Source organism: Carcharodon carcharias (genome assembly GCF_017639515.1).
Source record: "Carcharodon carcharias isolate sCarCar2 chromosome 13 unlocalized genomic scaffold, sCarCar2.pri SUPER_13_unloc_2, whole genome shotgun sequence".
Lineage (NCBI taxonomy): Eukaryota > Metazoa > Chordata > Chondrichthyes > Lamniformes > Lamnidae > Carcharodon > Carcharodon carcharias.
Genome location: NW_024470546.1, coordinates 52,505 through 196,683, shown reverse-complemented (window position 1 = coordinate 196,683; position 144,179 = coordinate 52,505). Strand labels below are relative to the sequence as shown.

Here is a 144,179-nt window from a genome sequence, read left to right as displayed (position 1 = left end):
ATTTGTATAGTATTGATTATCCCCCTCATCAGACTTGTATAGTATTGATTATCTTCCCCCTCCCCAGACGTGTATAGTTTTGATTATCTTCCCCTCCCCCGACTTGTATAGTATTGATTATCCCCCTCCCCAGACTTGTATAGTATTGATTATCCCCCCTCCCCAGACTTGTATAGTATTGATTATCTCCCTCCCCAGACTTGTATAGTATTGATTATCCCCCTCCCCAGACTTGTATAGTATTGATTCAACCCCCCCTCCCCAGACTTGTATAGTATTGATTATCCCCCTCCCCAGACTTGTATTGTATTGATTATCCCCCTCCCCAGACTTGTATGGTATTGATTATCCCCCTCCCCAGACTTGTATAGTCTTGATTATCCCCCTCCCCAGACTTGTATAGTATTGATTATTCCCCCCCTCCCCAAACTTGTATAGTATTGATTATCCCCCTCCCCAGACTTGTATAATATTAATTATCCCCCTCCCCAGACTTGTATAGTATTGGTTATCTTCCCCCTCCCCAGACTTGTATAGTATTGATTATCCCCCCTCCCCAGACTTGTATAGTATTGATTATTCGCCCCCTCCCCAGAAGTGTATAGAATTGATTATCCCCCCTCACTTCCCCAGACTTGTATAGTATTGATTATCCCCCCCCTCCCCAGTCTTGTATAGTATTGATTATTCCCCCCCCCCGTCCACAGACTTGTATAGTATTGATTATCCGCCTCCCCAGACTTGTATGCAATAGATTGTCTCCCTCCCCAGACTTGTATAGTATTGATTATCCACACCTCCCCAGACTTGTATAGTATTGATTATCCCCCCTCCCCAGACTTGTATAGTATTGATTATCTTCCCCCTCACCATACTTGTATAATATTGATTATCCCCCCCCCTCCCCAGACATATATAGTATTGATTATCCCACCCCTCCCCAGACTCGTATAGTATTGATTATCCCCCTCCCCAGACTTGTATCGTATTGATTATCACCCCCTCCCCAGACTTGTATATTATTGATTATTCCCCCTACCCAGACTTGTATACTGTTGATTATCACCCCCCCTCCACAGACTTGTATAGTATTGTTTATCCCCCTCCCCAGACTTGTATAGTATTGATTATCTCTCTCCCCAGACTTGTATGGTATTGATTATCCCCCTCCCCAGACTTGTATAGTATTGATTATCCCCCTCCCCAGATTAGTATAGTATTGATTATCCCCCCCGTCCCCAGAATTGTATAGTATTGATTATCCCCCCCTCCCCAGACTTTTATAGTATTGATTATCCCTTTCCGCAGACTTGTAATGTATTGATTATCCCCCCATCCCCAGACTTGTATACTATTTATTATCCCCCTCCCCAGACTTGTATAGTATTGATTATCCCACTCCGCAGACTTGTAGAGTATTGATTAACCCCCCGTCCCCAGACTTGTATAGTATTGATTATCCCCCTTCCCAAACTTGTATAGTATTGATTATCCCCCTCCCCAGACTCGTATAGTATTGATTATCCCCCCACCCCAGACTTGTATAGTATTGATTTTCCCCCCCATCCCCAGACTTGTATAGTATTGATTATCCCCCTCCCCAGACTTGTATAGTAATGATTATCCCCACCTCCCCAGACTTGTATAGTATTCAATATCCCCCCTCCCCAGACTTGTATAGTATTGATTATCCCCCCTCCCCAGACTTGTATAGTATTGATTATTCGCCCCCTCCCCAGAAGTATATAGTATTGATTATCCCCCCCCACCTCCCCAGACTTGTATAGTATTGATTATCCCCCCGCTCCCCAGACTTGTATAGTATTGATTATTCCCCCCCCGTCCACAGACTTGTATAGTATTGATTAGCCCCCTCCCCAGACTTGTATGCAATAGATTATCCCCCTCCCCAGACTTGTATAGTATTGATTATCCCCCCCTCACCAGACTTGTATAGTATTGATTATCCCCCCTCCCCAGACTTGTATAGTATTGATTATCTTCCCCCTCCCCATACTTCTATAATATTGATTATCCCCCCCCTCCCCAGACATGTATATTATTGATTATCCCACCCCTCCCCAGACTTGTATAGTATTGATTATCCCCCTCCCCAGACTTGTATCGTATTGATTATCACCCCCTCCCCAGACTTGTATAGTATTGATTATCTTCCCCCTCCCCATACTTCTATAATATTGATTATCCCCCCCCTCCCCAGACTTGTATAGTAATGATTATCCCCCTCCCCAGATTAGTATAGTATTGATTATCCCCCCCGTCCCCAGAATTGTATAGTATTGATTATCCCCCCCTCCCCAGACTTTTATAGTATTGATTATCCCTTTCCGCAGACTTGTAATGTATTGATTATCACCCCATCCCCAGACTTGTATACTATTTATTATCCCCCTCCCCAGACTTGTATAGTATTGATTATCCCACTCCGCAGACTTGTAGAGTATTGATTAACCCCCCGTCCCCAGACTTGTATAGTATTGATTATCCCCCTTCCCAAACTTGTATAGTATTGATTATCCCCCTCCCCAGACTCGTATAGTATTGATTATCCCCCCACCCCAGACTTGTATAGTATTGATTTTCCCCCCCATCCCCAGACTTGTATAGTATTGATTATCCCCCTCCCCAGACTTGTATAGTAATGATTATCCCCTCCTCCCCAGACTTGTATAGTATTCAATATCCCCCCTCCCCAGACTTGTATAGTATTGATTATCCCCCCTCCCCAGACTTGTATAGTATTGATTATTCGCCCCCTCCCCAGAAGTATATAGTATTGATTATCCCCCCCCACCTCCCCAGACTTGTATAGTATTGATTATCCCCCCGCTCCCCAGACTTGTATAGTATTGATTATTCCCCCCCCCCGTCCACAGACTTGTATAGTATTGATTAGCCCCCTCCCCAGACTTGTATGCAATAGATTATCCCCCTCCCCAGACTTGTATAGTATTGATTATCCCCCCCTCACCAGACTTGTATAGTATTGATTATCACCCCTCCCCAGACTTGTATAGTATTGATTATCTTCCCCCTCCCCATACTTCTATAATATTGATTATCCCCACCCTCCCCAGACATGTATATTATTGATTATCCCACCCCTCCCCAGACTTGTATAGTATTGATTATCCCCCTCCCCAGACTTGTATCGTATTGATTATCACCCCCTCCCCAGACTTGTATAGTATTGATTATCTTCCCCCTCCCCATACTTCTATAATATTGATTATCCCCCCCCTCCCCAGACATGTATAGTATTGATTAACCCACCGTCCCCAGACTTGTATAGTATTGATTATCCCCCTCCCCAGGCATGTATAGTATTGATTAACCCCCCCTCCCCAGACTTGTATAATATTGATTATACCCCCCTCCCCAGACTTCTATAGTATTGATTATCCCCCCCTCCCCAGACTTGTATAGTATTGATTATCCCCCCCTCCCCAGACTTGTATAGTATTGATTATACCCCCCTCCCCAGACATGTATAGTATTGATTTTACCCCCCTCCCCAGACTTGTATAGTATTGATTATCCCTCTCCCCAGACTTGTATAGTATTGATTATCCCCCCCTCCCCTGACTTGTATAGTATTTATTATCCCCCCCACCCCAGACTTGTATAGTATTGATTTTCCCCCCCTCCCCACAATTGTATTGTATTGATTATCCCCCCCTCCCCAGACTTGTATAGTATTGATTATCCCCCCTCTCCCCAGACTTGTATAATATTGATTATCTTCCCCCTCCCCTGACTTATTTAGTATTGATTATCCACCCCTCCCCAGACTTGTATAGTATTGATTTCCCCCCCCATCCCCAGACTTGTATAGTAATGATTATCTTCCCCCTCCCCCGACTTGTATAATATTGATTATCCCCCTCCCCAGACTTGTATAGTATTGATTATCCCCACCTCCCCAGACTTGTATAGTATTCAATATCCCCCCTCCCCAGACTTGTATAGTATTGATTATCCCCCCTCCCCGGACTTGTATAGTATTGATTATCTTCCCCCTCCCCAGACTTGTATAGTATTGATTATCCCCCCTCGCCAGACTTGTATAGTATTGATTATTCGCCCCCTCCCCAGACTTGTATAGTATTGATTATTCCCCCCCACATCTCCCGACTTGTATAGTATTGATTATCCCCCCCGTCCCCAGACTTGTATAGTATTGATTATCCCCCCCTCCCCAGACTTGTATAGCATTGATTATCCCCCCCTCCCCAGACTTGTATAGTATTGATTATCTTCCCACTCCCCAGACTTGTAGAGTATTGAATATCCCCCTCCCCAGACTTGTATAGTATTGATTATCTTCCCGTCCCCAGACTTGTATAGTATTGATTATCCCCCTCCCCAGACTTGTACAGTATTGATTATCCCCCTCCCCACACTTGTATAATATTGATTATCCCCCTCCCCAGACTTGTATAGTTTTGATTATCCCCCTCCCCAGACTTGTATCGTATTGATTATCCCCCCTCCCCTGACTTGTATAGTATTGATTATCACCCCCTCATCAGACTTGTATTGTATTGATTATCCCCCTCCCCAGACTTGTATAGTATTGATTATCCCCCTCCCCAGACTTGTATAGTATTGATTATCCCCCCCTCCGCAGACTTGTATAGTATTGATTATCCCCCCCCCCTCCCCTACTTTTATAGTATTGATTATCCCCCCTCGGTCCCCAGACTTGTATAGTATTGATTATCCCCCCCTCCCCACACTTGTATAGTATTGTTTATTCCCCCCGCTCCCCAGACTTGTATTGTATTGATTATCCCCCTCCCCAGACTTATATAGTATTGATTATCCGCCCCCCCGTCCCCAGACTTGTATAGTATTGATTATCCCCCCCCTCCCCAGACTTGTCCAGTATTGATTATCCCCCTCCCCAGACATGTATAGTATTGATTATCCCCTCTCCCCAGACTTGTATAGTATTGATTATCCTCCTCCCCAGACTTGTATAGTTTTGATTATCCCCCTCCCCAGACTTGTATATTATTGATTATCCCCCCCCTCCCCAGACTTGTATAGTATTGATTATCCCCCCCCTCCCCAGACTTGTCTAGTATTGATTATCCCCCTCCCCAGACTTGTATAGTATTGATTATCCCCCCTCCCCACACTTGTATAGTATTGATTATCCCCCTCCCTAGACTTGTATATTATTGATTATCCCCCCCTCCCCAGACTTGTATATTATTGATTATCCCGCTCCCCAGACTTGTATAGTTTTGATTATCCCCCCCCCCGTCACCAGACTTGTGTAGTATTGATTTTCCCCCCCCCGTCACCAGACATGTATAGTATTGATTATCCCCCCTCCCCAGACTTGTATAGTATTGATTATCCCCCCTCCCCACACTTGTATAGTATTGATTATCCGCCTCCCCAGACTTGTATAGTATTGATTATCCCCCCCTCCCAGACTTGAATAGTATTGTTTATCCCCCCCTCCCCATACTTGTATAGTATTGATTATCCCCCTCCCCAGACTTTTATAGTATTGATTATCCCCCCTCCTCCCCAGACTTGAATAGTATTGTTTATCCCCCCCTCCCCATACTTGTATATTATTGATTATCCCCCACCCCAGACTTGTATAGCATTGATTATCCCACCCTCCCCAGACTTGTATAGTATTGATTATCCCCCCCTCCCCAGACATGTATAGTATTGATTTTACCCCCCTCCCCAGACTTGTATAGTATTGATTATCGCCCCTCCCCAGACTTGTATAGTATTGATTATCCCCCCCTCCCCAGACTTGTATAGTATTGATTATCCCCCTCCCCAGACTTGTATAGTTTTGATTATCCCCCCCCCGTCACCAGACTTGTATAGTATTGATTATCCCCCCTCCCCAGACTTGTACAGTATTGATTATCCCCCTCCCCACACTTGTATAGTATTGATTATCCCCCTCCCCAGACTTGTATAGTTTTGATTATCTTCCCCTCCCCAGACTTGTATAGTATTGATTATCTTCCCCTCCCCAGACTTGTATAGTATTGATTATCCCCCTCGCAGACATGTATAGTATTGATTATCCCCCTCCCCAGACTTGTATAGTTTTGATTATCCCCCTCCCCAGACTTGTATCGTATTGATTATCCCCCCTCCCCTGACTTGTATAGTATTGATTATCCCCCCCTCATCAGACTTGTATTGTATTGATTATCCCCCCTCCCCAGACTTGTATAGTATTGATTATCCCCCTCCCCAGACTTGTATAGTATTGATTATCCCCCCCTCCGCAGACTTGTATAGTATTGATTATCCCCCCCCCCTCCCCAGACTTGTATAGTATTGATTATCCCCCCTCGTTCCCCAGACTTGTATAGTATTGATTATCCCCCTCCCCAGACATGTATAGTATTGATTATCCCCCCTCGTTCCCCAGACTTGTATAGTATTGATTATCCCCCCTCCCCAGACTTGTATAGTATTGATTATCCCCCCCTCCCCAGACTTGTATAGTATTGATTATCCCCCCCCTCCCCAGACTTGTATAGTATTGATTATCCCCCTCCCCAGACTTGTATAGTATTGATTATCCCCCTCCCCAGACTTGTATAATATTGATTATCCCCCCCCTCCCCAGACTTGTATAGTATTGATTATCCCCCCAATCCCCAGACTTGTATAGTATTGATTATTCCCCCTCCCCAGACTTGTATACTATTGATTATCCCCCCTCCCCAGCCTTGTATAGTATTGATTATCCCCCCTCCCCAGCCTTGTATAGTATTGATTATCTTCCCCCTCCCCAGATTTGTATAGTATTGATTATCCCCCTCATCAGACTTGTATAGTATTGATTATCTTCCCCCTCCCCAGACGTGTATAGTTTTGATTATCTTCCCCTCCCCCGACTTGTATAGTATTGATTATCCCCCTCCCCAGACTTGTATAGTATTGATTATCCCCCCTCCCCAGACTTGTATAGTATTGATTATCCCCCTCCCCAGACTTGTATAGTATTGATTATCTTCCCCTCCCCAGACTTGTATAGTATTGATTATCCCCCTCCCCTGACATGTATAGTATTGATTATCCCCCCCCTCCCCAGACTTGTATAGTATTGATTATCCCCCTCCCCAGACTTGTATAGTATTGATTATCCCCCTCCCCAGACTTGTATAGTATTGATTATCCCCCTCCCCAGACTTTTATAGTATTGATTATCCCCCCCCTCCCCAGACATGTATAGTATTAATTATTACCCCCCTCCCCAGACTTGTATAGTATTGATTATCCCCCCTCCCCAGACTTGTATATTATTGATTATCCCCCCACCTCCCCAGACTTGTAAAGTATTGATTATCCACCCCCCCCTCCCCAGACTTGTATAGTATTGATTATTCCCCCTCCCCAGACTTGTATAGTATTGATTATTCCCCCCCCCTCCCCAGACTTGTATAGTATTGATTATCATCCCCCTTCCCCAGACTTGTATAGTATTGTTTATCCCCCCCATCCCCAGACTTGAATGGTATTTATTATCCCCCCTCACCAGACTTGTATAGTATTGATTATTCCCCCCCCTCCCCAGACTTGTATAGTATTGTTTATCCCCCCCATCCCCAGACTTGAATGGTATTTATTATCCCCCCTCCCCAGACTTGTATAGTATTGATTATTCCCCCCCCTCCCCAGACTTGTATAGTATTGTTTATCCCCCCCATCCCCAGACTTGAATGGTATTTATTATCCCCCCTCCCCAGACTTGTATAGTATTGATTATCCCCCCCTCCCCAGACTTGTATAGTATTGATTATTCCCCCCCCTCCCTTGACTTGTATAGTATTAATTACCCCCCCTCCCCTGACTTGTATATTATTGATTATCCCCCCCTCCCCAGACTTGTATAGTATTGATTATCCCCTCCTCCCCAGCCTTGTATAGTATTGATTACCCCCCCCTCCCCAGACTTGTATAGTATTGATTACCCCCCCCCAAGACTTGTATAGTATTGATTATCCCCCCCTCCCCAGACTTGTATAGTATTGATTATCCCCCCCTCCCCATACTTTTATAGTATTGATTATCCCCCTCCCCAGACTTGTATAATATTGATTATTCCCCCCCTACCCAGACTTGTATAGTATTGATTATCCCCCCCCCTCCCCAGACTTGTATGGTATTGATTAATCCCCCCCCTCCCCAGACTTGTATAGTATTGATTATCCCCTCTCCCCAGACATGTATAGTATTGATTATCCCCCCCCACTCCCCAGACTTGTATAGTATTGATTATGCCCCCCCTCCCCAGACTTGTATAGTATTGTTTATTCCCCCCCCCTCCCCAGACTTGAATAGTATTGATTATCCCCCCTCCCCAGACTTGTATAGTATTGATTATCCCCCTCCCCACACTTGTATAGTAATTATTATCCCCCCCTCCCCACACTTGTATAGTATTGATTATCCCCCCCTCCCCAGACTTGTATAGTATTGATTTTCTCCCCTCCCCAATTTGGTGTCATCGCAAATTTAGAATTTGTATTATCAATTCCAAAGTGCAAATTATTGATATAAATAGTGAACAGCAATGGTCCCAGCACTTATCCTTGTGTAACTCCACTTCCCATCTTCTGTCACTCTGAATAACAACCAGTTACCCCCATTCTCTGCTTTCACTCTGAATAACAACCCCCCACTCTCTGCTTTCACTCTGACTAACAACCAGTTACCCCGGCTCTCTGCTTTCTCTCTGAATAACAACCAGTTACCCCGGCTCTCTGCTTTCTCTCTGAATAACAACCAGTTACCCCCACTCTCTGCTTTCACTCTGAATAACAACCAGTTACCCCCACTCTCTGCTTTCACTCTGAATATCAACCAGTTACCCCCACTCTCTGCTTTCACTCTGAATAACAACCAGTTACCCCCACTCTCTGCTTTCACTCTGAATAACAACCAGTTACCCCAAGTCTCTGCTTTCTATCTTGAAGCTTCCTAACAATCCATTCTGCCCTTGTCCCGTGACTCTACATTCTCTAATCTCATTTGTCTATTTTCCTTTATCAAGGCCTTTTGAAAATCCAGAAAAATTACACCTTCTGCATTACCATTGTCTACACTCCCTGTTACCCCCTCAAAAAATTCATTAAGGCTGGTCAGGCAAGATTTTTTTCTTTTTGAAATCCATGCTGAATGTTCATTATTATATTTCTCATTTCCGGAATTTCTTTTAGTCTCTCCTTTAGTAAGGATTCCATTACTTTTCCACCATTGCTGTTAAACTGACTGGTCGATAATTCCTGGGGACATATTCTGTTCTTTTTCTTAAATACAAGAATCATAATAACTATTTGACAGTCCTCTGGCAATGCACCTTTTTCTAACTAATATTAAATGTGTTTAGTAATGTCTATGCTATCTCCTCCCTAGACTTTTAAAAAATAGATGAATGGATTTATCCTCTGAATGTGTTTAGTTTATTTATCAGATGTGTCTATATCATTTGCTTCAATCACTCCTTCTGGTAGCAAGTTCCACTTTCCGCACCATTCAGAGGTTTATTCTGAATTCCCTGCTGGATTTCTTGGTGACTATCCTATATTGACGGCCTCTAGTTCTGCTCTTCCCCACAAGTGGAAATATTCTCTCTGTACCCATTCTACCAAAACCCTTCCTATTTATTTTAAATGCACTTATCTCATTACTCATTTCAATTTTTAATGTCACATCTAACTATTCCGTTCCCTGGCAAATACCAAGGCAAAATATTATTTCATATATTTCCAATCTCTCCAGCATTACCAGCGGTACTATCCTATCTCTGAAGAGCCCTGTACTCACAGCTTTTCTTTTTATTTGTGTGCCTGTAAAATATTTTACCGTTTGTTTATTTTCCCTGGTAATTTAATTCCATGGTTCCTCTTTTCCTTCCTAATGGATTTTTGATTTTTCTCCCAATGTCTTTGAATTCTCCCTTGGACACACTTTCCCCTTGGCTCAGATTATGCCTCTTTCCTTAGCCTCATGTCTCACTAATGTTCAGTTCCTGTTTTAGTGGAATATATTTTTCCTGCGCTCTGTTGAACGTTGTTTCCTATTGCTATTGTACATTGTTATCTGTAAATATCATTGCTCATTGTATTCTTCAAAATAAAAATCAGTTTTTCTCCAATCCATTAATCTGGTCTTTACCATGGTAATGCCCTTTTCAATTATTATCTTAGTGTATTATATTATGATCTTTATTGCCTAGATGTTTCCCTGCTTTTATTTCTCTTATCTGCTCTGGTTCATTGTCCAGTTGGTTCCTGAGACATATAGGCAGAAATTTAGGAATATGAGAAAACAGCTGGGGCAAACTTACATTGAGTTTGAAAGAGTAGTTTTGACCAGTGGAGATGGGCATTAAAAATAGAGACAAAATATATGCGGCTATTGAAGTCATTCTTTTGGAAGAATTTAAGGATTCAATTCCTCCGGTAGTGAGAACTCATGTGGAGGAACAGAGGATTCAAACGGTGAGACAAGCCACAGAGAAAGCTGATGATTGAGTTAGTTCATAGAGCGAAACGTTTTTTGTCACCCTTTCAAATCGAAAAAGGAAAGAAATTGGGAAGGTGAAAGGAAGGTGAGTAGTCAGGGAAGAGACGGAGTAGGTGAAAATTCCCAGGAAGTTTTTTCCTCAGAATAAAAAGGAAGGTGCTGAGGGTAGAAGTGACATTTAAAAATTGAGATGTTAAAGTAGGACACACAAAGTCAGTGTGCTGGAAATTACAGGGAAATCTGTTGGAATTATAGAGGTGCAGAAACGCTCTGGAAGTAAAAGTGCTGTGGGTTCTGAGGTTCAGGCACTGGAGAAACCAGTGGTTTGTGTACAGATAAAACAGGGACAATCAGTGATGGGTAAAGAAGTGGGAATGTGTTCACAATTTATCCAAGAATTCTGAGGAGCAGCTTGCAGAAATGTTTAGAGATTTTGTGTGTGAAGGGAAAGTCTTTCCGCGTGAACAGGGTGGAGTAGGTAAAGATGTTAAAATTTTGAGATACAGGGACTAGTCAATCCTTAATGTTGTGGGACAGTGACATTTGTTGTTCAGAGAGACAGTATTTCAGGCATAGGTGATAATAAGTGGGGTTCAAGGAGATGATAAACCTATTCCATTGTAGAAGGTAAATTTAAAGAGTAAATGGAAAACAGGCAAAATGACTGTTGGAATGGTGGAAAAATTGGCCATTGTAGAGATTCAATTTATTCTGGGTAATGTTGTAGCTGGATCGCAAATGTGGATGATGCCTATGGTAGTTGAGCAGCCTGTAGAAGTATCTTCAACACAAGTGTTACACAGAGCATTCTGGATTGTTTCTGGATTGTGTGTTAAGGAGGTCACAGGCTCATAGGTTGAAACAAGAAAAACAGGAAGGACAGGCAGTTCAAAGTCAAGACTAAGGTGTTGAAATCCGATTAGCTGACACTGTGTTTGATAACATTGTTCAGGAAGACAATTCAGCTGAAATGTTTAACTCGACAGTTAGTGGAGTTGCAGGAAAAAAAGCTTTCCAAATAACATTTATATCAGACAGCTTACTCAGAAACAGAGGCAAAATGTATTCCAGAATGTTATTACCTTAAGGGTAATATTTGAATGAGAAAATGGAGGCCATATCATGTTTCAGCAAATGAAAGCTGGAGAAGGTACATCAGATTGTTATGCCATTTGGATACAGCAATGAGATTCTGAGAATAACTCATGAAATTCCAATGGGGGGACATTCAGGAATTAGAAACATACAGGTGAAGATACAAAAACATTTTTATTGGCCTGGGCTGCATAGGGATGTAGTCAAATTCTGTAGAACATATCACATGTCAGGTGATAGGGAAACCACAAGCAGTGATTAAGCTGGCACCTTTAATTCCCATTCTAGCATTTGAAGAACCTTTTGCTAGGGTCATGATTGATTGTGTAGGACCCCTCCCTAAGACTAAAAGTGGAAATTGGTACTTACTGACAATAATGGATATGTCTACCAGATTTCCTGAAGCAATACCTTTGAGAAACATAACAACAAAGAAGATTGTGGAAGAGTTTTAACTAATTTTTTTTCTACAAGATATGGTTTACCAGGGTTCAAATTTTATATCACAGCTATTTAAGGAAGTAATGAACAGTTTGGGGATAAAACAATTTAAGTCAACAACTTATTATCTTGAATCACAAGGAGCTTTGGAAAGATGACATCAAACTTTAAAAACTATGATGAGAGCGTAGAGTTAGGATTATCCACAGGATTGGGATAGGGGAATTCCATTCTTATTATTTGCTATTAGGGACACTCCTAATGCATCAACTGGATTTAGTCCTTTCAAACTAGTCTATGGTCATGAGGTAAGGGGATCACTGAAAATGATTCATGACAAATTGATGAGTCAAAAGTCAGAAACTACTCTCCTGGATTATGTATCAAATTTCAGGGAAAGATTGAACAGAGCATGTGAGTTGGCTAAGGAACATTTATAGACATCACAACAAGTGATGAAAGTGAAAGCAGACAGGAAGGCTCCAGCTTGGAATTTTGTTGCTGGAGAGAGAGTGCTAGTTCTGTTACCAGTACTGGGTGACTCATTAAAGGTGAAGTTTAGTGGACCTTACAGGATTGAAAAGAAATTGGGTGAAGTAAATTATTTAATAAATACTTGACAGAAGAAAGAAGTAGAGGGTGTGTCAAGTAAATATGCTTAAAATGTACTTTGACAGGGAAGAGGAACAAAAAGAGGTGTTAGTGATGGTGGATAAAGAGAAAGAGGTAGAAATGCAGGATTCTGAAATTGATTTTCTTCTAATCAAATTGGACAAGGAGGGGGTACTTGAAAATTTACGTGTCTGTCAAAGTGATTTGGAAAAGCTATAGCAGTCACACAAAGCTATTTGTGGAAATATTTTGAGAGGACAGATGTCTTGATACATGATGTCTCTAACAGGTTTACCTTCGATAAGGCAATACCCTTATAGATTAAACCCGGCAAAGTTATCACAAATACAGAAAGAAATTGATTTCATGCTTCTAAGTGATATCATTGAGTCTAGTTGCAGTAACTGGAGTTGGCCTATTGCACTGGTACCAAAACCGGATGGAACACAAACACTGTGTGTGGACTCTCGAAAGGTGAATGCAGTGACAAAAGTGGATTCATATCCTACACCATCGTTGGCAGATTGTCCCACTTTCTCAATACAATCAAAATTTATCACAAAGATTAACTTGCTAAAAGGATATTGGCAAGTACCATTATCGGAAAAGGAGCAACAGCTTTTGTGACACTAAGTGGACTAGCAGTTTAAAGTCCTGCCATTTGGTATGAAGGATGCACCTGTAACATTTCAAAGACTGAAACAAACAAATTGCAGATCTGAGCAATTGTGCTGTTTATATTGACGACTTGATAGTTTTCAGTCAGACGTGGGAGAAGCATTTAAAACATCTGGAAGAATTATTTACTCGATAACAAGAAGCTAATTTGGTGATGAACTTGGCTAAAAGCGAATTTGCAAAAGCGCAAGTTACGTATCTAGACCACACCATTGGACATGGTAAGGTGGCTCCGAGAGATGTGAAAGTCAAGGCTATCATGGATTTCCCAGTGCCTACAACAAAACAAGATGGATTGAGATTTCTGGGCATAAGTAGGTTTTTATCGGAAATTTGCACCAAATTTTAGCCAAGTGGCTGCTCCACTGACTGAAATATTTAAAAACAAGAAGTTTGAATGGACACAGGAGTGTCAGAGGCATTTGACAGTTTGAAAACTGTATTAACTATGACACTAGCTTTGACAGTGCCCAATTACGCCAAACAATTTAATTTGGCTGTTGATGCAAGCGATATAGGCATCGGGGCCATACTGTTACAAGAAGATGACACTGGAATTGAAAAACCGCTAGGGTATTTTTCATGGAAATTGAATGTACAACAGAGAAGTCATTCAACAATCAAAAAAGAGACTTTGGGTTTGGTGCTAGCATTGAAGCATTTTGACATTTATGTGGCAAACAATTTGTCAGAAACAATTGTTTATACAGGCCACAATCTTTTAAAGTTCCTGGACAAATTTTGAGACAGAAGTGCAAGGCTATTCTGATGGAGTTTATTATTGCAACCATTTAATCTCCAGATTATATATATCGCTGGATGAGAGAATCAGATTTCAGATGCTTTATCAAGAGTTTGAAGATTAAAGGGAAAATTGGACATTTAAAAACCTGGACTCTGAACTGGAATGATTTCTGTTGATGCAAAGGATTTGTGCATATATTATGTTAATGCACGCATTTGGTAATGTAATAGTCTTAGTATAAGATGGGTTAATAAAAATGAAGCCATCTTTTTAAATTATGATGGTTCTGTTTTCAGTACAGAGGGGGATGTCAAGAAGATATAACAATTCTCATGATATTGGAATTTATTGTAAAATAGAGTAATAGTGGGATGTGGATGTGTGTGAGTGTCGTTTGAAATGTTAATTCAATAAACATGGGGAAGTTTAGAAACATAGGTGTCGAGGGACCATTTGCATTTTGAAATAAACCAGGCTAAATTGTTTTCAAAGGAGAGGTGAAACGTGTCACCTAACCAGGTGAAGTTTAGAAACAGTGGCTGGGATTTTCTGGCCCTGTTGCGAGTGGGACCTGCCCCAGCCAGAAGTCCATTGACTTGCAGAAGGACTGGAAGATCCAGGCAGATGTGGAAAATCCACAAAGATTATTGGTAAAACTTAGTGCTGTGAGAGGGTTTTCTTATTGGGAAGAGATAAAGTCCAAAGACATAGTGAAAGAATGGGTATTTGCATTCAAAGAGAAAGGTATGTATAAAAGAGCAAGGGCTGTGTGTAGGGGAAGGCACTTTTAAGATCTTACAGGTGTGTGAAGAAGCCTTCAGCATCCAGGCCTCAAGCTGCTGCCCTCAAAGGACTGAAGTTAAGAAAACTCACTTGGAATTCAACTTGTTCAGGGTTTCATGTTTCTTTGCCTGGGTCCTTTAAAATCTGTGTGTCTTACTCTTGCCTTAACAAAGGTGTAACAGAGTTAGATTGATTAAGGGATTTAGAAATTATCGCAGTAATAATTTGTAGATCTATGTGTGTATTTAAAATCATTTCTCTTATTAATAAATGTTTAATCTAGTTTTATAAAAACCTATAAGACTTGGTGGCCTTATTACTTCTGAATTCAAGGCACACATCTCAAAATTTATACAAATTGCAAAACACATTGTGGTAGCTGTTTCAAGTTTCCCTTTGGGATTTGAACAGCTCAGCATTTACAGCTGTGCTATAATAATTTGCCAACTTCCAATCTAATGGGGCCATTCCAGAATCTAAGCAGGTTTGGAAAATCCTAGCTAGCATTTCCACTATCTCTGCTGCTGTCTCCTTTAGAACCCTAGGGTGTAGACCATCAGGTCCTGGGGATTTGTCGGATTTTAGTCCCTTGAGTTTCTCTGCTGATTTCTGCACTCTTATCAGCACCTAGGTTACTGTCTATTTCTGGACCACAACAACTGGGTTTATCCTCTCCAGCCACTGTGATCTACACTTTACCCACCACTGTATAGGCAATGCACCCTCTGGGATGCTCGTTCTTAGCTGCAGAGGATGCAATTGCCCTGGTGTCTTGGTCTGAATTGCACCTGTCCTGCCTGCAGTCTCTCCCTGTCCTCACAGGTGCTGAGTACATTGTACTGGTTGGACAGGAGCAGTGGCTGCGGGATCTTTCTTAACCATTCCTAAATCCCGGCTATCCAGATCTCAAGCAGTCACACCTTTCTCTGAACTTGGGTCTTCCTCTGGACTGTGGCTGTATTCCCTTTATATGTCGGGTCTCTCCAACTCACAGTACAGTTCAATGATTCTGAGCTGCAGAGATTCAAGGTGGTGACAATATAGAAGCAAAATACCGCAGATGCTGGAAATCTGAAGTAAAAACAAAAACTGCTGGAAAAACTCAGCAGGTCTGACAGCATCTGTGGAGAGAGAAACAGAGTTAACGTGTTGAACAAAAACAAAAACAGAATTACCTGAAAAACTAAGCAGGTCTGGCAGCATCGGCGGAGAAGAAAAGAGTTGACGTTTCGAGTCCTCATGACCCTTTGACAGAACTTGAGTTCGAGTCCAAGAAAGAGTTGAAATATAAGCTGGTTTAAGGTGTGTGAGGGGGGGGCGGAGAGATAGAGAGACAGAGAGGTGGGGGGGGGGGTGTGGTTGTAGGGACAAACAAGCAGTGATAGAAGCAGATAATCAAAAGATGTCAACAACAATGGTACAGAAGAACACATAGGTGTTAAAGTTAAAGTTGGTGATATTATCTAAACGAATGTGCTAATTAAGAATGGATGGTAGGGCACTCAAGGTATAGCTCTATTGGGGGTGTTTTTTGTTTTTTTTTAAGAAACAATGGAAATAGGTGGGAAAAGGAAAATCTTTATAATTTATTGGAAAAAAAAGGAAGGGGGAAACAGAAAGGGGGTGGGGATGGGGGAGGGAGCTCACGACCTAAAGTTGTTGAATTCAATATTCAGTCCGGAAGGCTGTAAAGTGCCTAGTCGGAAGATGAGGTGCTGTTCCTCCAGTTTGCGTTGGGCTTCACTGGAACAATGCAGAAGGCCAAGGACAGACATGTGGGCAAGAGAGCAGGGTGGAGTGTTAAAATGGCAAGCGACAGGGAGGTTTGGATCATTCTTGCGGACAGACCGCAGGTGTTCTGCAAAGCGGTCGCCCAGTTTACGTTTGGTCTCTCCAATGTAGAGGAGACCACATTGGGAGCAACGAATACAGTAGATTAAGTTGGGGGAAATGCAAGTGAAATGCTGCTTCACTTGAAAGGAGTGTTTGGGTCCTTGGACGGTGAGGAGAGAGGAAGTGAAGGGGCAGGTGTTGCATCTTTTGCGTGGGCATGGGGTGGTGCCATAGGAGGGGGTTGAGGAGTAGGGGGTGATGGAGGAGTGGACCAGGGTGTCCCGGAGGGAGCGATCCCTACGGAATGCCGATAGGGGGGGTGAAGGGAAGATGTGTTTGGTGGTGGCATCATGCTGGAGTTGGCGGAAATGGCGGAGGATGATCCTTTGAATGCGGAGGCTGGTGGGGTGATAAGTGAGGACAAGGGGGACCCTATCATGTTTCTGGGAGGGAGGAGAAGGCGTGAGGGCGGATGCGCGGGAGATGGGCCGGACACGGTTGAGGGCCCTGTCAACGACCGTGGGTGGAAAACCTCGGTTAAGGAAGAAGGAGGACATGTCAGAGGAACTGTTTTTGAAGGTAGCATCATCGGAACAGATGCGACGGCGGTGAAGGATCCGCAGTTTTTTTGTTTTTATCTCTGTGTTTAATTGACTGCCACTGCTCTTCAAGAAATGCCTACCTCCTTGAGGAAGTTCTGCTCTTTTCTGCGACAAGATTTCCGTTCCTCTCTGTTGTCTTGCTCACCTTCATTGCTTTCCATTTCCCTCCTGGTGTTTGACAAGGTGTTTACTAAAACCCGCTTTCACAGCCATATCTCCTTTCTCAGTGACTGTCTCCGTCTCTGACTTACCCCACGTGGATTTCAACTGAAATTCCACCCCTCATGTTTCGAACGCATCCAGGATTACAGGTATCTCCGGGACATAAAACGTTTCTCGGATTGCTGTTCCCGTCACATTCTGAAATCCACTCTCAGTGCCATGCTCCGCCATATGAACACACTCGACCTCTCCCTCCAGCAGCACCGACTCACCCTTTTTCAAAGCTGCGCGTGCCCCCAGTTTCATTTTATCCTTCGGCTCATCCGACGCCTCAACAAGAAACTTTTTCTCTTTCTCTCAAGTGCTAAGGAGCGCAAGCTCCAACAACTCATCGACACCAACACCCATCTAGGACCCTCCACCCCTGCCTGTCCCTCCGTCCCCACCCCATCTTCCAATCCCAGCCCCAGCCGTGTATTCACTATACCCCCTGACCTTCCCCTCTCCGATGCTGAACGTTCAGTGCTCAGCAAAGGACTTAGTTTCATATCCTTACGCCCTCACCTCAATGAATTTCGGGCTCGGCATGATGCTGAACTCTTCTTCCGCCATCTTCGTCTCCGGGCTCACTTCTTTGGGCAGGAGTCCTCTTCCCGTTCAACGGATCCTTTTACCCACCTCCAATATTCTCCCTCCACCTGGACCCCTCCCTCTGGATTCTTACCTTCTCTTGATCTTTTCATTGAGAACTGTTGACGCGACATTAGTCGTCTCAATTTCTCTGCTCCTCTCACCTATTCTAACCTGTCTCTCTCTGAACTTACTGCACTCCATTCTCTCAGGTCCAACCCTGACATTGTCATCAAACCCGCTGACAAGGGTGGTGCTGTTGTTGTCTGGCGCACTGACCTCTACCTCGCGGAGGCTGAGCATCAACTCACAGACACTTCCTCCTACCTCTCCCTGGACCATGACCCCACCACTGAACATCAAGCCATTGTTTCCAGGATTGTCACTGACCTCATCTCCTCTGGGGATCTCCCTCCCACAGCTTCCAACCTGATAGTCGCCCAACCTCGGACGGCCCGCTTCTATCTCCTACCCAAAATCCACAAACAGAACTGCCCCGGTAGACCGATCATCTCAGCTTGCTCCTGCCCCACAGAACTCATTTCTCGTTATCTTGACTCCTTTCTCTCTCCCCTTGTCCAGTCCCTTCCCACCTACATCCGTGATTCCTCTGACACCTTACGTCACATCAACAATTTCCAGTTCCCTGGCCCCAACCGCTTCCTCTTCACCATGGACGTCCAATCCCTCTACACCTCCATCCCCCACCAGGATGGTCTGAGGGCCCTCAGCTTCTTCCTCGAACAGAGGCCCGAACAATCCCCATCCACCACTACTCTCCTCCGTCTGGCTGAAGTTGTTCTCACACTGGACAATTTCTCCTTCAACTCCTCTCACTTCCTCCAAATAAAAGGTGTGGCTATGGGTACCCGCATGGGCCCCAGCTATGCCTGTCTCTTTATGGGGTATGTGGAACATTCCTTGTTCCAGTCCTACTCCGGCCCCCTTCCACAACTCTTTCTCCGGCACATCGATGATTACTTCGGTGCTGCTTCATGCTCTCGTCGGGACTTGGAAAAATTTATTAATTTTGCTTCCAATCTCCACCCCTCCATCATTTTCATGTGGTCCATCTCTGACACTTCCTTTCCCTTCCTTGACCTCTCTGTCTCAATCTCTGGTGATAGACTGTCCACCAATATCCATTACAAACAACCGACTCCCACAGCTATCTCGACTACAGCTCCTCACACCCCACTTCCTGTAAGGACTCCATCCCATTCTCTCAGTTCCTTCGCCTCCGTCGCATCTGTTCCGATGATGCTACATTCAAAAACAGTTCCTCTGACATGTCCTCCTTCTTCCTTAACCGAGGTTTTCCACCCACGGTCGTTGACAGGGCCCTCAACCGTGTCTGGCCCATCTCCTGCGCATCCGCCCTCACGCCTTCTCCTCCCTCCCAGAAACATGATAGGGTCCCCCTTGTCCTCACTAATCACCCCACCAGCCTCCGCATTCATAGGATCATCCTCCGCCATTTCCGCCAACTCCAGCATGATGCCACCACCAAACACATCTTCCCTTCACCCCCCTTATCGGCATTCCGTAGGGATCGCTCCCTCTGGGACACCCTGGTCCACTCCTCCATCACCCCCTACTCCTCAACCCTCTCCTATGGCACAACCCCATGCCCACGCAAAAGATGCAACACCTGCCCCTTCACTTCCTCTCTCCTCACCGTCCAAGGGCCCACACACTCCTTTCAAGTGAAGCAGCATTTCACTTGCATTTCCCCCAACTTAGTCTACTGCATTCGTTGCTCCCAATGTGGTCTCCTCTACATTGGAGAGACCAAACGTAAACTGGGCGACCGCTTTGCAGAACACCTGTGGTCTGTCCGCAAGAATGACCCAAACCTCCCTGTCGCTTGCCATTTTAACACTCCACCCTGCTCTCTTGCCCACATGTCTGTCCTTGGCCTTCTGCATTGTTCCAGTGAAGCCCAACGCAAACTGGAGGAACAGCACCTCATCTTCCGACTAGGCACTTTACAGCCTTCCGGACTGAATATTGAGTTCAACAATTTTAGGTCGTGAGCTCCCTCCCCCATCCCCACCCCCTTTCTGTTTCCCCCTTCCTTTTTTTCCAATAAATTATAAAGATTTTCTTTTTCCCACCTATTTCCATTATTTCTTAAAAAAAAACAAAAAACACCCCCACTAGAGCTATACCTTGAGTGCCCTACCATCCATTCTTAATTAGCACATTTGTTTAGATAATATCACCAACTTTAACTTTAACACCTCTGTGTTCTTCTGTACCATTGTCGTTGACATCCTTTGATGATCTGCTTCTATCACTGCTTGTTTGTCCCTACAACCACAACCGCCCCCCCCCCCTCCACCTCTCTGTCTCTCTATCTCTCCGCCCCCCACACACACACCTTAAACCAGCTTATATTTCAGCTCTTTCCTGGACTCGAACTCAAGTTCTGTCAAAGGGTCATGAGGACTCGAAACGTCAACTCTTTTCTTCTCTGCCGATGCTGCCAGACCTGCTGAGTTTTTCCAGGTAATTCTGTTTTTATTTTTGTTTTGGATTTCCAGCACCCGCAGTTTTTTTGTTTTTATTAACATGTTGAGTCTGATATGACCCTTCTTCTGAATGGCAGTTGAATATCTCCAGCACTTTGTGTCTTTATTCGAGATGCAAACATGTACATTCAGGACAGACTCACCATCTGCAAACTCCCACAATCTGCAGTGCAGTCAATCAACCTGCTCTGTCATATCTTTCATTAAAAGCTTTGTTCAATGATTATTTCTAGTTATATCAATAGTTTAATGAGTTAAGCCATAAATTTAATAACGTATTAATACTTTTTCAGTCCTAGTTTAAACTGCTGCCCTGATTTGGTGAAGAAAATAAACCTTAAAACTCGTCAACCAATCACCGACCTGCTTAACTAATTAACACCTCCGGAGCTCGACTGTCACTGTCTCTTTCTTCCCCTCTCACTGTCTCTTCTCCGACTCCTTGTTCTGTGAAAGACCAGAACAGCACCTCTCCATCAGCTTTACCAAGCTAAGTACTCTGTTGTTGTAGAACTCAGTCAAGTTAGACTTCATGTGTAAACCAAAACTCTTGTATTTATATTCACTGGACTCCCAAAGCCCTGACCCAGTGCTGACTAGGGAAGCAGATCTAACTAGCCGTCTAATTAACTAATTGTGCTGCTCCCACTAGGAGACAGCTTATTAATCACTGACTTTGACTGAAATAGGCTGCAGATTAATATTACATTTAAATTAAATGCTAAATACAACATTTGGAAAGAGATCACCCCCTAAAAACTCTGTTGATATGTTACTCTGCCAAGCTGGGTTTTGTGAAGTTTATGAACAAAAATCCTTCCTAAATTGTGGTGCCCAAAAGTGGGGACAAATACGCCAATTGAAAGTGAATATCTTCTCCCTCTCCTTAACCATCTGCAGTTCTCGAGCTGTTAGTGCTGCAGGACAATTGTAAATGGCAAAGCCGCTCCTGGGCCAATACATAAACCTTCTCATCACAAATATTAAACAACAACTCAGACCCCAATTCCCAACTACTGCTGAAATAGGTTTAAAATCACTGGACAGTGGAGAACAGCTACCAGAACTGGAAACCTGCTCACACCCACTCACACTCACTCACATTCACTCACACTTGCTCACATTCACTCACATCCACTTGCACTCTCTTACACCCTCTCACATTCACTCACACCCATTCATACTCTTACACCTGCTCGCACCCGCTCACACTCACTCACTCTCACATTCACTCATTCCTGCTCACTGTCTCACACCCACTCGCACTCACACATCACTCACAGCTGCTCACACTCACTCATTCCTGCTCACGCTCACTCACACAATCACCCCTACTCACCCTCAGTCACACCCACACACATCCACTCACCCACACCCTCTCTCACTCTCTCCCACACCCTCTCTCACTCTCACTCACACCCTCTCTCACTCTCACCCACACCCTCTCTCACTCACACCCTCTCTCTCTCACTCACACCCACACCCTCTCTCACTCTCTCCCACACCCTCTCACTCTCTCCCACACCCTCTCTCACTCTCACTCACACCCTCTCTCACTCTCACCCACACCCTCTCTCACTCACACCCTCTCTCTCTCACTCACACCCACACCCTCTCTCACTCTCACCCACACCCTCTCTCACTCACACCCTCTCTCTCTCACTCACACCCACACCCTCTCTCACTCTCTCCCACAACCTCTCTCATTCTCACCCACACCCTCTCACTCTCACCCACACCCTCTCTCACTCTCACTCACACCCTCTCTCACTCTCACTCACACCCTCTCTCACTCACACCCACACCCTCTCTCACTCTCTCCCACACCCTCTCTCACTCTCTCCCACACCCTCTCTCACTCTCTCCCACACCCTCTCTCACTCTCACTCACACCCTCTCTCACTCTCACTCACACCCTCTCTCACTCTCACTCACACCCTCTCTCACTCTCACCCACACTCTCTCCCACACCCTCTCTCCCACCCCCTCTCTCACTCTCTCCCACCCTCTCTCTCACTCTCTCCCACACCCTCTCTCACTCTCTCCCACACCCTCTCTCACTCTCTCCCACACCCTCTCTCACTCTCTCCCACACCCTCTCTCACTCACACCCTCTCTCTCTCACTCTCTCCCACACCCTCTCTCACTCTCACCCACACCCTCTCTCACTCTCACCCACACCCTCTCTCACTCTCACTCACACCCTCTCTCACTCTCACTCACACCCTCTCTCACTCTCACTCACACCCTCTCTCACTCTCACTCACACCCTCTCTCACTCTCACTCACACCCTCTCTCACTCTCTCCCACACCCTCTCTCACTCACACCCACACCCTCTCTCACTCTCTCCCACACCCTCTCTCACTCTCTCCCACACCCTCTCTCACTCTCTCCCACACCCTATCTCACTCTCTCCCACACCCTCTCTCACTCTCTCCCACACCCTCTCTCACTCTCTCCCACACCCTCTCTCACTCTCTCCCACACCCTCTCTCACTCTCTCCCACACCCTATCTCACTCTCTCCCACACCCTCTCACTCTCTCCCACACCCTCTCTCACTCTCACTCACACCCTCTCTCACTCTCACCCACACTCTCTCCCACACCCTCTCTCCCACCCCCTCTCTCACTCTCTCCCACCCCCTCTCTCACTCTCTCCCACGCCCTCTCTCACTCTCTCCCACACCCTCTCTCACTCTCTCCCACACCCTCTCTCACTCTCACCCACGCCCTCTCTCACTCTCACCCACACCCTCTCTCACTCTCACCCACGCCCTCTCTCACTCTCTCCCACGCCCTCTCTCACTCTCTCCCACACCCTCTCTCACTCTCACCCACACCCTCTCTCACTCTCTCCCACACCCTCTCTCACTCTCTCCCACACCCTCTCTCACTCTCACTCACACCCTCTCTCACTCACACCCACACCCTCTCTCACTCTCACCCACACCCTCTCTCACTCTCACCCACACCCTCTCTCACTCACACCCTCTCTCTCTCACTCACACCCACACCCTCTCTCACTCTCACTCACACCCTCTCTCACTCTCACTCACACCCTCTCTCACTCTCACTCACACCCTCTCTCACTCTCACTCACACCCTCTCTCACTCTCACTCACACCCTCTCTCACTCTCACTCACACCCTCTCTCACTCTCACCCACACCCTCTCTCACTCACACCCACACCCTCTCTCACTCTCTCCCACACCCTCTCTCACTCACACCCACACCCTCTCTCACTCACACCCACACCCTCTCTCACTCTCTCCCACACCCTCTCTCACTCTCTCCCACACCCTCTCTCACTCACACCCACACCCTCTCTCACTCTCTCCCACACCCTATCTCACTCTCTCCCACACCCTCTCTCACTCTCTCCCACACCCTCTCTCACTCTCACCCACACTCTCTCCCACACCCTCTCTCCCACACCCTCTCACTCTCTCCCACCCCCTCTCTCACTCTCACCCACACCCTCTCTCACTCTCACTCACACCCTCTCTCACTCTCACTCACACCCTCTCTCACTCTCACCCACACTCTCTCCCACACCCTCTCTCCCACACCCTCTCACTCTCTCCCACACCCTCTCTCACTCTCACTCACACCCTCTCTCACTCTCACTCACACTCTCTCTCACTCTCACCCACACTCTCTCCCACACCCTCTCTCCCACCCCCTCTCTCACTCTCTCCCACCCCCTCTCTCACTCTCTCCCACACCCTCTCTCACTCTCTCCCACACCCTCTCTCACTCTCACTCACACCCTCTCTCACTCTCTCCCACACCCTCTCTCACTCTCTCCCACACCCTCTCTCACTCTCACCCACGCCCTCTCTCACTCTCACCCACACCCTCTCTCACTCTCACCCACGCCCTCTCTCAATCTCACCCACACCCTCTCTCACTCTCTCCCACACCCTCTCTCACTCTCTCCCACACCCTCTCTCACTCTCTCCCACACCCTCTCTCACTCACACTCACACCCTCTCTCACTCTCACCCACGCCCTCTCTCACTCTCTCCCACACCCTCTCTCACTCTCTCCCACACCCTCTCTCACTCTCTCCCACACCCTCTCTCACTCTCTCCCACACCCTCTCTCACTCTCTCCCACACCCTCTCTCACTCTCTCCCACACCCTCTCTCACTCTCTCCCACACTCTCGCCCACACCCTCTCTCACTCTCACCCACACCCTCTCTCACTCTCACCCACTCTAAGCTTTAGTTTTGTATACCTTTTCCTTCTCCCACTTACACAATGTGAGGAGTTTTGAATGGTTTGAGAGAGTAGGATAAGGGCCACAGGAAGTGAGAACTCTTCCCTACCACTTACTGCAGGAACTGTGGTAATTTCAAGGGCTCCTATGGGGAAAATATCTGAGAGGAGCATGTCCCTCGCTGGTATTTAATATGTTCAGGATAATTCAGTTTTAATGCAGCCTTGCTCATAGGAATTGGTCATCAAAGAATTTAATATTCTTCCAGCTTCTAGGCCTATGTCCTTTCCAGTAAACCCCCTTTCAGAGAGTTTCCTTCAAATATCTATCACATTGCTGTTAGTGAGAGAGTTATGGCAAAAATATAAGAGATGAAAACAGGTGAAAGAGTCACATTCTGAGCAGGAGTTTTACTGGTGGAGAGAAACTGGTTCATCCCAGCAACAGATGCCAGGGTCTGAAACTACAGAGAAAAAAAACAGAGGGAATTGTTGAAACTTTGAGTTACATTGACCCAGGATCATAAACCAATAAACCAGAAGAACAAACAAAATGATGAACAGGAACAAGTCGGCTGAAGCACTGAATCTGACTGACAAACCAATTACAGAAAGAAATTGGGAAAATTCTACTTCCTAGTGTTTTACCTCCAGTAATCAGCTCTTAAAGGAACCACTGAAAACCTCCAGAAATGTCCTTTATGCTTCATAGAAATGTACCTTAATTTGGAGTGTGAGGAACAGAGCAGCTGCTGTCAGCTCACTCGGGTATCAGTGCGGGTATCAGTGTGGATATCATTACGGGTATCACTGCGAGTATCTGTGGGCATCACTGTGGCTATCACTGCAGGTATCATTATGGGTATCACTGCAGGTATAACTGTGGGTAACACTGTGGATATCACTGCGAGTATCTTTGTGGGTATCACTGCAGATATTGCTGCGAGTATCACTGCAGATGTCACTGCTGGTATCGTTGCGAGTATCTTTGTGGGTATCACTGCCAATATCATTGTGGGTATCACTACAGGTAGCACTTTGGATATAATTGCAGGTATCATTATGGGTATCACTGCAGGAATAACTGTGGGTAACACTGTGGATATCACTGCGAGTATCTTTGTGGGTATCACTGCAGATATTGCTGCGAGTATGATTGCAGTTATCATACAAACATACGAAATAGGCGCAGGAGTAGACCATTCAGCCCCTTCGAGCTTGCTCCACCATTCATTCAGAACATGGCTGATCTGTTTGTTTTGAGTTCCACATTCCCATCTATCCCCGATAACCTTAGGTTCTTGTTAGGCAAGGGAAGCAATCTCCCTCAAACTTAAAAATATTCAATGACCCCACCTCCACCACCTTCTGAGGCAGAGTTCCAAACTCACTGCAGATATCACTGCGGGCATCACTGTGGGTGTCACTGCAGGTAACACTGCAGATATCACTGCGTGTGTCACTGTGGATATCACTGCGGGTAACACTATGGATATCACTGCGGGTAACACTGTGGCTATCAATGCGGGTGTCACTGCAGATATCACAGTGGGTAACACTGCAGATATCACTGCGGGTAACACTATGGATGTCACTGCAGGTAACACTGTGGCTATCACTGCGGGTAACACTGCGGATATCACTGCGGGTGTCACTGCAGATATCACTGTGGGTGTCACTGCGGATATCACTGCGGGTGTCACTGCAGATATCACTGCGGGTGTCACTGCAGATATCACAGCGGGTAACACTATGGATATCACTGAGGGTAACACTGCGGATATCACTGCGGATATCACTGCGGGTGTCACTGCAAATATCACAGCAGGTAACACCGCAGATATCACTGCGGGTAACACTACAGATATCACTGCGGGTAACACTGCAGATATCACTGCGGGTGTCACTGCAGATATCACTGCGGGTAACACTGTGGCTATCACTGCAGGTGTCACTGCAGATATCACTGCGGGTGTCACTGCGGATATCACTGCGGGTGTCACTGCGAATGTCACTGCGGGTAACACTGCGGGTGTCACTGCAGATGTCTCTGCGGGTGTCACTGTGGATATCACTGCGGGTAACACTGCGGGTAACACTGCGGGTGTCACTGCGGATATCACTGCGGCTGTCACTGCGGCTGTCACTGTGGGTGTCACTGCGGGTGTCACTGCGGATATCACTGTGGGTGTCACTGCAGATATCACTGCGGGTAACACTGTGGATATCACTGCAGATATCACTGTGGGTATTACTGTGGATATAACTGCAGGTATAACTGTGAGTATCACTGCAGGTATCATTGCAGTTATCATACAAACATATGAAATAGGAGCAGGAGTAGGCCATTCGGCCCACCAAGCCTGCTCCGCCATTCAATAAGATCATGGCTGATTTGTTTCTGCTTTGAGTTCCACATTTCCATCTAACCCCGATAACCTTTGATTCCCTTGCCTAACAAGATCTATCTATCTCTGTCTTAAAAATATTCAATGACACCACCTCACCACCATCTGAGGCAGAGAATTCCAAAGTCACACAACCCTCAGAGAAAAAAATTCTCCTCATCTCTGCCCTAAAAGAGCGACCCCTAATTTTAAAACACTGCCCCCTGGTTCTGGACTCACCCACAAGAGGGAACATCCTTTCCAATCCACCTTGTCAAGGCCGTTCAGGATCTTGTAAACTTCAGTCAAATCACCCCTCACTCTTCTAAACTCCAGTGGAAACAAGCCCAGTCTGTCCAACCTTTCCTCATAAGACAACCCACTCATTCCAGGTATCAATCTAGTAAACCTCCTCTGAACCGCCTCCAATACATTTACATCCTTCCTTAAATAAGAAGACCAAAACTACGCACAGTATCTGAGGTGTGGTCTCACCAATGCTCTGTATAACTGAAGCATAACATCCTTACTTTTATGTTCAATTCCTCTCGTAGGATAGCATTCCATTAGCCTTCTTAATTACTTGCTGTACCTGCATACATGCTGTGACTCATGTACTAGAACACCCAGATCCCTCTGCATCTTGGAATTCTGCAGCCGTTTTCTGTTTAAGTCATACCCTTTTTTTTATTCCTCCTGCCAAAGTAAACAACTTCACGTTTTCCCACATTAAATTCCTCAGATATTGGATATAGCTAGGATGAGTGACTGGGCAAAAATATGCTTAGATACTGAAGCAGTCTGTGTCTAAATGCAGCAACAACTGGACAATATCCAGGCTTGGTCTGACAAGCGGCAAGTAACATTCGTGCCACACGAGTGTCAGGCAATGACCATCTCCAACAAGAGAGAATCCAACCATCACCCCTTGATGCCCTACCATCCATTCTTAATTAGCACATTCGTTTAGATAATATCACCAACTTCAACACCTCTTTGTTCCTTTGTCTGTGACACCTTTTGATTATCTGCTCCTATCACTGCTTGCTTGTCCCTACAACCACACACCCCCCCTCCCTCACTTCTCTCCCCCCACGGCCCCCCCCCCCCCACCTTAAACCTGTTTATATTTCACCCCTCTCCTAATATTACTCAGTTCTGCTGAAGGGTCATGAGGACTCGAAACGTCAACTCTTTTCTTCTCCACCGATGCTGCCAGACCTGCTGAGTTTTTCCAGGTAATTCTGTTTTTGTTTTGGATTTCCAGCATCCACAGTTTTTTGTTTTTATCTCTGGTTCATTAATATCCTTTAGGGAAGGAAATCTGCTGTCCTTACCTGGTCTGGGCTACATGTGACTCCAGACCCATAACAATGTGGCTGCCTCTTAAATGCCCTCTGAACTAGGGCAATTAGGGATGGGCAATAAATGCTGGTCTGGTCAGTGACGCCCACATCCCAATGAATAATTTTGAAGTTTCACTGTGTGTATTGCTATGGATATCACCACAAGTATCACTCTGAATATCACTGTGGGTATTAATATGTGTATTGCTGCTGATATGACTCTGGGTATCACTGTGTGGGTATCAGCCTGCAGCTATTGCTGTGGATATCACTCTAGTTATTGCTGTGGGTATCACTGTCCCAGTTCCTGGGTGCATGGGTGGAATAATGACTAAATGAGGCTGGGAATAGTCAATATGTGGGGTGACTTTTCTTTTAAATCCATTCAACACACACAGAATTTAACTGTAACATCCTGCAGTGAATTACCAAACATTTCATCAATTACAGAATGAGAGAGAAATCATTCAGTTAAAACATGCTTCTGTTTGTGTCTCTCTATTTTACTGACAATCCCTTATACAATTTATCAAAAATTCGGCAAGTCCCAGTAACACTTTCCCACCTATATAGACATTGGGAATAGCATTCTGTTTGTACCACTGGACATTATTCTAAACACATTGCTATATCCATGTGGATTACACATGCGTTGAGTTGATTTATTGCAGGAAGCAGTTTTAATCCAAGAACAAATAACATTCCCCATTACAAACACATTTGTTCCTTTGTGACATCTACACACCAATTAGCTGATGCCCATTCCAGTTTGAATGTTAATTGAAGAGGCTGCAGTTGTGTCATATAGTATTAGTGGGATTAGAGTTTGAGTCTGTACATTCATGAGTGTCAGTGAACCTGGTGTGTTCATTACACAGCCCACTGGATGAGAAAATAGAGATTGAATTCAAAAACTTGCTTCATATTTCAACACCTGATGTATGTTTTGTTAATCTGGAGGGATCTGCATGTCAATGCAGGGCCAGGGAGAGAAATCATGGGCCCTGGAGCTTCTCTTGCTTCCAGGCCTTTTAGTCCTCCTCCTTTAACCCTCAATAGCTTCTGTTGATGCAAGGCACTCCGGATCCTATAGAATACAATAGTGCAGCACAGAAGGAGGCCCTTCAACCCATTGAGCCTGTGCCAGATCTTCTGAAGAGAAACCTACCACACCCATTACACCCCCCCCCGCCCCCCAACACCACCACCACCCCCCCCACCCCCCCAACACCCCCACTCTTTCTGTATCTTTTTCTCCAAGTATTTATCCAATTTCCATTTGAACACTAGTTTGAAACTGTATCCACCACCATATCAGGGAGGGAGTGCATTCCAATTCCTAATCGCTCTGTGTACAAATCTCCTTGGCCTGAATTTCACACTTGGCGGGAGGGGAAACTGGTGTGAAATCCCTTCCTGGCCTTGGTTACGTTGCCAATTAAGGTCCACCCAGTGTGAAGTGTGCCTCCCCAATGGTCAGGAAGGGCTGGGCAGGGGGTGCTGTCGGGCACTGAGTCCACTGGGACCTGGTGGGCAGTTTAAAACTGGCAGAGGCAGCTCTCTGGAAGCTGCCAGGGGAGAATCCAGAGGCTGGAACAATGGCCTCATCAGCTGGAGGAAACATCAGGCCGGAGGGCAGGTCGGGTGGGCACTCAGCCCCCCCTCCCCCTCCTATTTTCTCGGATGAGTGCCTCGTGGTTCTCCTGTAGGAGGTCAGTGTCAGACAGGACACTCTCGTACCCAGGGATGGTAGGAGGAGACCACTGCACCTTACCAAAAAAGCCTGGAGCTGGTGGCCCAGGTCAGCAGCCATGACGTTGTGTGGCGCACATGGTTGCAGTGCTGCAAAAGGCTCAACGAGCTGCTGAGCTGGGGAAGGGTGAATACTGTATTGGCATGAATCAGTGTGGTGAAGTGTTAAGGGTTGGCCGTTCCCCCCTCCCCCTTTGGAACTCAGGGGTGTGAGAGTCCGAGTGCCAATTGTCAATGACGCTGCTGCTGGCCAAGGGGGTGAGTGCCTTGTGGCTCGAGGGCCACGACTCAGATGTGCCCTGCAAGGTGTTACTCAGGCTGCAATGGCACTGCAGGTAGAGAGTGAGCTAATCAATGCTAATCAAAGCCATAACATCGAGAGGTCATGGACAGGCAGGGACACCCCCCCCCAAACCTCCTAATCCCTACAAGATTTGAGCAGGACACCCTGGAGCTGGAGAGGCGCCAAGCACCTCAATTGGTTGTGGAGAGGCTGGGGTCTCTGAGGAAGGTAAGAGTGCGGTGCACAGAGGTGCGAGTGTCGGATTGTGCAAACATTCTTGTCATCATTGATGGGAGCCTCAAACCTGGAGTCCCCATTGATCACTGAAAGACAGTGGAACCATGATGCAGATCTCCATTGTCTCACCACGGTGCCTGGCATGCACAGTGACAGTGTGATGACTTTAACTAATGACAGGTCATAAATTTACCATTCCTAGGACCCCGAAGAACCTCCCTTGATGCCGAGGACCACAGGGCTTTAGGTGCATCTGCATCACACCCCCTCTTTGAGCCAGACACCAGCACAGATACCAGCACCTCGATGGGCATTAGTTCAGGGGCTAGTGTTCAGTGCACATTGGTGAGGGCACTTCACACTCGCTTGAGGTGCAGGCGGAGGCAGAGAGTGCCCAGGGCACCAGTAGGAGGACTGCTGGGGGCCAGGGTGATGCTGGGTCGAAGGCAGTTGATGAGCCTCTGGAGTTGTCCATTAGGCAGCAGATGCTGGATGTCTAGAGGAGTGTGTGGGAGGATCTGGCAGAGATCCACGAGAGTCTTCATCTCTATTGTGGAGGAGTCCATGTGGAGCATGAGCACTGCGTTGACCCTCATGGCCGAGCGCACTGCCTCCTCCATTGAGAGAGTGGCAACTCTCATGGAGAGGCAGCTCCAGGGACAGAATCAGGGGTTTCTGGTGTTGCGCTGGGACCTGCAGCTCTCACATAGGCAATGACCTCAGGTGGTCAGTGTCTGTGTGGAAGAATAATTAGGCACCCAGTATCCCAGCTCAGTGCCCATCCATCAATGGTGAGCAGGGACGACCACAGAGACATCACGTTGGCACTCGAGCTGCTTGTCCTCTCTGCGGACTCCTCTCAGGGCGCTCCGGATGATGGCAGCCCCTCTGCCAGTGACCATGGCATCTGATGGGCTGCAGCGACTGGGGAGATGCCAGCTGTGGAACTGGCAGCTCCCTCCCAGGCAAGGCCAGCACAGACTCCACAGGCCAGAGGACGACTGCCAAGGTCATCAAGGCCAACAGGACAGCAGGGTCAGCAGGCTGGCTCCAATGTCGGTGCCAGCGAGGGGAAGGGGCAGCACCAAGACGCAGCGCTCGGAAACGTATGTTTAAAGCACCATAAACACAAGAGGAACTGGTCGTGGGTGATCTTCTGTTCTGTAATGTTTTGTTAATATGTTTACTGGTGTGACCTTTAACACCTGATATAGTTCCTGTTCATTTGATGTGTGTCAAAATGAGATAAATGTTGTTTTTGTAGTAATGGCCCGAATATACTTCACCTTTTGTCTTTCTGGAGCAGGCTACTCCAGTATGTAATGCTGGACGTGAGTGGCTGGACGCTTTATTACACAGGCACTGAGTGGACTTTGGGTTCACATGACAGTCATTTCAGACATCCTGGATAGAGGCAGCAGCCCTGGTGTGAGTGGAAGCAGATCTTTGGCAGCCTGAGCTGAATGAGGGTTGGATCAAGGTGTCCCTGCCTCCCTGGAGGTTCCTGGAGTCTGCCTCCACACCCTCAGTGTTCTCCTCACTCTGCTCCTCTTCTGACTCACTACTGGATTCATCCTCTGTGGCCTGTGGAGCTGCCTCAAGATCCTCTTCCTCCAGTGGGTTCCCCCTCGCCAATACCAGATTGTGGAGAGCACAGCATGAAACCACAATCAGTGATACCCGCTCTGGGGGGTATTGTCGTGCTCCCCCTGAATGGTCCAGGCATCGGAAGCACATCTTCAGAAGATCTATGATCCTCCCTATCACAGCCCTTGTGGAGGCTCCTATTGTACCGCTGCTCAGCTTCTGTTCTTGGATGGTGGAGAGGCATCATGAGCCACCTTCTGAGGGGATAGCCCTTGTCACCCAGCAGCCATCCATCCAGCCGGGCTGGAGCACTGAAGAGCCCCGGCACCTGGGAGTGTCTGAGGATGTAGGCGTCGTGGGAGCTGCCTGGGTACCTTGCACAGACTTGTAGAATCAGCATCCTGTGGTCACACACTATCTGCACGTTCATGGAGTGGAAGCCCTTCCTGTTGACGAAGGCACCGGGCTCACCTGCTGGTGCCTTGATGGTCACATGTGTACAGTCTATAGCACCCTGGACACGGGGGAAGCCAGCAATGGCCGTGAAGCCTCTGGCTCACTGTTTCTGACTGGCCTGGTCCGTATAGAAATGAATAAAGGTCAGTACCTGCCTGAATAGAGCATCAGTCACCAGCTTGATGTAACTGTGGACAGCTGATTGGGAGACTCCACACAGATTCCCCACTGAGCCCTGGAAAGAGCCTGAGAATTAGAATTTGACCTTCAGAGCTACTGGTATAAGGTGTCCACCCACACAGTCGGAGCTGATCTCAGGCCCAATCATCTGACCAGCGGAGGTCACTGTCTCCCTGGAAAGATGGAGCCTCCTTCTGCGTTGCACCTCAGACATATTGAGGTAGCTGCATCACTGCCTGTAAACCCAGGCAGCAGGATAGTGGCGTCTTCTGCAGCCCCTTCCTCCTTGAACTACGTGGCTGTGACACCTGCGCACACCTGCCGACCTGACGATTGTGCGCGTGCGGGATGATGTCACAATGCTCGCCCGCCATTTTCTCACGCTATTTCACGTCCATTCGGGCCGGACATGTGCTCATCTGCGAGGCACAAAATTCTGCCCCTTGTGTTGTCTCTGGTTCTTTTGCCAATCAACTTAAATTAATTCTGGGCCATCTGATTATCAATCCTTCAGACACTGGAAACAGTTTCTGTTTGTTCTATCTAAACCCTTCATAATTTTATACACCTCCATCAAGTCCACTCAGGCTTCTTGGCTCTCAAAATAACCCCAGCTTCTCTGTAATCCCTTATCCTTGGCGTCATTCTAGTAAATCTCTTCTGAACCCCTCAACAAAGCTTTCACATCAGGTGCCCAAAATAGGGGACCATAGTCACAGTGGGGTCAAACTGCTCTATATAGGTTCAGCAAAACTTCTTGGTTTTTGTACTCTATACCTCCATTTATTATGCCCATTGAAAGCTCAGGTTTCAATATAATATAGCTTTGTCAGACAATTACACACAACTTGGTCGTTCATATTATGCAACTAGCTCTGCTTCTTTGAACCTGGCCTTATGCAATATCCAGGTAGCAACATCCAAAAGACTTGAACCTCACAAGCACTGCAAACAACAATCCTATGTACAAAAGAGAATATCTTGAACTAACAGTGACATATTCGATTGGGGCATGACTCATGGTTTCACTTCCAAGTCTAAACATGGCAAAACAGTCCAGTAAATTAACCCCAGTCAATTCACCTGTAAAAATGTCCTAGTTCTATCCACACAAGTAGGTTTTGTTAACAGAAAAATTACACTTTGCATTGAGTGATAAATATTTTCTTATTTTAAACTGAAACTAACCACACTTACAACACCCAGCACAAAGCGTATAATAGAACAAAGTACTGCAGATGCTGGAAATCTGCAATATAAACAGAAATAGCTGGAAATACTCAGCAGGCCAGGCAGCATCTGTGGAGAGAGAAACAAAGTCATTGCTTCATGTTCACAATCTGCACTAGTTCTGATGAAGTGTCACTGACCTCTGTTTGTCTCTGCACAGATGTAAACAGATGTGAACATCTCCAGCACTTCCAGTTTCTACTGGAGCAAAAAATAACCCCTTTTTCCAGCCCTCCAAAAAGCAATCAAATTTCTTTGTGAGCCCTTCATTCCCCTTAAGCAAGAAACCCAGCAGCAGCTGCCTGAGATCTGCTTTGGCACAACATTAAACATGAATTTCCAAAATAAGTTAAGGTATGAAAAAAACAAACAAATTGCTGAACAAATAAAGCCAATGCCAAAGCAATGAACTGATAAATTAAAAAATGAACAATTAGTAAAAATTACCACATTAAAAAGTGCCAAGCAGCAGAGCTAACTAACAAAACCTTTTTTTGCCTTTTCACTTAAGAAGCAGAGCAAGAGAGAGAGACGGACTATAGGCCCTAAGGGAAGCAGGAGGGGGCCGGGACTGAGTGAAGGAGTTGGGTTTAACTAACAATGACCTTGTGTTTGCCTCTGGAGGCACACACTCCGAACCGGCCTTGGCAGAATTCATATGAAAGTGGGGCTCAGAAGCAGGTTGCCTTTCAGCCTGGGTTTTACTCCTCTCCCGGGTTGAGAAAATAATTGTGAGCTGGGACTATTTCTGGTCTTGACTCTGCTCAAGGCACTAGTGACTTGGAAACTATTCTACCTGAACTGCAACACTCAAGCTTTGAGGGTAAAGTGGTTCATCTTTCTACCCTAACCTGTGGTTTGTACAGGAAGCTGCTTAAGTTTTAGTCTCAAGGCACCTCCCTTTCCCATTTTCTTCAGTACTTTGTTAATACTACTTACACACATGTCAACATGTCACATGTCACACATGTCAACACGTCACACATGTTAATACTGCTTACGCACGGTCAACCATCAGTATTTTCCAGCTTTATAATATAACATATTCTTATCACACAATACAGCAAAAAACTTCCACTTTAAGAATAAAGCTACATGTTTGTAAATAACTTTGAAATGATGAAGCAATTCTTCCCCTTCATTGGAGCCTAATTATTTTCTCCACTTTTTTTTGGGAAATTCAAGTTGTTTTTTCTCCCACTTGGCAGTTTCGAACTGATCAAATTCTTTTCAATTTAGTTCCTCCAACAAATGGAGATAGAATTGGTAGTTTGATGATTTTTTGGGTTGAAGGGGGTGGGTGGTGGTGGGTGGGTGGTGGTGGGGTCATCTATTTGTGACCTCCCTGGATCCATAATTTTCCATGTTCCCATGTCATCTGCATAATGGTAGCACTGGCCCAAACCAGTTACAGCGCCACATCCTCTTCGTCTGAGCTGCTTGTAAGCTCAGGAGATGGGGGTGCACTGGCACCGGAGTGCCTGTCCACTGGCGCCAGAGCGCCTGTCCACTGGCGCCAGAGCGCCTGTCCACTGGCGCCAGAGCGCCTGTCCACTGGCGCCAGAGCGCCTGTCCACTGGCGCCAGAGCGCCTGTCCACTGGCACCGGAGCACCTATCTGCTAAATCTCCCTGGAGGTGGCCAGGTTTCAGGAGCCGTGTCCAGGAACTCTATCCAATTAGGGACAGTGTCTGGATTTCAGAGTCAGGATGTGCATTTGGTGCTGCCTGTAGGTATGACTGCCCATCTGGCCCCTGCACAGGGGGCAGTGCCGCCTGTGGGTTTGACCACCTGACTGTGCACAGAGAGAAGGTGCTAATGGGAGAGCTAAAGCAGTAATTTGATCCCTAGGCCCCAGCCCCCCTGCTGGGGGCACAGTCCGATGTTTACACCTTTCGCCCCCAACACCCTCTCTTGGGTCTGGCATTACTGTCAATTTCTATGTGACCTCATACACGGCTTTGTTAATTTTTGGCTATTCCAATGACCTACTGGCCGGCTTCCCATCTTCCGCTCTCCAGGAACCTGAGCTCATCTGCCGACTGTATCCTAATACCCACGTCTGGTTCACCCAGCACCTGCCGGGCCCATTGACCAGCATTGGCTCCCCTTTAAGCAACAACTCACTTTTACAGTTCTATTTCCACCATAGCTCCTCCCTCCCTATCTTTGTAACCTCCTACAACCCTCCGAGATTTCTGCACTCCTCCAATTCCAGCCTCTTGAGGAGCCCCCGATTTCCATCGCCTCACTATAGGAGGCTGTGCCTTCAGCTGCCTGTGCCCAATGCTTTGGAATTCCCTCGCTAAACCTCTCCACCTCCCTACTTCGTTTTCCTCCTTTAAGATGCTCCTTAAAAGTCTAATGTTGAAATGGTGCTTGAATAAAGAGAAATATTAAAGGGTGTGGGGAGTGAGGAGAGGGGGGTAGAATTAGACTGGGTGTTTTATGTAGAGATCAGCATTGGTACAGAATTAATGAACTGAATGGTGAAATATTCTATGTGTTAATTTCTTGTTTCGAGCCACCTGATGTGTAGATTCAGAATTTGCACCAACTCCCTCCTCTCTCAGCCAATGACTGTGTAACTGAAGCAATTCAACATCCCTAGTACAGATTAGCAGAGGTCCACAATCCTCTCTGCTGTTCTTTTCAACCCATCAAAAAGAGCAGAAACCAATCTGGGCTTTTGTGGTTGATTTCTAGGATCAGAGTCTTACTACACGCATACATATATGTAGACGTACACATAGACATATGTAAATGTTCACATATGCATACACATATGTAAACATACACCTACACATACAAGAGCAGAGTCCTTGAATATTTTTAAGGCAGAGCTAGATAGATTCTTGATAAGCAAGGAGACGAAAGGTTCTCAGTTTAGGCAGGAATGTGGGGTTGAGGTTACAATCAGATCAGTCAGGATCTTATTGAATGGCAGAGGGGGCTAGAAGGGCTGAGTGGCCTACTCCTGTTCCTAATTTGTATGTTCGTGCATACACACACACATACACATTCACACACACACACATACACACACACACACAGAGACACGCACGCACACACATACACATACACACACACACACACACACACACACAGACACACACACACACGCACACACATACGCACACACATACACACACATACATACATACACACATACACACACACACATACACACATACATACACACACACAGACACACACACACATATACACACACACACACATACACACACACACACACATACACACACACACACATACACACACAGACACACACATACACACATACATGCACACATATACACACACACACGCATACAAACACACATATACATACACACACACACATACACACACATATACACACACACACACATACACACACACACATACACACACACACATACACATACACACACACACACACACACACATACACACATACAGACACACATGCATGCACACACTGGGCAGGATTTTACGTTCTGATAGTTGACAAGCACATGACCTGATCAGGTGTAAAATCACACGTGATGATGTCAGAAGAGCGTCCTGACATCATTGCGCACTTGCACAATATTTTGGTCGGCAGGTGTGAGCAGCAGTCAGAGCCAAACCAGCCATTAATTAAGAGGCCAGTTAAGGCCATTAAAAACCCAAATGATGGTGGTTTCACGTTGCCAGTGTGATTTTTTGCATGTCACATGTGCAAAATGGGCAGCCCACAAATTGGTAAACCTCATCCCCGGGCGGGATAAAAAGGGTCAGCAGCATTGCCAGTGTGAGTAGTGAGGAGTTTAGGGGATAGTTTGCTGCTGGTTGCTTATTGATACTTGGCAGCTTCACCTCTGTTCGCGGCTTGATTCTTAGCATTTCCAGGATTCAATGGCTTCTCCAAGGCCCCCAGAGGATTCAGGCCGTGTGGACCCTTCCAGGTATCAGGCAGCCTTCCCTTACCCTGGGAATGGGGATTGTGGCCTCCCCTGAGGAGGAAGAGAGGGGCAGAAGGAGGAGGAGGCCAGGGGTCCCAGTGCAGCCTCCAGGGGAGGGAGCTGTGGGAGGAGAGGTGCAGGCACAGAGGGTGCAGGGCCAGGAGGTAGTCCAAGGAGGAAGGGGCTGCAGAAGATGCCACTATCCTGCTGCCTGGGTTTACAGGCAGCGATGCAGCTACCTCAATATGTCTGAGGTGCAATGCCGAAGGAGGCTCCGTCTCTCCAGGGAGACAGTGACCTCCGCTGGTCAGATGATTGGGCTTGAGATCAGCTCCAACTGTGTGGGTGGACACCCCATGCTGGTAGATCTGAAGACCCTCAACTTGTAGGCCTCAGGCTCTTTCCAGGGCTCAGTGGGGAATCTGTGTGGAGTCTCCCAATCAGCTGTCCACAGTTACATCAAGCTGGTGACTGATGCTCTGTTCAGGCAGGTACTGACCTTTATTCATTTCTATATGGACCAGGCCAGCCAGACAGACTGAGCCAGAGGCTTCACGGCCATTGCTGGCTTCCCCCGTGTCCAGGGTGCTATAGACTGTACACATGTGGCCATCAAGGCACCAGCAGGTGAGCCCGGTGCCTTCATCAACAGGAAGGGCTTCCACTCCATGAACGTGCAGATAGTGTGTGACCACAGGATGCTGATTCTACAAGTCTGTGCAAGGTACCCAGGCAGCTCCCACCACACCTACACCCTCAGACACTCCCAGGTGCCGGGGCTCTTCAGTGCTCCAGCCCAGCTGGATGGATGGCTGCTGGGTGACAGGGGTTATCCCCTCAGAAGGTGGCTCATGACACCTCTCCCCCATCCAAGAACAGAAGCTGAGCAGCGGTACAATAGGAGCCTCCACAAGGGCTGTGATAGGGAGGATCATAGATCTTCTGAAGATGTGCTTCTGATGCCTGGACCATTCAGGGGGAGCACGACAATACCCCCCAGAGCGGGTATCACTGATTGTGGTTTCATGCTGTGCTCTCCACAATCTGGTACTGGCGAGGGGGAACCCACTGGAGGAAGAGGATCTTGAGGCAGCTCCACAGGCCACAGAGGATGAATCCAGTAGTGAGTCAGAAGAGGAGCAGAGTGAGGAGAACACTGAGGGTGTGGAGGCAGACTCCAGGAACCTCCAGGGAGGCAGGGACACCTTGATCCAACCCTCATTCAGCTCAGGCTGCCAAATAAGAGATCCACCTCATGCCAGGGCTGCTGCCTCCATCCTGGATTGAGGAAATTACCCTTTTCCTTTCCCCCAAGATACACTCAGTGCCTGTGCGAGAAAGTTTCAGTCACCCACGTCCAGCATTACACACTGACCCACCCTGTACCTATAAAACAAATGAAGCATACTCAGGCCAATAACACAAAAGTAAATTTAATATAATGTTGGAACTCATAGATTATGAACACAATAATATCAGGTGTTAATGGCCACACCATTAAAGAAATGAAAAAAAGGGCAGAACAGAAGATCACCCCTGATCAGTCCCTCTTGTGCTCACGGTCATAGTCACAGAGTCTACAGCACAGAAAAAGGCCGTTTCGGCCCATTGAGTCTGACAAGTACCTAACTATTCTAATCCCATTTTCCAGCACTAGGCCCATAGCCCTGTATGCCCTGGCATCGCAAGTGCACATCCAAATACTTCTCAAATGTTATGAGGGTTTCTGCCTCCACCACCCTTTCAGGCAGAGAGTTCCAGATTCCCACCACCCTCTGGGTGAAAGAATTCTTCCTCACATCCCCTCTAAACCTCCTGCCCCTTACCTTAAATCTGATTAAATAACCCTGGTTATTGATCCCTCCACCAAGAGGAAAAGTTCCTTCCTGTCTATCCTATCTATGTCCCTCACAATTTTATACACTTAAATCACGTCCCCCCTCAATCTCCTCTGCTCCAGGGAAAATAACCCCAGTGTATCCAATCTCTCCTCATAACTAAAACACTCCAGCCCAGGCAACATCCTGGTAAATCTCCTCTGAACTCTCTCTCGTGCAATCACATCCTTCCTGTAATGCGGATTCCAGAACTGCATGCAGTGCTCTAACTGTGGCCTAACCAACGTTTTGTACAGTTCCAGCATAATCTCCCTGCTCTTATATTCAATGCCTCAGCCAATAAAGACATGTATCCCATATGCCTTCTTAACCACCTTACCTACCTGTCTCTCTACCTTAAGGGACCGGTGGACATGCACACCATGGTCAGTCTGATCCACGGTACTTCCCAGGGTCCTTCCATTCATCGTGTATTCCCTTGCCTTGTTTGTCTTGCCCAAGTGCATCCCCTCACAATTATCCGGATTAAATTCCATTTTCCACTGATCAACCCATCTGACCAGCCCATCTATATCTTCCTGTAACCTAAGGCTATCCTCCTCACTATTTACTACCCCACCAATTTTTGTGTCATCTGCGAACTTACTGATCAACCCTCCTACATTCAAGTCTATATATACCACAAACAGCAAGGGACCCAACACCGAACCCTGTGGAACCCCACTGGACACAGGCATCCAGTCACAAAAAGAGCCCTCGACCATCACCCTCTGCTTCCTGCCACTCAGCCAATTCTGGATCCAATTTGCCAAATTGCTTTGGATCCCATGGGCTCTTACCTTCGTTATCAGTCTCCCATGCAGGACCTTATCAAAAGCCTTGCTGAAGTCCAAGTAGACTATGTCAAATGCATTGCCCTCATCTACACACCTGGTCACCTCTTCAAAAAATTCAATCAAATTGGTCAAACATGACCTCCCCTGAACAAAACCATGCTGCCTGTCCTTGATTAATCCCTGCCTCGCCAAGCGTAGATTAATTCTGTCCCCCAGAATTGCTTCCAATAGTTTCCCCACCATTGAGGTTAGACTAACTGGCCTGTAGTTTCCTGGTTTATCCCTTCCTCCCTTCTTGAATAACGGTACCACACTGGCTGTCCTCCAGTCCTCTGGCACTTCTCCTGTGGCCTGAGAGGTATTGAAAATTATTGCCAGCGTCCCTGCTATCTCCTCCCTTGCCTCACTCAACAGCCTGAGATACATTTCATCCGGGCCTGGAGATTTATCTACTTTTAAGCCTGCCAGACCACTTAGAACCTCCTCCATTTCTATGCTAATTTCTTTAATTATATCACAGTCCTTCTGCCTGATTTCCATACCCACGTCATCCCTTTCACTTGCGAACACCGACACAAAGTATTCATTTAGAACCTTATCTACATCTTCCAGCTTCACATACAAATTACCACTATGGTCCTTAATGGGCCCTACTCTTTCCCTAGTTATCCTCTTATTCTTAATGTACTTAAAAAATAACTTTGGATTTTCCTTTATTTTACCTGCCAATGTTTTTTGCTCTCCTAATTTCCTTTTTAAGTTTCCCCCCTACACATTCTATGCGCCTCTAGGGCTTCTGCTGTTTTGAACCCTCAGTATCTGCCATAAGCCTCCCTTTTCCTCTTTATCCAATCCTGTATATCCCTCGACATCCAGGGTTCCCTGGATTTGTTGGTCCCACCCTTTATCTTTACTGGAATATGTTGGCCCTGTACTCTCCCTATTTCTGTCTTGAATGAGTCCCACTGCTCTGACACAGATTTACCTAAAAGTAGCTGCTCCCTGTCCACTCTGGCCAAATAATATCTGATCTTATTAAAATTAGCCTACCCCCAATTTAGAACTCTGATTTCTGGCCCATCCTTGTCCTTTTCCATAACAACCTTGAATCTAACGGAGTTATGATCACTATCTGCAAAATGCTCCCCCACAATACCTCTACCACTTGCCCAGCTTCATTCCCTAAAATTAAGTCCAGGATTGCCCCCTCTCTTGTGGGATCTTCTACGTTCTGGCTTAAAAAGCTCTCCTGGATGCATTTTAAGAATTCCACTCCCTCTAAACCTATCACACTATGATTAACCCAGTTAATGTTGGGGAAGTTGAAATCTCCCACTATTACTACCCTATTACTTTTACACTTCTGCCCATATATCTGCTCTTCTATTTCTCTCTGACTGTTTGAAGGCCTATACTACACTCCCAGCAATGTGATTGTTCCTTTTTTGTTTTTAAGTTCTATGCATATGGTTTCATTTGAGGAGCCTTCTAAGATGTCATCCCTCCTAACTGCTGTAATTAATTCCTTGATCAATATTGTGATACTGCCTCCTCTTTTATCTCCTTCCCTGGCTTGCCTGAAGACCCTATATCCTGGAATATTGAGCTGCCAATCCTGCCCCTCTCTCAACTATGTCTCTGTGACAGCAATGACATCATACTTCCACGTGTTAATTTGTGCCCTCAACTCATCTGCCTTATTCATCAGACTCCTTGCATTAAAATAAATACCATCCAACCTTGCCAAACTCCCTTGTGTCTTAACTGCCCTCTAATTTCTTTGCCTTCCAGACTGACTTGCTCTCTCTTCTAATTTTGGCTGTTCATCTCCCCCTGCTAAACCTCCTCTCAGGATCCCATCCCCCTGCCAAGTTAGTTTAAACCCTCCCCAACAGCACTAGCAAACCACCCCGCAAGGATGTTGGTCCCATTCCGGTTCAAGTGCAACCCGTCCACCTTGTACAAGTCCCGCCCGCATCCAGAAATGGTCCCAATGTCCCAGGAATCTAAAGTCCTGCCTCCTGCACCTTCTCTCCAACCACACATTCATCTGGACTAACCTCCTATTTCTATACTCACTAGCGTGTGGCACTGGAAGTAATCCAGAGATTACTAGCTTTGAGGTCCTGTTTTTAATCCGCTTCCTAGCTCCCTAAATTCTGCTTGCAGGACCTCATCCCTCTTTCTATCTATGTCGTTAGTATCAATATGTATCACGATTTCTGTCCGCTTGCCCTCCCCCTTTAGAAGGCCCTGCAGCTGTTCAGTGATATCCTTGGCCCTGGCACCAGGGAGGCAACATACCATCCTGGAGTCACGTCTATGGCCGCAGAAACGCCTGTCTGTTCCCCTTACTATCGAGACTGATACGAGTATTGCTCTTCCCTTCTTTTTCCTACCCTGTGCAGCTGAGTCACTCACAGTGCCGTGAGCGTGGCTGCACTCTTCAGAGGAACTATCACTCTCACCATTTCCCAACACAGAAAAACGGTTCTCAAGCGAGATGCACCCTGGGGATTTCCTGACTACCTCCCTGACAACTTTCTTCTGACTGATTCCCTCTCCGTCTGCACTTCCGTAAGCTGTGGGGTGACCACTTCTAAAAATGTGCTATTCACAAAACTCTCAGCCTCACGGATGGACCTCAGTGCCTCCAGCTGCTGCTCAAGCTCTGAAATTCGGAGCCCAAGTAGTTGCAGCTGGTGGCAATTCCTGGTTGATCGGAGCGCAAGGAGCGTCTAGGACTTCCCACATGTTGCAGGTGGCACATAACGTGGGACTGAGCTGCCCTGCCATGCCTCTAGTTGGAAAAAAAACTCTTACTTTAAGTTAAATACAGTAAAAAAAATGTTAAATTATTTATGTATTTTAAATAAAAATTAGAACTCTTACCTTTCCTTAGCTTAATCTATTTTAAACTGGAGAAAAACACTTCCCCACTACTCACCAATCAGCTCTCACCTTTGTGCTGACGTCACTTTTTGAAGATTCCCCGCACTCGTGCTGGTTCTGATCTCTCCGCTACTCTCCCACGCTGTCTTGTGATGTCACTCTTATTATTTTCAACAAGAACCGACTGCAGGATACTCTTCCCAGACTGTTTCACCGCGATGCTGACTGCAGGACACTCTTACATTTCCAAATGCTACACATTGGTGCCAATCCCCCACCCTCTCGCTGGCACCGACATTGGAGGCAGCCTGCTGACTCTGCTCTCTTCTTGGCCTTAATGACCTTGGTGGTCGTCCTCTGGCCTCTGGACCTTATGCTGGCCCCGCCTGGGAAGGTGCGGCTAGTGCCATGGCTGGCATCTCCCTAGTCACTGCAGCCTCATCAGATGCCACTGGCAGAGGGGCGGAGGTGCTGCTGTCATCATCCGGAATGCCCTGAGAGGAGTCCGCAGAAGGGTGCCTCATCCAATCTCCCACACAGACACTGACCACCTGAGGTCATTGCCTATGTGAGAGCTGCAGGTCCCAGCGCAACACCAGGAACCTCTGATTCTGTCCCTGGAGCTGCCTCTCCATGAGAGTTGCCACTCTCTCAATGGAGGAGGCAGTGCGCTCGGCCATGAGGGTCAACGCAGTGCTCATGCTCCGCATGGACTCCTCCACAACAGAGACCATGGCACACTGACCCTCATGGACCTTCGCCAGATCCTCCTGCACATCCTGCTGGACATCCAACATCTGCCGCCTAATGGACGACTCCAGAAGGTCATCAACTGCCTTCGACCCACCATCGCCCTGGCCCCCAGCAGTCCTCCTACTGGCGGCCTGGGCACTCTCTGCCTCCGCCTGGAGTGTGGAGCGAGTGTGAAGTGCCCTCACCAATGTGCACCAACATTCTAGCTGCCGACCTAATGCCCACAGAGGTGCTGGTGTTTGTGCTGGTGCTTGGTTCAGAGAGCGGGTGTGACGCAGGTGCAAATGAAGCCTGGTGGTCCTCCAGCGTCAGAGGTGGCTCTTCGGGATCCAGAGAGCAAGTGCGTGCTGGCGAATCTAAGGGAGAACAAGAGCATGTCATTAGTTAAAGTCATCACACTGTCACTGTGCATGCCAGGCACCGTGGTGAGACAATGGAGATCTGCATTATGGTGCCACTGTCTTTCAGTGATCAATGGGGACTCCAGGTTTGAGGCTCCCATCAATGAAGAGACTACACGAGAATGGTTGCACAATCCAAAACTCTCACCTCTGTGCCCTGCATTCTTACCTTCGCCTGGCACCCCCACCTCTCCATGCCTAGTTGATCGAGATGCTTGGCACCTTTCCAGCTCCAAGGCATCCTGCTCGTACTGGCAGAGGATGAGGAGGTGTGTGGGTTCCCCGCCTGCCACGAGCTCTCTATGTTATTATGGGATGTCTTCTCCTGAAAGGACAGAGGAGCATGGATTAGTCCACTCTCCACCTGCTGCGCCATTGCAGCCTGGCCAACCCCAGCTGAGGAACACCTGGCAGGGTTCAGTCGAGTCGTGGCCCTCGAGCCCATGAGGCGCTCAGTGCAAGCAGCCAGAGCTCACCGCCTTGACCAGCTCTGGCACCATTGCCAGTTGACACTCAGACTCTAACACCCCTGAGCTCCACAGAGGGATGGCCATCCCAAAACACTTCAACACACTGACCCATGCCAACACGGTAGTCATCTTTTCTGAGTGCAGCAGGTCTTTGAAGTGCTTCCAGCGCTGCACCACTTCATGGCTGTTCACCCAGGCTGCCACCTCCTCCTATGCCCTCTTTGTGAGGTGTGGTGACCCCCTCTTTCCATCTCTGGGGACAAGGGTGTCCCTTCTGGCAGCCACCTCCTCCAGGAGGGCAGCGAGGCACTCATTGGAAAACAGGGGGGCCGAGTGCCCAGCCAATCTCACCTCCCGCCTGGCATCTACATCTTTGTTTGCAGCCATGTCATTGCAGCAGCTCCGATGCTGACAGCCTCCCTGGGACAGCCTGTGCTGTTTTCAAACCGCCCGCCGGGTCATTGGACCCAGTGACCAGCAGCTCCGTCTTCTTGGCTGTTCTGCAGCCAGTGTGAAATCACAGTGCAGCCTGATCACCAGAGTCTGTCAGCTTCCCAATGCTCCTGCTCGTAACCCCCGAGCCCACCCAACCAGGGCAAAGTCCTGCCCATACACACACACATACATACATATCTTCACACATATACATACATACACATGGCACACACACATACATACATATCACACATACACATACATACACATGGCACACACACACACAAACATATCTTCACACATACACATACACACACATGGCACACACACACATACATACATATCTTCACACATACACATACACACATGGCACACACACATACATACATATCTTCACACATACACATACACACACATGGCACACACATACATACATATCACACATACACATACATACACATGGCACACACACACACATACATATCTTCACACATACACATACACACACATGGCACACACATACATACATACATATCACACATACACATACACACACATGGCACACACATACATACATATCTTCACACATACACATACATGCACATACTCATATACTCACACACACATACACGTACTCATACACATATACAAATACACATACATGCACATACCATACACACACATACAGATATATACACATACAAAAACATACACACATATACATACATAAACATAAGCACACAAACATACAAGAACATGCACATACGCATATATACACATACACATAAATATACACATGCATAAACACACACACATACATGCATATACACACACACGTTCACACTGCACATATACATGTGTACGCATACACTCACTACACATACTAGGCTCTGTTTTCTGTCTGCCTTATCCTGGCCACCATATCTCAGAGTGAATGTATAAATAAATAACCTGGAGGCAGATAAGACTCAGCGAGACTGCGGTGAATGTTTGAGTTTTACACCAGCTCATATAGTGAGCACAGTGATTTGCAGTGTACACTGGGGCTGTGAGTTTTCTAATTACAGCTGGTACATTGATGTTGAAATGGTTAATAAGCTATGACTGTGTTGGAGATATTCCACAGCCCTGGTTGGTTGGCTGACTGCCACTCTGAGGGGAGCCTTTCTTTAATAGCTATCGTATGCCCAGGCACGCACAGTCCAACTCGCAAACTCCAACTGAAATTCATGTTTCAAAGCTCCAAGCAAGGTACCAAATCACTGAGAGTGTCATTCTCACTGTGAGTGTCACTCTGTACCTGTGTGCGGGTGTGTGTGTATGTATGTGTGTGTATCTGGGTGTGTGTGGGTGAGTGTGTATGTGTATCTGAGTGTGTATGTGAGTGTGTGTCTGTGTGTCTGAATGTGTGTCTGACAGTGTGTGTGCCATACTCCCAGTGAGCCTGTGTCCCTATGTGTATATCTCAGTGAATGCCTCTCACAGCTTGTCTCACAGAGTGTTTCCCTCTCTCTCTTCTAGTAGTTATGTCTCTGTTTCTGTCTCAGTCTCTCTCACTGTTCCTGTGTTTCTCAGCATTTCTCTTTTATTCCCTCTCTCTGTCTCTCTTTCTAGCTGTCTCTCTGTGTCTTTGTGTGTGTGTGTGTGTGTGTGTATATCTCGCCGTCAGTCTGTCTCTCTCTCTCTCTGTCTCTCACTGTCTTTCTCTCTCTCTCTGTTTCTCTCTCCCTCAGATGGTTGTGTTCTAGCCTGAAAATCGTTTCTCATTCTGTTCTCTCTTTGCAGATTCCTGCCTGATTGAGATTCCAGTTCTTTCTGGAACTCTAGCTCATGATTAACCACTGAGATTAATTTTGCTTGACACCCAGCGATGGTGGGTCACCTAAACTTGCAAGGGATGGATGAGAACTTTGAGACAAAATGTAAGAACTGGGAACGTTTTTTGGACAGTCCTGACTCTGGGCTCCCTCCAAGCCCGAGTCCACCTTTGTTTGCACTTTCTCCAAGGATTCCTGAAGGTGAACGAAGCCCAACAATCTCCAGCGTTAACCCAGCAGCAGCTACAAGGAGCCGGGAGGGCAAACTGGTAAGAAGGACATTTAACTGACAGGGGTGGGGACAAGGAACTGGGGATGATGGAGGGTGTTCACAATACTGGGCTTTTTGTGGATTGTCAAGTTTATTTTGGTGGGTGTTTAGCAGACATCCATCCAATTCCTGCCTCTTGAGCATCCCCCGATACCCATCACTCCGCCCATGGCGGCCATGCCTTCAGCTGTCTGGGACCCTGAGCTCTGGAATTCCTGTCCTAAGCCTCTCTGTCTCTCTATTTCCTTTTTAAGATGCTCCTTAAAACTTCTATATTTGCAAATGTCTGCACTCATTCCTCCTGGGGCTGATGGTAAAAATATTTCCCTGAGGCACCTTGGGGGAATTTGGTTATGTTAATGGTGCTAGATAAATGCAAGCTGTTGTTGTTGGAGTGTTTGGTGTTTAACATGTTGTTGTGTTTGATGATATTTATGAACCAATGAAAAAACACTTTCTAACACAGATGGAGAATTATTCATGTCAGATAATGAAGATAGGAACAGGCTCCCTGACATATACCAGAAGAGATTTCATGTAGAGAAGTGTGAAGTGATGCATTTTAGTTGGAAAAGTGAGAAGGGACAATTTACACAAGATGGTTCAAATTTAAAGGAGGTGCAGGAGTGAAAGACCTGGCGACATTTGTACATAAATGATTAGAGGGTGACAGGGCAGATTGAAAGGGCTGTTTTAAAATGCATTCGGGATCCTTATATTTATTACCAACCAGTACAGCATACAAAACCGAGGAAGTTATAATTGTTCAATAGATGGATACCCTTTTACTGAATCAGACAGCAGAAGACATTCTGTTATTGTTAAACTATAGTTGTGTACAAATACCTGTCTATACTCTTCCCTCCTCTAAGCTCCCCCCATCGGCAAGGGACCCCATCCCGGGAAAAAAAAAACCGAGCTCTTTAAGTACAGGCTTCAATGAGCATCACCTGCTCTAAATTCACTCTGAACTTTGTCCTGTTTACTCTTAAAGGGACCAGCATTTCTAACCTCATCAATGGTGATCTGATATAAACTACCGGTTAGGTTCGAGCTGGAATATTGAGTTCAATTCCGGGCCCCACACTTTAGGAAGGATGTCAATGCTTTGGACAGGGTGTGGAGAAGATTTACCAGAATGATACCAGGGATGAGGGACTTCAGTTATGTGGAGAGACTGGAGAAGCGAGGATTGTTCTCCTTAGAGCAGAGAATGTGAAGGGGAGATTTAATTCAGGTGTTCAAAATTATGAGGGCTTTGATGGAGAAAAAGGGAGAAACTGTTTCGAGTGGCAGGAGGGTCAGTAACCAGAGGGACACAGATTGAAGAGAATCAGGAAAAGAACCGGGGGGGTGGGGGGGATGAGGATAAACCTCTTTTTACAAAATGAGTTGTGATTTGGAATGTGCTGCCTGAAAGGGCTGGAAACAGATTCAATAATAACTTTTAGAAGGAAGTTGAATAAATGCTTGAAGGGGAGATGTTTACAGGAGGCTATGGGGGAAAAGCAGGTCTTATTGGAACTAAATGGATATTTCATTCAGAGAGCCAACATGGAAAGTGGGCTGAATGGCCTCCTTCTGCTCTGTGTCATTCTGATTCTATGACAGATAGATACACACTTATTTAACTGATATTAAACATGGGAGCTGCTGAATTAGTAATTTATATGACAATAAAATCCATGAAAAGTTATAACGATGAAATCTAAATGGAAGTGTTTGATAGTATCCCAAGTATATGTTAAAATAACTGTCCAATACTCACAGTCACTGACTGTCAGTGTAGTTACTGCTGATTTAAGGATGTATTCGATTAGATCCTATAATAATCCCTCTTTGTTACTCAGCTCCTAAACATGCAGTGCCTACAATTCCCCAGGGAGAACTTGGCTGGATTCCCACCTGTAAACACTCACCCAGAGCAAACCCTGCCTCAACTCCATGGGTATTTCTGGGAATTTCTAACAGCTCCCAGCACTATCAGGAAGCATTGTGCTGGATCATGGAATGAAAGTCTGTGTGATTAAGGCACAATCTGCAAATCAAAACTGGAACTCAGTCCAAATTCAGTGTTCGAAAATAAACTGCAGAATTACTGACTGAAAATGGAAAAGGTGCAGGAGGCAGGAAAATAAAAGTACAGAACTAGTTAACCAGCAGGTTACAACTAGTTAAACATCAGGTTACAGCTCATTAAAAACCAGGTTACAGCTAGTTAAACACCAGGATACAGCTCATGAAACACCAGCATTGAACTAGTTAAACACCATTATATAGCTAGTTAAACAGGATACAGCTAGTTAAACGACAGGATTGAACTGGTTAAACATCAGGATACAGCTCATTAAACACCAGAATTGAACTAGTTAAACACCATTATATAGCTAGTTAAACTGGATACAGCTAGTTAAACAACAGGATTGAACTAGTTAAACAACAGGATATAGCTAGTTAAACAACAGGATTGAACTAGTTAAACAGCAGGGGCAGAATTTTAGGTCTGGCAGGCGGGCAGTGCCAGGACGATTGGGTGTAAAATACTGCGAGAAGACATTGGGCGAGTATTCTGGCCTCACCCTGTACATGTGTAATTTTCAGGCTGATGGACATGAGCGGCTGTCAGAGCCACACCTGCTCTCAATGAAAAGGCCACTTTGGGTCATTGAAGACCCAATTGATCGGGATTTCACGTTGTCTGGGTGATTTCACTCTCATCACACGGGCAAAACAGGCAGGCGGGCAGCCCACAATTTGGTAAACCTCATCCCCGGGCGGGATAAAAAGGGTCAGCAGCATTGCCAGTGTGAGTAGTGAGGAGTTTAGGGGATAGTTTGCTGCTGGTTGCTTATTGGTACTTGGCAGCTTCACCTCTGTTCGCGGCTTGATTCTTAGCATTTCCAGGATTCAATGGCGTCTCCAAGGCCCCCGGAGGATTCAGGCCGTGTGGACTCTTCAAGGTATCAGGCAGCCTTCCCTTACCCTGGGAATGGGGATTGTGGCCTCCTCTGAGGAGGAAGAGAGGGGCAGAAGGAGGAGGAGGCCAGGGGTCCCAGTGCAGCCTCCAGGGGAGGGAGCTGTGGGAGGAGAGGTGCAGGCACAGGGGGTGCAGGGCCAGGAGGTAGTCCAAGGAGGAAGGGGCTGCAGAAGACGCCACTATCCTGCTGCCTGGGTTTACAGGCAGCGATGCAGCTACCTCAATATGTCTGAGGTGCAATGCAGAAGGAGGCTCCGTCTCTCCAGGAAGACAGTGACCTCCGCTGGTCAGATGATTGGGCTTGAGATCAGCTCCAACTGTGTGGGTGGACACCCCATGCCAGTGGCTCTGAAGGTCACAGCTGCCCTCAACATCTAAGCCTCTGGCTCCTTCCAGGGGTCGGTGGGTGATCTTTGCGGTGTCTCCCAATCAGCTGTCCACATTTGTCACAAATGCTCTGTTCAGACTCGCATTGACCTTCATCCACTTCCGCTGGGACCAGGCCAGCCAGACACAGTGAGCCAGAGGCTTCACGGCCATTGCTGGCTTCCCCCGTGTCCAGGGTGCTATAGACTGTAGACATGTGGCCATCAAGGCACCAGCAGGTGAGCCCGGTGCCTTCGTCAACAGGAAGGGCTTCCACTCCATGAACGTGCAGATAGTGTGTGACCACAGGATGCTGATTCTACAAGTCTGTGCAAGGTACCCAGGCAGCTCCCACCACACCTACATCCTCAGACACTCCCAGGTGCCGGGGCTCTTCAGTGCTCCAGCCCGGCTGGATGGATGGCTGCTGGGTGACAAGGGCTATCCCCTCAGAAGGTGGCTCATGACACCTCTCCACCATCCAAGAACAGAAGCTGAGCAGCGGTACAATAGGAGCCTCCACAAGGGCTGTGATAGGGAGGATCATAGATCTTCTGAAGATGTGCTTCCGATGCCTGGACCATTCAGGGGGAGCACGACAATACCCCCCAGAGCGGGTATCACTGATTGTGGTTTCATGCTGTGCTCTCCACAATCTGGTACTGGCGAGGGGGAACCCACTGGAGGAAGAGGATCTTGAGGCAGCTCCACAGGCCACAGAGGATGAATCCAGTAGTGAGTCAGAAGAGGAGCAGAGTGAGGAGAACACTGAGGGTGTGGAGGCAGACTCCAGGAACCTCCAGGGAGGCAGGGACACCTTGATCCAACCCTCATTCAGCTGCAGGTCCCAGCGCAACACCAGGAAGCCCTGATTTTGTCCCTGGAGCTGCCTCTCCATGAGAGTTGCCACTCTCTCAATGGAGGAGGCAGTGCTCTCAGCCATGAGGGTCAACGCAGTGCTCATGCTCCACATGGACTCCTCCACAACAGAGACCATGGCACACTGACCCTCATGGACCTTCGCCAGATCCTCCCACACATCCTGCTGGACATCCAACATCTGCCGCCTAATGGACGACTCCAGAAGCTCATCAACTGCCTTCGACCCACCATCGCCCTGGCCCCCAGCAGTCCTCCTACTGGCAGCCTGGGCACTCTCTGCCTCCGCCTGGAGTGTGAAGCGAGTGTGAAGTGCCCTCACCAATGTGCACCAACGTTCTAGCTGCCGATCTAATGCCCACAGAGGTGCTGGTATCTGCGCTGGTGCCTAGTTCAGAGAGCGGGTGCATGTGAAGCCTGATGGTCCTCCAGCGTCAGAGGTGGCCCTTCAGGGTCCTGCGATTGAGTGCGTGCTGGCGAATCTAAGGGAGAACAAGGGCATGTCATTAGTTAAAGTCATCACACTGTCACTGTGCATGCCAGGCACCATGGTGAGACAATGGAGATCTGCATCATGGTGCCACTGTCTTTCAGTGATCAATGGGGACTCCAGGTTTGAGGCTCCCATCAATGAAGAGACCACACGAGATTGTTTGTACCACCCGAAACTCTCACTTCTGTGCACCGCACTCTTAACCATCGCCTTACACCCCAGTCTCTCCACAGCTGCTTGATCGAGGTTTGTGGCGCCTCGCCAGCTCCAAATCCTCCTGCTCGAATCTGGCTGGGATTCGGAGGCTTGGGGGGAACTCTACCTGTCCATGACCTCTCGATGTTACGTCTTGTCTTCTCCTGAAAGGACAGAGGAGCATTGATTAGCCCGCTCTCTACCTGCAGCCTGAGTAACACCTCGCAGGGCACATCCGAGTCGTGGCCCTCGAGCCACAAGGCACTCAGCCCAAGCAGCCAGGGTTCACCCCCTTGGCCAGCTCCGGTGACGGTTGGCAATCAGACTCTCACACCCCTGAGCTCCATGAGGGGATGGCTAGACCTTAACACTGATTCATGCCAATACAGTATTCACCCTTCCCCAGCACAGCAGCTCATTGAACCTTGTGCGGCACTGCAACCATGTGCGCTGCACAACGTCGTGGCTGCTGACCTGGACTGCCACCTTCTCCCGAGATTTTTTTGTCCGGTTTGGTGGCCTCCTCTTTCCAACTCTGAGGATGAGTGTGTCCCTCCTGACAGCCACCTCCTCCAAGAGGACCGCGAGGCACTCATCCAAAGCCGGGGGTACTGAGTGCCTATCTGACCCGCCATTCAGCTGCACTTGGGGCCATAACTTCGGTGTTCAGAACGCTGCAAATATGTTCCTCCCTGGCAGCCTTCAAGAAGCTGCTTGTGCCATTTTCAAACCACCTTCCGGGTCGCCATTGGACCCGGTTTCCAACAGGGAGCCCCCTCTGCTGCCTGCCCCTTCCCAACGATCGGGAAGACCTTGAACAGCCAGCATGAAATCGCGACTTGGGGCTGAATGTGGGCAGTAGGCCCTTTCCCAGTCCAGGCCCACTGGTCACGTCAGCTGGTCAAGGGTAAAATTCAGGCCCAGGATACAGCTATTACACACCAGGATTGAACTAGTTAAACACCAGAATTGAATTAGTTAAACATCAGGATACAGCTAGTTAAATGCTAGGATTTACCTAGTTCAACACCAAGAAACTACTAGTTAGGTATCAGGATTGAACTAGTTAAATATTAGGCTACAGCTAGTTAAACAACAGGATTGAACTAGTTAAACACCAGGATTAGACTGGGTGGGATATTAAATAATGTGGGGAGTGATGGGGAGAGTGGGATTAGACTGGGTGAGATATTAAATAATATGGGGAGTGATGGGGAGAGTGGGATTAGACTGGGTGAGATATTAAATAATATGGGGAGTGATGGGGAGAGTGGGATTAGACTGGGTGAGATATTAAATAATATGGGGAGTGATGGGGAGAGTGGGATTAGACTGGGTGGGATATTAAATAATATGGGGAGTGATGGGGAGAGTGGGATTAGACTGGGTGAGATATTAAATAATATGGGGAGTGATGGGGAGAGTGGGATTAGACTGGGTGAGATATTAAATAATATGGGGAGTGATGGGGAGAGTGGGATTAGACTGGGTGAGATATTAAATAATATGGGGAGTGATGGGGAGAGTGGGATTAGACTGGGTGGGATATTAAATAATATGGGGAGTGATGGGGAGAGTGGGATTAGACTGGGTGAGATATTAAATAATATGGGGAATAATGGGGAGAGTGGGATTAGACTGGGTGAGATATTAAATAATATGGGGAGTGATGGGGAGAGTGGGATTACACTGGGTGAGATATTAAATAATATGGGGAGTGATGGGGAGAGTGGGATTAGACTGGGTGGGATGTTAAATAATATGGGGAGTGATGGGGAGAGTGGGGTTAGACTGGGTGAGATATTAAATAATATGGGGAGTGATGGGGAGAGTGGGATTAGACTGGGTGAGATATTAAATAATATGGGGAGTGATGGGGAGAGTGGGATTAGACTGGGTGAGATATTAAATAATATGGGGAGTGATGGGGAGAGTGGGATTAGACTGGGTGAGATATTAAATAATATGGGGAGTGATGGGGAGAGTGGGATTAGACTGGGTGAGATATTAAATAATATGGGGAGTGATGGGGAGAGTGGGATTAGACTGGGTGGGATATTAAATAATATGGGGAGTGATGGGGAGAGTGGGATTAGACTGGGTGGGATATTAAATAATATGGGGAGTGATGGGGAGAGTGGGATTAGACTGGGTGAGATATTAAATAATATGGGGAGTGATGGGGAGAGTGGGATTAGACTGGGTGAGATATTAAATAATATGGGGAGTGATGGGGAGAGTGGGGTTAGACTGGGTGAGATATTAAATAATATGGGGAGTGATGGGGAGAGTGGGATTAGACTGGGTGAGATATTAAATAATATGGGGAGTGATGGGGAGAGTGGGATTAGACTGGGTGGGATATTAAATAATATGGGGAGTGATGGGGAGGGTGGGATTAGACTGGGTGAGATATTAAATAATATGGGGAGTGATGGGGAGAGTGGGATTAGACTGGGTGGGATATTAAATAATATGGGGAGTGATGGGGAGAGTGGGATTAGACTGGGTGAGATATTAAATAATATGGGGAGTGATGGGGAGAGTGGGATTAGACTGGGTGAGATATTAAATAATATGGGGAGTGATGGGGAGAGTGGGATTAGACTGGGTGAGATATTAAATAATATGGGGAGTGATGGGGAGAGTGGGATTAGACTGGGTGAGATATTAAATAATATGGGGAGTGATGGGGAGAGTGGGATTAGACTGGGTGAGATATTAAATAATATGGGGAGTGATGGGGAGAGTGGGATTAGACTGGGTGAGATATTAAATAATATGGGGAGTGATGGGGAGAGTGGGATTAGACTGGGTGAGATATTAAATAATATGGGGAGTGATGGGGAGAGTGGGATTAGACTGGGTGAGATATTAAATAATATGGGGAGTGATGGGGAGAGTGGGATTAGACTGGGTGAGATATTAAATAATATGGGGAGTGATGGGGAGAGTGGGATTAGACTGGGTGAGATATTAAATAATATGGGGAGTGATGGGGAGAGTGGGATTAGACTGGGTGAGGTATTAAATAATATGGGGAGTGATGGGGAGAGTGGGATTAGACTGGGTGAGATATTAAATAATATGGGGAGTGATGGGGAGAGTGGGATTAGACTGGGTGAGATATTAAATAATATGGGGAGTGATGGGGAGAGTGGGATTAGACTGGGTGAGATATTAAATAATATGGGGAGTGATGGGGAGAGTGGGATTAGACTGGGTGAGATATTAAATAATATGGGGAGTGATGGGGAGAGTGGGATTAGACTGGGTGAGATATTAAATAATATGGGGAGTGATGGGGAGAGTGGGATTAGACTGGGTGAGATATTAAATAATATGGGGAGTGATGGGGAGAGTGGGATTAGACTGGGTGAGATATTAAATAATATGGGGAGTGATGGGGAGAGTGGGATTAGACTGGGTGGGATATTAAATAATATGGGGAGTGATGGGGAGAGTGGGGTTAGACTGGGTGAGATATTAAATAATATGGGGAGTGATGGGGAGAGTGGGATTAGACTGGGTGGGATATTAAAGTGTGTGGGAAGTGATGGAGAGAGTGGGATTAGACTGGGTGAGATATTAAATAATATGCGGAGTGATGGGGAGGGTGGGATTAGACTGGGTGAGATATTAAATAATATGGGGAGTGATGGGGAGAGTGGGATTAGACTGGGTGAGATATTAAATAATATGGGGAGTGATGGGGAGGGTGGGATTAGACTGGGTGAGATATTAAATAATATGGGGAGTGATGGGGAGAGTGGGATTAGACTGGGTGAGATATTAAATAATATGGGGAGTGATGGGGAGAGTGGGATTAGACTGGGTGGGATATTAAATAATATGGGGAGTGATGGGGAGAGTGGGATTAGACTGGGTGGGGTATTAAATAATATGGGGAGTGATGGGGAGAGTGGGGTTAGACTGGGTGAGATATTAAATAATATGGGGAGTGATGGGGAGAGTGGGATTAGACTGGGTGGGATATTAAATAATATGGGGAGTGATGGGGAGAGTGGGATTAGACTGGGTGAGATATTAAATAATATGGGGAGTGATGGGGAGAGTGGGATTAGACTGGGTGGGGTATTAAATAATATGGGGAGTGATGGGGAGAGTGGGATTAGACTGGGTGAGATATTAAATAATATGGGGAGTGATGGGGAGAGTGGGATTAGACTGGGTGGGATATTAAAGGGTGTGGGAAGTGATGGAGAGAGTGGGATTAGACTGGGTGAGATATTAAATAATATGGGGAGTGATGGGGAGAGTGGGATTAGACTGGGTGAGATATTAAATAATATGGGGAGTGATGGGGAGAGTGGGATTAGACTGGGTGAGATATTAAATAATATGGGGAGTGATGGGGAGAGTGGGATTAGACTGGGTGAGATATTAAATAATATGGGGAGTGATGGGGAGAGTGGGATTAGACTGGGTGAGATATTAAATAATATGGGGAGTGATGGGGAGAGTGGGATTAGACTGGGTGAGATATTAAATAATATGGGGAGTGATGGGGAGAGTGGGGTTAGACTGGGTGAGATATTAAATAATATGGGGAGTGATGGGGAGAGTGGGATTAGACTGGGTGGGATATTAAATAGTGTGGGGAATGAGGGGAAAATGGGATTATTTTAGGTGGGTGATGGGTTGAATGGTCTTTTCCTGTTCTGGAAGATTCTGTGATTATATTTGTTCATCTCTTGCTTTTTTGTTAATACACTGAACTGATCGTATGTCTGGTCAGTTGTGGAAAGTGTCTTGCTGCTCTGAGAAGGAGAGCCTCTTGTTCTCACTCATTTTGTTGGCAGTCCCAGTAACACTAAAGTTCCTGAAGGCAGTTTGTTGTTGGTGGGTTGAATGGTGCTGAGCTCAGCACTGGAGAGTCAATCTGTCTCAGACTGAGAGAGCTGTCTGGAGTAAGAGTGATCTGGTGGATTCTCCTCACTGTGTTCAGTGTCAACAACTGGATTTTAGAACTTTCCTCACGTTGGTTTTCGAAACACAGCTGGCTGTTTATTGAGAGCTGGGTTTTCTGACTAGTGTTAGGGTAAGAATGTCACTCCACAACATGGGTGAAATATTAGGAATATAATGATGACAAAGCATAAAAAGAGGATGTGAATATTGTACCTGTGTGTGTTTAAACAGTGCTTGTTATCACTAATGTTCAGACTAAGAAACATCGCCCAGGTAAAACTGTATTAACAAAACAGTGCAGAAGTTTGGGAGTGGGGAGATGAGGTATAGAGGAGGGAGATGGGGTATAGGGGAGGGAGATGGGGTATAGGGGAGGGAGATGGGGTATAGGGGAGGGAGATGGAGTATAGGGGAAGGAGATGGGGTATAGGGGAGGGAGATGAGGTATAGGGGAGGGAGATGGGGTATAGGGGAGGGAGATGGGGTATAGGGGAGGGAGATGGGGTATAGGGGAGGGAGATGGGGTATAGGGGAGGGAGATGGGGTATAGGTGCTGGCTAGGGGAAGGAAGGTGGGGGAGGGATTGGGGTTGGAGAAGCTGAAGATCAGCCTGAGAGCCTGGGTTTGGGGAGCATTCCTGTTCCTCTTGGCCCACAAGAAGTGCTGGAAAAGCTACTTCTGCAGCACCCGCCTTCCTCTAGAAGCAATTTCATGCCTGGGAAAGCCACACAGCAACTGTGAAATTTCAAACCGCTTCCTGATTGGACTGTGGGAACTCGACTTCAATATGTTAATGGTGGCTCCTCGTCTCCATTGCACACGTTCACTTCTCCCAGTGTTCACCAATGTTAAATTGGCAACATGCATGTGTGCTGTAATCACACTTTCAGGTACCAGGGTTAACTCATTAACCCTCAGCCCCCACTGATCATCCCTTGCCCATCGGAGGACACTCTTAGTAAGGCTGGAGAATTAACCATTCTGAGATAGTTTAGGATTTAGAATCTGTCCTCACCTAGTGGGGATGGGATAGGGTGGGGGGGGGGTGGGGGGTGGGGTGGGGGAAGGGATCAAAAAAGGCTAAAAGGTAGAGATAAACAATGGATGGAAATACATTTAAAAATAATGGAAACAGGTGGGAAAAGAGAAATCTATATAAATTATTGGAAAAAAGAGGGGACCGGAAAGGGGGTGGGGAAGGAGGAGAGAGTTCATGATCTAAAGTTGTCGAACTCAATATTCAGTCCGGAAGGCTGTAAAGTGCCTAGTCGGAAGATGAGGTGCTGTTCCTCCAGTTTGTGTTGAGCTTCACTGGAACAATACAGCAAGCCAAGGACAGACATGTGGGCATGAGAGCAGGGTGGAGTGTTGAAATGGCAAGCGACAGGGAGATTTAGGTAATGCTTGCGGACAGACTGAAGGTGTTCCACTCTCTTTAGACCCTCTCTCTTACACTCAGTCCATCCTCCCACTGTTTATCTTCTCATTCACACTATCTCCATAATCTCACACTCACTCCATCATGTCTCCCCTACAAACTGTAACCACACAGCTCCACTTAATCCCCACAAAGAATCTAATCTGAGCACCGATCACACACTGGCTCCCAGGATAGCAATGAACGAAAAATCCTGACGCGCCACTCCTTGATTTAGTCAGAGATATTCTGGATGGATCAGACAGTCATGTGGTATGTTACATGTGGTATGTTACATGTGGTATGTTACATGTGGTATGGGCTATGACTTGATTAAACAATGCGGCACACAAAACAATTACTTCAACAGGAAAACTCAACAGCAACACTTACAGTCAAGATTCACTGCTTTGGGATGAAGTGGGTGTCGGTGGAGGGATCACTATAAATTTCATAACTCTCAGTCCCCGGGAATGTGACAGCACATTCTGTACGCATTGGAATCAAAGAGATTATTTCGTTAACATTTATATTTATAGTTACACTGTGCTTATACTTCTCTATCTTCTAATTTCTAGAGAAAAGAATCCCAGTCTATTTAATCTTTCCTGATAGGTATAAACTCTCACTTTTAGCATCATCCATTTTATCAGTTCTGCAATCTCTCCAGTGCCTCTACCTCCTTTTTATAAAATAATGAGCGAATTGCACACAATACTCTCTGTCTACTCAACCTAAGGTACGTTATAAGTACTTCCTTAGTACAAACCTTCCAATAGTGCAGCGCTCCCTCCGTACTGACCCTCTGACAGTGCAGCACTCCCTCAGTACTGACCCTCTGACAGTGCAGCACTCCCTCAGTACTGACCCTCTGACAGTGCAGCACTCCCTCAGTACTGACCCTCCCGACAGTGCAGCATTCACTCAGTACTGACCCTCTGACAGTGCAGCACTCCCTCAGTACTGACCCTCCGACAGTGCGGCACTCCCTCCGTACTGACCCTCTGACAGTGCAGCACTCCCTCAGTACTGACCCTCTGACAGTGCAGCACTCCCTCAGTACTGACCCTCCCGACAGTGCAGCGCTCCCTCAGTACTGACCCTCCGACAGTGCAGCGCTCCCTCAGTACTGACCCTCCCGACAGTGCAGCACTCCCTCAGTACTGACCCTCCCGACAGTGCAGCACTCCCTCAGTACTGACCCTCCCGACAGTGCAGCACTCCCTCAGTACTGACCCTCCGACAGTGCAGCACTCCCTCAGTACTGACCCTCCGACAGTGCAGCACTCCCTCAGTACTGACCCTCCGACAGTGCAGTGCTCCCTCAGTACTGACCCTCCGACAGTGCAGCACTCCCTCAGTACTGACCCTCCGACAGTGCAGTGCTCCCTCAGTACTGACCCTCCGACAGTGCAGCACACCCTCAGTACTGACCCTCCGAAAGTGCAGCACTCCCTCAGTACTGACCCTCCGACAGTACAGCACTCCCTCAGTACTGACCCTCTGACAGTACAGCACCCCCTCAGTACTAACCCTCCGATAATGCAACACTCCCTCAGTACTGACCCTCTGACAGTGCAGCGCTCCCTCGGTACTGACCCTGCGACAGTGCAGCACTCCCTCAGTACTGACCCTCCAACAGTGCAGCACTCCCTCAGTACTGACCCTCTGACAGTGCAGCACTCCCTCAGTACTGACCCTCTGACAGTGCAGCACTCCCTCAGTACTGACCCTCCAACAGTGCGGGGCTCACTCGGTATTTCACTGAGGGCGGTGCCTTGATTATTTGTTCAAATTTTCAGGGTGAAATTGAATCCATGATCCAGAGGGAGTGAGTTGCTACCTATTCGGTTACATTGCCACCTTTATTACTGAAAGATACAGTGCACAACTCTTACTCTCCTCTTTATGCCCAGCAATTTGTTCTGAGGGTGTCTAGCCATTTTCTGAGGGGTGTCTAGCCGTGTTCTGAGAGATGTCTAGCTGTGTCCTGAGGGGTGTCTAGCCGTGTTCTGGGGGGTGTCTAGCCGTGTTCTGCGGGGTGTCTAGCCGTGTTCTGAGGGGTGTCTAGCTGTGTTCTGAGAGATGTCTAGCTGTGTCCTGAGGGGTGTCTAGCCGTGCTCTGGGGTCGTCTAGCCGTGTTCTGGGGGCGTCTAGCCGTGTTCTGGGGGCGTCTAGCCGTGTTCTGGGGGCGTCTAGCCGTGTTCTGGGGGCGTCTAGCCATTCTTGTTTATTTGGTGTGGTTTGTTTCCAGATTCCCTACTTCGTCCTGAATTCACCCGCAATGGATCCAAGGCCCAGGATGCACCCTGTGTTTTTTGGTGAAAGAATTGAAGTCAAATGTGAATCAGCGCAGGAAATACGGTAAATACTGAGGGAAATACGGTAAATACTGAGGGAAATACGGTAAATACTGAGGGAAATACGGTAAGGATTAAGGGAAATACGGTAAAAACTGAGGGAAATATGGTAAATACTGAGGGAAATACGGTAAATACTGAGGGAAATACGGTAAGGATTAAGGGAAATACGGTAAAAACTGAGGGAAATATGGTAAATACTGAGGGAAATACGGTAAATACTGAGGGAAATACGGTAAATACTGAGGGAAATACGGTAAGGATTAAGGGAAATACGGTAAAAACTGAGGGAAATATGGTAAATACTGAGGGAAATACGGTAAATACTGAGGGAAATACGGTAAGGACCGAGGTGGCGATTCACTATGTGCTTGTGCAGGAAAGCTCTCGGTGATGTCCCATCAGCGGCCAGAGAATGAGAGCCACATCCCACAGCCAGCCTCCCATTCAGTAACAATCCCAAAGGACCAGAGAATTGGGAATGTTCTCTTCAATATTAAAGCCGAGGGTTTGTAGGGAGTGAATAGGAGAGGGTGATTAGACAGGGTGGGCAGTGAGACTGGATTGAAACTGGCTGCTTCCTGAAGACAGCAGAGTCCTGTTTCTCTGCTGAAATATTGGTTGGAATATTGAGAGGTGTGGTTGAACATTTAACAGGCAGTTAGTTAAACATTCATCCTGTTTGCTCAAATCGTGCTGATTAAATCATTTTTAGTTCAGTCCACCTGTTGCCTGGAACTGAAAGGTTCTTATCAAATTCAAACTGTTTCAGAGGAAGATGACCTGAGTTTGTGAGGTGGTCCAGTCAGGAATTCATGTTTGAGATAAAAGATTAATTTCTTGTTAGGGATTAGCTACTCGAAGGCCTGGGAACCAGCACTGACCCTGGCAGCAAATCAAACAAAGAATGTTTGAAAATATTTCAGCAGTTTCTGATGTGACATCCCAAATGACCAGTCGCTTGACCACTGCCCCTGTCCCAATCCCCGAATCACTCAGGCCTGACACCTGACCCCGATCTGACCCCTGCCCCTGTCCCAATCCCCGAATCACTCAGGCCTGACACCTGACCCCGATCTGACCCCTGCCCCTGTCCCAATCCCCGAATCACTCAGGCCTGACACCTGACCCCGATCTGACCCCTGCCCCTGTCCCAATCCCCGAATCACTCAGGCCTGACACCTGACCCCGATCTGACTCCTAGCCCTGACCAATGTCTACTCCTTATCCCAACCTTGACTCCGACCTGACCCAGGCCTGAAAACTGACCCTGGTCCAGCCTGACCAACCCCTGTCCTTGGCCTGACCCCCGGCCCCAATTGGCACCTACTCATGACCCGATCCTTGCTCCCAACCCCAACCAATTCCAACTCGCTCTCTGACCTTGACTGCAACGCTGAGGTTGGTCTAACCCCACTTAACCCCCCCCCACTAGCCCGTTTTCTAAATCTCTCAGTGATATTGGCTCATTTCTCACTGAGCAAATCCAAACCTGCTGCTGTCTCCGTGGAATCTGGGAAGTGGAGGGATATTCCATTGGAGGGAAATGGAGGGATTTTCCATTTGCTTCCTCAGTGAATTTGTCCAGGTGTCTTTGTTGTCACTAACTCTCACTGAGAGCCACAAACAGGGTTGGTGACATTTTTGTTGACTTTTCCTCAATAAAACTTGACAGATATGGTCTGAAATGTTGCTCTTTTGATTCCTGATTTGAACCAGATTGTGATGTGATGTCATTGTTCACTCAGATACTGAATTTTAACAGTGAAAGTTTCACTGTAATGGAGGAAACCTGTAGATAATGACTGTGCTGATTGTCTGGTGTTAGCAGCTGGATGAATGTGTGATTTGTCCAAGAAATACTTCCCTCCAATATAATCCTGAGCTAATTTAAACAGTGAGGACACCGTGCAGAGGAGCAGGAGGGGTTCCAGAGCAGATACCACCTCTAGTGCGGCTCACACTAAATCCCTCACCCCGGTCCCAATCACTGCTGACTGAAGTCAGAGAGAAGAGGACAAATTCACTCACACAGACCGAGTGAGGCTCTCACTAAGTAAAGAGAGTGTACCAGACAGAGGCTGACATTTGAGAAAGGAACTTGGGACAGACCGAAGAGGAAAGCGTGCTTACAGCATCAAATAGCACAATTAATCCGATAATAAAGGCAAAATACTGGGGATGCTGGAAATCTAAATCTAAAACAAAAACAAAAAGTGCTGGAAAAACTTCAGCAGGTCTGACAGTCTCTGTGGAGAGAGAAACCGGTTGAGGGCCTCTTCTCTCCTACAAGATTTCTGTTTCTCTCTTTCACCCTGTTCATCTTCATTGCTTTCCACTTCCCTCCTGGTGTTTGACAAGGTGTTCACTAAAACCCGCTTTCACAGCCATATCTCCTTTCTCAGTGACTGTCTCCGTCTCCGACTTACCCCACGTAAGTTCCATCCCTCATGTTTCAAATCCACCCAGGATTACAGGTATCTCCGGGACATACAGCTTTCCTCGGACTGCTCTTCCCGTCACATCCTGAGATCCACACTGAGTGCCATATGTCTCCATATGAACACACTCAACCTCTCCCTCCAGCAGCACTGATTCACCCTATCTCAAAGCCACCCATACCCCCAGTTTCATTTTATTCTTCGTCTAATCCGAAATACTGAATACAGCTCCTCACACCCCGCTTCCTGTAAGGACTCCATCCCATTCTCTCAGTTCCTTTGCCTCCGTCGCATCTGTCCTGATGATGCTACCTTCAAAAACAGTTCCTCTGACGTGTCCTCCTTCTTCCTTAACCGAGGTTTTCCACCCACGGTCGTTGACAGGGCCCTCAACCGTGTCCGGCCCATCTCCCGCGCATCCGCCCTCACGCCTTCTCCTCCCTCCCAGAAACATGATAGGATCCCCCTTGTCCTCAATTATCACCCCACCAGCCTCCGCATTCAAAGGATCATCCTCCGCCATTTCCGCCAACTCCAGCATGATGCCACCACCAAACACATCTTCCCTTCACCCCCCTTATCGGCATTCCGTAGGGATCGCTCCCTCCGGGACACCCTGGTCCACTCCTCCATCACACCCTACAGCTCAACCCCTCCCACGGCACCTTCCCATGCAGCCGCAGAAGGTGCAACACCTGCCCCTTCACTTCCTCTCTCCTCACCGTCCAAGGGCCCAAACACTACTTTCAAGTGAAGCAACATTTCACTTGCACTTCCCTCAATTTAGTCTACTGCATTCGTTGCTCCCAATGCAGTCTCCTCTACGTTGGAGAGACCAAACGCAGACTGGGTGACCGCTTTGCAGAACACCTTCGGTCTGTCCACAAGCATGACCCAGACCTCCCTGTCGCTTGCTATTTTAACACTCCACCCTGCTCTCATGCCCACATGTCTGTCCTTGGCTTGCTGCATTGTTCCAGTGAAGCTCAACGCAAACTGGAGGAACAACACCTCATCTTCCGACTAGGCACTTTACAGCCTTCCGGACTGATTATTGAGTTCAACAGCTTTAGATCTTGAACTCCCTCCTCCATCCCCACCCCCTTTTTCATGCCCCTTTTCTCCATATTCATTTTTGAAATTTTTATTAATTTTTTCCCTTACTTATTTTCATTATTATTTTTAAAATTAATTTCCATTCTTTGTTTTATCCCCAGCTTTTAGCCTATTTTTGATCTTTCTTCCCCCCCATCCCCCACTACCCCCACTAGGGCCATCTGACACTTTCCAGAGTCCTTACCCTGGTCCGGCCATTATCATATTTTGCTTTCTTAAAGTCACCATTAGCACCTCCTTTAGCCACGATCACCACCATCAACACCCCTTTGTCCTTTTGTTTATGAATCTTTGGTAATCTCTCCTTTGCCTCCTCCTACCACTGACCCTCTATCCAGCTCCACCCATCACACCCCCTCAATCAGTATAAATTTCATCACATCCTCTACCTCCCTTTAGCTCTGATGAAGAGTCACACGGACTCGAAACGTTAACTGTATCTCTCTCTCCGCAGATACGGACTCGAAACGATAACTGTCTCTCTCTCTCTCTCTCTCTCTGCAGATACAGACTCGAAACATTAACTGTCTCTCTCTCTCTCTGCAGATACAGACTCGAAACATTAACTGTCTCTCTCTCTCCGCAGATACGGACTCGAAACGATAACTGTCTCTCTCTCTCTCTCTCTGCAGATACAGACTCGAAACATTAACTGTCTCTCTCTCCGCAGATACAGACTCGAAACGTTAACTGTCTCTCTCTCTCCGCAGATACGGACTCGAAACGATAACTGTCTCTCTCTCTCTCTCTCTGCAGATACAGACTCGAAACATTAACTGTCTCTCTCTCTCTCTGCAGATACAGACTCGAAACGTTAACTGTCTCTCTCTCTCTCTCTGCAGATACAGACTCGAAACGTTAACTGTCTCTCTCTCTCTCCGCAGATACAGACTCGAAACGTTAACTCTCTCTCTCTCTCTCTCTGCAGATACAGACTCGAAACGATAACTGTCTCTCTCTCTCTCTCTCTGCAGATACAGACTCGAAACATTAACTGGCTCTCTCTCTCCACAGATGCGGACTCGAAACGTTAACTGTATCTCTCCGCAGATACAGACTCGAAACGTTAACTGTCTCTCTCTCTCTCTCCGCAGATACAGACTCGGAATGTTAACTGTCTCTCTCTCTCTCTGCAGATACAGACTTGAAATGTTAACTGTCTCTCTCTCCGCAGATACAGACTCGAAACGTTAACTGTCTCTCTCTCTCCGCAGATACAGACTCGGAACGTTAACTGTCTCTCTCTCTCTCCGCAGATACGGACTCTAAACGTTAACTGTCTCTCTCTCTCCGCAGATACGGACTCGAAACGTTAACTGTCTCTCTCTCTCTCTCCGCAGATACGGACTTGAAACATTAACTGTCTCTCTCTCTCCGCAGATACGGACTCGAAACGTTAACTGTCTCTCTCTCTCTCCGCAGATACGGACTCGAAACGTTAACTGTCTCTCTCTCTCTCTCTCTGCAGATACAGACTCGAAACGTTAACTGTCTCTCTCTCTCCGCAGATACAGACTCGAAACCTTAACTTTCTCTCTCTCTCTCTCTGCAGATACAGACTCGAAACGTTAACTGTCTCTCTCTCTCTCCGCAGATACAGACTCGAAACGTTAACTCTCTCTCTCTCTCTCTCTGCAGATACAGACTCGAAACGTTAACTGTCTCTCTCTCTCTCCGCAGATACAGACTCGAAACGTTAACTGTCTCTCTCTCTCTCCGCAGATACGGACTCTAAACGTTAACTGTCTCTCTCTCTCTCCACAGATACGGACTCTAAACGTTAACTGTCTCTCTCTCTCTCCGCAGATACAGACTCGAAACGTTAACTGTCTCTCTCTCTCTCCGCAGATACGGACTCTAAACGTTAACTGTCTCTCTCTCTCTCCGCAGATACAGACTCGAAACGTTAACTGTCTCTCTCTCTCTCTCCGCAGATACAGACTCGAAACATTAACTGTCTCTCTCTCTCTCCGCAGATACAGACTTGAAACGTTAACTCTCTCTCTCTCTCTCTCTGCAGATACAGACTCGAAACGATAACTGTCTCTCTCTCTCTCTCTCTGCAGATACAGACTGATACTCATTCTGATATACCTCACTCTGATACACCCTCACTCTGATACACCCTCACTCTGATAAACCCTCACTGAGTTACCCTCACTCTGATATACCCTCACTCTGATATACCCTCACTCTGATATACCCTCACTCTGATATACCCTCACTCTGTGTTACCCTCATTCTGATATACCCTCACTCTGTGTTACCCTCACTCTGAGATACCCTCACTCTGTTACCCTCACTCTGATATACGCTCACTCTGAGTTACCCTCACTCTGATATACGCTCACTCTGAGTTACCCTCACTCTGTGTTACCCTCATTCTGATATACCCTCACTCTGTGTTACGCTCACTCTGAGATACCCTCACTCTGATATACCCTAACTCTGAGTTACCCTCACTCTGATATACCCTCACTCTGTGTTACCCTGACTCTGATATTCCCTCACTCTGATATACCCTCACTCTGTGTTACCCTGACTCTGATATTCCCTCACTCTGATATACCCTCACTCTGATATACCCTCACTCTGATATACCCTCACTCTGATATACCCTCACTCTGATATATTCCGTCACTCTCTTATAACCTCACTCTGTGTTACCCTCATTCTAATACACCCTCACACTGTTACCCTCATTCTGATATACCCTCACTCTGTGTTACCCTCATTCTGATACACCCTCAAACTGTGTTACCCTCATTCTGATATACCCTCACTCTGAGTGACGCTCATTCTGATATACCCAGCTCTGTGTTAGCTCACACCAAGTTACCCTCAATCTGAGTTACCCTCACTCTGAGTTAACCTCACTCTGAGTTAACCTCACTCTGAGTGACCCATACTCTGAGTGACCCTCACTCTGAGATACCCTCACTCTGAGATACCCTCACTCTGAGATACCCTCACTCTGATAGACACGCATACTGAATTACCCTCACTCTGATACACCCTCACTCTGATACACCCTTACTCTGAGTTACCCTCACTCTGATGCACCCTCACTCTGATGCACCCTCACTCTGATACACCCTCACTCTGATACACCCTCACTCCGATACACCCTCACTCTGAGTTACCCTCACTCTGGTGCACCCTCACTCTGTTACACCCTCATTCTGATACACCCTCACTTTGATACACCCTCACTTTGATACACCCTCACTCTGATACACCCTCACTCTGATACACCCTCATTCTGATATACCTCACCCTGATACACCATCATTCTGATATACCCTCACTCTGATTTGCCCTCACTCTGATACACCCTCACTCTTAGTTACCCACGCTGAGTTACCCTGTCACTCTGATACACCCTCACTCTGATACACCCTCACTCTGAGTTACCCTCACTCTTTGTTACCCTCAATCTGATATACCCTCACTCTGATACACCCTCACTCTGATATACCCTCACTCTGATATACCCTCACTCTCATACACCCTCACTCTGATACATGCTCACTCTGAGTTACCCTCACTCTTTGTTACCCTCACTCTGATATATTCCGTCACTCACTTATACCTTCACTCTGTGTCACCCTCATTCTGATACACCCTCACTCTGTGTCACCCTCATTCTGATACACCCTCACACTGTGTTACCCTCATTCTGATATACCCTCACTCTGTGTTACCCTCATTCTGATACACCCTCACACTGTGTTACCCTCATTCTGATATACCCTCACTCTGTGTTACCCTCTGAGTGACCCTCACTCTGAGTGACCCTCACTCAGAGATACCCTCACTCTGATATACCCTCACGCTGAGTTACCCTGACTCAGAGATACCCTCACTCTGAGATACCCTCAATCTGATTTACCCTCACTCTGATTTACCCTCACTCTGATAGACACGCATTCTAAATTACCCTCACTCTGATACACCCTCACTCTGATAAACCCTCACTGAGTTACCCTCACTCTGATACACCCTCACTCTGATACACCCTCACTCTGATGCACCCTCACTCTGATGCACCCTCACTCTGATACACCCTCACTCTGATACACCCTCACTCTGATACACCCTCACTCTGATGCACCCTCACTCTGATACACCCTCACTCTGATACACTGTCACTCCGATACACCCTCACTCTGAGTTACCCTCACTCTGGGTGCACCCTCACTCTGTTACACCCTCATTCTGATACACCCTCACTCTGATATAACCTCACTTTGATACACCCTCACTCTGATACACACTCACTCTGAGTTACCCTCACTCTGACACACCCTCACTCCGATACACCTCCATTCTGAGTTACCCTCACTATGATACACCCTCACTCTGATATACCCTCACTCTGATATACCCTCACTCTGATACACACTCACTCTGACACACCCTCATTCTCATATACCTCACTCTGATACACCATCATTCTGATATACCCTCACTCTGATACGCCCTCACGCTGATACACCCGCATTCTGAATTACCCCCACTCTGATACTCCCTCACTCTGATATACCCTCACTCTGAGTTACCCTCACTCTTTGTTACCCTCACTCTGATATACCATCACTCTGATATACCATCACTCTGATACACCCTCACTCTGATACACCCTCACTCTGATACACCCTCACTCTGATGCACCCTCACTCTGATGCACCCTCACTCTGATACACCCTCACTCTGAGTTACCCTCACTCTGATACACCCTCACTCTGATGCACCCTCACTCTGAGTTACCCTCACTCTGAGTTACCCTCACTCTGAGTTACCCTCACTCTGGGTGCACCCTCACTCTGTTACACCCTCATTCTGATACACCCTCACTCTGATATAACCTCACTTTGATACACCCTCACTCTGATACACACTCACTCTGAGTTACCCTCACTCTGACACACCCTCACTCCGATACACCTCCATTCTGAGTTACCCTCACTATGATACACCATCATTCTGATATACCCTCACTCTGATACGCCCTCACGCTGATACACCCGCATTCTGAATTACCCCCACTCTGATACTCCCTCACTCTGATATACCCTCACTCTGAGTTACCCTCACTCTTTGTTACCCTCACTCTGATATACCATCACTCTGATACACCCTCACTCCGATACACCCCCACTCTGAGTTACCATCTCTCTGATACACCCTCACCCTGATACACCCTCACTCTGATACACCCTCACTCTGATACACCCTCACTCTGATACACCCTCACTCTGATACACCCTCACTCTGATACACCCTCACTCTGATATACCCTCACGCTGATACACCCTCTCTCTGATATACCCTCACTCTCATACACCCTCACTCTGATACACCCTCACGCTGATACACCCTCTCTCTGATATACCCTCACTCTCATACACCCACACTCTGATACACCCTCACTCTCATACACCCTCACTCTGATATACCCTCACGCTGATACACCCTCTCTCTGATATACCCTCACTCTCATACACCCTCACTCTGATACACCCTTACTCTGAGTTACCCTCATTCTTTGTTACCCTCACTCTGATACACACTCTCTCTGATACAACCTCACTCTGATGCACCCTCACTCTGATATACCCTCACTCTGATATACCCTCACTCTGATACACCCTCACTCTGATACACCCTCACTCTGATACACCCTCACTCTGATACACCCTCACTCTTAGTTACACTCGCTGAGTTACCCTGTCACTCTGATACACCCACACTCTGAATTACCCTCACTCTGATACTCCCTCACTCTGAGTTACCCTCACTCCGATATACCCCCATTCTGAGTTACCCTCACTCTGATATACCCTCACTCAGATACACCCTCACTCTGAGTTACCCTCACTCTGATACACCCTCACTTTGATACGCCCTCACTCTGATATGCCCTCACTCTGAGTTACCCTCACTCTGATACACCCTCACTCTGTGTTACCCTCATTCTGATACACCCTCACACTGTGTTACCCTCATTCTGATATACCCTCACTCTGAGTTACCCTCACTCTTTGTTACCCTCACTCTGATATACCATCACTCTGATACACCCTCACTCTGATATACCCTCACTCTGATATACCCTCACTCTGATACACCCTCACTCTGATACACCCTCACTCTGATACACCCTCACTCTGAGATCCCTCACTCTTTGTTACCCTCACTCTGATATACCCTCACTCTGATACACCCTCACTCTGATGTAACCTCACTCTGTTACAACCTCACTCTCATACACCCGCACAATGATATACCCTCACTCTCATACACCCTCACTCTGTTACACTCTCACTCTGAGTTACCCTCACTCCAATACACCCCACTCTGAGTTACCCTCACTCTGAAGCACCCTCACTCTGATGCAATCTCACTCCGATACATCCCCACTCTGACTTACCCTCACTCTGGAGCATCCTCACTCTGATACACCCTCATTCTGATACACCCTCACTCTGATACACCCTCACTCCGATACACCCCCACTCTGAGTTACCATCTCTCTGATACACTCTCACCCTGATACACCCTCACTCTGATACACCCTCACTCTGATATACCCTCACGCTGATACACCCTCTCTCTGATATACCCTCACTCTCATACACCCTCACTCTGATACACCCTCACTCTCATACACCCTCACTCTGATATACCCTCACGCTGATACACCCTCTCTCTGATATACCCTCACTCTCATACACCCTCACTCTCATACACCCTCACTCTCATACACCCTTACTCTGAGTTACCCTTATTCTTTGTTACCCTCACTCTGATACACCTCTCTCTGATACAACCTCACTCTGATATACCCTCACTCTGATATACCCTCACTCTGATATACCCTCACTCTGATACACCCTCACTCTGATACACCCTCATTCTGATATACCTCACCCTGATACACCATCATTCTGATATACCCTGTCACTCTGATACACCCTCACTCTGATACACCCTCACTCTGATATACCCTCACTCTGATACAGCCGCTTTCTGAATTAGCCTCACTCTGATACTCCCTCACTCTGATACACCCTCACTCTGATACACCCTCACTCTGAGTTACCCCCACTCTTTTTTACCCTCAATCTGATATACCCTCACTCTGATACACCCTCACTCTGATATACCCTCACTCTGATATACCCTCACTCTCATACACCCTCACTCTGATACATGCTCACTCTGAGTTACCCTCACTCTTTGTTACCCTCACTCTGATATATTCCATCACTCACTTATACCTTCACTCTGTGTCACCCTCATTCTGATACACCCTCACACTGTGTTACCCTCATTCTGATATACCCTCACTCTGTGTTACCCTCATTCTGATACACCCTCACACTGTGTTACCCTCATTCTGATATACCCTCACTCTGTGTTACCCTCTGAGTGACCCTCACGCTGAGTGACCCTCACTCAGAGATACCCTCACTCTGATATACCCTCACGCTGAGTTACCCTGACTCAGAGATACCCTCACTCTGAGATACCCTCAATCTGATTTATCCTCACTCTGATTTACCCTCACTCTGATAGACACGCATTCTAAATTACCCTCACTCTGATACACCCTCACTCTGATACACCCTCACTGAGTTACCCTCACTCTGATACACCCTCACTCTGATACACCCTCACTCTGAGTTACCCTCACTCTGATACGCCCTCACTCTGATACGCCCTCACTCTGATACACCCTCACTGAGTTACCCTCACTCTGATACACCCTCACTCTGATACACCCTCACTCTGAGTTACCCTCACTCTGAGTTACCCTCACTCTGAGTTACCCTCACTCTGGGTGCACCCTCACTCTGTTACACCCTCATTCTGATACACCCTCACTCTGATATAACCTCACTTTGATACACCCTCACTCTGATACACACTCACTCTGAGTTACCCTCACTCTGACACACCCTCACTCCGATACACCTCCATTCTGAGTTACCCTCACTATGATACACCCTCACTCTGATATACCCTCACTCTGATACACACTCACTCTGACACACCCTCATTCTCATATACCTCACTCTGATACACCATCACTCTGATATACCCTCACTCTGATACGCCCTCACGCTGATACACCCGCATTCTGAATTACCCCCACTCTGATACTCCCTCACTCTGATATACCCTCACTCTGAGTTATCCTCACTCTTTGTTACCCTCACTCTGATACACCATCACTCTGATACACCCTCACTCTGATACACCCTCACTCTCATACACCCTCACTCTCATACACCCTCACTCTGATACACCCTCACTCTGATACACCCTCAGTCTGATACACCCTCACTCTGATGCACCCTCACTCTGATACACCCTCACTCTGATACACCGTCACTCCGATACACCCTCACTCTGAGTTACCCTCACTCTGGGTGCACCCTCACTCTGTTACACCCTCATTCTGATACACCCTCACTCTGATATAACCTCACTTTGATACACCCTCACTCTGATACACCGTCACTCTGATATAACCTCACTTTGATACACCCTCACTCTGATACACACTCACTCTGAGTTACCCTCACTCTGACACACCCTCACTCCGATACACCTCCATTCTGAGTTACCCTCACTATGATACACCCTCACTCTGATATACCCTCACTCTGATATACCCTCACTCTGATACACACTCACTCTGACACACACTCACTCTCATATACCTCACTCTGATACACCATCATTCTGATATACCATCACTCTGATACACCCTCACTCCGATACACCCCCACTCTGAGTTACCATCTCTCTGATACACCCTCACCCTGATACACCCTCACTCTGATACACCCTCACTCTGATACACCCTCACGCTGATACACCCTCTCTCTGATATACCCTCACTCTCATACACCCTCACTCTCATACACCCTCACTCTGATATACCCTCACGCTGATACACCCTCTCTCTGATATACCCTCACTCTCATACACCCTCACTCTGATACACCCTTACTCTGAGTTACCCTCATTCTTTGTTACCCTCACTCTGATACACCCTCTCTCTGATACAACCTCACTCTGATGCACCCTCACTCTGATATACCCTCACTCTGATATACCCTCACTCTGATACACCCTCACTCTGATACACCCTCACTCTTAGTTACACTCGCTGAGTTACCCTGTCACTCTGATACACCCACACTCTGAATTACCCTCACTCTGATACTCCCTCACTCTGAGTTACCCTCACTCCGATACACCTCCATTCTGAGTTACCCTCACTCTGATATACCCTCACTCTGATACACCCTCACTCAGAGTTACCCTCACTCTGAGTTACCCTCACTCTGATACACCCTCACTTTGATACACCCTCACTCTGATATGCCCTCACTGAGTTACCCTCACTCTGATACACCCTCACACTGTGTTACCCTCATTCTGATATACCCTCACTCTGTGTTACCCTCATTCTGATACACCCTCACACTGTGTTACCCTCATTCTGATAGACCCTCACTCTGAGTTACCCTCACTCTTTGTTACCCTCACTCTGATATACCATCACTCTGATACACCCTCACTCTGATACACCCTCACTCTGAGTTACCCTCACTCTCATACACCCTCACTGTGATACACCCTCACTCTGATATACCCTCACTCTCATACACCCTCACTCTGATACACCCTCACTCTGAGTTCCCTCACTCTTTGTTACCCTCACTCTGATATACCCTCACTCTGATACACCCTCACTCTGTTACAACCTCACTCTTTTACAACCTCACTCTCATACACCCGCACACTGATATACCCTCACTCTCATACACCCTCACTCTGTTACACCCTCACTCTGAGTTACCCTCACTCCAATACACCCCACTCTGAGTTACCCTCACTCTGAAGCACCCTCACTCTGATGCAATCTCACTCCGATACATCCCCACTCTGACTTACCCTCACTCTGGAGCATCCTCACTCTGACACACCCTCATTCTGATACACCCTCACTCTGATACACCCTCACTCCGATACACACCCACTCTGATTAACCATCTCTCTGATACACTCTCACCCTGATACACACTCACTCTGATACACCCTCACTCTGATATACCCTCACGCTGATACACCCTCTCTCTGAAATACCCTCACTCTCATACACCCTCACTCTGATACACCCTCACTCTCATACACCCTCACTCTGATATACCCTCACGCTGATACACCCTCTCTCTGATATACCCTCACTCTCATATACCCTCGCTCTCATACATCCTCACTCTGATACACCCTTACTCTGAGTTACCCTCATTCTTTGTTACCCTCACTCTGATACACCCTCTCTCTGATATACCCTCACTCTCATACACCCTCGCTCTGATACAACCTCACTCTGATGCAGCCTCACTCTGATGCAGCCTCACTCTGATACACCCTCACTCTCATACACCCTCACTCTGATATACCCTCACGCTGATACACCCTCTCTCTGATACAACCTCACTCTGATGCAGCCTCACTCTGATATACCCTCACTCTGATATACCCTCACTCTGATATACCCTCACTCTGATATACCCTCACTCTGATATACCCTCACTCTGATGCACCCTCACTCTGATGCACCCTCACTCTGATATACCCTCACTCTGATATACCCTCACTCTGATACACCGTCACTCTTAGTTACACTCGCTGAGTTACCCTGTCACTCTGATGCACCCACACTCTGAATTAACCTCACTCTGATACTCCCTCACTCTGAGTTACCCTCACTCCGATACACCCCCATTCTGAGTTACCCTCACTCTGATACACCCTCACTCTGATACACCCTCACTCTGATACACCCTCACTCTGATACACCCTCACTCTGATACACCCTCACACTGTGTTACCCTCATTCTGATATGCCCTCACTCTGAGTTACCCTCACTCTGATACACCCTCACACTGTGTTACCCTCATTCTGATATACCCTCACTCTGTGTTACCCTCATTCTGATACACCCTCACACTGTGTTACCCTCATTCTGATATACCCTCACTCTGTGTTACCCTCACTCTGAGATACCCTCATTCTGAGATACCCTCACTCTGAGATACCCTCACTCTGATTTACCCTCACTCTGATTTACCCTCACTCTGATTTACCCTCACTCTGATTTACCCTCACTCTGATAGATATGCATTCTGAATTACCCTCACTCTGATACACCCTCACTCTGATACACCCTCACTCTGATACACCCTCACTCTGATACACCCTCACTCTGATATACGCTCACTCTGATATACCCTCACTCTGATATACCCTCACTCTGATATACCCTCACTCTGATATATCCTCACTCTCATACACCCTCACTCTGATACACCCTCACTCTGATACACCCTCACTCTTTGTTACCCTCACTCTGATACACCCTCACTCTGATATACCCTCACTCTGATACACCTTCATTCTGATACACCCTTACTCTGAGTTACCCTCAATCTGATACACACTCACTCTGATGCACCCTCACTCTGATATACCCTCACTCTGATGCACCCTCACTCTGATGCACCCTCACTCTGATGCACCCTCACTCTGATGCACCCTCACTCTGATATTCCCTCACTCTGATATACCCTCACTCTGATATATCCTCACTCTCATACACCCTCACTCTCATACACCCTCACTCTGATACACCCTCACTCTTTGTTACCCTCACTCTGATATACCCTCACTCTGATACACCCTCACTCTGATGTAACCTCACTTTGATACACCCTCACTCTCATACACCCTCACTCTGATATACCCTCACTCTCATACACCCTCACACTGTAACACCCTCACTCTGAGTTACCCTCACTCCGATACACCCCACTCTGAGTTACCCTCACTCTGAAGCACCCTCACTCTGATACAATCTCACTCTGATACACCCTCACTCAGATACACCCTCACTTTGAGTTACCCCCACTCTGCATGCACCCTCACTCTGAGTTACCCTCACTCTGATACACCCTCACTCTGATACACCCTCACTCTGATACACCCTCACTCTGAGTTACCCTCACTCTGATATACCCTCACTCTGATACACCTTCATTCTGATACACCCTTACTCTGAGTTACCCTCAATCTGATACACACTCACTCTGATGCACCCTCACTCTGATACACCCTCACACTGTGTTACCCTCATTCTGATATACCCTCACTCTGTGTTACCCTCATTCTGATACACCCTCACACTGTGTTACCCTCATTCTGATAGACCCTCACTCTGAGTTACCCTCACTCTTTGTTACCCTCACTCTGATATACCATCACTCTGATACACCCTCACTCTGATACACCCTCACTCTGAGTTACCCTCACTCTCATACACCCTCACTGTGATACACCCTCACTCTGATATACCCTCACTCTCATACACCCTCACTCTGATACACCCTCACTCTGAGTTCCCTCACTCTTTGTTACCCTCACTCTGATATACCCTCACTCTGATACACCCTCACTCTGTTACAACCTCACTCTGTTACAACCTCACTCTCATACACCCGCACACTGATATACCCTCACTCTCATACACCCTCACTCTGTTACACCCTCACTCTGAGTTACCCTCACTCCAATACACCCCACTCTGAGTTACCCTCACTCTGAAGCACCCTCACTCTGATGCAATCTCACTCCGATACATCCCCACTCTGACTTACCCTCACTCTGGAGCATCCTCACTCTGACACACCCTCATTCTGATACACCCTCACTCTGATACACCCTCACTCCGATACACACCCACTCTGATTAACCATCTCTCTGATACACTCTCACCCTGATACACACTCACTCTGATACACCCTCACGCTGATACACCCTCTCTCTGAAATACCCTCACTCTCATACACCCTCACTCTGATACACCCTCACTCTCATACACCCTCACTCTGATATACCCTCACGCTGATACACCCTCTCTCTGATATACCCTCACTCTCATATACCCTCGCTCTCATACATCCTCACTCTGATACACCCTTACTCTGAGTTACCCTCATTCTTTGTTACCCTCACTCTGATACACCCTCTCTCTGATATACCCTCACTCTCATACACCCTCGCTCTGATACAACCTCACTCTGATGCAGCCTCACTCTGATACACCCTCACTCTCATACACCCTCACTCTGATATACCCTCACGCTGATACACCCTCTCTCTGATACAACCTCACTCTGATGCAGCCTCACTCTGATATACCCTCACTCTGATATACCCTCACTCTGATATACCCTCACTCTGATATACCCTCACTCTGATGCACCCTCACTTTGATGCACCCTCACTCTGATATACCCTCACTCTGATATACCCTCACTCTGATACACCGTCACTCTTAGTTACACTCGCTGAGTTACCCTGTCACTCTGATGCACCCACACTCTGAATTAACCTCACTCTGATACTCCCTCACTCTGATACACCCTCATTCTGATACACCCTCACTCTGAGTTACCCTCACTCCGATACACCCCCATTCTGAGTTACCCTCACTCTGATACACCCTCACTCTGATACACCCTCACTCTGATACACCCTCACTCTGATACACCCTCACTCTGATACACCCTCACACTGTGTTACCCTCATTCTGATATGCCCTCACTCTGAGTTACCCTCACTCTGATACACCCTCACACTGTGTTACCCTCATTCTGATATACCCTCACTCTGAGATACCCTCACTCTGAGATACCCTCACTCTGAGATACCCTCACTCTGAGATACCCTCACTCTGATTTACCCTCACTCTGATTTACCCTCACTCTGATTTACCCTCACTCTGATTTACCCTCACTCTGATAGATATGCATTCTGAATTACCCTCACTCTGATACACCCTCACTCTGATACACCCTCACTCTGATACACCCTCACTCTGATATACCCTCACTCTGATACACCCTCACTCTGAGTTACCCTTGCTCTGATACACCCTCACTCTGATACACCCTCACTCTGATACACCCTCACTCTGATACACCCTCACTCTGATACACCCTCACTCTGATACACCCTCACTCTGATATACGCTCACTCTGATATACGCTCACTCTGATATACCCTCACTCTGATATACCCTCACTCTGATATATCCTCACTCTCATACACCCTCACTCTCATACACCCTCACTCTGATACACCCTCACTCTGATACACCCTCACTCTGTGTTACCCTCACTCTGATACACCCTCACTCTGATATACCTTCATTCTGATACACCCTTACTCTGAGTTACCCTCAATCTGATACACACTCACTCTGATGCACCCTCACTCTGATATACCCTCACTCTGATGCACCCTCACTCTGATGCACCCTCACTCTGATGCACCCTCACTCTGATGCACCCTCACTCTGATGCACCCTCACTCTGATATTCCCTCACTCTGATATACCCTCACTCTGATATATCCTCACTCTCATACACCCTCACTCTCATACACCCTCACTCTGATATACCCTCACGCTGATACACCCTCTCTCTGATACAACCTCACTCTGATGCAGCCTCACTCTGATATACCCTCACTCTGATATACCCTCACTCTGATATACCCTCACTCTGATATACCCTCACTCTGATATACCCTCACTCTGATGCACCCTCACTTTGATGCACCCTCACTCTGATATACCCTCACTCTGATATACCCTCACTCTGATACACCGTCACTCTTAGTTACACTCGCTGAGTTACCCTGTCACTCTGATGCACCCACACTCTGAATTAACCTCACTCTGATACTCCCTCACTCTGATACACCCTCATTCTGATACACCCTCACTCTGAGTTACCCTCACTCCGATACACCCCCATTCTGAGTTACCCTCACTCTGATACACCCTCACTCTGATACACCCTCACTCTGATACACCCTCACTCTGATACACCCTCACTCTGATACACCCTCACACTGTGTTACCCTCATTCTGATATGCCCTCACTCTGAGTTACCCTCACTCTGATACACCCTCACACTGTGTTACCCTCATTCTGATATACCCTCACTCTGTGTTACCCTCATTCTGATACACCCTCACACTGTGTTACCCTCATTCTGATATACCCTCACTCTGTGTTACCCTCACAACGAGTTACCCTCACTCTGAGATACCCTCACTCTGAAATACCCTCACTCTGAGATACCCTCACTCTGAGATACCCTCACTCTGAGATACCCTCACTCTGATTTACCCTCACTCTGATTTACCCTCACTCTGATTTACCCTCACTCTGATTTACCCTCACTCTGATAGATATGCATTCTGAATTACCCTCACTCTGATACACCCTCACTCTGATACACCCTCACTCTGATACACCCTCACTCTGATATACCCTCACTCTGATACACCCTCACTCTGAGTTACCCTTGCTCTGATACACCCTCACTCTGATACACCCTCACTCTGATACACCCTCACTCTGATACACCCTCACTCTGATACACCCTCACTCTGATACACCCTCACTCTGATATACGCTCACTCTGATATACGCTCACTCTGATATACCCTCACTCTGATATACCCTCACTCTGATATATCCTCACTCTCATACACCCTCACTCTCATACACCCTCACTCTGATACACCCTCACTCTGATACACCCTCACTCTTTGTTACCCTCACTCTGATACACCCTCACTCTGATATACCTTCATTCTGATACACCCTTACTCTGAGTTACCCTCAATCTGATACACACTCACTCTGATGCACCCTCACTCTGATATACCCTCACTCTGATGCACCCTCACTCTGATGCACCCTCACTCTGATGCACCCTCACTCTGATGCACCCTCACTCTGATGCACCCTCACTCTGATATTCCCTCACTCTGATATACCCTCACTCTGATATATCCTCACTCTCATACACCCTCACTCTCATACACCCTCACTCTGATACACCCTCACTCTTTGTTACCCTCACTCTGATATACCCTCACTCTGATACACCCTCACTCTGATGTAACCTCACTCTGATACACCCTCACTCTCATACACCCTCACTCTGATATACCCTCACTCTCATACACCCTCACACTGTAACACCCTCACTCTGAGTTACCCTCACTCCGATACACCCCACTCTGAGTTACCCTCACTCTGAAGCACCCTCACTCTGATACAATCTCACTCTGATACACCCTCACTCAGATACACCCTCACTTTGAGTTACCCCCACTCTGCATGCACCCTCACTCTGAGTTACCCTCACTCTGATACACCCTCACTCTGATACACCCTCACTCTGATACACCCTCACTCTGATACACCCTCACTCTGAGTTACCCTCACTCTGATATACCCTCACTCTGATACACCTTCATTCTGATACACCCTTACTCTGAGTTACCCTCAATCTGATACACACTCACTCTGATGCACCCTCACTCTGATGCACCCTCACTCTGATGCACCCTCACTCTGATGCACCCTCACTCTGATATTCCCTCACTCTGATATACCCTCACTCTGATATACCCTCACTCTGATACTCCGTCACTCTTAGTTACACTCGCTGAGTTACCCTGTCACTCTGATGCACCCACACTCTGATGCACCCACACTCTGAATTACCCTCACTCTGATATACCCTCACTCTGATACTCCGTCACTCTTAGTTACACTCGCTGAGTTACCCTGTCACTCTGATGCACCCACACTCTGAATTACCCTCACTCTGATACACCCTCACTCTGATACACCCTCATTCTGATACACCCTCATTCTGATACACCCTCATTCTGATACACCCTCATTCTGATACACCCTCACTCTGATACACCCTCACTCTGATACGCCCTCACTCTGATACGCCCTCACTCTGATACGCCCTCACTCTGATACGCCCTCACTCTGATACGCCCTCACTCTGATACACCCTCACTCTGAGTTACCCTCATTCCGATACACCCCCATTCTGAGTTACCCTCACTCTGATACACCCTCACTCAGATACAACCTCACTCTGATACACCCTCACTCTGAAACACCCTCACTCTGATATGCCCTCACTCTGAGTTACCCTCACTCTGATAGACCCTCACACTGTGTTACCCTCATTCTGATATGCCCTCACTCTGAGTTACCCTCACTCTGATACACCCTCACACTGTGTTACCCTCATTCTGATATGCCCTCACTCTGTGTTACCCTCATTCTGATACACCCTCACACTGAGTTACCCTCATTCTGATATACCCTCACTCTGTGTTACCCTCACAACGGGTTACCCTCATTCTGAGTTACCCTCATTCCGAGTTACCCTCACTCTGAGATACCCTCACTCTGAGATACCCTCACTCTGAGATACCCTCACTCTGATTTACCCTCACTCTGATTTACCCTCACTCTGATTTACCCTCACTCTGATAGATACGCATTCTGAATTGCCCTCACTCTGATACACCCTCACTCTGATACACCCTCACTCGGATACACCCTCACTCTGAGTTACCCTCACTCTGAGTTACCCTCACTCTGATATACGCTCACTCTCATACACCCTCACTCTGATACACCCTCACTCTGATACACCCTCATTCTGATACACCCTCATTCTGATACACCCTCATTCTGATATACCTCACTCTGATACACCATCACTCTGATACGCCCTCACTCTGATACGCCCTCACTCTGATACACCCTCACTCTGATACACCCTCACTCTGATACACCCTCACTCTGATACACCCCCACTCTGAGTTACCATCACTCTAATACACCCTCACTCTGATACACCCTCACTCTGATATACCCTCACGCTGATACACACTCTCTCTGATATACCCTCACTCTCATACACCCTCACTCTGATACACCCTCACTCTCATACACCCTCACGCTGATATACCCTCTCTCTGATATACCCTCACTCTGATACACCCTCACTCTGATATACCCTCATTCTGATGCACCTTCACTCTGAGTGACCCTCATTCTTTGTTACCCTCACTCTGATACACCCTCACTCAGATACACCCTCACTCTGATACACCCTCATTCTGATACACCCTCACTCTGATATACCCTCACTCTGATACACCCTCACTCTGATACGCCCTCACTCTGATACGCCCTCACTCTGATACGCCCTCACTCTGATACACCCTCACTCTGAGTTACCCTCACTCTGACACACCCTCACTCCGATACACCTCCATTCTGAGTTAGCCTCACTATGATACACCCTCACTCTGATATACCCTCACTCTGATATACCCTCACTCTGATACACACTCACTCTGACACATCCTCATTCTCATATACCTCACTCTGATACACCATCATTCTGATATACCATCACTCTGATACACCCTCACACCGATACACCCCCACTCTGAGTTACCATCTCTCTGATACACCCTCACCCTGATACACCCTCACTCTGATACACCCTCACTCTGATACACCCTCACGCTGATACACCCTCTCTCTGATATACCCTCACTCTCATACACCCTCACTCTGATACACCCTTACTCTGAGTTACCCTCATTCTTTGTTACCCTCACTCTGATACACCCTCTCTCTGATACAACCTCACTCTGATGCACCCTCACTCTGATATACCCTCACTCTGATATACCCTCACTCTGATACACCCTCACTCTGATACACCCTCACTCTTAGTTACACTCGCTGAGTTACCCTGTCACTCTGATACACCCACACTCTGAATTACCCTCACTCTGATACTCCCTCACTCTGAGTTACCCTCACTCCGATACACCCCCATTCTGAGTTACCCTCACTCTGATATACCCTCACTCTGATACACCCTCACTCTGAGTTACCCTCACTCTGATACACCCTCACTTTGATACACCCTCACTCTGATATGCCCTCACTGAGTTACCCTCACTCTGATACACCCTCACACTGTGTTACCCTCATTCTGATATACCCTCACTCTGTGTTACCCTCATTCTGATACACCCTCACACTGTGTTACCCTCATTCTGATAGACCCTCACTCTTTGTTACCCTCACTCTGATATACCATCACTCTGATACACCCTCACTCTGATACACCCTCACTCTGATATACCCTCACTCTCATACACCCTCACTCTGATATACCCTCACTCTGAGTTCCCTCACTCTTTGTTACCCTCACTCTGATATACCCTCACTCTGATACACCCTCACTCTGATGTAACCTCACTCTGTTACAACCTCACTCTCATACACCCGCACACTGATATACCCTCACTCTCATACACCCTCACTCTGTTACACCCTCACTCTGAGTTACCCTCACTCCGATACACCCCACTCTGAGTTACCCTCACTCTGAAGCACCCTCACTCTGATGCAATCTCACTCCGATACATCCCCACTCTGACTTACCCTCACTCTGGAGCATCCTCACTCTGACACACCCTCATTCTGATACACCCTCACTCTGATACACCCTCACTCCGATACACACCCACTCTGAGTTACCATCTCTCTGATACACTCTCACCCTGATACACACTCACTCTGATACACCCTCACTCTGATATACCCTCACGCTGATACACCCTCTCTCTGATATACCCTCACTCTCATACACCCTCACTCTGATACACCCTCACTCTCATACACCCTCACTCTCATACACCCTCACTCTGATATACCCTCACTCTGATACACCCTCTCTCTGATATACCCTCACTCTCATAAACCCTCGCTCTCATACATCCTCACTCTGATACACCCTTACTCTGAGTTACCCTCATTCTTTGTTACCCTCACTCTGATACACCCTCTCTCTGATATACCCTCACTCTCATACACCCTCGCTCTCATACATCCTCACTCTGATACACCCTTACTCTGAGTTACCCTCATTCTTTGTTACCCTCACTCTGATACACCCTCTCTCTGATACAACCTCACTCTGATGCAGCCTCACTCTGATGCAGCCTCACTCTGATATACCCTCACTCTGATATACCCTCACTCTGATATACCCTCACTCTGATATACCCTCACTCTGATGCACCCTCACTCTGATGCACCCTCACTCTGATATACCCTCACTCTGATATACCCTCACTCTGATACACCGTCACTCTTAGTTACACTCGCTGAGTTACCCTGTCACTCTGATGCACCCACACTCTGAATTACCCTCACTCTGATACTCCCTCACTCTGATACACCCTCACTCTGATACACCCTCACTCTGAGTTACCCTCACTCCGATACACCCCCATTCTGAGTTACCCTCACTCTGATACACCCTCACTCTGATACACCCTCACTCTGATACACCCTCACTCTGATACACCCTCACTCTGATACACCCTCACACTGTGTTACCCTCATTCTGATATGCCCTCACTCTGAGTTACCCTCACTCTGATACACCCTCACACTGTGTTACCCTCATTCTGATATACCCTCACTCTGTGTTACCCTCATTCTGATACACCCTCACTCTGTGTTACCCTCACAACGAGTTACCCTCACTCTGAGATACCCTCACTCTGAGATACCCTCACTCTGAGATACCCTCACTCTGATTTACCCTCACTCTGATTTACCCTCACTCTGATTTACCCTCACTCTGATTTACCCTCACTCTGATTTACCCTCACTCTGATAGATATGCATTCTGAATTACCCTCACTCTGATACACCCTCACTCTGATACACCCTCACTCTGAGTTACCCTCACTCTGATACACCCTCACTCTGATACACCCTCACTCTGATACACCCTCACTCTGATACACCCTCATTCTCATACACCCTCACTCTGATACACCCTCACTCTGATATACGCTCACTCTGATATACCCTCACTCTGATATACCCTCACTCTGATATATCCTCACTCTCATACACCCTCACTCTCATACACCCTCACTCTGATACACCCTCACTCTGATATACGCTCACTCTGATATACCCTCACTCTGATATACCATCACTCTGATATACCCTCACTCTGATATACCCTCACTCTGATATATCCTCACTCTCATACACCCTCACTCTCATACACCCTCACTCTGATACACCCTCACTCTCATACACCCTCACTCTGATACACCCTCACTCTTTGTTACCCTCACTCTGATACACCCTCACTCTGATATACCCTCACTCTGATGCACCCTCACTCTGATGCACCCTCACTCTGATGCACCCTCACTCTGATGCACCCTCACTCTGGTGCACCCTCACTCTGGTGCACCCTCACTCTGTTACACCCTCATTCTGATACACCCTCACTCTGATACACCCTCACTCTGATACACCCTCACTCTTTGTTACCCTCACTCTGATATACCCTCACTCTGATATAACCTCACTCTGATAGACACGCATTCTGAATTACCCTCACTCTGATACGCCCTCACTCTGAGTTACCCTTGCTCTGATACACCCTCACTCTGATATACGCTCACTCTGATATACCCTCACTCTGATACACCCTTACTCTGAGTTACCCTCAATCTGATACACACTCACTCTGATGCACCCTCACTCTGATATACCCTCACTCTGATGCACCCTCACTCTGATGCACCCTCACTCTGATGCACCCTCACTCTGATGCACCCTCACTCTGATATTCCCTCACTCTGATATACCCTCACTCTGATATACCCTCACTCTGATATATCCTCACTCTCATACACCCTCACTCTCATACACCCTCACTCTGATACACCCTCACTCTGATACACCCTCACTCTGATACACCCTCACTCTGAGTTACCCTCACTCTGATATACCCTCATTCTGATACACCCTCACTCTGATATACCCTCATTCTGATGCACCCTCACTCTGAGTGACCCTCATACCGAGTTACCCTCATTCTGAGTTACCCTCACTCTGCGTTACCCTCACTCTGAGATAACCTCACTCTGAGTGACCGTCACTCTGAGTGACCGTCACTCTGAGATACCCTCACTCTGATTTACCCTCACTCTGATAGACACGCATTCTGAATTACCCTCGCTCTGATACACCCTCACTCTGATACACCCTCACTCTGAGTTACCCTCACTCTGATACACCCTCACTCTGATACACCCTCACTCTGATACACCCTCACTCTGAGTTACCCTCACTCTGATACACCCTCACTCTGATACACCCTCACTCTGATATACCCTCACTCTGATATACCCTCACTCTGATACACCTTCATTCTGATACACCCTTACTCTGAGTTACCCTCAATCTGATACACACTCACTCTGATGCACCCTCACTCTGATATACCCTCACTCTGATGCACCCTCACTCTGATGCACCCTCACTCTGATGCACCCTCACTCTGATGCACCCTCACTCTGATATTCCCTCACTCTGATATACCCTCACTCTGATATACCCTCACTCTGATACACCGTCACTCTTAGTTACACTCGCTGAGTTACCCTGTCACTCTGATGCACCCACACTCTGATGCACCCACACTCTGAATTACCCTCACTCTGATATTCCCTCACTCTGATACACCCTCACTCTGATACACCCTCACTCTGATACACCCTCATTCTGATACACCCTCATTCTGATACACCCTCACTCTGATATACCCTCACTCTGATACACCCTCACTCTGATACGCCCTCACTCTGATACGCCCTCACTCTGATACGCCCTCACTCTGAGTTACCCTCATTCCGATACACCCCCATTCTGAGTTACCCTCACTCTGATACACCCTCACTCTGATATGCCCTCACTCTGAGTTACCCTCACTCTGATAGACCCTCACACTGTGTTACCCTCATTCTGATATGCCCTCACTCTGAGTTACCCTCACTCTGATACACCCTCACACTGTGTTACCCTCATTCTGATATGCCCTCACTCTGTGTTACCCTCATTCTGATACACCCTCACACTGTGTTACCCTCATTCTGATATACCCTCACTCTGTGTTACCCTCACAACGAGTTACCCTCATTCTGAGTTACCCTCATTCTGAGTTACCCTCATTCCGAGTTACCCTCACTCTGAGATACCCTCACTCTGAGATACCCTCACTCTGAGATACCCTCACTCTGATTTACCCTCACTCTGATTTACCCTCACTCTGATTTACCCTCACTCTGATAGATACGCATTCTGAATTGCCCTCACTCTGATACACCCTCACTCTGATACACCCTCACTCTGATACACCCTCACTCTGATACACCCTCACTCTGATACACCCTCACTCTGAGTTACCCTCACTCTGATACACCCTCACTCGGATACACCCTCACTCTGATACACCCTCACTCTGAGTTACCCTCACTCTCATACACCCTCAGTCTGATACACCCTCACTCTGATACACCCTCATTCTGATACACCCTCATTCTGATATACCTCACTCTGATACACCATCACGCTGATACGCCCTCACTCTGATACGCCCTCACTCTGATACGCCCTCACTCTGATACGCCCTCACTCTGATACACCATCACTCTGATACACCCTCACTCTGATACACCCCCACTCTGAGTTACCATCACTCTAATACACCCTCACTCTGATACACCCTCACTCTGATATACCCTCACGCTGATACACACTCTCTCTGATATACCCTCACTCTCATACACCCTCACTCTGATACACCCTCACTCTCATACACCCTCACGCTGATATACCCTCTCTCTGATATACCCTCACTCTGATACACCATCACTTTGATATACCCTCATTCTGATGCACCTTCACTCTGAGTGACCCTCATTCTTTGTTACCCTCACTCTGATACACCCTCACTCAGATAAACCCTCACTCTGATACACCCTCATTCTGATACACCCTCACTCTGATATACCCTCACTCTGATACACCCTCACTCTGATACGCCCTCACTCTGATACGCCCTCACTCTGATACGCCCTCACTCTGATACACCCTCACTCTGAGTTACCCTCACTCTGACACACCCTCACTCCGATACACCTCCATTCTGAGTTACCCTCACTATGATACACCCTCACTCTGATATACCCTCACTCTGATATACCCTCACTCTGATACACACTCACTCTGACACATCCTCATTCTGATACACCCCCACTCTGAGTTACCATCACTCTAATACACCCTCACTCTGATACACCCTCACTCTGATACGCCCTCACTCTGATACGCCCTCACTCTGATACGCCCTCACTCTGATACGCCCTCACTCTGAGTTACCCTCACTCTGAGTTACCCTCATTCCGATACACCCCCATTCTGAGTTACCCTCACTCTGATACACCCTCACTCAGATACACCCTCACTCTGATACACCCTCACTCTGATACGCCCTCACTCTGATATGCCCTCACTCTGAGTTACCCTCACTCTGATAGACCCTCACACTGTGTTACCCTCATTCTGATATGCCCTCACTCTGAGTTACCCTCACTCTGATACACCCTCACACTGTGTTACCCTCATTCTGATATGCCCTCACTCTGTGTTACCCTCATTCTGATACACCCTCACACTGTGTTACCCTCATTCTGATATACCCTCACTCTGTGTTACCCTCACAACGAGTTACCCTCATTCTGAGTTACTCTCATTCTGAGTTACCCTCATTCCGAGTTACCCTCACTCGGAGATACCCTCACTCTGAGATACCCTCACTCTGAGATACCCTCACTCTGAGATACCCTCACTCTGATTTACCCTCACTCTGATTTACCCTCACTCTGATTTACCCTCACTCTGACAGATACGCATTCTGAATTACCCTCACTCTGATACACCCTCACTCTGATACACCCTCACTCTGATACACCCTCACTCTGATACACCCTCACTCTGAGTTACCCTCACTCTGATACACCCTCACTCTGATACACCCTCACTCGGATACACCCTCACTCGGATACACCCTCACTCGGATACACCCTCACTCTGAGTTACCCGCACTCTGAGTTACCCTCACTCTGATATACGCTCACTCTCATACACCCTCACTCTGATACACCCTCACTCTGATACACCCTCATTCTGATACACCCTCATTCTGATATACCTCACTCTGATACGCCCTCACTCTGATACGCCCTCACTCTGATACACCCTCACTCTGATACACCCTCACTCTGATATACCCTCACCCTGATATACCCTCACTCTGATACACCCTTACTCTGAGTTACCCTCAATCTGATACACACTCACTCTGATGCACCCTCACTCTGATATACCCTCACTCTGATGCACCCTCACTCTGATGCACCCTCACTCTGATGCACCCTCACTCTGATATTCCCTCACTCTGATATACCCTCACTCTGATATACCCTCACTCTGATATATCCTCACTCTCATACACCCTCACTCTCATACACCCTCACTCTTTGTTACCCTCACTCTGATATACCCTCACTCTGATATACCCTCACTCTGATACACCCTCACTCTGATGTAACCTCACTCTGATACACCCTCACTCTCATACACCCTCACTCTCATACACCCTCACTCTGATATACCCTCACTCTCATACACCCTCACACTGTAACACCCTCACTCTGAGTTACCCTCACTCCGATACACCCCACTCTGAGTTACCCTCACTCTGAAGCACCCTCACTCTGATACAATCTCACTCTGATACACCCTCACTCAGATACACCCTCACTTTGAGTTACCCCCACTCTGCATGCACCCTCACTCTGAGTTACCCTCACTCTGATACACCCTCACTCTGATACACCCTCACTCTGATACACCCTCACTCTGAGTTACCCTCACTCTGATACACCCTCACTCTGATACACCCTCACTCTGATACACCCTCACTCTGATATACCCTCATTCTGATGCACCCTCACTCTGAGTGACCCTCATACCGAGTTACCCTCATTCTGAGTTACCCTCACTCTGCGTTACCCTCACTCTGAGATAACCTCACTCTGAGTGACCGTCACTCTGAGTGACCGTCACTCTGAGATACCCTCACTCTGATTTACCCTCACTCTGATAGACACGCATTCTGAATTACCCTCGCTCTGATACACCCTCACTCTGATACACCCTCACTCTGAGTTACCCTCACTCTGATACACCCTCACTCTGATACACCCTCACTCTGATACACCCTCACTCTGATATACCCTCACTCTGATATACCCTCACTCTGATACACCTTCATTCTGATACACCCTTACTCTGAGTTACCCTCAATCTGATACACACTCACTCTGATGCACCCTCACTCTGATGCACCCTCACTCTGATGCACCCTCACTCTGATGCACCCTCACTCTGATGCACCCTCACTCTGATGCACCCTCACTCTGATATTCCCTCACTCTGATATACCCTCACTCTGATATACCCTCACTCTGATACACCGTCACTCTTAGTTACACTCGCTGAGTTACCCTGTCACTCTGATGCACCCACACTCTGATGCACCCACACTCTGAATTACCCTCACTCTGATATTCCCTCACTCTGATACACCCTCACTCTGATACACCCTCACTCTGATACACCCTCATTCTGATACACCCTCATTCTGATACACCCTCACTCTGATATACCCTCACTCTGATACACCCTCACTCTGATACGCCCTCACTCTGATACGCCCTCACTCTGATACGCCCTCACTCTGAGTTACCCTCATTCCGATACACCCCCATTCTGAGTTACCCTCACTCTGATACACCCTCACTCAGATACACCCTCACTCTGATACACCCTCACTCTGATACACCCTCACTCTGATATGCCCTCACTCTGATATGCCCTCACTCTGAGTTACCCTCACTCTGATAGACCCTCACACTGTGTTACCCTCATTCTGATATGCCCTCACTCTGAGTTACCCTCACTCTGATACACCCTCACACTGTGTTACCCTCATTCTGATATGCCCTCACTCTGTGTTACCCTCATTCTGATACACCCTCACACTGTGTTACCCTCATTCTGATATACCCTCACTCTGTGTTACCCTCACAACGAGTTACCCTCATTCTGAGTTACCCTCATTCTGAGTTACCCTCATTCCGAGTTACCCTCACTCTGAGATACCCTCACTCTGAGATACCCTCACTCTGAGATACCCTCACTCTGATTTACCCTCACTCTGATTTACCCTCACTCTGATAGATACGCATTCTGAATTGCCCTCACTCTGATACACCCTCACTCTGATACACCCTCACTCTGATACACCCTCACTCTGATACACCCTCACTCTGATACACCCTCACTCTGATACACCCTCACTCGGATACACCCTCACTCTGAGTTACCCTCACTCTGAGTTACCCTCACTCTCATACACCCTCACTCTGATACACCCTCACTCTGATACACCCTCATTCTGATACACCCTCATTCTGATATACCTCACTCTGATACACCATCACTCTGATACACCCTCACTCTGATACACCCCCACTCTGAGTTACCATCACTCTAATACACCCTCACTCTGATACACCCTCACTCTGATATACCCTCACGCTGATACACACTCTCTCTGATATACCCTCACTCTCATACACCCTCACTCTGATACACCCTCACTCTCATACACCCTCACGCTGATATACCCTCTCTCTGATATACCCTCACTCTGATACACCATCACTTTGATATACCCTCATTCTGATGCACCTTCACTCTGAGTGACCCTCATTCTTTGTTACCCTCACTCTGATACACCCTCACTCAGATACACCCTCACTCAGATACACCCTCATTCTGATACACCCTCACTCTGATATACCCTCACTCTGATACACCCTCACTCTGATACGCCCTCACTCTGATACGCCCTCACTCTGATACGCCCTCACTCTGATACACCCTCACTCTGAGTTACCCTCACTCTGACACACCCTCACTCCGATACACCTCCATTCTGAGTTACCCTCACTATGATACACCCTCACTCTGATATACCCTCACTCTGATATACCCTCACTCTGATACACCCTCACTCTGATACGCCCTCACTCTGATACACCCTCACTCTGAGTTACCCTCACTCTGACACACCCTCACTCTGATACACCCCCACTCTGAGTTACCATCACTCTAATACACCCTCACTCTGATATACCCTCACTCTGATACACCCTCACTCTGATACGCCCTCACTCTGATACGCCCTCACTCTGATACGCCCTCACTCTTATACACCCTCACTCTGAGTTACCCTCACTCTGAGTTACCCTCATTCCGATACACCCCCATTCTGAGTTACCCTCACTCTGATACACCCTCACTTTGATACACCCTCACTCTGATACACCCTCACTCTGATACACCCTCACTCTGATATGCCCTCACTCTGATATGCCCTCACTCTGAGTTACCCTCACTCTGATAGACCCTCACACTGTGTTACCCTCATTCTGATATGCCCTCACTCTGAGTTACCCTCACTCTGATACACCCTCACACTGTGTTACCCTCATTCTGATATGCCCTCACTCTGTGTTACCCTCATTCTGATACACCCTCACACTGTGTTACCCTCATTCTGATATACCCTCACTCTGTGTTACCCTCACAACGAGTTACCCTCATTCTGAGTTACTCTCATTCTGAGTTACCCTCATTCCGAGTTACCCTCACTCTGAGATACCCTCACTCTGAGATACCCTCACTCTGAGATACCCTCACTCTGAGATACCCTCACTCTGAGATACCCTCACTCTGATTTACCCTCACTCTGATTTACCCTCACTCTGATTTACCCTCACTCTGACAGATACGCATTCTGAATTACCCTCACTCTGATACACCCTCACTCTGATACACCCTCACTCTGAGTTACCCTCACTCTGATACACCCTCACTCTGATACACCCTCACTCTGATACACCCTCACTCTGATACACCCTCACTCGGATACACCCTCACTCGGATACACCCTCACTCAGATACACCCTCACTCGGATACACCCTCACTCTGAGTTACCCGCACTCTGAGTTACCCTCACTCTGATATACGTTCACTCTCATACACCCTCACTCTGATACACCCTCACTCTGATACACCCTCATTCTGATACACCCTCATTCTGATATACCTCACTCTGATACACCCTCACTCTGATACGCCCTCACTCTGATACGCCCTCACTCTGATACACCCTCACTCTGATACACCCTCACTCTGATACACCCTCACTCTGATACACCCTCACTCCGATACACCCCCAATCCGATACACCCCCACTCTGAGTTACCATCACTCTAATACACCCTCACCCGGATACACCCTCATTCTGATACACCCTCACTCTGATATACCCTCACGCTGATACACACTCTCTCTGATATACCCTCACTCTCATACACCCTCACTCTGATACACCCTCACTCTCATACACCCTCACGCTGATACACCCTCTCTCTGATATACCCTCACTCTGATACACCCTCACTCTGATATACCCTCATTCTGATGCACCTTCACTCTGAGTGACCCTCATTCTTTGTTACCCTCACTCTGATACACCCTCACTCTGAGTTACCCCCACTCTGCATGCACCCTCACTCTGAGTTACCCTCACTCTGATACACCCTCACTCTGAGTTACCCTCACTCTGAGTTACCCTCACTCTGATATACCCTCACTCTGATATACCCTCATTCTGATGCACCCTCACTCTGAGTGACCCTCATACCGAGTTACCCTCATTCTGAGCTACCGTCACTCTGAGTTACCCTCACTCTGAGATAACCTCACTCTGAGTTAACCTCACTCTGAGTGACCGTCACTCTGAGATACCCTCACTCTGATTTACCCTCACTCTGATAGACACGCATTCTGAATTACCCTCGCTCTGATACACCCTCACTCTGATACACCCTCACTCTGAGTTACCCTCACTCTGAGTTACCCTTGCTCTGATACACCCTCACTCTGATATACCCTCACTCTGATACACCCTCACTCTGAGTTACCCTTGCTCTGATACACCCTCACTCTGATATACCCTCACTCTGATATACCCTCACTCTGATACACCCTCACTCTGATACACCCTCACTCTGATACACCCTCACTCTGATACACCCTCACTCTGATACACCCTCACTCTGAGTTACCCTTGCTCTGATACACCCTCACTCTGATATACCCTCACTCTGATATACCCTCACTCTGATATACCCTCACTCTGATTTACCCTCACTCTGGTGCACCCTCACTCTGGTGCACCCTCACTCTGTTACACCCTCATTCTGATACACCCTCACTCTGATACACCCTCACTCTGATACACCCTCACTCTTTGTTACCCTCACTCTGATACACCCTCACTCTTATATACCCTCACTCTGACACACCCTCACTCTGACACACCCTCACTCTGACACACCCTCACTCTGACACACCCTCACTCTGACACACCCTCACTCCGATACACCTCCACTCTGAGTTACCCTCACTATGATACACCCTCACTCTGATATACCCTCACTCTGATACACCCTCACTCTGATACACCCTCACTCTGATACACCCTCACTCTGATACACCCTCACTCTGAGTTACCCTCACTCTGAGTTACCCTCACTCTGATATACGCTCACTCTGATACACCCTCACTCTGATACACCCTCACTCTGATACACCCTCACTCTGAGTTACCCTCACTCTGATACACCCTCACTCTGATACACCCTCACTCTGATACACCCTCACTCTGATACACCCTCATTCTGATACACCCTCATTCTGATATACCTCACTCTGATACACCCTCACTCTGATACACCCTCACTCTGATACACCCTCACTCTGATACACCCTCACTCCGATACACCCCCAATCCGATACACCCCCACTCTGAGTTACCATCACTCTAATACACCCTCACCCGGATACACCCTCATTCTGATACACCCTCACTCTGATATACCCTCACGCTGATACACACTCTCTCTGATATACCCTCACTCTCATACACCCTCACTCTGATACACCCTCACTCTGATACACCCTCACTCTCATACACCCTCACTCTCATACACCCTCACTCTCATACACCCTCACGCTGATACACCCTCTCTCTGATATACCCTCACTCTGATACACCCTCACTCTGATATACCCTCATTCTGATGCACCTTCACTCTGAGTGACCCTCATTCTTTGTTACCCTCACTCTGATACACCCTCACTCAGATACACCCTCACTCTGAGTTACCCCCACTCTGCATGCACCCTCACTCTGAGTTACCCTCACTCTGATACACCCTCACTCTGAGTTACCCTCACTCTGAGTTACCCTCACTCTGATTTCCCCTCACTCTGATATACCCTCATTCTGATGCACCCTCACTCTGAGTGACCCTCATACCGAGTTACCCTCATTCTGAGCTACCGTCACTCTGAGTTACCCTCATTCTGAGATAACCTCACTCTGAGTTAACCTCACTCTGAGTGACCGTCACTCTGAGATACCCTCACTCTGATTTACCCTCACTCTGATAGACACGCATTCTGAATTACCCTCGCTCTGATACACCCTCACTCTGATACACCCTCACTCTGAGTTACCCTTGCTCTGATACACCCTCACTCTGATATACCCTCACTCTGATATACCCTCACTCTGATACACCCTTACTCTGAGTTACCCTCAATCTGATACACACTCACACTGATGCACCCTCACTCTGATACACCCTCACTCTGATTTACCCTCACTCTGATAGACACACATTCTGAATTACCCTCGCTCTGATACACCCTCACTCTGATACACCCTCACTCTGATGCACCCTCACTCTGATGCACCCTCACTCTGATGCACCCTCACTCTGATGCACCCTCACTCTGATGCACCCTCACTCTGGTGCACCCTCACTCTGGTGCACCCTCACTCTGTTACACCCTCATTCTGATACACCCTCACTCTGATACACCCTCACTCTTTGTTACCCTCACTCTGATATACCCTCACTCTGATATACCCTCACTCTGATATACCCTCACTCTGATACACTCTCACTCTGAGTTACCCTCACTCTTTCTTAGCCTCACTCTGATACACCCTCACCCTGATACACCCTCACTCTGATATACCCTCACTCTGATACACCCTCACTCTCATATACCCTCACTCTCATATACCCTCACTCTGTGTTACACAGACTCTGATATATTCCGTCACTCTCTTATACCCTCAGTCTGTGTCACCCTCACACCGAGTTACCCTCACTCTGAGTTACCCTCACTCTGAGTTACCCTCACTCTGAGTTACCCGCACTCTGAGTTACCCGCACTCTGAGTTACCCGCACTGAGTTACCCGCACTGAGTTACCCGCACTCTGAGTTACCCGCACTCTGAGTTACCCGCACTCTGAGTTACCCGCACTCTGAGTTACCCTCACTCTTTCTTAGCCTCACTCTGATACACCGGCACCCTGATACACCCTCACTCTGATATACCCTCACTCTGATACACCCTCACTCTGATATACCCTCAGTCTGTGTTACACAGACTCTGATATATTCCGTCACTCTCTTACACCCTCACTCTGTGTCACCCTCATTCTGATACACCCTCACTCTGTGTTACCCTCATTTTGATATACCCTCAGTCTGAGTTACCCTCACACCGAGTTACCCTCACACCGAGTTACCCTCACTCCGAGTTACCCGCACTCCGAGTTACCCGCACTCCGAGTTACCCGCACTCCGAGTTACCCGCACTCCGAGTTACCCGCACTCCGAGTTACCCGCACTCCGAGTTACCCGCACTCCGAGTTACCCTCACTCTTTCTTAGCCTCACTCTTTCTTAGCCTCACTCTGATACACCGGCACCCTGATACACCCTCACTCTGATATACCCTCACTCTGATACACCCTCACTCTGATACACCCTCACTCTGATACACCCTCACTCTGATACACCCTCACTCTGATACACCCTCACTCCGATACACCCCCAATCCGATACACCCCCAATCCGATACACCCCCACTCTGAGTTACCATCACTCTAATACACCCTCACCCGGATACACCCTCATTCTGATACACCCTCACTCTGATATACCCTCACGCTGATACACACTCTCTCTGATATACCCTCACTCTCATACACCCTCACTCTGATACACCCTCACTCTGATACACCCTCACTCTCATACACCCTCACGCTGATACACCCTCACGCTGATACACCCTCTCTCTGATATACCCTCACTCTGATATACCCTCACTCTGATACACCCTCACTCTGATATACCCTCATTCTGATGCACCTTCACTCTGAGTGACCCTCATTCTTTGTTACCCTCACTCTGATACACCCTCACTCAGATACACCCTCACTCTGAGTTACCCCCACTCTGCATGCACCCTCACTCTGAGTTACCCTCACTCTGATACACCCTCACTCTGAGTTACCCTCACTCTGAGTTACCCTCACTCTGAGTTACCCTCACTCTGATATACCCTCATTCTGATGCACCCTCACTCTGAGTGACCCTCATACCGAGTTACCCTCATTCTGAGCTACCGTCACTCTGAGTTACCCTCACTCTGAGTTAACCTCACTCTGAGTGACCGTCACTGAGATACCCTCACTCTGATTTACCCTCACTCTGATAGACACGCATTCTGAATTACCCTCGCTCTGATACACCCTCACTCTGATACACCATCACTCTGAGTTACCCTTGCTCTGATACACCCTCACTCTGATATACCCTCACTCTGATACACCCTTACTCTGAGTTACCCTCAATCTGATACACACTCACTCTGATGCACCCTCACTCTGATACACCCTCACTCTGATTTACCCTCACTCTGATAGACACACATTCTGAATTACCCTCGCTCTGATACACCCTCACTCTGATACACCCTCACTCTGATGCACCCTCACTCTGATATACCCTCACTCTGATACACCCTCACTCTGATACACCCTCACTCTGATACACCCTCACTCTGATGCACCCTCACTCTGATGCACCCTCACTCTGATGCACCCTCACTCTGGTGCACCCTCACTCTGGTGCACCCTCACTCTGTTACACCCTCATTCTGATACACCCTCACTCTGATACACCCTCACTCTGATACACCCTCACTCTGTTACCCTCACTCTGATATACCCTCACTCTGATATACCCTCACTCTGATATACCCTCACTCTGATACACTCTCACTCTGATATACCGTCACTCTGATATACCCTCACTCTCATCCACCCTCACTCTGATACACCCTCACTCTGAGTTACCCTCACTCTTTCTTAGCCTCACTCTGATACACCCTCACCCTGATACACCCTCACTCTGATATACCCTCACTCTCATCCACCCTCACTCTGATACACCCTCACTCTGAGTGACCCTCATACCGAGTTACCCTCATTCTGAGCTACCGTCACTCTGAGTTACCCTCACTCTGAGTTAACCTCACTCTGAGTGACCGTCACTCTGAGATACCCTCACTCTGATTTACCCTCACTCTGATAGACACGCATTCTGAATTACCCTCGCTCTGATACACCCTCACTCTGATACACCATCACTCTGAGTTACCCTTGCTCTGATACACCCTCACTCTGATATACCCTCACTCTGATATACCCTCACTCTGATACACCCTTACTCTGAGTTACCCTCAATCTGATACACACTCACTCTGATGCACCCTCACTCTGATGCACCCTCACTCTGATACACCCTCACTCTGATTTACCCTCACTCTGATAGACACACATTCTGAATTACCCTCGCTCTGATACACCCTCACTCTGATACACCCTCACTCTGATGCACCCTCACTCTGGTGCACCCTCACTCTGGTGCACCCTCACTCTGGTGCACCCTCACTCTGTTACACCCTCATTCTGATACACCCTCACTCTGATACACCCTCACTCTGATACACCCTCACTCTGTTACCCTCACTCTGATATACCCTCACTCTGATATACCCTCACTCTGATATACCCTCACTCTGATACACTCTCACTCTGATATACCGTCACTCTGATATACCCTCACTCTCATCCACCCTCACTCTGATACACCCTCACTCTGAGTTACCCTCACTCTTTCTTAGCCTCACTCTGATACACCCTCACCCTGATACACCCTCACTCTGATATACCCTCACTCTCATCCACCCTCACTCTGATACACCCTCACTCTGAGTGACCCTCATACCGAGTTACCCTCATTCTGAGCTACCGTCACTCTGAGTTACCCTCACTCTGAGTTAACCTCACTCTGAGTGACCGTCACTCTGAGATACCCTCACTCTGATTTACCCTCACTCTGATAGACACGCATTCTGAATTACCCTCGCTCTGATACACCCTCACTCTGATACACCATCACTCTGAGTTACCCTTGCTCTGATACACCCTCACTCTGATATACCCTCACTCTGATATACCCTCACTCTGATACACCCTTACTCTGAGTTACCCTCAATCTGATACACACTCACTCTGATGCACCCTCACTCTGATGCACCCTCACTCTGATACACCCTCACTCTGATTTACCCTCACTCTGATAGACACACATTCTGAATTACCCTCGCTCTGATACACCCTCACTCTGATACACCCTCACTCTGATGCACCCTCACTCTGATATACCCTCACTCTGATACACCCTCACTCTGATACACCCTCACTCTGATACACCCTCACTCTGTTACACCCTCACTCTGATGCACCCTCACTCTGATGCACCCTCACTCTGATGCACCCTCACTCTGGTGCACCCTCACTCTGGTGCACCCTCACTCTGTTACACCCTCATTCTGATGCACCCTCACTCTGATACACCCTCACTCTGATACACCCTCACTCTGTTACCCTCACTCTGATATACCCTCACTCTGATATACCCTCACTCTGATATACCCTCACTCTGATACATTCTCACTCTGATATACCGTCACTCTGATATACCCTCACTCTCATCCACCCTCACTCTGATACACCCTCACTCTGAGTTACCCTCACTCTTTCTTAGCCTCACTCTGATACACCCTCACCCTGATACACCCTCACTCTGATATACCCTCACTCTCATCCACCCTCACTCTGATACACCCTCACTCTGAGTTACCCTCACTCTTTCTTAGCCTCACTCTGATACACCGGCACCCTGATACACCCTCATTCTGATATACCCTCACTCTGATACACCCTCACTCTGATATACCCTCACTCTGATACACCCTCACTCTGATACACCCTCAGTCTGTGTTACACAGACTCTGATATATTCCGTCACTCTCTTATACCCTCACTCTGTGTCACCCTCATTCTGATACACCCTCACACTGTGTTACCCTCATTCTGATACACCCTCACTCTGTGTTACCCTCATTTTGATATACCCTCAGTCTGAGTTACCCTCACACCGAGTTACCCTCACACCGCGTTACCCGCACTCCGAGTTACCCGCACTCCGAGTTACCCGCACTCCGAGTTACCCGCACTCCGAGTTACCCGCACTCCGAGTTACCCGCACTCCGAGTTACCCGCACTCCGAGTTACCCGCACTCTGAGTTTACCTCACTCTGAGTTACCCTGACTCAGAGATACCCTCACTCTGATTTACCCTCACTCTGATTTACCCTCACTCTGAATTACCCTCGCTCTGATACACCCTCACACTGATACACCTTCACTCTGATACACCTTCACTCTGATACACACTCACTCTGATGCACCCTCACTCTGATACACCCTCACTCTGATACACCCTCACTCCGATACACCCTCACTCTGAGTTACCCTCACTCTGGTGCACCCTCACTCTGTTACACCCTCATTCTGATACACCCTCACTCTGTTACACCCTCATTCTGATATAACCTCACTTTGATACACCCTCACTCTGATACACCCTCACTCTTATATGACCTCACTCTTATATACACTCACTCTGACACACCCTCACTCTGACACACCCTCACTCTGACACACCCTCACTCTGACACACCCTCACTCTGACACACCCTCACTCTGACACACCCTCACTCCGATACACCTCCACTCTGAGTTACCCTCACTATGATACACCCTCACTCTGATATACCCTCACTCTGATATACCCTCACTCTGATATACCCTCACTCTGATATACCCTCACTCTGATATACCCTCACTCTGATACACCCTCACTCTGATACACCCTCACTCTGAGTTACCCTCACTCTGAGTTACCCTCACTCTGATATACCATCATTCTGATACACCCTCACGCTGATACGCCCTCACTCTGAGTTACCCTCACTCCAATACACCCCACTCTGAGTTACCCTCACTCTGAAGCACCCTCACTCTGATGCAATCTCACTCCGATACATCCCCACTCTGACTTACCCTCACTCTGGAGCATCCTCACTCTGATACACCCTCATTCTGATACACCCTCACTCTGATACACCCTCACTCCGATACACCTCCACTCTGAGTTATCCTCACTATGATACACCCTCACTCTTATACACCCTCACTCTGATATACCCTCACTCTGATATACCCTCACTCTGATATACCCTCACTCTGATATACCCTCACTCTCATACACCCGCACTCCGATACACCCTCACTCTGATGTAACCTCACTCTGATACACCCTCACTCTCATACACCCTCACTCTGATTTACGCTCACTCTCATACACCCTCACTCTGAGTTACCCTCACTCTGTAGCACCCTCACTGATACACCCTTACTCTGATACACCCTCACTCTTAGTTACACTCGCTGAGTTACCCTATCACTCTGATACACCCACACTCTGATACACCCTCACTCTGAATTACCCTCACTCTGATATACCCTCACTCTGATATACCCTCACTCTGATATACCCTCACTCTGATATACCCTCACTCTGATACACTCTCACTCTGATAGACACGCATTCTGAATTACCCTCACTCTGATACACCCTCACTTTGATACACCCTCACTCTGATATACTCTCACTCTGAGTTACCCTCACTCTGATACACCCTCACTCTGATACACCCTCACTCTGATAAACCCTCACTCTGATGTAACCTCACTCTGATATACCCTCACTCTGATACACCCTCACTCTGATGTAACCTCACTCTGATACACCCTCACTCTCATACACCCTCACTCTCATACACCCTCACTCTGATATACCCTCACTCTCATACACCCTCACTCTGATATACGCTCACTCTCATACACCCTCACTCTGAGTTACCCTCACTCCGATACACCCCACTCTGAGTTACCCTCACTCTGAAGCACCCTCACTCTGATAAAACCTCTCTTCGATACACCCTCACTCTGGTGCATCCTCACTCTGATACACCCTCATTCTGATACACCCTCACTCTGATACACCCCCACTCCGATACACCCCCACTCCGATACACCCCCACTCCGATACACCCCCACTCTGATACACCCCCACTCTGAGTTACCCTCACTCTGATACACCCTCACCCTGATACACCCTCACCCTGATATACCCTCACGCTGATACACCCTCTCTCTGATATACCCTCACTCTCATACACCCTCACTCTGATACACCCTAACTCTGATACACCCTCACTCTGATACACCCTCTCTCTGATATACCCTCACTCTGATATACCCTCACTCTGATATACCCTCACTCTGATGCACCCTCACTCTGATATACCCTCACTCTGAATTACCCTCACTCTGATACACCCTCACTCTGATACACCCTCACTCTGATATACCCTCACTCTGAGTTACCCCCACTCTGCATGCATCCTCACTCTGAGTTACCCTCACTCTGATACACCCTCACTCTGAGTTACCCTCACTCTGAGTTACCCTCACTCTGATATACCCTCACTCTGGTATACCCTCACTCTGATATACCCTCACTCTGATATACCCTCACTCTGATACACCCTCACTCTGATATACCCTCACGCTGATGCACCCTCACTCTGATACACCCTCACTCCGATACACCCTCACTCTGAGTTACCCTCACTCTGGGTGCATCCTAACTCTGTTACACCCTCATTCTGATACACCCTCACTCTGATACACCCTCACTCTGAGTTACCTTCACTCTGATACACCCTCACTCTGATACAACTCCACTCTGAGTTACCCTCACTATGATACACCCTCACTCTGATATACCCTCACTCTGATAAACCCTCACTCTCATACACTCTCACTCTCATACACCCTCACTCTGATATACGCTCACTCTCATACACCCTCACTCTGTAACACCCTCACTCTGAGTTACCCTCACTCCGATACACCCCACTCTGAGTTACCCTCACTCTGAAGCACCATCACTCTGATACAATCTCACTCCGATACACCCTCACTCTGGTGCATCCTCACTCTGGTGCATCCTCACTCTGATACACCCTCATTCTGATACACCCTCACTCTGATACACCCTCACTCCGATACAACCCCACTCTGAGTTACCATCACTCTGATACACCCTCACCCTGATACACCCTCACCCTGATATACCCTCACGCTGATACACCCTCTCTCTGATATACCCTCACTCTCATACACCCTCACTCTGATACACCCTCACTCTGATATACCCTCACGCTGATACACCCTTTCTCTGATATACCCTCACTCTGATATACCCTCACTCTGATGCACCCTCACTCTGATATACCCTCACTCTGAGTTATCCTCACTCTGATACACTCTCACTCTGATAGACACGCATTCTGAATTACCCTCACACTGATACACCCTCACTCTGATACACCCTCACTCTGATACACCCTCACTGTGATATACCCTCACTCTGATACACCCTCACTCTGATACACCCTCACTCTGAGTTACCCTCACTCTGAGTTACCCTCACTCTGATATACCCTCACTCTGATAGACCCTCACGCTGATGCACCCTCACTCTGATACACCCTCACTCCGATACACCCTCACTCTGAGTTACCCTCACTCTGGGTGCACCCTCACTCTGTTACACCCTCACTCTGATACACCCTCACTCTGATATAACCTCACTTTGATACACCCTCACTCTGATACACCCTCACTCTGATACACCCTCACTCTGATGTAACCTCACTCTGATGTAACCTCACTCTGATACACCCTCACTCTGATGTAACCTCACTCTGATATACCCTCACTCTGATACACCCTCACTCTGATGTAACCTCACTCTGATACACCCTCACTCTCATACACCCTCACTCTCATACACCCTCACTCTGACATACCCTCACTCTCATACACCCTCACTCTGATATACGCTCACTCTCATACACCCTCACTCTGTAACACCCTCACTCTGAGTTACCCTCACTCCGATACACCCCACTCTGAGTTACCCTCACTCTGAAGCACCCTCACTCTGATAAAACCTCACTTCGATACACCCTCACTCTGGTGCATCCTCACTCTGATACACCCCCACTCCGATACACCCCCACTCCGATACACCCCCACTCCGATACACCCCCACTCCGATACACCCCCACTCCGATACACCCCCACTCTGATACACCCCCACTCCGATACACCCCCACTCTGATACACCCCCACTCTGAGTTACCCTCACTCTGATACACCCTCACCCTGATACACCCTCACCCTGATATACCCTCACGCTGATACACCCTCTCTCTGATATACCCTCACTCTCATACACCCTCACTCTGATACACCCTCACTCTGATACACCCTCACTCTGATACACCCTCACTCTGATACACCCTCTCTCTGATATACCCTCACTCTGATATACCCTCACTCTGATATACCCTCACTCTGATGCACCCTCACTCTGATATACCCTCACTCTGAATTACCCTCACTCTGATACACCCTCACTCTGATATACCCTCACTCTGAGTTACCCCCACTCTGCATGCATCCTCACTCTGAGTTACCCTCACTCTGATACACCCTCACTCTGAGTTACCCTCACTCTGAGTTACCCTCACTCTGATATACCCTCACTCTGATATACCCTCACTCTGATATACCCTCACTCTGATACACCCTCACTCTGATACACCCTCACTCTGATATACCCTCACGCTGATGCACCCTCACTCTGATACACCCTCACTCCGATACACCCTCACTCTGAGTTACCCTCACTCTGGGTGCATCCTAACTCTGTTACACCCTCATTCTGATACACCCTCACTCTGATACACCCTCACTCTTATACACCCTCACTCTGAGTTACCTTCACTCTGATACACCCTCACTCTGATACAACTCCACTCTGAGTTACCCTCACTATGATACACCCTCACTCTGATATACCCTCACTCTGATAAACCCTCACTCTCATACACTCTCACTCTCATACACCCTCACTCTGATATACGCTCACTCTCATACACCCACACTCTGTAACACCCTCACTCTGAGTTACCCTCACTCCGATACACCCCACTCTGAGTTACCCTCACTCTGAAGCACCCTCACTCTGATACAATCTCACTCCGATACACCCTCACTCTGGTGCATCCTCACTCTGGTGCATCCTCACTCTGATACACCCTCATTCTGATACACCCTCACTCTGATACACCCTCACTCCGATACACCCCCACTCTGAGTTACCATCACTCTGATACACCCTCACCCTGATACACCCTCACCCTGATATACCCTCACGCTGATACACCCTCTCTCTGATATACCCTCACTCTCATACACCCTCACTCTGATACACCCTCACTCTGATATACCCTCACGCTGATACACCCTTTCTCTGATATACCCTCACTCTGATATCCCCTCACTCTGATGCACCCTCACTCTGATATACCCTCACTCTGAGTTATCCTCACTCTGATACACTCTCACTCTGATAGACACGCATTCTGAATTACCCTCACTCTGATACACCCTCACTCTGATACACCCTCACTCTGATACACCCTCACTCTGATATACCCTCACTCTGAAACACCCTCACTCTGAAACACCCTCACTCTGATACACCCTCACTCTGATATACTCTCACTCTGAGTTACCCTCACTCTGATACACCCTCACTCTGATACACCCTCACTCTGATAAACCCGCACTCTTTGTTACCCTCACTCTGATATACCCTCACTCTGATACACCCTCACTCTGATGTAACCTCACTCTGATGTAACCTCACTCTGATGTAACCTCACTCTGATACACCCTCACTCTGATGTAACCTCACTCTGATGTAACCTCACTCTGATATACCCTCACTCTGATACACCCTCACTCTGATGTAACCTCACTCTGATACACGCTCACTCTCATACACCCTCACTCTCATACACCCTCACTCTGATATACCCTCACTCTCATACACCCTCACTCTGATATACGCTCACTCTCATACACCCTCACTCTGTAACAACGTCACTCTGAGTTACCCTCACTCCGATACACCCCACTCTGAGTTACCCTCACTCTGAAGCACCCTCACTCTGATAAAACCTCACTTCGATACACCCTCACTCTGGTGCATCCTCACTCTGATACACCCCCACTCCGATACACCCCCACTCCGATACACCCCCACTACGATACACCCCCACTCTGATACACCCCCACTCTGATACACCCTCATTCTGATACACCCTCACTCTGATACACCCCCACTCCGATACACCCCCACTCCGATACACCCCCACTCTGATACACCCCCACTCTGAGTTACCCTCACTCTGATACACCCTCACCCTGATACACCCTCACCCTGATATACCCTCACGCTGATACACCCTCTCTCTGATATACCCTCACTCTCATACACCCTCACTCTGATACACCCTCACTCTGATACACCCTCACTCTGATACACCCTCTCTCTGATATACCCTCACTCTGATATACCCTCACTCTGATATACCCTCACTCTGATGCACCCTCACTCTGATATACCCTCACTCTGAATTACCCTCACTCTGATACACCCTCACTCTGATATACCCTCACTCTGAGTTACCCCCACTCTGCATGCATCCTCACTCTGAGTTACCCTCACTCTGATACACCCTCACTCTGAGTTACCCTCACTCTGAGTTACCCTCACTCTGATATACCCTCACTCTGATATACCCTCACTCTGATATACCCTCACTCTGATACACCCTCACTCTGATACACCCTCACTCTGATATACCCTCACGCTGATGCACCCTCACTCTGATACACCCTCACTCCGATACACCCTCACTCTGAGTTACCCTCACTCTGGGTGCATCCTAACTCTGTTACACCCTCATTCTGATACACCCTCACTCTGATACACCCTCACTCTTATACACCCTCACTCTGAGTTACCTTCACTCTGATACACCCTCACTCTGATACAACTCCACTCTGAGTTACCCTCACTCTGGGTGCATCCTAACTCTGTTACACCCTCATTCTGATACACCCTCACTCTGATACACCCTCACTCTTATACACCCTCACTCTGAGTTACCTTCACTCTGATACACCCTCACTCTGATACAACTCCACTCTGAGTTACCCTCACTATGATACACCCTCACTCTGATATACCCTCACTCTGATAAACCCTCACTCTCATACACTCTCACTCTCATACACCCTCACTCTGATATACGCTCACTCTCATACACCCTCACTCTGTAACACCCTCACTCTGAGTTACCCTCACTCCGATACACCCCACTCTGAGTTACCCTCACTCTGAAGCACCCTCACTCTGATACACCCTAACTCTGATACACCCTCACTCTGATACACCCTCTCTCTGATATACCCTCACTCTGATATACCCTCACTCTGATATACCCTCACTCTGATGCACCCTCACTCTGATATACCCTCACTCTGAATTACCCTCACTCTGATACACCCTCACTCTGATACACCCTCACTCTGATATACCCTCACTCTGAGTTACCCCCACTCTGCATGCATCCTCACTCTGAGTTACCCTCACTCTGATACACCCTCACTCTGAGTTACCCTCACTCTGAGTTACCCTCACTCTGATATACCCTCACTCTGGTATACCCTCACTCTGATATACCCTCACTCTGATATACCCTCACTCTGATACACCCTCACTCTGATATACCCTCACGCTGATGCACCCTCACTCTGATACACCCTCACTCCGATACACCCTCACTCTGAGTTACCCTCACTCTGGGTGCATCCTAACTCTGTTACACCCTCATTCTGATACACCCTCACTCTGATACACCCTCACTCTGAGATACCATCACTCTGATACACCCTCACTCTGATACAACTCCACTCTGAGTTACCCTCACTATGATACACCCTCACTCTGATATACCCTCACTCTGATAAACCCTCACTCTCATACACTCTCACTCTCATACACCCTCACTCTGATATACGCTCACTCTCATACACCCTCACTCTGTAACACCCTCACTCTGAGTTACCCTCACTCCGATACACCCCACTCTGAGTTACCCTCACTCTGAAGCACCATCACTCTGATACAATCTCACTCCGATACACCCTCACTCTGGTGCATCCTCACTCTGGTGCATCCTCACTCTGATACACCCTCATTCTGATACACCCTCACTCTGATACACCCTCACTCCGATACACCCCCACTCTGAGTTACCATCACTCTGATACACCCTCACCCTGATACACCCTCACCCTGATATACCCTCACGCTGATACACCCTCTCTCTGATATACCCTCACTCTCATACACCCTCACTCTGATACACCCTCACTCTGATATACCCTCACGCTGATACACCCTTTCTCTGATATACCCTCACTCTGATATACCCTCACTCTGATGCACCCTCACTCTGATATACCCTCACTCTGAGTTATCCTCACTCTGATACACTCTCACTCTGATAGACACGCATTCTGAATTACCCTCACACTGATACACCCTCACTCTGATACACCCTCACTCTGATACACCCTCACTGTGATATACCCTCACTCTGATACACCCTCACTCTGATACACCCTCACTCTGAGTTACCCTCACTCTGAGTTACCCTCACTCTGATATACCCTCACTCTGATAGACCCTCACGCTGATGCACCCTCACTCTGATACACCCTCACTCCGATACACCCTCACTCTGAGTTACCCTCACTCTGGGTGCACCCTCACTCTGTTACACCCTCATTCTGATACACCCTCACTCTGATATAACCTCACTTTGATACACCCTCACTCTGATACACCCTCACTCTGATACACCCTCACTCTGAGTTACCCTCACTCTGGGTGCACCCTCACTCTGTTACACCCTCATTCTGATACACCCTCACTCTGATATAACCTCACTTTGATACACCCTCACTCTGATACACCCTCACTCTGATACACCCTCACTCTGATGTAACCTCACTCTGATGTAACCTCACTCTGATACACCCTCACTCTGATGTAACCTCACTCTGATATACCCTCACTCTGATACACCCTCACTCTGATGTAACCTCACTCTGATACACCCTCACTCTCATACACCCTCACTCTCATACACCCTCACTCTGACATACCCTCACTCTCATACACCCTCACTCTGATATACGCTCACTCTCATACACCCTCACTCTGTAACACCCTCACTCTGAGTTACCCTCACTCCGATACACCCCACTCTGAGTTACCCTCACTCTGAAGCACCCTCACTCTGATAAAACCTCACTTCGATACACCCTCACTCTGGTGCATCCTCACTCTGATACACCCCCACTCCGAGACACCCCCACTCCGATACACCCCCACTCCGATACACCCCCACTCTGATACACCCCCACTCCGATACACCCCCACTCTGATACACCCCCACTCTGAGTTACCCTCACTCTGATACACCCTCACCCTGATACACCCTCACCCTGATATACCCTCACGCTGATACACCCTCTCTCTGATATACCCTCACTCTCATACACCCTCACTCTGATACACCCTCACTCTGATACACCCTCACTCTGATACACCCTCACTCTGATACACCCTCACTCTGATATACCCTCACTCTGATATACCCTCACTCTGATATACCCTCACTCTGATGCACCCTCACTCTGATATACCCTCACTCTGAATTACCCTCACTCTGATACACCCTCACTCTGATATACCCTCACTCTGAGTTACCCCCACTCTGCATGCATCCTCACTCTGAGTTACCCTCACTCTGATACACCCTCACTCTGAGTTACCCTCACTCTGAGTTACCCTCACTCTGATATACCCTCACTCTGATATACCCTCACTCTGATATACCCTCACTCTGATACACCCTCACTCTGATACACCCTCACTCTGATATACCCTCACGCTGATGCACCCTCACTCTGATACACCCTCACTCCGATACACCCTCACTCTGAGTTACCCTCACTCTGGGTGCATCCTAACTCTGTTACACCCTCATTCTGATACACCCTCACTCTGATACACCCTCACTCTGATACACCCTCACTCTGAGTTACCTTCACTCTGATACACCCTCACTCTGATACAACTCCACTCTGAGTTACCCTCACTATGATACACCCTCACTCTGATATACCCTCACTCTGATAAACCCTCACTCTCATACACTCTCACTCTCATACACCCTCACTCTGATATACGCTCACTCTCATACACCCTCACTCTGTAACACCCTCACTCTGAGTTACCCTCACTCCGATACACCCCACTCTGAGTTACCCTCACTCTGAAGCACCCTCACTCTGATACAATCTCACTCCGATACACCCTCACTCTGGTGCAACCTCACTCTGGTGCAACCTCACTCTGATACACCCTCATTCTGATACACCCTCACTCTGATACACCCTCACTCCGATACACCCCCACTCTGAGTTACCATCACTCTGATACACCCTCACCCTGATACACCCTCACCCTGATATACCCTCACGCTGATACACCCTCTCTCTGATATACCCTCACTCTCATACACCCTCACTCTGATACACCCTCACTCTGATATACCCTCACGCTGATACACCCTTTCTCTGATATACCCTCACTCTGATATCCCCTCACTCTGATGCACCCTCACTCTGATACACTCTCACTCTGATAGACACGCATTCTGAATTACCCTCACTCTGATACACCCTCACTCTGATACACCCTCACTCTGATACACCCTCACTCTGATATACCCTCACTCTGAAACACCCTCACTCTGAAACACCCTCACTCTGATACACCCTCACTCTGATATACTCTCACTCTGAGTTACCCTCACTCTGATACACCCTCACTCTGATACACCCTCACTCTGATAAACCCGCACTCTTTGTTACCCTCACTCTGATATACCCTCACTCTGATACACCCTCACTCTGATGTAACCTCACTCTGATGTAACCTCACTCTGATGTAACCTCACTCTGATACACCCTCACTCTGATGTAACCTCACTCTGATGTAACCTCACTCTGATATACCCTCACTCTGATACACCCTCACTCTGATGTAACCTCACTCTGATACACGCTCACTCTCATACACCCTCACTCTCATACACCCTCACTCTGATATACCCTCACTCTCATACACCCTCACTCTGATATACGCTCACTCTCATACACCCTCACTCTGTAACAACGTCACTCTGAGTTACCCTCACTCCGATACACCCCACTCTGAGTTACCCTCACTCTGAAGCACCCTCACTCTGATAAAACCTCACTTCGATACACCCTCACTCTGGTGCATCCTCACTCTGATACACCCCCACTCCGATACACCCCCACTCCGATACACCCCCACTACGATACACCCCCACTCTGATACACCCCCACTCTGATACACCCTCACTCTGATACACCCCCACTCCGATACACCCCCACTCCGATACACCCCCACTCTGATACACCCCCACTCTGAGTTACCCTCACTCTGATACACCCTCACCCTGATACACCCTCACCCTGATATACCCTCACGCTGATACACCCTCTCTCTGATATACCCTCACTCTCATACACCCTCACTCTGATACACCCTCACTCTGATACACCCTCACTCTGATACACCCTCTCTCTGATATACCCTCACTCTGATATACCCTCACTCTGATATACCCTCACTCTGATGCACCCTCACTCTGATATACCCTCACTCTGAATTACCCTCACTCTGATACACCCTCACTCTGATATACCCTCACTCTGAGTTACCCCCACTCTGCATGCATCCTCACTCTGAGTTACCCTCACTCTGATACACCCTCACTCTGAGTTACCCTCACTCTGAGTTACCCTCACTCTGATATACCCTCACTCTGATATACCCTCACTCTGATATACCCTCACTCTGATACACCCTCACTCTGATACACCCTCACTCTGATATACCCTCACGCTGATGCACCCTCACTCTGATACACCCTCACTCCGATACACCCTCACTCTGAGTTACCCTCACTCTGGGTGCATCCTAACTCTGTTACACCCTCATTCTGATACACCCTCACTCTGATACACCCTCACTCTTATACACCCTCACTCTGAGTTACCTTCACTCTGATACACCCTCACTCTGATACAACTCCACTCTGAGTTACCCTCACTCTGGGTGCATCCTAACTCTGTTACACCCTCATTCTGATACACCCTCACTCTGATACACCCTCACTCTTATACACCCTCACTCTGAGTTACCTTCACTCTGATACACCCTCACTCTGATACAACTCCACTCTGAGTTACCCTCACTATGATACACCCTCACTCTGATATACCCTCACTCTGATAAACCCTCACTCTCATACACTCTCACTCTCATACACCCTCACTCTGATATACGCTCACTCTCATACACCCTCACTCTGTAACACCCTCACTCTGAGTTACCCTCACTCCGATACACCCCACTCTGAGTTACCCTCACTCTGAAGCACCCTCACTCTGATACAATCTCACTCCGATACACCCTCACTCTGGTGCATCCTCACTCTGGTGCATCTTCACTCTGATACACCCTCATTCTGAAAAACCCTCACTCTGATACACCCTCACTCCGATACACCCCCACTCTGAGTTACCATCACTCTGATACACCCTCACCCTGATACACCCTCACCCTGATATACCCTCACGCTGATACACCCTCTCTCTGATATACCCTCACTCTCATACACCCTCACTCTGATACACCCTCACTCTGATATACCCTCACGCTGATACACCCTTTCTCTGATATACCCTCACTCTGATATACCCTCACTCTGATGCACCCTCACTCTGATATACCCTCACTCTGAGTTATCCTCACTCTGAGTTATCCTCACTCTGATACACTCTCACTCTGATAGACACGCATTCTGAATTACCCTCACTCTGATACACCCTCACTCTGATACACCCTCACTCTGATACACCCTCACTCTGATATACCCTCACTCTGATACACCCTCACTCTGATACACCCTCACTCTGATACAAACTCACTCTGAGTTACCCTCACTCTGATATACCCTCACTCTGATAGACCCTCACGCTGATGCACCCTCACTCTGATACACCCTCACTCCGATACACCCTCACTCTGAGTTACCCTCACTCTGGGTGCACCCTCACTCTGTTACACCCTCATTCTGATACACCCTCACTCTGATATAACCTCACTTTGATACACCCTCACTCTGATACACCCTCACTCTGAGTTACCTTCACTCTGATACACCCTCACTCCGATACAACTCCACTCTGAGTTACCCTCACTATGATACACCCTCACTCTGATATACCCTCACTCTGATATACCCTCACACTGATACACCCTCACACTGATACACCCTCACACTGATACACCCTCATTCTCATATACCTCACTCTGATACACCATCATTCGATACACCCTCACTCTGATACGCCCTCACTCTGATATGCCCTCACTCTGATACACCCTCACTCTTAGTTACCTTCGCTGAGTTACCCTGTCACTCTGATATACCCTCACTCTGATACACCCGCATTCTGAATTACCCTCACTCTGATACTCCGTCACTCTGATACACCCTCACTCTTTGTTACCCTCACTCTGATATACCCTCACTCTGATACACCCTCACTCTGATACACCCTCACTCTGATACACCCTCACTCTGATATACCCTCACTCTGATACACCCTCACTCTGATACACCCTCACGCTGATGCACCCTCACTCTGATACACCCTCACTCTGATACACCCTCACTCCGATACACCCTCACTCCGATACACCCTCACTCTGCTCACTCTGAGTTACCCTCACTCTGGGTGCACCCTCACTCTGTTACACCCTCATTCTGATACACCCTCACTCTGATATAACCTCACTTTGATACACCCTCACTCTGATACACCCTCACTCTGAGTTACCTTCACTCTGATACACCCTCACTCCGATACAACTCCACTGAGTTACCCGCACTATGATACACCCTCACTCTGATATACCCTCACTCTGATATACCCTCACTCTGATACACCCTCACACTGATACAACCTCATTCTCATATACCTCACTCTGATACACCATCATTCGATACACCCTCACTCTGATACGCCCTCACTCTGATATGCCCTCACTCTGATACACCCTCACTCTTAGTTACCTTCGCTGAGTTACCCTGTCACTCTGATACACCCTCACTCTGATACACCCTCACTCTGATATACCCTCACTCTGATACACCCGCATTCTGAATTACCCTCACTCTGATACTCCGTCACTCTGATACACCCTCACTCTGAGTTACCCTCACTCTTTGTTACCCTCACTGATATACCCTCACTCTGATACTCCCTCACTCTGATATACCCTCACTCTGATACACCCTCACTCTGAGTTACCCTCACTCTTTGATACCCTCACTCTGATATACCCTCACTCTGATATACCCTCACTCTGATACACCCTCACTCTGATATACCCTCACTCTGATATACCCTCACTCTGATATACCCTCACTCTGATACACCCTCACTCTGATACACCCTCACTCTGATACACCCTCACTCTGATACACCCTCACTCTGATACACCCTCACTCTGTTACACCCTCACTCTGAGTTACCCTCACTCTGGTGCATCCTCACTCTGATGCACCCTCAGTCTGATACACCCTCACTCTGATACACCCCCACTCTGAGTTACCATCACTCTGATACACCCTCACCCTGATACACCTTCACTCTGATACACCCTCAGTCTGATATACCCTCAGTCTGATACACACTCTCTCTGATATACCCTCACTCTCATACACCCTCACTCTGATACACCCTCACTCTGATACACCCTCACTCTCATACACCCTCACGCTGATACACCCTCTCTCTGATATACCCTCACTCTGATACACCCTCACTCTGATACACCCTCACTCCGATACACCCCCACTCTGAGTTACCATCACTCTGATACACCCTCACCCTGATACACCTTCACTCTGATACACCCTCACTCTGATATACCCTCACTCTGATACACCCTCACTCTGATACACCCTCACCCTGATACACCTTCACTCTGATACACCCTCAGTCTGATATACCCTCAGTCTGATACACACTCTCTCTGATACACCCTCACTCTCATACACCCTCTCTCTGATATACCCTCACGCTGATACACCCTCACTCTGATACACCCTCACTCTGATATACCCTCACTCTGATATACCCTCACTCTGATACACCCTCACTCTGATACACCCTCACTCTGATACACCCTCACTCTGTTACACCCTCACTCTGATACACCCTCACTCTGAGTTACCCTCACTCTGGTGCATCCTCACTCTGATGCACCCCCACTCTGAGTTACCATCACTCTGATACACCCTCACCCTGATACACCTTCACTCTGATACACCCTCAGTCTGATATACCCTCAGTCTGATACACACTCTCTCTGATATACCCTCACTCTCATACACCCTCTCTCTGATATACCCTCACGCTGATACACCCTCACTCTGATACACCCTCACTCTGATACACCCTCACTCCGATACACCCCCACTCTGAGTTACCATCACTCTGATACACCCTCACCCTGATACACCTTCACTCTGATACACCCTCACTCTGATATACCCTCACTCTGATACACCCTCACTCTGATACACCCTCACCCTGATACACCTTCACTCTGATACACCCTCAGTCTGATATACCCTCACTCTGATATACCCTCACTCTGATACACCTTCACTCTGATACACCCTCAGTCTGATATACCCTCAGTCTGATACACACTCTCTCTGATATACCCTCACTCTCATACACCCTCTCTCTGATATACCCTCACGCTGATACACCCTCACTCTGATACACCCTCACTCCGATACACCCCCACTCTGAGTTACCATCACTCTGATACACCCTCACCCTGATACACCCTCACGCTGATACACCCTCTCTCTGATATACCCTCACTCTCATACACCCTCACTCTGATACACCCTCACTCTGATACACCCTCACTCTGATAGATACGCATTCTGTATTACCCTCACTCTGATACACCCTCACTCTGATACACCCTCACTCTGATACACCCTCACTCTGATACACCCTCACTCTTAGTTACACTCACTGAGTTTCCCTGTCACTCTGATACACCCTCACTCTGAGTTACACTCACTCTGATACATCCTCACTTTGATACACCCTCACTCTGATATGCCCTCACTCTGATATGCCCTCACTCTGATATGCCCTCACTCTGAGTTGCCCGCACTATTTTACCCTCACTCTGATGCACCCTCGATCTGATATATCCTCACTCTGATATACCCGCACTCTGATATACCCTCACTCTGAGTTACCCTCACTCTGATATACCCGCACTCTGATATACCCTCACTCTGAGTTACCCTCACTGAGTTACCCTCACTCTGATATACCCTCACTCTGATATACCCTCACTCTGATATACCCTCACTCTGATATACCCTCACTCTGATATACCCTCACTCTGATATACCCTCACTCTGATATACCCTCACTCTGAGTTACGCTCACTCTGAGTTACCCTCACTCTGAGTTGCCATCACTCTGACTTACCCTCACTCTGATATACCCTCACTCTTTATACCCTCACTCTGATATACCCTCATTCTGAGTTGCCCTCACTCTGAGTTACCCTCACTCTGATATACCCTCACTCTTATATACCCTCACTCTGAGTTACCCTCACTCTGATATACCCTCACTCTGAGTTACCTTCACTCTGAGTTACCCTCACCCTGATACACCCTCACTCTGATACACCCTCATTCTGATATATCTCACTCTGATACACCATCATTCTGAATTACCCTCACTCTGATACTCCCTCACTCTGAAACACCCTCACTCTGAGTTACCCTCACTCTTTGTTACCCTAACTCTGATACACCTCACTCTGATACACCCTCACTCTGATATACCCTCACTCTGATGCACCCTCACTCTGATGCACCCTCACTCTGATATACCCTCACTCCGATACACCCGCACTCCGATACACCCGCACTCCAATACACCCACACTCCGATACACCCGCACTCTGAGTTACCTTCACTTTGATACACTCTCACTCTGATATACCCTCACTCTGATATACCTTCGCTCTGAGTTACCATCACTGAATCACCCTCAGTCTATACCCTCACTCTGTGTTAGCCTCTGTCTGATTTACCCTCACTCTGATTTACCCTCACTCTGATATACCCTCACTCTGAGTTACCCTCATTCTGATATACCCTCACTCTCAGTTACCCTCACTCTGAGTTGCCCTCACTCTGAGTTGCCCTCACTCTGAGTTGCCCCCACTCTGAGTTGCCCCCACTCTGATTTACCCTCACTCTGATTTATCCTCACTCTGATTTAGTCCCACTCTGATTTACCCTCACTCTGATTTACCCTCACTCTGAGTCACCCTCACTCTGATTTACCCTCATTCTGAGTTACCGGCACTCTGAGTGACCCTCACTCTGAGTCACCCTCACTCTGAGTCACCCTCACTCTGAGTCACCCTCACTCTGAGTCACCCTCACTCTGAGTTATCCTCATTCTGAATTACCCTCACTCTGATTCACCCTCACTTTGAGCTACCCTCATTCTGAGTTACGCTCACTCTGAGTTACCCTCGGTCTGATTTACCCTTGTTCTGATTTGGCCTCGCTCTGATTTACCCTCACTCTGAATTACTCTCACTCTGAACCACCCTCATTCTGAGTTATGCTCAATGAGTTACCCCCGCTCTGATTTACCCTCACTATGAGTTGCCCTCACTCTGGTTTACCCCCGCTATAATTTGCCCTCACTCTGAGCTACACTCACTCTGATTTTCCCTCAGACTTGCATTCACTCTGACTTACCCTCACTGTGGGTCACCCTCACTCTGAGGTACCCTCCATGCTGATTTACCCTCACTCTGAGTTACCGGCGCTCTGAGCTACCCTCAGTCTGATTTACCCCTGTTCTAATTTGCCCTTACTCTGAGTTACCCTCATTCTGAATTACCCTCACTCTGAGTTACCGTCATTCTGAGTTATGCTCAATCTGGGTTACCCTCACTCTGATTTACCCTCACTGAGTGGTCCTCACTCAGGTTTACCCTCATTCTGAATTACCCTCACTCTGAGTTACCCTCACTCTGAGTTACGCTCAATCTGGGTTACCCTCACTCTGAGTTACCCTCACTGATTTACCCTCAGTCTGATTAACTCTCAGCCTGATTTACCCTCGCTCTGATGTAGCCTCACTCTGAGTTACTCTCAATTACTTCTCTCCTAATGCTGCCACTGGTATTTTTATTCCATGGGTTTTTATGTGGCACTTTGTCAAATTCTAACAAACTTCATCAAAATATTTTCTAAACTTTGAACAAACCACTCCATAACCTTCTAAGTTTTAGGTGGTTCAATCCTAGTTTGTGTAATTTCTCCTTGTAATTTAACCCTTGGAGTTCATTGTATCATTCTGGTAAATCTACACAACACTCCCTTTAAGATTGTTTATCCAGACAGTGACTATTGAAGGAACTGGCTGAGGAGACACCTTGTTTATTCTGATTGTGTGTTTACAGGTGTCACTCGGTCGTGAATTATGACTCAGACAAACACTATCGGGTTTGTGTCTATTACCAAACAATGCCAACAGTCACCTCCTACAGTGAGACAGTCATCACCACTCCCAACTGCACATGGAGGAATTATAAATCACAGCTGATCATTGAACCAAGGCAGAAACCTCTCCGCTTTGAGAGCACAACCATCATCTTCCCGAAATATGCGAAGAACATTTACAGAACGACACTGAACTACAACGCTGGGAGTAATCGGAGACACTTCATGTCCAGTGTCCAGCTACAGACCGTAGGCAAAGTGAATCCTTGCCTCATCTACACCGAGGACCTGTGACCTTTGACCCGCTGGGTTGCCATAAGCCAAGAGCCTGTTGTTAGGAAGCTTCTAGGATTCACGATCCCTGTCCACAGTCTCTCATTAACCTGCTTTATATAATTATTGCTGAAAATCTAAAATGTTATTCGCTCTCCAGGAATCATCAGAGTCAGAGGCCTAAGCATTTAATTATAGATTAATGACAGAATTCATAACTCAGAAACTACCCAAAGTACAGAAAGAGATTTCATATCTCACTGGAGTAAAATAACATGAGGATTGGACAGTGGATGGATCTGATTGGATGATGGGTGGATCTGAGTGGATGGTGGGTGATCTGATTGGATGATGGGTGGATCTGAGTGGATGGTGGGTGATCTGATTGGAAGACAGATGGATCTGAGTGGATGGTGGGTGATCTGATTGGAAGATGGATGGATCTGAGTGGATGGTGGGTGATCTGATTGGAAGATGGATGGATCTGAGTGGATGGTGGGTGATCTGATTGGAAGATGGATGGATCTGAGTGGATGGTGGGTGATCTGATTGGAAGACGGATGGATCTGAGTGGATGGTGGGTGATCTGATTGGAAGACTGATGGATCTGAGTGGATGGTGGGTGATCTGATTGGAAGACGGATGGATCTGAGTGGATGGTGGGTGATCTGATTGGATGATGGGTGGATCTGAGTGGATGGTGGGTGATCTGATTGGAAGACTGATGGATCTGAGTGGATGGTGGGTGATCTGATTGGATGATGGGTGGATCTGAGTGGATGGTGGGTGATCTGATTGGAAGACGGATGGATCTGAGTGGATGGTGGGTGATCTGATTGGATGGTGGGTGGATCTGAGTGGATGGTGGGTGATCTGATTGGAAGACAGATGGATCTGAGTGGATGGTGGGTGATCTGATTGGAAGATGGATGGATCTGAGTGGATGGTGGGTGATCTGATTGGAAGATGGATGGATCTGAGTGGATGGTGGGTGATCTGATTGGAAGATGGATGGATCTGAGTGGATGGTGGGTGAATCTGACTGAGTCTGATCAGCAAACAATAATTTTCATTATTTTAGCCAATTGCTTATCAGGAGTGAGAGTAAAGACACAAACCGTGGGTTAACATTGAAGCCAGTTTAAGTGAATGGCCAGAGTGTCTCTGGAATGACAGAAGCCATCATGAATAAAAGTGGATGTTTATTTACAGGAGTAATTTCCCAGTATGTGTACACAGCTCCTCTTAACCTCTAGCTAACAGGAAATCATTTTCATACAATGTGAACAACTTGTCCAGCAAGGTTGAGCTGCTAAATTACCTGGTCTATAGGATGAAGCTGGTCTATAGGGTTAAGCTGGTCTATAGGATGAAGCTGGTCTATAGGATGAAGCTGGTCTATAGGATGAAGCTGATCAATAGGGTTAAGCTCTGTTGAGTTCTGTGGAAGGATCATGAGGACTCGAAACGTCAACTCTTTTCTTCTCCGCCGATGCTGCCAGACCTGCTGAGTTTTTCCAGGTAATTCTGTTTTTGAATAGGGTTAAGCTGATCGATAGGTTTAAAGCTGGTCATTAGGGTTAAGCTGGACACATCTGGACCATTTCTACTGAAATTCCTGTGTGAGATATGGAGGAACAGATCGGTTGGTTGGTATCGGTGCCGCTAAGTGTCCACAAAGCCCATGAAATGTAATAAAAGCTAAAACGTTTAATACAGAATCATTCACAAATCCAACACTCATCGATAGTGTTGATATTGTCAGAGTATACAATCCCTCAGGGCTGTGTACTGTCATCTTTATTTTACATCCTCTATATGAACGATTGTTGATCAGAGAATGACAATCGTGAGAACACCGATGACATGGTCCGTGTGGGTCTCATCAAGAATAGTGAAGGGGAAGTTTATAAAACTGAGGTAACAATTCTCTTAAGCAGAATAAAACAAGCTGCAAGGACTAGTTATAGATTTTAGGAAACAGCCAGTTCATGATATTGTTTCTGTGAAGCTTCATGATGTGGACATTGAAATAGTTACTAACTACAGTATCTAGGTGTCAAAGTAGATAAGTTGAATTGGAGGGAACGGTGTACAGATGTGGTGGCCAAGGGACAAACATGATTATATTATCGTGGTAAATTAAAATCCTTTCGTGTGGATCCTACAATCATGATCCTATGGCTGTAGTTGAGACTGTTATCCTTTTCAGACGTCTCGCCTGGTACTGTTGTTTTAGGAAAGTAGGCTCTTTAGGTTAAGAGATTACAGAACCAGGCAGGAAGGATATTTCATGAGCAGATCGCCTGAAGAAAACTGCTCTCGATGAACTTTGAAGTAAAGAATATGAGCAATGAACATCACATCTCAGTATTACTGTTGGATGCGCTCAAGGGACAAGACTACAATCCCTCAGAATGCAGGACAAATCAGTCCTTGAACTGCTTTTTGCCCTTCTCTAGAAGAACTTTACACAGAAGTTTGATTTATGGATCAGGACGTGCACTCAGGGCAGGATTTACTGACTGATTATTTTAATGCACTGGAATAGTTTTTAAACACCGATCTAATTCGAGTTAGATATCTGTGATACGGTAATTTTCTTTCTTTTATTGTTCTTATTCAAATATATTTATTTTAACGAATTAGCAATGTACCTGAAACAAATTTCCTTATGGATAATTTCCTATGGACAGTAAATTGAATTCATTAATTGATTGACTAGTGGAGTCATAGTGACTCCCCTCGCGCCTCTCCCCCACCCCTAGGTAAAGGGGGTCTCGTGGGAGGGAAGGGAGGGAAGGGAGGGGGTCAGGGAATTGGGACAGTAAAGGGAACATGGGACTGGGGGATGGAGGTCAAGGGTTTAGGGTCAGTGGATTGGAGGCTGGGGGTTGGTGTTGGGGGTCAGTGGTTGGAAGTCTTCAGCTGTGAGATGGGAGTGGAAAACGGTGTTTGGTAGCTGTGAATTGTGGGTCGGGGTTGGGGTCGGGGGTTGGGGATCAGTGGGCCAAGTCAGATTGCATTGGGAGCTGGGGTCTAGGGTTAGGGCTTGGGATTGAGGATCAAGGGTCAGGGATTGTGCAGGGTGTCAGTCAGGAGAGCTCCTTTGATGTGAGGTTGAGATGATCGTGTAGGGTTAGGATTTGTAAGGGTTAATGTGTGGGTCTGGTTAAATAGCACCTCCCATAATGATGATGTAAGAGAACACATGACTAGGAGAGGCGAGGGAGAATGTTCATGGCTTCAGTAGTGTAACACCTCATCATGGTTCCTGTACATAGTTCAGTTGTATAAAATAAACCAGTTATTGTCTGAAAACACTAACATCACAACAATCATTCCAAAGCTCAACGAACCAACATAAACCATGGTGGCAGCATTGATGGACCCCAAAACACTGAACATTCAACTTTAAAGAAGATTAAATGTCAGACTGGTAAAAGTAGCACCAAAACTGCCCAACTCTGCAAGACACAGCTGACCAACTCCAAAGCTGCTCCATAGACAAAGTACAGGCAGCAAGAGTCCGAGAGTCCACTTTCAGAGTGACTGAGGACACGTGGCGTTCTGTGTAAACATTTCTGATCCAGTGATTGTCAGCTTTGAGCCAGAGAACCAAGCAAAGATGCTGGAGCTGTTGAGCAATCCTTAAAAAAAGTAAACTATTGGTTTTAATGGTGTAGTGGATAGGCAGCACTGGGAAAAGCAGGTTCCTTGCAAGGACCAGTTTGAGGTCAGCACCGTTACACAAAGCAACCGGGAGACAGTGAAAAACTGAGGAAAGGAGAGAAAGAAGCGACTGCAAATATTCAATGCTCCAGGGGATGAGAGTGAAGAAATAACTTAAAGCAAAACAGTTTTAACAACTTAGCTGTATTGAAGAAATAGATACTAAGTCTAGCTGAGAGATCCTCCAGAGAGACAGAGAAGCGGAGTTGCATGGGAAAGCTTCAAATATTGGAAGAAAAATTAAAAACTTTGGGTACACCACCTAAAAGCTTAGAAAAGACATAGATCCTAAATTTATTCTGCCTGAGAGGTTTGGACAAATGGAATGACCAAATTAAATTCCTTCACCGTTCCTTCACTGTCATTGGGTCAAAATCCTGGAAGTCCCTCCCTAACAGCACTGTGGGTGTACCTACACCACATGGGCTGCAGCGGTTCAAGAAGGCAGCTCACCACCACCTTCTCAAGGGCAACTAGGGATGGGCAATAAATGCTGGGCCCAGCCAGTGAAGCCCACATCCCATAAATGAATTTAAAAATCTCAAACTTGGGCACATTGAAGAAAAATATTCTTGAGAAAAAACAATTACTGTCTGGATTGGACAGTAAACCTGAAGCTGAACAGGTCAACACATTACTCCATAGGAACAGCAGCAGATGATGTTATTGCAAGACAGGGCATCAATGAGACCTCTGATAAATTTGAGGAAGTCTTGAAATCTTATGATAACTATTTTAACCTGAGGAACAATTGGATTCTAGAAAGGGCCAAATTCAACAGTGGGGTCCAGAAACCAGGTTCACCAGTAAATGCTTTTATTAATGATCTTTACAGGCTGTTGAAGGAGGTGAGTATGAAGATTTCAAAATATGATTAATACGAGACTGCATTGCAGTCAGTGTTACCAATGAATCCAAAGAAGACCTCACTGTTTGGTGAGCCAAACAGAGGTCGGTAAACAGAGCAGGGCAATACGGGGAGGTGAAAAAAAACCTTGGTTCAGGAGACCTCCAGTAACCAATGCAGTTCCTTAAGCCCGGGAATGTAAAAGTAGCATGAAAAAGAATTTGGAGGGAAAGCACAAGATGCCATAAAACCCAGGCAGCTCTGTGACATCAGGAAGACCCACAGGTGTGAACAGTGTCCTGCAAACTCTGCTGAATGCTTTCTGCGCAGAAGAACTGGCCATTTCAGAAAGATGTACCAAAGTAAAACCTCTAACTTCACCGGTTGCAAAGATAAACATAAAACTATTAATGAAGTTAAGAATTTCCACCAGAAGAGGAATGAAAATATTTCCTGGGTGAGCTCGATGATCCCAATCGTGCAATTCCAGAATGTAGATATACCACCAACTTTATCCAGAATGTAGATATACCACCAACTTTATTCAGAATGTAGATATACCACCAACTTTATTCAGAATGTAGATATACCACCAACTTTATTCAGAATGTAGATATATCACCAACTTTATCCAGAATGTAAATATACCACCAACTTTATCCAGAATGTAGATATACCACCAACTTTATTCAGAATGTAGATATATCACCAACTTTATCCAGAATGTAGATATACCACAAACTTTATCCAGAATGTAGATATACCACCAACTTTATCCAGAATGTAGATATACCACAAACTTTATCCAGAATGTAAATATACCACCAACTTTATCCAGAATGTAGATATACCACAAACTTTATCCAGAATGTAAATATACCACCAACTTTATCCAGAATGTAGATATACCACCAACTTTATCCAGAATGTAGCTATACCACGAACTTTATCCAGAATGTAGATATACCACCAACTTTATCCAGAATGTAGATATACCACCAACTTTATCCAGAATGTAGATATACCACCAACTTTATCCAGAATGTAGATATACCACGAACTTTATCCAGAATGTAGATATACCACCAACTTTATCCAGAATGTAGATATACCACCAACTTTATCCAGAATGTAGATATACCACCAACTTTATCCAGAATGTAGATATACCACCAACTTTATTCAGAATGTAGATATATCACCAACTTTATCCAGAATGTAGATATATCACCAACTTTATCCAGAATGTAGATATATCACCAACTTTATCCAGAATGTAGATATATCACCAACTTTATCCAGAATGTAGATATATCACCAACTTTATCCAGAATGCAGATATATCACCAACTTTATCCAGAATGTAGATATACCACCAACTTTATCCAGAATGTAGCTATACCACGAACTTTATCCAGAATGTAGATATACCACCAACTTTATCCAGAATGTAGATATACCACCAACTTTATCCAGAATGTAGCTATACCACGAACTTTATCCAGAATGTAGATATATCACCAACTTTATCCAGAATGTAGATATATCACCAACTTTATCCAGAATGTAGATATATCACCAACTTTATCCAGAATGTAGATATATCACCAACTTTATCCAGAATATAGATATATCACCAACTTTATCCAGAATGCAGATATATCACCAACTTTATCCAGAATGTAGATATATCACCAACTTTATCCAGAATGCAGATACATCACCAACTTTATCCAGAATGTAGATATATCACCAACTTTATCCAGAATGTAGATATATCACCAACTTTATCCAGAATGCAGATATATCACCAACTTTATCCAGAATGTAGATATATCACCAACTTTATCCAGAATGCAGATACATCACCAACTTTATCCAGAATGTAGATATATCACCAACTTTATCCAGAATGCAGATATATCACCAACTTTATCCAGAATGTAGATATATCACCAACTTTATCCAGAATGCAGATATATCACCAACTTTATCCAGAATGCAGATATATCACCAACTTTATCCAGAATGTAGATATATCACCAACTTTATCCAGAATGCAGATATATCACCAACTTTATCCAGAATGCAGATATATCACCAACTTTATCCAGAATGCAGATACATCACCAACTTTATCCAGAATGTAGATATATCACCAACTTTATCCAGAATGCAGATACATCACCAACTTTATCCAGAATGCAGATACATCACCAACTTTATCCAGAATGTAGAAATATCACCAACTTTATCCAGAATGTAGATATATCACCAACTTTATCCAGAATGCAGATACATCACCAACTTTATCCAGAATGCAGATACATCACCAACTTTATCCAGAATGCAGATACATCACCAACTTTATCCAGAATGCAGATATATCACCAACTTTATCCAGAATGTAGAAATATCACCAACTTTATCCAGAATGTAGATATATCACCAACTTTAAACTAGATACCGGGCTGAGTGGAATGGTTTTATCAGACAATGAACCGTAGTTACCAACACACTGCCAACTAAACCCAGCTCTACGGTCCAGGAAAGATCAAACAAAAGTCAAGGGAAAGTTACAGGCAACCCTCCAGTACAAGGGAAAGCAGATGGTGCAAAGATTGTACGTTCTACAGGAACAGGAATTCTCTCTTTGATGTAGAAGAGCTTGTACAAACCTTAATCTTATCAGGAAAGTAGCAAGAGTCCAAGGGGGACTTCAGAAGTGAATCCATGAAACTATCCAACTGCAATGGAGATCTGGATTGCAATTTCAGTGCTGACTTTTTGAGATGAATAGTCCAGTTGTTTTACAGGCAGATTTCTGGGTGGGGGTGGTGGATGGGGCAAGACCCACACTCAAGGTGAATGCACAGTGAAAAGACTAGCCTAGAAGAAGCACAAGAATGAGAGTGATCACTCATCACTCTGTAGTATTGCTTCGAAAGTGGAAGCTGAGAATCTGGTGAGGGAAGACACAGTTCAAAGTGGTCATCAAGGATGGTGACAGTCAAAGAAGTGAAAAGCCAGACAAGGAACCAAGCCACACAATGTCCACCTTATTTATGTGGGAAGAAAGTGAAGTTACTGATAAACCAGCTCTGCTGGATTCTGAGGGAAACTGAGACATTGATCAGGTGGATTCCTCTATGTTTCCCATCCTACCCAAAGAATTCCTTCCAGGAGTAGAAGTCCCAGACTATCCGAGGGTTCAGGAATGACAGTGTGCTCCGGAAGTAAAGAACGACAGAAGAAAACCAAAGGAAAGTTGCCAAAGTGAATAGAGAAAAGCCTAACAGTAAAGAGAGGAAGAATCAGATAAAGTCCTGATCCAGAAGGGAAAGGAGGAATAGTCCAGAGAGATAACAATCAACTGAGATCTTATTTACTACATACTTCAGATGTTACTGCAGGAAGAAACCGGAGGAATCATATTTCTATTCATCAAGGATGACACCCAGTCATTCACTTGGAAGAACCAGACATTGAGTCAGAAATTAATAACGAACCAGATATTACAATTCTCAGTGAAGACAATCCAATCAAGAAAAAGGATAAAAGCAAAAAACTGCGGATGCTGGAAATCCAAAACAAAAACAAAAATACCTGGAAAAACTCAGTGGGTCTGACAGCATCTGCGGCGAGGGACACAGTAGACGTTTCGAGTCCGTATGATTCTTCAACAGAACTAAGGAAAAATAGAAAAGAGTCTGACAAGGACACGATCCGGGAGAATTGCAAAGCCTCCTGACAGATTGAATCTGTGATATCAGAGATTTGCGGGGGGAGACGGGGTATTATGTAAATATGAATGTAAAAAATATGGACAAAGATTTGGAGGAGATGTAGCATTAGGGTTTGTAAGAGTTAATGGGAGGCCTTGTGCAAATAGCACCTCCCATAACGGTAATGTAAGTGCACACATGACTAGGAGAGGCGAGGGAAAATGTTCATGGCTTCAGTAGTGTAACACCTCATCATGGTTCCTGCACATAGTTCTGTTGTATAAAATAAACCAGTTGTTGTATAGAAATACCAATGTCTCCATTGTCATTCCCCAACTAAACTAAGCAACAACAAAGGAACATTCTGCTGGTGTCTCAGTGATGCTAAAGGTCACCTTGGGGGATAAGGAGCCTGAAACTGAAGCTGTAATTACCCAGTATGGCAGCAACAAAACCTGCATAAGACAGGCCCCACTTTCTCAGGCTTTGTTTGAACCATTTTAAACTTAAAGATTGTGAATGAGACGGTTTGGTAAATTGGAGCTAATTAGAATGAAAAATACAAATTAACGAATTGAGTGATCCAAACCTACAAAACATGTTTTTTCAAACTCATTCATGGGATGTGGGCTTCGCTGGCTGGGCCAGCATTTGTTGCTTAGCCCTAATTGCCCTTGAGAAGGTGGGGGTGAGCTGCCTTCTTGAACCGCTGCAGCCCATGTGGTGTAGGTACACCCACGGTGCTGTTAGGGAGGGAGTCCCAGGATTTTGACCCAAATATTTGTAGGGAAAGAGTTTGGAATTATAACCGAAAAAAATTGTGTTCCTCATCAATTACTTTGATGAATATTTGTTAATATTTGGCTCCTCATTCAACAAATGGGAATGATTATTTCCAGAATGGATGGATGAATCCTTGATTTGAGTTGAAGGAAGTGATGTATTATGGAAATGGGAGCATTCCTGGCTTTAAAATCTTGTTAAACTTACTGTTGAGATCTTTGTCTCTACAGTAAACTGGGCAATGAACATACCATAACTGGCTGTTTGTATCTGAGTATGTTTTTCTGTTTAATATTAATTAAAACTCTGAGTGTGTTTAACTGCTAGAGTGGGATCCAGTCTTCAAAATTCAGTTTGTTGAACACAGGAAGGATTTTATTGCTTTCGCACTTGTCCTTTGCTTCAGAAATTTCTGGCTGGATATTCCTGCAGACTTTGGCATCCCGACATTGGGAGTAAATGGGGATCTAGAGCCTGGACAGCACCTGCTAAACCGGCTTAGTAATCACCTCGAGGCTGCTGACCCATAGGCTCCAGAATCTCTGGGCCTTTGTCAGTATTACTGAGAGACACGGACACTGCTGAAGTAGGTCGGAGACTGTCAGGGTGTCTCCATGTGCAGGCTCCCTCCTCTATTAAAGTTAAAATTCTGAGGGGGGCAAACTGTTAGACTCCTCGAAGCAGAGGAGAAACTTCTCCGAGCAATTGTTTGGGCCAAGGGGCTGCTTATCCTGTCCTCTCATGAAGCGTCTGCATGTGGTGTGGGGAGGGGCTACTCTGCAGGAAATGAAATGCCAGTGTGCCCTCTGAATCACCTCTCACTGCGTCTGGAAGCAGCATCATTGGCTGCCCACCTACATGGACAGCATCTGATCCAGGTCCCCTTCCCATCCTTGGAAAAGCTTCTGTCAGCAGTAACGTGTCTGCGATTGTTCCCGAGATAAATCCCCTGATTTTCCCAGGATCACGGAAGTTGGAAGATGCAGACTAATCTTTCTGTTTGGAACTGCATCTGGGAGAGGAGGAGGTGGGGCAGGAGGGAGAGGAGGAGGTGGGGCAGGAGGGAGAGGAGGAGGTGGGGCAGGAGGGAGAGGAGGAGGTGGGACAGGGCAGGAGAGGGAGGAGGAGGCAGGACAGGAGGGCGGGGAGGAGGTGGGACAGGAGGGAGAGGAGGAGGTGGGGCAGGAGGGAGAGGAGGAGGCAGGACAGGAGGGCGGGGAGGAGGTGGGGCAGGAGGGAGAGGAGGAGGTGGGACAGGGAAGGAGGGAGAGGAGGAGGTGGGAGAGGAGGGAGAGGAGGAGGTGGGACAGGGCAGGAGGGAGAGGAGGAGGTGGGGCAGGAGGGAGAGGAGGAGGTGGGGCAGGAGGGAGAGGAGGAGGTGGGGCAGGAGGGAGAGGAGGAGGTGGGGCAGGAGGGAGAGGAGGAGGTGGGGCAGGAGGGAGAGGAGGAGGTGGGGCAGGAGGGAGAGGAGGAGGTGGGACAGGGCAGGAGGGAGAGTAGGAGGTGGGACAGGAGGGAGAGGAGGAGGTGGGGCAGGAGGGAGAGGAGGAGGTGGGACAGGGCAGGAGGGAGAGGAGGACGTGGGACAGGAGGGAGAGGATGAGGTGGGAAAAGGCAGGAGGGAGAGGAGGAGGTGGGACAGGAGGGAGAGGAGGAGGTGGGACAGGGCAGGAGGGAGAGGAGGAGGTGGGGCAGGAGGGAAAGGAGGAGGTGGGCAGGAGGGAGAGGAGGAGGTGTGGCAGGAGGGAGAGGAGGAGGTGGGGCAGGAGGGAGAGCAGGAGGTGGGGCAGGAGGGAGAGCAGGAGGTGGGGCAGGAGGGAGAGGAGGAGGTGGGGCAGGAGGGAGAGGAGGAGGTGGGGCAGGAGGGAGAGGAGGAGGTGGGGCAGGAGGGAGAGGAGGAGGTGGGACAGGGCAGGAGGGAGAATAGGAGGTGGGAAAGGAGGGAGAGGAGGAGGTGGGGCAGGAGGGAGAGGAGGAGGTGGGACAGGGCAGGAGGGAGAAGAGGAGGTGGGACAGGAGGGAGAGGAGGAGGTGGGACAGGAGGGAGAGGAGGAGGTGGGACATGGCAGGAGGGAGAGGAGGAGGTGGGGCAGGAGGGAGAGGAGGAGGTGGGACAGGAGGGAGAGGAGGAGGTGGGACAGGAGGGAGAGGAGGAGGTGGGGCAGGAGGGAGAGGAGGAGGTGGGGCAGGAGGGAGAGGAAGAGGTGGGGCAGGAGGGAGAGGAAGAGGTGGGGCAGGAGGGAGAGGAGGAGGTGGGGCAGGAGGGAGAGGAGGAGGTGGGGCAGGAGGGAGAGGAGGAGGTGGGACAGGGCAGGAGGGAGAGGAGGAGGTGGGGCAGGAGGGAGAGGAGGAGGTGGGACAGGAGGGAGAGGAGGAGGTGGGGCAGGAGGGAGAGGAGGAGATGGGACAGGAGGGAGAGGAGGAGGTGGGACAGGAGGGAGAGGAGGAGGTGGGGCAGGAGGGAGAGGAGGAGGTGGGGCAGGAGGGAGAGGAGGAGGTGGGGCAGGAGGGAGAGGAGGAGGTGGGGCAGGAGGGAGAGGAGGAGGTGGGGCAGGAGGGAGAGGAGGAGGTGGGGCAGGAGGGAGAGGAGGAGGTGGGACAGGGCAGGAGGGAGAGTAGGAGGTGGGACAGGAGGGAGAGGAGGAGGTGGGGCAGGAGGGAGAGGAGGAGGTGGGACAGGGCATGAGGGAGAGAAGGAGATGGGACAGGAGGGAGAGGAGGAGGTGGGACAGGGCAGGAGGGAGAGGAGGAGGTGGGGCAGGAGGGAGAGGAGGAGGTGGGGCAGGAGGGAGAGGAGGAGGTGGGACAGGAGGGAGAGGAGGAGGTGGGACAGGGCAGGAGGGAGAGGAGGAGGTGGGGCAGGAGGGAAAGGAGGAGGTGGGACAGGGCAGGAGGGAGAGGAGGAGGTGGGGCAGGAGGGAGAGGAGGAGATGGGACAGGAGGGAGAGGAGGAGGTGGGACAGGGCAGGAGGGAGAGGAGGAGGTGGGGCAGGAGGGAGAGGAGGAGGTGGGGCAGGAGGGAGAGGAGGAGGTGGGGCAGGAGGGAGATGAGGAGGTGGGGCAGGAGGGAGAGGAGGAGGTGGGGCAGGAGGGATAGGAGGAGGTGGGACAGGGCAGGAGGGAGAGTAGGAGGTGGGACAGGAGGGAGAGGAGGAGGTGGGAGAGGGCAGGAGGGAGAGGAGGAGGTGGGACAGGGCAGGAGGGAGAGGAGGAGGTGGGACAGGAGGGAGAGGAGGAGGTGGGACAGGGGAGGAGGGAGAGGAGGAGGTGGGGCAGGAGGGAGAGGAGGAGGTGGGACAGGAGGGAGAGGAGGAGGTGGGGCAGGAGGGAGAGGAGGGAGAGGAGGAGGTGGGGCAGGAGGGAGAGGAGGAGGTGGGGCAGGAGGGAGAGCAGGAGGTGGGGCAGGAGGGAGAGGAGGAGGTGGGGCAGGAGGGAGAGGAGGAGGTGGGGCAGGAGGGAGAGGAGGAGGTGGGACAGGGCAGGAGGGAGAGGAGGAAGTGGGGCAGGAGGGAAAGGAGGAGGTGGGCAGGAGGGAGAGGAGGAGGTGGGGCAGGAGGGAGAGAAGGAGATGGGACAGGAGGGAGAGGAGGAGGTGGGACAGGGCAGGAGGGAAAGGAGGAGGTGGGGCAGGAGGGAGAGGAGGAGGTGGGGCAGGAGGGAGATGAGGAGGTGGGGCAGGAGGGAGAGGAGGAGGTGGGGCAGGAGGGATAGGAGGAGGTGGGACAGGGCAGGAGGGAGAGTAGGAGGTGGGACAGGAGGGAGAGGAGGAGGTGGGGCAGGAGGGAGAGGAGGAGGTGGGACAGGGCAGGAGGGAGAGGAGGAGGTGGGACAGGGCAGGAGGGAGAGGAGGAGGTGGGACAGGAGGGAGAGGAGGAGGTGGGACAGGGGAGGAGGGAGAGGAGGAGGTGGGGCAGGAGGGAGAGGAGGAGGTGGGACAGGAGGGAGAGGAGGAGGTGGGGCAGGAGGGAGAGGAGGGAGAGAAGGAGGTGGGGCAGGAGGGAGAGGAGGAGGTGGGGCAGGAGGGAGAGCAGGAGGTGGGGCAGGAGGGAGAGGAGGAGGTGGGGCAGGAGGGAGAGGAGGAGGTGGGGCAGGAGGGAGAGGAGGAGGTGGGGCAGGAGGGAGAGGAGGAGGTGGGACAGGGCAGGAGGGAGAGTAGGAGGTGGGACAGGGCAGGAGGGAGAGTAGGAGGTGGGACAGGATGGAGAGGAGGAGGTGGGGCAGGAGGGAGAGGAGGAGGTGGGACAGGGCAGGAGGGAGAGGAGGAGGTGGGACAGGAGGGAGAGGAGGAGGTGGGGCAGGAGGGAGAGGAGGAGGTGGGACAGGAGGGAGAGGAGGAGGTGGGACAGGGCAGGAGGGAGAGGAGGAGGTGGGGCAGGAGGGAGAGGAGGAGGTGGGACAGGAGGGAGAGGAGGAGGTGGGACAGGAGGGAGAGGAGGAGGTGGGGCAGGAGGGAGAGGAGGAGGTGGGACAGGGCAGGAGGGAGAGGAGGAGGTGGGACAGGGCAGGAGGGAGAAGAGGAGGTGGGGCAGTAGGGAGAGGAGGAGGTGGTAAAGGAGGGAGAGGAGGAGGTGAGGCAGGAGGGAGAGGAGGAAGTGGGACAGGAGGGAGAGGAGGAGGTGGGACAGGGCAGGAGGGAGAGGAGGAGGTGGGGCAGGAGGGAAAGGAGGAGGTGGGCAGGAGGGAGAGGAGGAGATGGGGCAGGAGGGAGAGGAGGAGATGGGACAGGAGGGAGAGGAGGAGGTGGGGCAGGAGGGAGAGGAGGAGGTGGGGCAGGAGGGAGAGGAGGAGGTGGGGCAGGAGGGAGAGGAGGAGGTGGGGCAGGAGGGAGAGGAGGAGGTGGGGCAGGAGGGAGAGGAGGAGGTGGGGCAGGAGGGAGAGGAGGAGGTGGGGCAGGAGGGAGAGGAGGAGGTGGGACAGGGAAGGAGGGAGAGTAGGAGGTGGGACACGAGGGAGAGGAGGAGGTGGGGCAGGAGGGAGAGGAGGAGGTGGGACAGGGCAGGAGGGAGAGGAGGAGGTGGGACAGGAGGGAGAGGAGGAGGTGGGACAAGAGGGAGAGGAGGAGGTGGGACAGGGCAGGAGGGAGAGGAGGAGGTGGGGCAGGAGGGAGAGGAGGAGGTGGGACAGGAGGGTGAGGAGGAGGTGGGGCAGGAGGGAGAGGAGGAGGTGGGACAGGAGGGAGAGGAGGAGGTGGGACAGGGCAGGAGGGAGAGGAGGAGGTGGGGCAGGAGGGAAAGGAGGAGGTGGGCAGGAGGGAGAGGAGGAGGTGGGGCAGGAGGGAGAGGAGGAGATGGGACAGGAGGGAGAGGAGGAGGTGGGACAGGAGGGAGAGGAGGAGGTGGGACAAGGCAGGAGGGAGAGGAGGAGGTGGGACAGGAGGGAGAGGAGGAGGTGGGACAGGAGGGAGAGGAGGAGGTGGGGCAGGAGGGAGAGGAGGAGGTGGGACAGGAGGGAGAGGAGGAGGTGGGACAGGGCAGGAGGGAGAGGAGGAGGTGGGGCAGGAGGGAGAGGAGGAGGTGGGACAGGAGGGAGAGGAGGAGGTGGGGCAGGAGAGAGAGGAGGAGATGGGACAGGAGGGAGAGGAGGAGGTGGGGCAGGAGGGAGAGGAGGAGATGGGACAGGAGGGAGAGGAGGAGGTGGGACAGGGCAGGAGGGAGAGGAGGAGGTGGGGCAGGAGGGAGAGGAGGAGGTGGGACAGGAGGGAGAGGAGGAGGTGGGACAGGGCAGGAGGGAGAGGAGGAGGTGGGGCAGGAGGGAAAGGAGGAGGTGGGCAGGAGGGAGAGGAGGAGGTGGGGCAGGAGGGAGAGAAGGAGATGGGACAGGAGGGAGAGGAGGAGGTGGGACAGGGCAGGAGGGAGAGGAGGAGGTGGGGCAGGAGGGAGAGGAGGAGGTGGGGCAGGAGGGAGATGAGGAGGTGGGGCAGGAGGGAGAGGAGGAGGTGGGGCAGGAGGGAGAGGAGGAGGTGGGAAAGGGCAGGAGGGAGAGGAGGAGGTGGGACAGGAGGGAGAGGAGGAGGTGGGGCAGGAGGGAGAGGAGGAGCTGGGACAGGGCAGGAGGGAGAGGAGGAGGTGGGACAGGGCAGGAGGGAGAGGAGGACGTGGGACAGGGCAGGAGGGAGAGGAGGACGTGGGACAGGAGGGAGAGGATGAGGTGGGACAGGGCAGGAGGGAGAGGTGGAGGTGGGACAGGAGGGAGAGGAGAAGGTGGGACAGGGCAGGAGGGAGAGGAGGAGGTGGGGCAGGAGGGAAAGGAGGAGGTGGGCAGGAGGGAGAGGAGGAGGTGGGGCAGGAGGGAAAGGAGGAGGTGGGCAGGAGGGAGAGGAGGAGATGGGACAGGAGGGAGAGGAGGAGGTGGGACAGGGCAGGAGGGAGAGGAGGAGGTGGGGCAGGAGGGAGTGGAGGAGGTGGGGCAGGAGGGAGAGGAGGAGGTGGGGCAGGAGGGAGAGGAGGAGGTGGGAAAGGGCAGGAGGGAGAGTAGGAGGTGGGACACGAGGGAGAGGAGGAGGTGGGGCAGGAGGGAGAGGAGGAGGTGGGACAGGGCAGGAGGGAGAGGAGGAGGTGGGACAGGAGGGAGAGGAGGAGGTGGGACAGGAGGGAGAGGAGGAGGTGGGACAGGGCAGGAGGGAGAGGAGGAGGTGGGGCAGGAGGGAGAGGAGGAGGTTGGACAGGAGGGAGAGGAGGAGGTGGGACAGGAGGGAGAGGAGGAGGTGGGGCAGGAGGGAGAGGAGGAGGTGGGATAGGAGGCAGAGGAGGAGGTGGGACAGGGCAGGAGGGAGAGGAGGAGGTGGGGCAGGAGGGAAAGGAGGAGGTGGGCAGGAGGGAGAGGAGGAGGTGGGGCAGGAGGGAGAGGAGGAGATGGGACAGGAGGGAGAGGAGGAGGTGGGACAGGGCAGGAGGGAGAGGAGGAGGTGGGGCAGGAGGGAGAGGAGGAGGTGGGACAGGAGGGAGAGGAGGAGGTGGGGCAGGAGGGAGAGGAGGAGGGGGGACAGGAGGGAGAGGAGGAGTTGGGACAGGGCAGGAGGGAGAGGAGGAGGTGGGACAGGGCAGGAGGGAGAGGAGGAGGTGGTACAGGAGGGAGAGGAGGAGGTGGGGCAGGAGGGAGAGGAGGAGGTGGGACAGGAGGGAGAGGAGGAGGTGGGACAGGGCAGGAGGGAGAGGAGGAGGTGGGGCAGGAGGGAAAGGAGGAGGTGGGCAGGAGGGAGAGGAGGAGATGGGGCAGGAGGGAGAGGAGGGGATGGGACAGGAGGGAGAGGAGGAGGTGGGACAGGGCAGGAGGGAGAGGAGGAGGTGGGGCAGGAGGGAGAGGAGGAGGTGGGGCAGGAGGGAGAGGAGGAGGTGGGGCAGGAGGGAGAGGAGGAGGTGGGGCAGGAGGGAGAGGAGGAGGTGGGGCAGGAGGGAGAGGAGGAGGTGGGGCAGGAGGGAGAGGAGGAGGTGGGACAGGGCAGGAGGGAGAGTAGGAGGTGGGACAGGAGGGAGAGGAGGAGGTGGGGCAGGAGGGAGAGGAGGAGGTGGGACAGGGCAGGAGGGAGAGGAGGACGTGGGACAGGAGGGAGAGGATGAGGTGGGAAAAGGCAGGAGGGAGAGGAGGAGGTGGGACAGGAGGGAGAGGAGGAGGTGGGACAGGGCAGGAGGGAGAGGAGGAGGTGGGGCAGGAGGGAAAGGAGGAGGTGGGCAGGAGGGAGAGGAGGAGGTGTGGCAGGAGGGAGAGGAGGAGGTGGGGCAGGAGGGAGAGCAGGAGGTGGGGCAGGAGGGAGAGCAGGAGGTGGGGCAGGAGGGAGAGGAGGAGGTGGGGCAGGAGGGAGAGGAGGAGGTGGGGCAGGAGGGAGAGGAGGAGGTGGGGCAGGAGGGAGAGGAGGAGGTGGGACAGGGCAGGAGGGAGAATAGGAGGTGGGAAAGGAGGGAGAGGAGGAGGTGGGGCAGGAGGGAGAGGAGGAGGTGGGACAGGGCAGGAGGGAGAAGAGGAGGTGGGACAGGAGGGAGAGGAGGAGGTGGGACAGGAGGGAGAGGAGGAGGTGGGACATGGCAGGAGGGAGAGGAGGAGGTGGGGCAGGAGGGAGAGGAGGAGGTGGGACAGGAGGGAGAGGAGGAGGTGGGACAGGAGGGAGAGGAGGAGGTGGGGCAGGAGGGAGAGGAGGAGGTGGGATAGGAGGGAGAGGAGGAGGTGGGACAGGGCAGGAGGGAGAGGAGGAGGTGGGGCAGGAGGGAGAGGAGGAGGTGGGGCAGGAGGGAGAGGAGGAGGTGGGGCAGGAGGGAGAGGAGGAGGTGGGGCAAGAGGGAGAGGAGGAGGTGGGACAGGGCAGGAGGGAGAGTAGGAGGTGGGACAGGAGGGAGAGGAGAAGGTGGGGCAGGAGGGAGAGGAGGAGGTGGGACAGGGCAGGAGGGAGAGGAGGAGGTGGGGCAGGAGGGAGAGGAGGAGGTGGGACAGGAGGGAGAGGAGGAGGTGGGACAGGAGGGAGAGGAGGAGGTGTGACAGGGCAGGAGGGAGAGGAGGAGGTGGGGCAGGAGGGAAAGGAGGAGGTGGGAAGGAGGGAGAGGCGGAGGTGGGGCAGGAGGGAGAGGAGGAGATGGGACAGGAGGGAGAGGAGGAGGTGGGACAGGGCAGGAGGGAGAGGAGGAGGTGGGGCAGGAGGGAGAGGAGGAGGTGGGACAGGAGGGAGAGGAGGAGGTGGGACAGGAGGGAGAGGAGGAGGTGGGGCAGGAGGGAGAGAGGAGGTGGGACAGGAGGGAGAGGAGGAGGTGGGACAGGGCAAGAGGGAGAGGAGGAGGTGGGACAGGGCAGGAGGGAGAGGAGGAGGTGGGGCAGGAGGGAGAGGAGGAGGTGGTACAGGAGGGAGAGGAGGAGGTGGGGCAGGAGGGAGAGGAGGAGGTGGGACAGGAGGGAGAGGAGGAGATGGGGCAGGAGGGAGAGGAGGAGGTGGGACAGGAGGGAGAGGAGGAGGTGGGACAGGGCAGGTAAGAGAGGAGGAGGTGGGGCAGGAGGGAGAGGAGGAGGTGGGGCAGGAGGGAGAGGAGGAGGTGGGGCAGGAGGGAGAGGAGGAGGTGGGGCAGGAGGGAGAGGAGGAGGTGGGGCAGGAGGGAGAGGAGGAGGTGGGGCAGGAGGGAGAGGAGGAGGTGGGGCAAGGCAGGAGGGAGAGTAGGAGGTGGGACAGGAGGGTGAGGAGGTGGGGGGGCAGGAGGGAGAGGAGGAGGTGGGACAGGAGGGAGAGGAGGAGGTGGGGCAGGAGGGAGAGGAGGAGGTGGGACAGGGCAGGAGGGAGAGTAGGAGGTGGGACAGGAGGGTGAGGAGGAGGTGGGGCAGGAGGGAGAGGAGGAGGTGGGACAGGGCAGGAGGGAGAGGAGGAGGTGGGACAGGAGGGAGAGGAGGAGGTGGGACAAGAGGGAGAGGAGGAGGTGGGACAGGGCAGGAGGGAGAGGAGGAGGTGGGGCAGGAGGGAGAGGAGGAGGTGGGACAGGAGGGAGAGGAGGAAGTGGGGCAGTTTGGAGAGGAGGAGGTGGGGCAGGAGGGAGAGGAGGAGGTGGGACAGGGCAGGAGGGAGAGGAGGAGGTGGGGCAGGAGGGAAAGGAGGAGGTGGGCAGGAGGGAGAGGAGGAGGTGGGGCAGTTTGGAGAGGAGGCGATGGGACAGGAGGGAGAGGAGGAGGTGGGACAGGGCAGGAGGGAGAGGAGGAGGTGGAGCAGGAGGGAGAGGAGGAGGTGGGACAGGTGGGAGAGGAGGAGGTGGGACAGGAGGGAGAGGAGGAGGTGGGACAGGGCAGGAGGGAGAGGAGGAGGTGGGGCAGGAGGGAGAGGAGGAGGTGGGACAGGGCAGGAGGGAGAGGAGGAGGTGGGGCAGGAGGGAGAGGAGGAGGTGGGACAGGAGGGAGAGGAGGAGGTGGGACAGGATGGAGAGGAGGAGGTGGGGCAGGAGGGAGAGGAGGAGGTGGGACAGGAGGGAGAGGAGGAGGTGGGACAGGGCAGGAGGGAGAGCAGGAGGTGGGGCAGGAGGGAAAGGAGGAGGTGGGCAGGAGGGAGAGGAGGAGGTGGGGCAGGAGGGAGAGAAGGAGATGGGACAGGAGGGAGAGAAGGAGATGGGACAGGAGGGAGAGGAGGAGGTGGGACAGGGCAGGAGGGAGAGGAGGAGGTGGGGCAGGAGGGAGAGGAGGAGGTGGGGCAGGAGGGAGATGAGGAGGTGGGGCAGGAGGGAGAGGAGGAGGTGGGGCAGGAGGGAGAGGAGGAGGTGGGACAGGGCAGGAGGGAGAGGAGGAGGTGGGACAGGAGGGAGAGGAGGAGGTGGGACAGGGCAGGAGGGAGAGCAGGAGGTGGGGCAGGAGGGAAAGGAGGAGGTGGGCAGGAGGGAGAGGAGGAGGTGGGGCAGGAGGGAGAGAAGGAGATGGGACAGGAGGGAGAGGAGGAGGTGGGACAGGGCAGGAGGGAGAGAAGGAGGTGGGGCAGGAGGGAGAGGAGGAGGTGGGGCAGGAGGGAGATGAGGAGGTGGGGCAGGAGGGAGAGGAGGAGGTGGGGCAGGAGGGAGAGGAGGAGGTGGGACCGGGCAGGAGGGAGAGGAGGAGGTGGGACAGGAGGGAGAGGAGGAGGTGGGGCAGGAGGGAGAGGAGGAGGTGGGACAGGGCAGGAGGGAGAGGAGGAGGTGGGACAGGGCAGGAGGGAGAGGAGGACGTGGGACAGGAGGGAGAGGATGAGGTGGGACAGGGCAGGAGGGAGAGGAGGAGGTGGGACAGGAGGGAGAGGAGGAGGTGGGACAGGGTAGGAGGGAGAGGAGGAGGTGGGGCAGGAGGGAAAGGAGGAGGTGGGCAGGAGGGAGAGGAGGAGATGGGGCAGGAGGGAGAGGAGGAGATGGGACAGGAGGGAGAGGAGGAGGTGGGACAGGGCAGGAGGGAGAGGAGGAGGTGGGGCAGGAGGGAGAGGAGGAGGTGGGGCAGGAGGGAGACCAGGAGGTGGGGCAGGAGGGAGAGGAGGAGGTGGGGCAGGAGGGAGAGGAGGAGGTGGGGCAGGAGGGAGAGGAGGAGGTGGGACAGGGCAGGAGGGAGAGGAGGAGGTGGGACAGGAGGGAGAGGAGGAGGTGGGACAGGAGGGAGAGGAGGAGGTGGGACAGGGCAGGAGGGAGAGGAGGAGGTGGGGCAGGAGGGAGAGGAGGAGTTGGGACAGGAGGGAGAGGAGGAGGTGGGACAGGAGGGAGAGGAGGAGGTGGGGCAGGAGGGAGAGGAGGAGGTGGGTTAGGAGGGAGAGGAGGAGGTGGGACAGGGAAGGAGGGAGAGGAGGAGGTGGGGCAGGAGGGAAAGGAGGAGGTGGGCAGGAGGGAGAGGAGGAGGTGGGGCAGGAGGGAGAGGAGGAGATGGGACAGGAGGGAGAGGAGGAGGTGGGACAGGGCAGGAGGGAGAGGAGGAGGTGGGGCAGGAGGGAGAGGAGGAGGTGGGACAGGAGGGAGAGGAGGAGGTGGGGCAGGAGGGAGAGGAGGAGGTGGGACAGGAGGGAGAGGAGGAGGTGGGACAGGGCAGGAGGCAGAGGAGGAGGTGGGACAGGGCAGGAGGGAGAATAGGAGGTGGGACAGGAGGGAGAGGAGGAGGTGGGGCAGGAGGGAGAGGAGTAGGTGGGACAGGGCAGGAGGGAGAAGAGGAGGTGGGACAGGAGGGAGAGGAGGAGGTGGGACAGGAGGGAGAGGAGGAGGTGGGACAGGGCAGGAGGGAGAGGAGGAGGTGGGGCAGGAGGGAGAGGAGGAGGTGGGACAGGAGGGAGAGGAGGAGGTGGGACAGGAGGGAGAGGAGGAGGTGGGGCAGGAGGGAGAGGAGGAGGTGGGATAGGAGGGAGAGGAGGAGGTGGGACAGGGCAGGAGGGAGAGGAGGAGGTGGGGCAGGAGGGAGAGGAGGAGGTGGGGCAGGAGGGAGAGGAGGAGGTGGGGCAAGAGGGAGAGGAGGAGGTGGGACAGGGCAGGAGGGAGAGTAGGAGGTGGGACAGGAGGGAGAGGAGGAGGTGGGGCAGGAGGGAGAGAAGGAGGTGGGACAGGGCAGGAGGGAGAGGAGGAGGTGGGGCAGGAGGGAGAGGAGGAGGTGGGACAGGAGGGAGAGGAGGAGGTGGGGCAGGAGGGAGAGGAGGAGATGGGACAGGAGGGAGAGGAGGAGGTGTGACAGGGCAGGAGGGAGAGGAGGAGGTGGGACAGGGCAGGAGGGAAAGGAGGAGGTGGGAAGGAGGGAGAGGAGGAGGTGGGGCAGGAGGGAGAGGAGGAGATGGGACAGGAGGGAGAGGAGGAGGTGGGACAGGGCAGGAGGGAGAGGAGGAGGTGGGGCAGAAGGGAGAGGAGGAGGTGGGACAGGAGGGAGAGGAGGAGGTGGGACAGGAGGGAGAGGAGGAGTTGGGGCAGGAGGGAGAGGAGGAGGTGGGACAGGAGGGAGAGGAGGAGGTGGGACAGGGCAGAAGGGAGAGGAGGAGGTGGGACAGGGCAGGAGGGAGAGGAGGAGGTGGGGCAGGAGGGTGAGGAGGAGGTGGTACAGGAGGGAGAGGAGGAGGTGGGGCAGGAGGGAGAGGAGGAGGTGGGACAGGAGGGAGAAGAGGAGATGGGGCAGGAGGGAGAGGAGGAGATGGGACAGGAGGGAGAGGAGGAGGTGGGACAGGGCAGGTAAGAGAGGAGGAGGTGGGGCAGGAGGGAGAGGAGGAGGTGGGGCAGGAGGGAGAGGAGGAGGTGGGGCAGGAGGGAGAGGAGGAGGTGGGGCAGGAGGGAGAGGAGGAGGTGGGGCAGGAGGGAGAGGAGGAGGTGGGGCAGGAGGGAGAGGAGGAGGTGGGGCAAGGCAGGAGGGAGAGTAGGAGGTGGGACAGGAGGGTGAGGAGGAGGTGGGGCAGGAGGGAGAGGAGGAGGTGGGACAGGGCAGGAGGGAGAGTAGGAGGTGGGACAGGAGGGTGAGGAGGAGGTGGGGCAGGAGGGAGAGGAGGAGGTGGGACAGGGCAGGAGGGAGAGGAGGAGGTGGGACAGGAGGGAGAGGAGGAGGTGGGACAAGAGGGAGAGGAGGAGGTGGGACAGGGCAGGAGGGAGAGGAGGAGGTGGGGCAGGAGGGAGAGGAGGAGGTGGGACAGGAGGGAGAGGAGGAGGTTTGGCAGTTTGGAGAGGAGGAGGTGGGGCAGGAGGGAGAGGAGGAGGTGGGACAGGGCAGGAGGGAGAGGAGGAGGTGGGGCAGGAGGGAAAGGAGGAGGTGGGCAGGAGGGAGAGGAGGAGGTGGGGCAGTTTGGAGAGGAGGAGATGGGACAGGAGGGAGAGGAGGAGGTGGGACAGGGCAGGAGGGAGAGGAGGAGGTGGAGCAGGAGGGAGAGGAGGAGGTGGGACAGGTGGGAGAGGAGGAGGTGGGACTGGAGGGAGAGGAGGAGGTGGGACAGGGCAGGAGGGAGAGGAGGAGGTGGGGCAGGAGGGAGAGGAGGAGGTGGGACAGGGCAGGAGGGAGAGGAGGAGGTGGGGCAGGAGGGAGAGGAGGAGGTGGGACAGGAGGGAGAGGAGGAGGTGGGGCAGGAGGGAGAGGAGGAGGTGGGACAGGAGGGAGAGGAGGAGGTGGGACAGGAGGGAGAGGAGGAGGTGGGGCAGGAGGGAGAGGAGGAGGTGGGACAGGAGGGAGAGGAGGAGGTGGGACAGGGCAGGAGGGAGAGCAGGAGGTGGGGCAGGAGGGAAAGGAGGAGGTGGGCAGGAGGGAGAGGAGGAGGTGGGGCAGGAGGGAGAGAAGGAGATGGGACAGGAGGGAGAGGAGGAGGTGGGACAGGGCAGGAGGGAGAGGAGGAGGTGGGGCAGGAGGGAGAGGAGGAGGTGGCGCAGGAGGGAGATGAGGAGGTGGGGCAGGAGGGAGAGGAGGAGGTGGGGCAGGAGGGAGAGGAGGAGGTGGGACAGGGCAGGAGGGAGAGGAGGAGGTGGGACAGGGCAGGAGGGAGAGCAGGAGGTGGGGCAGGAGGGAAAGGAGGAGGTGGGCAGGAGGGAGAGGAGGAGGTGGGGCAGGAGGGAGAGGAGGAGGTGGGGCAGGAGGGAGAGAAGGAGATGGGACAGGGCAGGAGGGAGAGGAGGAGGTGGGGCAGGAGGGAGAGGAGGAGGTGGGGCAGGAGGGAGATGAGGAGGTGGGGCAGGAGGGAGAGGAGGAGGTGGGGCAGGAGGGGGAGGAGGAGGTGGGACAGGGCAGGAGGGAGAGGAGGAGGTGGGACAGGAGCGAGAGGAGGAGGTGGGGCAGGAGGGAGAGTAGGAGGTGGGACAGGGCAGGAGGGAGAGGAGGAGGTGGGACAGGGCAGGAGGGAGAGGAGGACGTGGGACAGGAGGGAGAGGATGAGGTGGGACAGGGCAGGAGGGAGAGGAGGAGGTGGGACAGGAGGGAGAGGAGGAGGTGGGACAGGGTAGGAGGGAGAGGAGGAGGTGGGGCAGGAGGGAGAGGAGGAGGTGGGGCAGGAGGGAGAGGAGGAGGTGGGACAGGGCAGGAGGGAGAGGAGGAGGTGGGGCAGGAGGGAGAGGAGGA

The 144,179-nt window shown here is 49.1% G+C and overlaps 1 protein-coding gene across 1 annotated transcript; it reads left to right on the top strand.

Annotated features, from left to right (window-relative positions):
• The first annotated feature begins 47,785 nt into the window (after positions 1–47,785).
• On the top strand, positions 47,786–120,695 carry rflna (refilin A). Its single transcript, XM_041180590.1, has 3 exons — positions 47,786–48,004; positions 61,520–61,629; positions 120,320–120,695. The coding sequence occupies exons 1-3, from the start codon at positions 47,789–47,791 to the stop codon at positions 120,651–120,653; spliced, it is 660 nt and encodes a 219-aa protein (XP_041036524.1). The 5' UTR covers positions 47,786–47,788; the 3' UTR covers positions 120,654–120,695.
• Positions 120,696–144,179: the final 23,484 nt, after the last annotated feature.

Coding starts and splice junctions, on each gene's coding strand:
- rflna (XM_041180590.1), top strand. CDS start 47,789: ATGGTGGGTCACCTAAACTTGCAAGGGATGGATGAGAACTTTGAGACA. Junction 48,005..61,519: donor GGAGCCGGGAGGGCAAACTG/GTAAGAAGGACA, acceptor GTTTGTTTCCAG/ATTCCCTACTTCGTCCTGAA. Junction 61,630..120,319: donor GAATCAGCGCAGGAAATACG/GTAAATACTGAG, acceptor GTGTGTTTACAG/GTGTCACTCGGTCGTGAATT.